Source organism: Ursus americanus, chromosome 22 (assembly GCF_024610735.1).
Source record: "Ursus americanus isolate L20-20 chromosome 22, mUrsAme1.1.p, whole genome shotgun sequence".
Taxonomy (NCBI): Eukaryota; Metazoa; Chordata; class Mammalia; order Carnivora; family Ursidae; genus Ursus; species Ursus americanus.
In genome coordinates, this window is record NC_142148.1 from 5,540,519 (window position 1) to 5,682,061 (window position 141,543).

A 141,543-nucleotide genomic window follows, 5' to 3' on the forward strand; every position below is an offset into this window, starting at 1 on the left:
GAAGCCTTCGATCTGTAAATTCAAACCGGGAACTGCAGTCCAGAGGCTGCCTCTGTTTGCGTTAAGGACGTTGATGGGCTCCAGAGGCGGGTTTCGGGCACGGTGAGTGAGGCAGGACCGGGCCGGGACACATCCGTATGTAGCCTGGCTTTGTTTAATGTCTTCCTTTTTTGTATATCGTTGTGGGGGAGGGGAGCTTGGTTTTTTTGTTTTGGGGGGTGTTTTTTGCATTTTGTTTTTTTTTAAGTAGCATTAGAATCGTATCTATCTTGATGACAGCATTTTCTGTGCCCGAGGGAATGCCTCCCTGGCCTCTCCCTAGTCCCAGCCCCGCTGGAAGGGCTCCAGAAGGGCTCCGTGTGGCCACGCGGAAAAAACACGAGCCCAGAAAGGACACTGCCCTGCGTCTAAACCCCACTTCTGTTTCCTCCTGGCTCCGTAGCTTTGGGCAGCGGCCTGAGCTCTGGGAGCCTCAAGCTCCCCACCGCAAACTGGGGCCAGGGGGCTCGTCCCACCAGCTGGCAGGGATCCTGTGGGAATTAAATGAGATTACAGACACAGAAGCTTTTTGGAGGGCTGATCAATAATAGTTAAGCGAAGTCATATCCAGATCCACGGCATGGAGGCTGAGGAGACGCCAGGAAAGCCTGGGACAGGCCGAGGGGCGCTGTTGCTGGTGACTCTCCAGATGGCTCTGGAGGAAGCGGATGGGCTGAGAAGAGCCACGACAGTTAGGTGAAGGAGCCCCTGGAGGGCAAGGCTTGGGGGAAGGCGCTCTGGGGGCCGACAGGCGCAGACAGTGTCCGTGGGGCACCCGGGGAGCCCCGAGGCCCTGGCTGCAGGGAACCGGGGGGTCCACACACCAGCAGCCCAGCTCCCCTCTCGCCATGGTGGGAGGGGAAGTCCCAGCCCCGCGTGGAGAGCCGCAGAGAGCAGTCACCCCGCCAGCAGCCACCTCCCCAGGTGCCAGACCTGAGCGAGCAGAGAGGGACTCGCCCAGCACCACTTGCTCCGTCACCAGCCCCATGTGCCATTTTGGGGGGTGTCCAGGCCTCGGGGGAGGCAGCTCCTGACCGGGGTGGCCTGGACTCGGGAAACCGAACTCAACTACAAAGCAGAGGATTTGGTGATGGGCTTCGGGGGAGACATGCCGCCAGTGGCCAGCAACCCCGGAAATCGCAGCTTCTGACACGCTGATTTCTAGAACCACAGGGGCCGCAGGCGGGGTCCGGGGAGCAGCGGGGCGGAGACAGGCACTGCCAAGCTGTTCTCGGGCCTGGAAAGCAGCAGATTCTGCTGGGAGAGGCAGAGTCTGGTCTGGGGGATTGTCCCCCAAATGTCCCCAGAGATGGTCCCCTACATGGTCACGAGTCGCATCATCTTCGCACACCTTCCCTTTGTGTCCAGGGCAACGCGTCTCACAACTGCAGAGGTGCCAACACACGGCGTCCGTAGATCGTCGGCTTTATCGCCTCCTCTGTGCTGTAAGCACATTATTAGCCCTTCCTGCGGTGAGGAGGGTGAGGCTCAGAGAGGTGGTGTAACCTGCACGTGGGGCACCAGCTAATACGCCTAAAGGGGCATTGGCCCCAGCTCTGTCCCGTTCCAGAACAAAACGCCTTCTTCCCCACTGGCCTCTCCACCAGAGGACTCATTTTTGGCTCCATTCCTCTCAAAAGATGCTAAACATTCTCTTGCACCCTCTGGTTTCTCTCTCTCCTCTCCAGAGGGGAGACCCGGGACTGAGGGCTTCACTGGAATCTGAAGACATTGCTTCCCCCAGGTCAACACCCTCCACCAACCCTCCTGAACCTGCGACCTTTTCAAAGAGCCCAGTGGGGAGGGGCGGCCTCCAGGAAGTCGGGCTGCTGGGGTTCAGTGCTGTGCCGAGGTCTGATTTCAGCAAGGAAATTGGCCAAGTCAGATTGCAGGATGTCAGAGAAAGTTCCTCAAAAATCGTGTAGCAAGGGAGGCAGAGAGGAGGGCGTTACACACCTCTCACACTTTTGGTTGGCATATTGTCTGTCTGTCTGTCTGTCTCCATAGATTCATCTACAGCCAACACGCAGGGTTGTTATCTTTCCAAAATTGCTTAAGAGTAAAAACACCACCACATGGATATCATGTAACCGTGATAGGAGGGGACAAGCCCCCTTCATCTCTATGGTCTTTTTCCAAAACCCCCTAGCCCTGGGCCAACCATGAAAAAACATCAGGCAGACCCGGATTGGAGAATGTTTCACCAAACCCCTGAGCGGCGCTCCCCAAAATGGCCCGATCATCCAAAACAAGGAATACTAGAGAAAGTGTCACAATCCAGAGAAACAAGAAATCGAGGACTAAATGCAGCACGTCCCGGACCGGGCCCCAGAGCAGGAAAGGGAGGGACAAACTGGTGAGCTCCAGAGTCTCGAATGTAGTGAATAATAATGTGCCAGTGTTGGGCTCTCGCTTGGGACAACACTGCCCTGGTCATGTGGGATGATAACGTTACGGGAAATTCAAACTGACTGAGGGATATATGGGAACTCTCTGTACTGTCTTTGCAACTTTTCTTCCAAGTTCAAGGGCACCCTTGACGTGCACAGAGAGCCCCGGAGAGCTTGTACATACAGAATTGTGCAAAGCCCAAAATTCTAACATCCTTTTCAGCCCGTCTACCCCAAATCCACTCTTTTATTTTTTAAAAAGATTTTTTTATTTGTTGAGAGAGAGACAGAGCACAGGCAGGGTGGAGGGGCAGAGGGACGGGGAGAAACAGACTCCCCTCTGAGCAGGGACCCTGATGTGGGGCTCGATCCCAGGACCCTGAGATTATGACCTGAGCCAAAGGCAGACACTTAACCAACTAAACCACCCAGGTGCCCCCGGGAGTTCTTCTAAAAGAATCTTCAGATGCCAGATGACCCATCCTTGTGGAGGAGTCCTAAAGCAGGTTCGGGGGGGTGTCTCTGGAAAGATCCACACTTGGTCACATTTCAAATAACGTAAAACCCACATGGTCTGAGCTTCCATCTGGCGCCAGGCCCTCTGCCTCCTCACACCGCCCCATACGGCAGAGATGGTCATTAGCCCCATTTTCAAGAGGAGGAGACTGAGGGCCTGAGTCCCAGCTAGCAGCGATGGAGCTGGGATTCTGGCCTAGAACCCCGATGGCAAAGCCCTCACCAGTCATACCACGTCACAGCCCCTCCAGGGGCTTCTCTTCCACTAGGGTACATGCCCCTTTCCCTGTCCCTGTCCCCACAAACCAACATCAGTGCCACCCGGAGCTGGCTAGAAATGGCCCCCGCTGACCCAGCCTGCTGGGTCAAAATGTGCACTGTAAGAAGCTTCCGGAAAAAAAAGTCTGCTTGGACCCTCTCCCCTTGTAAGGGACTCCAGGGAGAGGCCCCAAGACCCACTGTGACTCTGGAACACACGCTGAGAGCGGGGACAGCCACGCCGGGAGGCTCCGTGACTCGGCTCAAGGACACTCGGGTCTCACGCTTCAGCCGGGCTCTTAATTGACATCTTTCTCTTTCTGGCCCAGGAAATGGCTTTAAAAAGCTCCCTTAGAACCCAGCCCTGGGAACCCTGGCATGGCCAGTCCCTCGAGTCCCTGGGGAGTCCACTCTGCCAGGCCGGGCAAGGCCAGGAGATGTGCTTCTGCACAGGCCCGGGCTGGCTCCTGGTACAAACCACACAGGGCTCCCAGCGCAAGTCCGTGGGCAGCTGACCCCCCACCTGCGTGATGCAGCCACGGACCCCAAGCGTTTCAGGGACTTACACCCCCTCCAGCACAGAGTAAGTGCTGGGACAGGCAGACAGCTGGGGAGGAGGGTGTGGACACAGGACACACTCTTCTCTCCTCCAAACTCTGCCTTTTGCTGGCAGGGAAACTTCTGGTAAGGGTCTGGGCTCCGCAGACTGGATTTAGGGCTGTCTCAGCCACCCATAGCCCATCTGGCCTTGGCAAGCTGCTGCACCCACGTCCCAGCCTCAACTTCCCCATCTGCAAAATGGAGCTCATGGCGGTATCCTGAGATGAAGCAAGATGCTATCGTAGGAGAGGGCAGTGAGCCCCTGGCTCAGACTTGATGAATTTTAGAAAGGTAAAAAATTGACAAAAAAGCAGGAGGATCAAAATGGGGTGTGGCAGAATACTCAGACGGTCCCCGAGGGGGACCCTGAACCCGAGTGAGGGACACCACACAGTCCTTCCTGAATGTGGAGACAAGCGCTCTTCCCATGGTGGGGACCACCCCAGGGCCCCCGGAAGCTCCAAAATCCAAGGGCAGAGCCCAGTGACAAATGAAAATTCAGGGCACTTGTTTGAAAAGTACTGAGAATTTCAAGGTAGTGACCCCAGAGCATTAAACCAAGTGTGGGGGCCCATGGAGTTCAGGGCCCTGAGCAGCTGACCAGGTCACAGGCCAGTGAAGCCGGCCTTGCCTGGGGACCTCTCTGCCTTGAAGGTGAAATCTGCAGACCACTGTGAACAGAGGCCTTTACCCCACCAGCCGGGCAGCTCCGGCCTCCTTCAGTGGCTCCACATCGGTCAAAGTGCAAATGGGTCTGGCGGTCAATGTGGCCCATACCATTATCAAGAGGGGCAGAGGGAAGAGGGGAGGGGGCTCTGGGAAAAGTCAAATTGTCAGTAGGCAGCTACAAGAGATTAAGCCCATCGGTGCGGACAGCCAGCAAGCTCCACACACTTGCCGTGATGCCGGAGATGGCACTTCTCTGGTTCCTGTGGTCCAGGAAGAAAATCAGCTCGTACAAAGGGACAGCTACTGTTCCGGGCAGCAGGCAGGCCCTCCGAGCCTCTACACGTCCCTTAGGCACACCGCACAGTGGAGCCCGGCATTGGATAGAACCCCGTAGCCCAAGGGGACCTGCCCAGAACAGACCTAGGAGGCCTCCAGCCAATGCAACAAGGAGAACAGGCCTGGAGCCTACAGATTGGGGGATGCACACGGGGGAAGGCTCCTGCCTGAGGCCCTGACACCTCCTGGAGGCCTTCAGATGGGGGCACACAAGGGAAGAGAAGGAAACAAAGCAAAAGAATTCTGGGTGCGCCTGGCTGGCTCAGTCCGTGGAGCGTGCAACTCTTGAACCCAGTGTTGTAGGTTCAAGCCCCATGTTGGATGTAGAGATCACTTAAAAAAAAAAAAAGTTCTTTAAAACAAACAAAGAATTCTGGCAGGGGCGTCACTAGAGCAGCAGGCAAGGGCCCATGGGTGGGGAGGCCAGGTGACAGGAGGAACATAGGAATGCAGGACAGGGGATTAACTCCTCCCCCTCACACCGGAAGCAGCGCCAGCAGAGGTGGCCACAGACAGAGACCAGGCCCCATTCTCAGGGTGTCCAGAGAATTGGGGCCATTACAGAGAGACAGCACCCCCCCTCCCCGCAGAGCATGCTCCATGCCATGCAAAAGTTCTCCCTACGGACATGGTGACCAACCCCAGGGCCCAGACGTGTGGCCACCCCAATGCTATTCCACTTGGGCTCAACTAACCCAGCAACGATTCCATGACATGCACTATCTATAGCTACACCCTATAGAGGAGGAGCCTACGGGTCAGAGAGGAACCTCCTCTCTGGGCTCACACAGCTGATCAATGGCAAAAGCAGGATTTCGCCCAGATTCAAGTCACATTCAGTTTCTTCTTCCGTCTCTCTCCTACCGGCATACACAAGCAGAATCAGTGTCTTCCTACTGCAGCCCAGAGAGGACAGGGGTCCAGGGGGAGTGCCTGGGGTTTCAAGGACTCAGCAGTGGGGGCAGGAGGCATCACTTGACTCGATTCTTCTAAGTCAAATGACATTTGATTTTTGGAGGGAAGTGCTGGGCTCTGTCCCCCACCGCCGGCGCGCTTCGAAGGTGGGCTGCCCCAGGGAGATCCCACGGCCCCAGAAGGGCCTGCCCTTGGTTTCATGCTCTGCCGTCAGCATCTGGAAGTTCTTAATCATTTTTAAATGATTTTTAAAGCAGGCCTGTATTTTCATTTCGCACTGGGCCCTACAAATTCTGCTGCTCATCCTGTCCCATTGTCCCAGGTATCATGCAAATTCAGGGTCCCGCCCCAGGTGGAACATTCCAGGTGCTAGCTGGCCAGACCACATTCATTGCCTTGATGTGCTCATTATTGGAGCCCAAACTGTCCCTCATAGGGGCAGATCGGCAGCCTCTGGCTGGTCTGGAGCTGGGAAACTTGGCTGTAGCCAGAACTCCCCAAGACAGATTGGGCCTTACCAGATGCCCCAGGAAGACAGTCTCCCCCGCCCAGAGATCCTGCCGTCTACCCCTCAATCCTGCACTTCAAGAAATTTGCCAGCCACCCACTTCCAGTCGAGGGCAGTGACGCTGTCCCAGGAATGGCTGCACCTCCTTTGCCCCCCAACTGCTTCCCTCCATCTGCCCACCTCAGGGAGGGCACCGATCTCCCCCTGCATGCAAGCACACACATCCTCAGGCTGTAGAAGTTCCCCCGCTTTGGCTTCTTGCCCCTGGGTGGGGTGGGATGGGAGATGTTTACACCATTCCATTTGTCTCACCAAATGCAGAGACAACTGTCACATTTGCCACCACTCTCAGCCCCCCATCCCCTCCCCCAATGTGCACTCCCACATCTTCTGGAAAGTGCACTTGGAATGTTCTTACAGGATGCCCACCCCACTTGAATCCCTGTAGGTTGGGCAGGGAAAGCCCCACTCCCAGAATCCAAGGGTGGCTACGTGACCCAGCCCTGGCCGATCAGCTTATTCCATCCTCTAGGACTCAGCGATTGGTTCAAGGAGAAGAATGTGGGGCGCCTGGGTGGCACAGCGGTTAAGCGTCTGCCTTCGGCTCAGGGCGTGATCCCAGCGTTCTGGGATCGAGCCCCACATCAGGCTCCTCCGCTATGAGCCTGCTTCTTCCTCTCCCACTCCCCCTGCTTGTGTTCCCTCTCTCGCTGGCTGTCTCTATCTCTGTCAAATAAATAAATAAAATCTTTAAAAAAAAAAAAAAAGAGAAGAATGTGACCCAAATTGATATGGTCTGAGTTAATTCTGTGAAAGTGTTGGGAAGAAAGAACTTGACTTTCAGTTGGAAAGGGAAGTGGGGAGATATAAACTTTGAGTTGTCAGGGGCCAGCTGGAGAGGAAGACAGAGCCAGAGATGGAGAGAAATCAAGTCCTGATGACAGAATTTGAGCCCCTGGATCCAGCCGTGCCTGAAGCTAGACCAGACCATTTCAGTTACATAAATGTTGTCTTTCTTAAGTCAGTTAAGTTTTGTGTCACTCATACCAGAAAGAGTCCTGAGCAATATATTGTCTCCTTCTGTTGTGAAGGATACAGCAGCACATGAATAGAACCCACATGTGGCTCCCCAACACAGTTGCCCAGGACTTGGAGAAATTACTAAAGCTGGCCAAAGGAAGGTTTTGGAAAGCAGCCTGTGCCTCACACTGGTTTTTCTTTCTAGGGCTCTTCGGCTGGGAGTCCTTCCAAAGAGCGCTCTTGTGTTTTCTTGCAGCACAGAACAGGTTACATCCTTTGTAGCAGGGAGAATCCTGGTCCCAGGTACAGGTCCCCTGCAGAATTCCCTTCTCTTGAATGTGGGCAGGATTGTGAATATGACTGAAGGTCACTCCCATGAAGAAGTTACTGATTCATTGACTTGGAGTTCACCAAAAGGGAGATTATCCTGGATGGGCCTGACCAAATCAGGTGAGCTCTTAAAAGGAATCAGGCCCTTCTGAAATTAGGGATTGAAAGTGTGAGGGAGCCTAACAAGGGCAGTCACCTGGTAAAGACCTATGAGTAGCCTCTAGAAGTTGAGAGCCATCCCTAGCCAACAGACCACAATGGGGTCTCATTCCTGAATTGCCAACAACTTAAGGGAGCTTGGAGGTGGGTCTTTCCCCAGTTGAGACTCCAGATGAGAACACAACCCAGCCTACAACTTGTCTGCAGCCTTGACAGACCCTAAACAGAGAACCCAGCTAAACGTGCTGACTCCTGACCCACCCATTTACTATCCTGAAATAACAAACAGGTGTTACGTGAACCACTGAGTTTGTGGGAATTTGCAACACAGGGGGCTCCTGGGGGACTCAGATGGTGAAGCGTCCAACTCTTGGTTTCAGCTCAGGTCATGATCTCAGGGTGGTGAGAGTGAGCTGTCTGTGGGACTCCTCACTGGGTGTGGAACATGCTTAAGGTTTTCTCTCTCTCTCTCAAAGAAAGGAAGGAAGGAAGGGAGGGGGAAAGGAAAGGAAAGGAAAGGAAAGGAAAGGAAAGGAAAGGAAAGGAAAGGAAAGGAAAGGAAAGGAAAGGAAAGAAAGGAAAGGAAAAAGAAATATGCAGCATTGAAAATGAACACAGCTCTCCTCTGGCTCACTCTTTCTCCTCATTCAGGTCCCTGCTCAAATGTCACCTCCCCAGAGGCCTTCCCTGACCTCCCTGTCTCAGACAGGCTCCTGCCTCATCACCCACCACCCCGTTACCCACCCACCCCGGCATCTAAACCACGTGCTTGCTGACTCAGTGCCAGCCTCCCTTTGCATCTGGAACTCCAGGGAAGAGTCTTGCCCTGTCTGTGCCCCGGGGCCCAGGAACTGGCACATGAGAAGGACTCAGCTACCACTGGCTGAACAAATGAGTGAGTGAATGAAGAGCCACCAACTTCAGTGCCCACGAGTGCTGCCAAGTTGCAGCTCTTGTGGGGAGCAGATAAGACTGCGGTTGCCAAAGTTCCGGTTCCTCTTGAGCAGCTGAAGCACTCCCCATGACCCCTGTGGCCGGGGCCGTGACTCCCCCTCCACGGCACATGTGAACAGTAGGCTCGGCCGCCTCCTCCCCAGAGGCCCCCAGTGAGTGGAGGCCCGCATCCCAGTGCCAGAGCTGCCCCCCACTCTGTGCAGCCTGGGCCTGTTTACTGACCTCTCTGTGCCTCGGTCTTCTTATCTACAAAATGGGTACAGCAAGAGTTTACCTAGCCCAAGGCTGCTTGAGGATTAAATGCACTCACACGTGGGCAGGCTGAGAAGGGCCCCAGCCAGTGTCCAGTCAGCAGGTGTTACTGCAGAAACAAATTTGCAGTGCCGTGGAGAAGGGCGGTCTTCCATCAGACCCCGCCCCCCTTCTTGGGATAAGTCGTGGCACATAATTGACCTGATCCGGGGCCCTGCCAAGCCAGAGCAGGGAACGTGACAGACTGTTAGTACGACAATGTCCCAAGGCCATGGGTAGAGGAGCCGTGTTGTCAGTTGAGGGCGTGGTTTGAATGTTACTGCTTCACCTGGGGGGGAGTTGCCCCGAAGAAGCCCCAGTGCCCCCCTTCCTGCCCCAAGCAGCCCCTGAGTCTCTCCATCCCCACCGCCAGCCTTACTCCGGAAGACACCGAGAGACACTGAATGCCCAGCTCCAGCCAAGAGGCGAGGCAAAGGCAGCTCTTTGGGGAGGGCCAATTGAGGACAGGGGCTTGGGCCTGGGGCTGCCGGGGTGGGACTCAGGCACCCTGGCTGGGTGACCCTGGCATAATGCAAACACTTGCCAGGCCCATCGCCGGGCTAGTGTCCCGGCAGGGACTGCACCGTCCAGGGGTGGGTCACGGCCAAGAGCCACAGCCTCCCAGGGGAACAGAGGAAGGAGCATGGGTATTTCTCACAAATGGTGAAATACACATTCCCATCTCTGGCTGGCTTCCACCCCGGCTCCTCCGTGCCCCCCCTTCCTTCCTCCCTCGAGCAGGTCCCCAAGCGCAGGGCAGAGCAGAAGTGTCCTGGAAACGTGGTGTCGACAGCGCATTGCCCCAGACAGCCCCTGTTGCCTTATCTCACCCCGGCTCCAGGGCCCGGCCGCCGGCGCATTGCATCACCGGCCCCCAGAGCGAGCCGCCCGGCCCACGGGAGCTGCGCTCAGCGCATGCGGAGGGAAAATTCCCAGCTGACGTGCCAGCAAATCGACTGAGGCCAAGTACGACTTAAGATCGGGCAACCTTCAAGAAGCTCCCAAATACGGACCCAAGGACGCACTCCTCAAGGGACGCCGTGGCCTGTCTGACGGGCCCCTAGCCGTCCTTACCTGTCTCTGCAGCCAGCTTGTCACCCAGAAGGGCTGAGCGCTGCTTGTGGTGAAGCAGGGCTGATAGACAGGAGAGGCCCACGTTCCCTGACAGCCCCGTGTTGGCTGGTCATAAATCAGGCCAGCTCATCAACCGCAGGAACCCCGGCCGGGTCACAGCCACACAAGGTGGGGAAACGGGGCCTGTGGGAGGGGAAGGCACATGTGTCATCGCAGCTGCTGGGCCTCGGTTATACTCTCCTCCCTCCCCGTTACATCACTCTCTCTCTGTCCCTGCCAGAGGGAGCCCCCACCTCAGCCCGCACTTGGAGTCACCTGGGGCGCCTACAAAAATGCAGATACCTAGGCCCACTCCAGATATTCTAAGGCAATGGGTCTGGGGTATGGTCCAGGCATCAGGATTTTAGAAGCCTTTTGGATAACGCCAAGGGCAGCCGAGGTTGAGAACACAAGCTCCAGGTTCAGGAGCAGAGCCATGACCCACAGGCTTGAAGGCTGGACCCCCCTGCAAGGATCACAGCCTGAGGTGTGAGCAGAGCCCTGGAGTTGTGCAGTCTATAACGTGTGCAACTGAACCTAGCAGCCCTGACAGAGGCACTGGGGAAAATGAGCATCCAACCTCCTTTGTTGAGAAATAACTATGCAAAGGTGCAGATCTGAATCCTGGTCCTACTGTTTGTTCAGGGAATCTGTGCTCAGTTCCTCCAACTACCAGTCATAGAGCTGATGGTCTCTGGAAGGAGACAGACAGAAAACAGAGAATCTCACAAATGAATATAAATAACAAATTTGACACATGCATGTGATGAAAAATATCAATAAGGTAAGAGTGTGGAAGGCAGAATAATGTTCTCCAAAACTTGTCCGCACCCCAGTCCCCAGAACCTAATACCCTAGGTTACACGGCACAGGAAATTGGGGCTGCGGATGGAATGAAGGTCACTGAACAGCTGACCTTTTGTTTTTTTCATGTATCAACTAGATTTTTTTTCTTAATTTTAAACATTAGGTACAGTTGATATATGTGACGATTTCACGTGCATAGATTAGAAGGCCTGTGGGGTCACTTAGGCAGCCGACAGGATAAGGAAAGGCATGGGGGATTACAGAGTGGAGTAGGAACAGGTGGGCAAAATAGAACAATCCACTTCTAAGGAACAAGCTAAAGGTGGTGTTTGTCTTTTTTTTTAATTCTAAATTTCTACTCCTTATTTTATTTTACATTTCAGTTTACATTGAGGAAATCTTTATTGCTTTAAATAAATTTAATTTTTTTAAAGATTTTTTTAAATTTATTTATGTGACAGAGAGACAGCCAGCGAAAGGGAACACAGCAGGGGAGTGGGAGAGGAAGAAGCAGGCTCCCAGCGGAGGAGCCCGATGTGGGGCTCGATCCCGGAACGCCGGGATCACGCCCTGAGCCGAAGGCAGACGCTTAACGACTGCGCTACCCAGGCGCCCCTAAATAAATTTAATTATTAAAATTATTTATTCATTCATTTATTTACAGAGGTATAACAAACATGTAACATCATGTTAGCTTCAGGTGTGTGATGTGATGATTCGATGCTTGCGTGCACCACAACACGGTCACCACAACGTGATCTAGTTAACATCCCTCGTGACACATTATTACAAAAATTTTTTTCTTTTTTATCTGGGGATGGTGATGACTTTAAGGTCTAGTCCCTTAGCAACTTAGCCATATGCAATACAGTCATTAACTACGGTCACCATGCTGTACATTCCATCCCCAGGACCTATTTATCTAAACAGCTGACCTAGAGGTGAAGACGTGATACTGGATTGTCTAGGTGGGTCTGATGGAACCGCAAAGAGCCTACAAAGTGGAAGACGACACACACTTCATGTTATATGTCAATTAGGCCTCAAGGAAAAAGAAGTGGAAGAGAAAATCAAAAGACAGAATCAGAGAGACAGCAGATTGAGGAGGTTTCCCACCTCCTCGATGTGGCTGGCCTGAGGATGGAGGAAGGGGCCACGGATCATGGCACCACTTCCTGCCAACAACCCAAACAAGCAGGAAACGGGGCTCCCCAGAGCCTCCAGAGGGCAGTGCAACTGGCCGGCATCTCGCAGTTGGCTTTGTGAGACCCTGCACAGAGCTGGGTGAGACCTCTGGACACATGTAGACTGTGGTAGTAGGAAACGTGTATAGTGTTGTCTGGTTTGGGGGTTCGAGAGGGAGGCTTCCCAAAGAAGTGGAGTTTGAGGTGAGACACACAGGACGAACAAACATCACCTCGGCAAAGGGAAGAGGCAGAGGTGCAAGGGCCCTGAGGCCGGAGGGGAACTGGTATCAGAAAGGGAGGAAGGGAATGAAGCGCCGTGTGGCTCGAGGGCAGACCATGGGGGGTGTCACCACACGTTTGGAGCCCAGATTTCTCACCTGCGAAGTGGGATTATAACAGCGTTCCCTCACTGTGACAATGAAGTGGGCCCAGGAGCCGTGTAGCAAAGTAGCTGGAAGAATGGGCTCTAGAGTCAGACCAGACCTGGGTTCTAACCCTAAGTCTTCTGGTTACAGCCTTGGTGACCCTGGCAGGCTGTTCCGCTCTCTGAGCCTCTGTTTCCCCATCTGTCAGGCTGCTGTGAGTTTTGGATAAGAATGTATCGGGCATGCTCAACAATTGCTGGGTGTCATTGTAGGAGACTGAGGGCCAGAGCTGGAGAGGAATGTGCTCAAGGTCACAGCCTGGTAGCTGAGCTGGGTGGAAATGAGCCTCCTGGCCCTGGCCTTGGACCTACACAGCTCCTCTGTCTGCAGGGTCACAGCCAACTGAAGCTGTGAAACTCAAACCAGGAGAGCTGTGTGAGTGTGAATGTGCACACATGCATGTGCACAGCATGTGTGTTGCAAGAGCATGTGGGTGTGCTGTGGGATGCATGAGAGTGTGCATGTGAGTATGAGTGTGCAAGAGGGTGTGTATGTGTAAGAATAAATGTGTGAAATGCCAGGTGTGTCTGCATGTAAACAGGCATGTGTGCTGTGAGTGAGTGAGTGTACGTGTGTGCACGTGTGGATGTTCAGGTGAGTGTGCACATGAATGCATGAACAGAAGTGTGCATGTGTGTGTGAATGTGCCTGGGTTGTTGAATAGAATGAAGACAGCTACATGGCTTGGAGGACAGACAGACAGTGGCCAGTAAGTTCTTATGTCTGATCAACTTCAGTCCAGCTGAACAGGGACAGTGGCAGAAATAATTAACAAAAGGCTCCTGGGCCTGATGGGTTTCTTGCAACTATAGGCTCTCATTTTGGATCGTGTTCTTCCAGAAAGCAGCTCACCCTTGAGGCATGTTTCACAGAGATGGGGGGGGGCAGGGAGCAATCGTCCCTTCAAGGGACTGTGACAGCTCCAGCTCTGAGCACTTACTCTGTATTAGGTTCTATGCCAATGACCTTACCTGCACCATCTTATTTACTTCACCCAACAGCCGTGCTGTTCACTTTACAAATGACAAAACTGGGGCTCAAGGCGCTACATAAGACTCAGTGTGATATACTGAGTTGTGAAGACTTTAGTTCTCCATCCCTCTCTGTATTCAAAACACTTCACAAGTGACTTTGCAGCTGCAACCACCAAAATGTAGCATTTGGGGGCATCTGAGTGGCTCAGTTGGTTGAGCAGCCGACCCTTGGTTTCAGCTCAGGTCATCTCAGGGTTGTGGGATCGAGCCGTACATCGGGCTCCATGCTCAGTGGGAAGCCTGTTTGGGATTCTCTCTCTCCCTCTCCTTCTGCCCCTCTCCCTGCTCACATTCCCTCTCTCAAATAAATAAATAAATCTTAAAAAAAAAAAAAAAGGTAGTGTTTATGTCCCCACCCCTCTGGAATCTGGGTTGGTCTTGTGACTTGCTTTGGATACCAGAATGGCCGGAAATGATGTTGCAGCATAGGGCTCAAAGAGCCTTGCATGCTTCTGCTTCTCTCTCTCTCTCTCTCTCTCTCTCTCTCAGACTCCTGTCTCCATCCGGAGAACAAGCCTGCCAGAGAATGAGACCCACTACCCAGTTGTCTCCATCACCTTGGACAATTGTCAGCCACTCCCCAGAAACGGAGCCTCCAGCTGGCCCAGCAGCTGACCACAAATGCATGAGGGATCCCAGCTCAGACCAGACAACCATCCAGGTGGTCGTTCAAGCTAACTTGTTGACTCACCAAATCATGTGGTTTTAAGCAACTAAGCTTGGGGATCATTTGTTACACAGCACAACTAACTGATACACTCATAATCATACAACTGTTAAAAGGAGAGTCAGGACCCAAAATCAGGTTCATTTGACTCCAAAATCCATGCTCTCAACCCCAATATTCAGCCACCTTCCAGAAGGGAAATAAGTCACGAAGCCCAAAGCTGCTAAAAATCCCACTCTGGCTTCCCAAATGTCAGTCTCCATCTCCTTGGAACATGCCTAACCCTGCTGTCACCCACCCGGGACCTCTTGGCTGGCTCTGGCTCTTCTCCTTCTCTTCCCAGAGTCCAGGTGGGGACAGAGCACGTGCTTCAGCCTCGTGTTTCCCCTGAGCTCCCATTTGATCAACACCATCCCTGCTCATTTGCAAAGTTTGTCCCGAGTGTTGGCAGAACGAACCCAGGGTTTCTACACGTACATAGCAGCAGCTGCGATAAAAACCAGCTGTAAGGTCTAAAAATAGCCTCCCCAGAGACGCCAAGCTCCTGGCTGTGGAGAAGAGTCCACCCCAAGGTGGGGGCACCATCTTCTGGGAAGTCTAACAGCTGCCACGTGCCCAGGAGATTCCTGGGCCAGGCCCAAATCCTGAGCCTGAGTCCCTGGGAGCAAAACCCCTCTGGGAGGCATGGATGGGGAGCCAGGCCCTCTCCCTGGGGAAGTAGAGGCAGGGCCCAGAGAGTCCTCCGGAGCAGGGATCTCACCTTGCTCTCTTGGCAAGTCTTCCGCTTCCCTTCCGCTTCTCTCTTTCCACGCCATCACCTTCATGACTAAAAGATCAGGCTGCAGAGGGACGCAACCCAGGCTCCATCCTCACGAGCTGTGACTGCATCCCGAGCCTCCGCGTCCTCGGTCACATGGGCCCATGCCCCGCTGGGAACTCAGGACCCACAGGACAGTGCAGCTGCAGAGCTGAGCACAGCGACTGGCCAGTGAGCCAGAGCCCGGCAACCGTCGTTCCTTCTTCAGAGAAGGGCAGCAATGACGGAGACCCCTCCTCTCTTCCTTTTCCTAATCCTCGCCCTCCTTCTGGCCCCCAGTCCTCCCGCTGCTTCCCTTGGGCCCCAGACCTGGCCCCCTGGTCGGTTCAGAGCCGGGGCCCATCTTGCTGAATTCCACCTGCAGCCCGGCCCCGTTGATGCGACTGCCCCACATCCAGCTCACAGAGGGAGCCTGGGCAGCCACGCTGCCACCCTCCCACCCCTGCCAACTTTCACAGCAAGCCCTGGGGGCTGTTTGGTTCATGGCTGTGCCCAGCGCCTCGAGTGGCATGAGGCACATAGTAGGTGCTCAATAAATGCTTGTTGAGGGACCGAAGGAACGAGCAGTATTCTTACATTCCCATTTTACAGATGAGCAACGGAGGCTCCAAGAGGTTGGCTAGCAGGTAGCGAAGCACTACCCTCGGAGGTTGAGGGAACCCAGGCTTGGGTGAACGGTCCCAGAGGCAGGGTTTGAACCCAGTTTCACTGGCACCAAAGCCTGAGCCCTAACCACCGGTGATGATTGCCCATTCCCCCACCTCTCCTAGCCGATGTCTCCGGCTCAACATGCTTGCAATCCAAAGACTGCCATGCACGTGCTGTGTGGCCTTAGATCACTCACACAACCTCTCTGAGCCTTGGACTCTACCTCTGTAAACAGAAAAGCAGCCTAGCTGCACTGAGGTAGCATTTCCCTCAGCTCACTTTTCATCCGGTTCTCGGTATCTAGGGCTGGCTGTGGCATGCAGTCGGTGCCAAATAAATCTTGGCGGATTAATTAATTGAAAAGACAAGTTTACTTTAGAGCACAGAGGTCGGCCCAGAAGCTCTGGGTCGATTGTCTCTGGGAACGTATTTCTTCTCTCTCCACTTTGAAGAAAGAGGAGCTGCAGAAAGCAGGACAGTCGCCAGGCACACGGTTTACAGGAGAAAGACAAGGGGGACCCTTGTCAGCAGAGCCCCCAGATCCTTGGGTAAAAGATCTTTTTCCTACATCAAAAAATAGGCACGGGCACAAGAGGCTTTCTGTGACAATGAAACGCTGAAGGACTAGACGCCATGTGCGTTACGGTCCCAGCCTCGGGGAGGGTTTGGAGGGACTCCGTCTCCCAGTTCTCTGATGTTGGCTGAGAACGTGCTCCTTTCCTCCACCGCCACAGGAAGCTGGTGGCTCTTCCCTTTTGTGCCAGCACTGTGCCAGGCTTGGAGACACTCCGCTGAACAAGCCATGCCCACTCCCTACCCTGAGGGGGCAATCCAGAAGGTTCTGAGCGGAATCCCTGAGGTTCCAGCAGAGCCCCCACGAGTTCCCAGTGCGCGCGTTCAAGCACCAGGTGGTGGTTTCTGGAGATCATAGAGAACTTTCCAGAGAGGTGGGGGTGCCTCCAGGACCCCCGGGGCCAACATCAAAGGTGGCAGCCACCAGGGGAGCCCCAAGACCCTTGCAGGAGCCCCCAGGTGGCAGCCTCCTTTCCCGGCGCCAAGAGGAGGCTCTGGGCTCTCAGGACATCTGGGCCCCCTCCCTGCCCTCCCCCTCCAGGGCTCCCCAGCTCTGTCAGGCTGCCCCGTCCGGTGGAGCCCGTCCTGGCCACCCAGGCGGTGTGCAGCTCACAGACGGCCTTGCCCGCAGTATCCTGGCCAGCACCGCCCAGGCTAATGGCAGGGGCCGCACACGCTCACCTCTGGTCTCTGGGAGCAAAGCTGGTTCTGGGCTTGAACAGAACAGCTGGGAGAGCACATTTATCAGGGGCAGAGCTCCCGGCTGCGGCCATGACTGGGGGGAGGGGGGTCACTTTGACAGACTTTACAGACCCTTCCTGCTGATCCTACCCACACTGCCGGGCTGAAGTGTCCAGTGGGCCTGGCCAAGGCCACACCCCCAAGCTGCCAGGGAGAGGGAGGGGACAGGGTCCAGGTGGTCACGCAGGGCCCCCGATGCTCAGAAGGGCCCCACAATTGGTTTAATGCTCTGCTCTCTTGCTGTCTTGAAAGTCTTGCTACTCTTTGAATAGGGGCTGCACATTTTAATTTTGCACTGGACCCCCAATTCTGTAGTCAGTCCTGGAAGTGGGCTTCTGAGGGCCCAGCGGGTGAGCCCCATCCCCCTGAGAGTCTCAGATCTTATGGAGAGGTTTCAGAAACAGGCCACGGAGAAACGCTGGTTATCCCTGCCTCCTCGTGCCTACGGTAGGGACCCAGGTGCCCACCCCTCTGCAGATGTCCCTGATTGCACAGCTGGGCTCTGGGGGCTCCGCACGTTCGCCCGCACTCACGCATGCTCACACGTGCAACAGTTGGCTACACCAAGCCACAGGCTTCCTGCTCGGGAGACCTCCAAGTGCCACTGCAGCACGCCCAGGCTAATGAGAAAGCAGGGACGGTAGCACAGAGCTGGGGAGGGGGCATTGGGGACAGAGGAAGAGCCCCTGCCTCCCCCAGTCCCCCAGGAAAAGAAGCATCCGCTCCCTGGCCCAGGATCCCACTCAAGCCCTCCGCACCTCATCCCATTGAATCCCCACAACTGTCCCTGATGCAGGGTTTGTATTATGCCCATTTTAAGGATGGGAAAACTGAGGTTCCAAGAAGAGAAGTTGCTGGCTGGAACCAAGGCGGGGAGACTCAGGAGCTCCACGCTCCACAGTGGCTCCTGGAATATGACAAGCCCCCTGGCCCCCTCGGCACCTCCATCCAGCGGGCTTACCCCTTCTTCCGGGTCCCCGCCTGCAGGGTGCTTGCTCCCCAGGGGGCTGCTCAAGCTGGTTAACAGGGATGGATTCCTCCCTCCAGGGCTCAGACCCTCACCACTGCATGGGCACAGGTGGGGCGGGAGACGGTTTGTTCCAGAGTCCCCGTGTCCCTGCCCTAGCCCCTTGGCTGGCCTCGTCCTCTGACCTCACAGACCAGGTGCCAGGAAGGGCTGCAAGGGGTGACTGGTGACCCACAGGGGACGTGAAACAGCGAACACGCGTGGCCAGGAAGGGGGAGGGGCAGGGGTGCACATGCACCATGGGGAGGGCAGGCCACTGCTTGGGGCTCCCGCGGCTGCAGCAGGAATTTCAGGAATCCTAAATGGGGCTCCTGCAGGTTCCAAATAGAACATTCCAAGGGTCCTGAACGGAGGCTCCTCTCCCAGGGGGGGTTGCTGCTCAGGGTGGGGCTCTCCTCCGAGCCTGGGGAGCAGCCTGTGTGGGCGGCTGGGGGGGCAGGACAGTGGGGCAGGAGGAAGCACGGAGCAGACAAGCCCGTGGCCGCCTGTGAGCCTGTCCAGGCCCTGCTGCCCAGGCCTTATTTGGTCAGAGCCCGCGCTGGCCCTGCCACTCGGGCTCCAGCTGCCGGGGCACCACGAGGCCCCGGGCCGGCCGAGCACCCGCTGGGCCCGCTGCCCGCTCCCGCCCCCCGGCCTGTTCACCAGGCCCCCTGGCCGGAGACGGGCCATCTGGGATGCGCAAGAGCCCGAGGGTCTGGCCCAGGCTGTGGCGGCCTCCCTGGGATCCCAGCCCGGGGGATGGGAGAGGGATTCCCCAGCTTTTGCCTATATATGGCCGAGGAAAGGCGGCGGTGCTCGGACGGGCCCACAGGCCCTGGAGGTATTGTCTTAAGAGGGTGTTTGGCATCGGGCAGCGAGGCCTTGGATTCTTGTAAAATCCTGGCAGGGAAATTGTTTGACAGCTTTGACAATGTTCTGGAGTCTCCGCGAGAAGCCTGTCCCGGAGGGCCGAGGGCACGTGGCGCGTCAGCCGCCCGCCGGGCCGGTGAGCTCTGGCAGCAGGCTTGGGGCTGCCCCCCTTGGGGGCCCGGGCAGGGAGGACCCCCTCTGGGCCTCCGTTTCCAGAGCAGAGTGCAGTGTGGGCAGTGCGTACCCCCAAGGATGCAGGGAGGAGCATGGGCGCAGAGGGGTGCATGTGAGGTCACCACTGGTGGGGCTGCCAGCCTCGGGGTCCTGCTGCGTGTGGTTGCAGGGACAGGACTGGTCCGTCTTTGTCACTTCGTCCATGCCTCTCAGGCCCCAAGGACTTGGACGCTCCTGGCATCCCTGCTGACAGAGGAGGAAGCCAAGGCTCAGCGAAGGAAAGGGATTTAGGACCCCGGGCTCTTCCTCCAGCCCTGTGGGGACCTCCGCAGGCCAATGTTCATTGCTCCCAAACATGTTCACAAACGCGTCCTGAGCACAGCTCTGGGCCGGGCATCATCCTAGACTTGGGGCACCCACTGTGAACCAGCGAAGAAATGGCTTGTCCGCAACAGAACAAACATCCTGTCAAGGAAGTTACACAGAGAAAAATCTCTCTGTGCAATCTTTAAACTGAGGCCCAGAGATGAGAAGGAGCCAGTCCTGGGAAAAGCAGAGGCAGTGTTGCAGGCAGAGGAAATAGCACGTGCAAAGGCCCTGAGGCAGGGAGAGGCATGGTCAGGCCTAGGCCAGCCAGGAGCCAGCGTGGCTGGGGCAGAAGATGCAGGCTCAGGTCATGATCACAGAAGCTTCAAAGGTTCATGTCAGCAGTGGGGTGGGTTTGATTCTGGGAGTAGTGGGAAGCTGCATTTTAAGTAGACACCTAATATAATCACGTGTTGTCATGTATGAGATGTCTACACTTTGCTAAGTGCTGTAGTTCATCTTCTCATCTGATTCCCCAGCATCCCTGTGAGGGAAGTGGAATCCTTATCCCATTTTACAGATGAGGAACTGAGGCTCTGAGAGTGGAAATGATGTGCCGTGTCATTAATATGGGATAGGACAGGAAGTCCTCCCTCAGCTCTGCCTTATGTCAAAACCAGTGCCAGTACAGACTGCCCCCCCCCCTGCTCCCCACCTGCAAGGCAGCAGGGCCAGAGGGGAGCAGTGCAGCGTCCTTGGGGGTGGCTGATCCTGTCCCCTTTCCACCTGCCATCCCACCCACTGCCCCCCACACAGGCCTCTTGCAGAGAGGGGGACCCGTGTGCCCTCTTGTGCCTGGGACTTTCCCTGTCCAGCACTGTTAAGTCCTGTTTCCCGGGAAACCCCTCAGTCCAGGCCCCAAGATGGTCAGTCACTTGCCCTGCATTTGGCCCACTCCAGGGCTCAGGGCATCACTGGTAGCTTAGACTGGGGAGCAGACAACCAGGTCCACCGTGCCCGCACACCTGGCCCCACGCCCACGTCCGCCCAGACCAGGAAGGGGCCGTGGAGAGGAAAGCAAATAGCAACGCGTGTGTTGCCCGCTTCAGCCTCCCACCGGCACCAGGGCAACGCCACCTGCTCCCGGACAGCCGGCGACAGCAGGACAAAGGGAGGGTTGGGGCTGCCTTCCAAGGAAGCAGAGCGCGGGAGCAGGCCCGGGAACTGGCCAAGCAGGGCAGGCTCGTCCCCCCAGGGGGAGACTCAGAGTCACAGCGGCCTGCCTTTGAATCGAGAAGCTCTGGGACCTCAAGCATCTTCTGGGCCTCAGTTGGCCCGTTGATTAAATGGGAAAGCAAGAACAGGCAGCAGTAGCCGGAGGTCTGCTGAATGCCAGGCTCTGTGCCAACCATCACCACCCGGAATGCTGGTACTGTCCTTGCAAGAAAGGGCTGTTAACTGTGCGCAAAGAGCAAAGCCCAGAGAAGCTGAGACAGCTGCCCCAGCTTACACAGCTGCGAAGCACCGAGCAAGGGTTTGAGCCCAGGACCATCTGCTTCAGACCCAGGCCCCGTGCAGGGGACAGCACTCTTCAGAGGTGGGCCGCAAAGCCGAGGCCCCGGACACCTGAGGCAGCCCTGGGGCTGATCTTACAGGGGCCGAGAAGGGCCCTTGTCTGTGGGTCCCAAGCTGGAGACCTCCAGGGGCCGGCTCTGGGACTCTGACCTGTCACCTGCTTCATAGTCGTATCCAGAAGGACGCAACTTATTGTTTTTTACCTGAATACATTCATTTCAAAAGGAAATTCTCTATCAGCGATGTCAGTGGGAAACCAGTATCACCTGCCACAGATAGAAGATACCTCTAGAAATGAGCACAGTGAAAACCATGTCAGGAAATACTGTCGCCTGCCCACGGCCCCGAGCCTGAGGCTGGTGTCTCTGCGGCAACGGGGGATCGGAAGGGCCGGCCAGCCGGGAAGACGCGCCGAGCATCTAGCCAAACTGAGAAGGACGGAAGAGCCGCTGAAAGGGAAGGGCTTCCTCCCCAGGTCCCCTGCCCCCCCTGCGGCAGCCTGGGTCACGTGTTTAGAACCCACTCATCTGCACGGGCCCCGTTCTTTAGAGATGGGGAGGTCGGGCCCCAAGAACAGGAGCCACGGTTTCCTGAGAGTTTGAGGCACGTCAACACTCACACCACCCTCAAATGTGCCACCAGGCTGTGTCCCCTCCTGTCCCCTGCTCAGAGGGCTCTGCCCTGTGCCACGTCTCCAAAACGTCGCGATCTCCTTGAAGCCATAGTTGCCTAGACTGTCGCCATCCTTCCAGCACCTCCAACCACAAGGCCGCCGCGTTTCTGCCCAGGGGCAACCCTGAGAGGGTCTAGGCATCGGCTCCGCTGCTTCAGCTCCCATGAAGGTGGCGTGGAGGGAGTTGGCCTGGTTCCCTGGGCAAACACACAGTGGGTTCGCCGGCCGGGTCTGTGGGCTGGAACTGGCTGCCTCGAGACCAGCCACCACCCTCCAGGAGGGTGGCTCGCCCACATTCCAGAACCACAGGCTGGGGCATGCCCGCCGGGCCGCGGGCTCGTATTTACCACCAGGCAAAAGCAGAAAGAAGCCCTTTTTATCTTTGGGTCGCATCCTGGTGACAGCATACCCCCACGGAGCTGCGCGTCACCTTCTCTTTGGCCGACAATTCTGCCTCCGTGCTATAGAACAGCAGGTGGAGTGGGCCCCCCTCTAGGCTGCAGGCTGGGCTAACCACCTGAGTGACCACGGAGACGGGGCTGGCCTCTGTGCTCCCAGGTCCTCAGCTGTGATATGAGGGCTCATAAAATACACAACTGTCTGCGGATTAAAGAAGAAAACACATTCAGCATTTCCAATAGTGTGAGCACTCCACAAATGTTAGCCCGGGGCATCTGGGGCTTTTGGTCTTTGTTTTTTCCACCCGCAGCCCCCCCTTTTTAAATAAGGCAACTGTAAATGCTTTTGTCCCTGAGGACCAAAACATGTTGCCGAACAACAAAATGCTGGGTCAGAGGGCCGGGGCCTTTCACAGCACTTGTTTCTTGCACAGAGGTTGACCTTCCAAATCAGAATGTGTTAACAGCCAAGCCGATGTGTCATTTTCTCCACATCCCTGCCAGCACTGGGTTTTACTGCTTTATAATTGTTTCCTAATTTGATCAAAATGGAGAGGGGCTTTGTCTGCATTTCTTTCTTCGCCTACAAGTCTGTGCATTCTTCCGTGTAACAGTTAGCCATCTATTATTTCCACAGGGATAAATGGTTTGGCGGACTCCTTTGACTGCTTCTCAAGTTGCATCTTGGACAGTCCCTTTCACGTCCGCATTGGAAGCATCTTCTGAGCAGAAAAGGGAGATGGGAGAGGTTGTAACTTGGGATGGCAGTGAAAGCCTCTACCCACCCACCCTATTCCCTGCCTTCCCTTCACCTGACTGTCTTCAGAGCCTGCCCAACTGAGCAAATCCTTTCCTGGGACTGGGGCTGCAAGCACCGAGGCTGGGGGAGGAAGAGAAGGGGGACCAGAAGAATTGATTGCATTCTTGGAGCAACAAGCCAGTCATTGAGGCAGAAGGGTAATCGACATCATTGCCATAGCTCTGACAACTTCCCTCCTGTACCCCTCACGCCCGCGCTCCCAGGAGTCCCTGGGTCCCAAGAAATTTTCCTTCCAAACTAGGGGGTCAGAACAAACCCCTCCAAGTTGTGATAAGGTGATGACTGTCTTTATTCCTCAATCACTTAGGTTCCTGATGCTATAGGACACTAGGTCTCCTTCTTGGGTCCTCCGTCACCTGGAATCACCCAAGGATCCCAAAATCATCCTCAACAGGTGTGGGTGCAGCTGTTCACCCACCAAACTTCACTGCTGTTATGGCATCCTGCCACCACATGGGGTCGCTGTTGGAGATGGCCCTGGAACAGTCCTGCAGACACTTGCCCACTTGGCGATGATGCCTGCGCTGGTTAAAAACCCCCTACCTGGGTCCTGGAGGTCACCCACACTTGAGACTTGAGGTTACAGCTCTCAGGGGTCACTCCTAAACACTTAGCAGAATGACAAGTCACATCCCCATCCCACCCACATCCTAGGTCCCAACACTGAGCACCTCATTGACCTTGCCCAGAAGCCCCCTGGGGGGACAAGACGACAGCAGCATGGACAAAGGGGGAACTGGGGCCCCCAAAGGGTTAGTTTTCCAAAGTCACTTGGCCAGTTAGCCCCAATTCAAGCTGAAACCTGGTGTCTGGACTCCCTGTCCAGTGCTCTGAACACCTTTGCATTCAGAGGCTGTCAGTGAGAGTCCTCTTCTGAGCCCATGAAGCCAGGGAGGATGTGACCCCTGCCTGCTCTCCAGCTTCATCCCATCTCTACACCCAAATTCAAAATCCTTTCCCACCTGCCTGTGCACCTGCCTCCATCTCCCCCCCCCCGCCCCAAGGCTTTCCAGGGAAGCCTCTGCTGCTTGTCATCTGCCACCAGAGGCCTCTCCCTACATCTCCTCACGAGCCGTTCCCTAGACGTTCCTTCTCAGCAGTGCGCTTGTTGCCCACAGACAACACCCAGTCCACCGCAAATCCCCCGCCTCTCTCCTCCTCCTCCACTCTCCGCTTAGTCACCACCCCTCCCCCCCGCCCCCCCGCCCCGGCCAGCCTCCCGCCACTGACACTTGAGGCCTTTCTGGGCACTGTAGGGGATGAGCAGCGTCCCTGACCTCCACCCTCTAGATGCCAGGAGCACCCCCAGCCCCATTGTGACCTCAAAAACATTTCCCGACTGCCGGTGTCCCCTGGGGAGCAGAATCACCCCCAGTAGAGAACCCCTGCTCTGGACAAAACAAAGCTAGTGTCTGCTGTCTGGCGGCTTCTCCCGATCTTTGGAGCCCAGCCCTGTCTTGGTGGCCCACAGCGGGGGACCCTGCAGGACCCCAGCCACCCCCTCTCTAGCTTGCCCCACCTCCAGCCCAGGCACCCACTGTCCCCTCTGCCTTCGGTCATCCTCAAATCTCTTGTCCCGTCCCAGGGCCTTCATACCCTTGGGGCCCTGACCATGCTGCTGGAGTGACCCCGCCCATCACCCTTCTCCATTTGTCTCCCTCATTTATCAGCCTCGTTGCCATTTCTTAAGTCACTCTGCTTCTGTTTTTCATTTGTGGATGCGTTTGTTTCTGTCCCAGGTCCACGGGACATTTGTTTCTGTCCCAGGTCCATGGGACAGGGGTCTGTGTGTCTCATTCACCCAGCACAGCTCCAGGCGCACAGAAGACACTCGGGAAACCCGAGTTCCACAAGTGAACTTATGAGATGGACGGGCTTCTCTCGGCTTCTAGAAATGGATCCTGTCTGCCCCCACGGCTGCGAAGGTAGGGAAGCCAGAGAGGGCCCCTTCCATGGGCCTCGGGCCCTGAACACCTGCCCCTCCCCGCACACACCCCTGCCCCCAGGCTTTCTGGGGTGCTTGGGGAAGAGCGTGGAAACCTGTGGGTCGGAAGCAGCCGCAGGCCCGGCCCTCTTCAGCCGGGGCCTGGCTCAGATGGTGAGGCCTAGCGTCTAATTATAGCAGGCAGGTCTGAGAGGAAGTGGCTGCTCTGATTAACACCCTGGGGTTTGTTCACTGAGACAGTCCTCAGGGGGAGAGGAAATGTGTGAAATGAATTCAGCTGCCAGGCCGGGGGGCCTCGAGCTCCCGGCTGATGGGTGGCCCGGAAGCTGGCTCTGCCTCCCAGGGGCATGTCCACGTGAGCGAGCCCTACCCGCTCTGCACCTTGGTTTAAGAGAAAGGGACCTGGGCCAGATTTGATCTTCAAAGGAGCTGTCCCATGGTGGTTCAGGCAGGGGCACCAGCATCAGGAGCTCTCTGAACCTCAGTTTCCCCATCTGCAGAATGGGTTGATGGGAACCGCGCCTTTCAGAGAGTCTTGGGGAGGATCAGTGGTGAGGTTCATGCCACCAACTGGCCACGGACAGGGTCTGGTGCAGGAGGAGGACTCCATCAGTGCTCCGTGGCATCAGATCGGCAAGGCCCAGTCAAAATGAGAACGTGGGGCCCCTTGCTCAAAAGAAAGGAAGAATTTCAAGATGAAGACAGCAAAGCGTTAAACCCGGTACAGGGCCCTTCTGAGCCCCGCGTGACTGCCCAGGCCACACACCTGTGATGTGAGGGCTGGGGTAGGTCCCTGGGGACGGGAGGGGGTGGGGAGCTGCTCCTTACAAGGATGGATCCCTCTGCACAGCCAGCATCAGCGGACCTCAACCTGCCGTGGAGCGGAAAACACAACATCAGAGCACGGCCCGCAGCACGAGGCGGCTCCCACTCAGGTTAGACCGGCACGCACGAAACAACGCCATTCGGATTTGCGTCAAGACCCGGGCAGGAGGCTGAGGCTCCCTCCCACCTTCTCTCCCTGCCGAAGCCGGCTCTGGGCGGGGGGTGGGGTGGGAGTTATAGCAGAATTTAGCTGTATCTGTAACATTTTCTTTCTTAAAGAAAAAAAGATGAGCCACTAATGTGACCAAATCATTCTGGGTGGCGGTGGTGGTGGTTTTATTCTTTTCTGAAGCTCTCCGTACCTTTTCAATCTTGGAAGATTCCACCACTTTGAAAAGTCTGTCAGCCGTGGGGTTGGAAGGCATCTACTCTTTCACTACCATCCGAGGCGCCTCAGAAATGCACAGGCATTCATTCAACACCTGCTACATGCCTGGCCCAGGGCTGGGTTCCAAGGAAACAGAACCAAGCATTTTCCTCCCAGGAGCCCAGAGACCAGCAAGGGGGATGGAAATTAGACCTGTATGTCCTGTGCCGGGACCCACATGACACAGTCCCCCGGGGCCGCCACTTCACTACTTTCATGGGAAAGGGCTGTGGGGTGAAGGGCGGGGGCAGGGACAGATACATTCAGACACAACCACGGGTGGGTGGAGGGGAGCCCCCGAGGCCGCTCCAACCACTGCTGAGCCCCTTAGATGAACGAGAGGTGTCACCCTGAATTTTCAGCAGTCTGTCTGGTGGTAATGGGGAAACCGACCCCAGGCAGGGCAACCTGCCCCTCCCCCCAGTCCAGGCTTTAACTTTGCAGAGGCCTGGGCTGGTGGTCCCTGCTGGGCCAGCAGGACAGGCAGTCCACTGTTCCCTGACACTCTCTGTCATTTCTGTCTTCTTGGTTTAGCTTTATATTTTGAAATAATTTTAGACTTGCAGGAAATGTGCAAATCCCTGAGCCCCAGCTTCTCCTAATATCGACACCCTACATAATAGCGCGACTGTCAGAACCAAGACATTCACGTCGACACAGTACCATTTACTATAGACTTTACTCGGAGTCCACCAGTTTCCCCCCTCACGTCCCATTTCTACTTGGACACGCCCAAGCCTTTGGTCATCTGGGCCTCCGTCTCCGGCAGCCTGGGGAGGCTCTGCTCTCCTTTCTGGTCTTTCATGGCCTTGCCGTGTTTGAAGAGGGTCAGTCCTGTATTTTGTAGATTGTACTTTAATTTGGGTTTATCCGACGTCCTCTTGTGTTTTAAAACGAGAGATAATTTACATTCCATAAAATGCACCCTTTTACACACTCAATTCCGTGGCTGGGAGTGTGTACGTTGGTTGTGCAATGGTCACACGATCGAGTCCAGGAACATCTCTATCACCTCAGAAGGACGGCCCCTGTCCCGCCTCCCGCCCCCCCCATGGCACTTTCTCTGCTCCCCTGTCTCTCTGAGAGACTCCGGAGGTTCCTGCTTTTCTTTCAGTTTCTGTTCGGGCCTCTGCCCGTGAGTCACGCTGTCGCTCTCACACATGTTCTGCTTTTCTCTATGTCTGCATCTGTCTCCCTCTTTCATTCGGAAAGGGGCACAGGCCAACCCAAGAAAACAAATAAAAAGCAACCAGAGGGCACACTCAGGGCTCCAGAGACACACGGGGTAGGGACAGAGACTATCGGAGGGTTCCAGCCAGATGCGGCAGCCACGGGCACCCCTCTGAGGAGGTGACAACAAAGCCAATTAAACAGGAGGGAAAGCAGCCACTGCTGGGACACATCCAGGCAGGAAGACAGCACGAATAAGGGCCCTGGGATGGGGAAGAACCCCAGGGAACAAGCCAGGGAGAGACAGGGGAGCTAGCCAGGGGCCACCCTAGGCACCGGGCTCCCAGGCTCTGAGGCAGGAGCCCCAGCCAGCCCACGGCAAATAAGTCACCGATGAACCTCAGAGAACCTTCCAGCACCCCACCGAGGGCCAGACCACGTGCTCAGCACTGGGGACCCCGAGGTAGACATGATCGACCTCTGCAGGGGGAGAGCACGCGCAACCTGGGCTCCAAGCAAAGTCTGTGGATCGATTTGCTCGATTGTTCGCTTCAAAAACACTTATTAAGCCTTTGCTGCATGCCACGACTGTACGTGGGCGTGGGCAGTGCCCCGACCGCCCGGGGCTCGGAGTCTAGAAGGACAAGCAGCTCACCCCCTCCCCCGATCATGCTGGAGAGAGAGGCCCGTGCTTAGACGGTCACTCAGCCACTGGTGCTCACTGCACGGTGACCACACAGACGAGCCTCATTCACAGCGCAGTTTCTAGAGCAGAACGCCCTGGGTTCCAGGCCCCGCTCTGTGGGGTGTTAGCTGAGTAGCCTTGGGCATATCAAGCCCCTCTCTGAGCCTCAGATCCCTCCTCTGTAAAGTGGGCTGGCGTGAGAGCTAAGAGGAAAGACGTCAAGTGCTGAGGCCCCCTGACGTTCGAGAGCCCTCCTTGGCCGGCTGCTGCGGAGGGCTGGCTGGTCAGGAGGTCCCGAGCAGGCCGGAGGGCCCGCATCTCCCGGGAGGGTGCGGTGAGGCCGCTGGGGGAGGGGGCAGCGGGAGCAGCAGCTGGATCCTGGCTCGTGTCCTTAAGTCACCGAGGGCAGCACCAGGCCGGCTGGCTGGAGCCCAACAGCCTGAGTCTCATTTGTGATGCAAATGGCTGGCAGTGGCTTGGGGCCAGGGCACATGTCCCCAGCCAGGGCCCCAGCTTTTATTCTGAGAGGAGCCTGGGGAGGGAAGGAGGGGGAGCCTCCCCAGGCAGCCTCGAGGGATTTTTCCAGGTGGGTTAGGGGTGAGCGGGGACCCCAAGGCAGGGGAGACGCCTTCCTGGAGGCTGACAGGAAGGCTGCAGCTGGGGCCACCCTCCACCTGGTCAATGGAAGGAGTGGGAAAGTGGTGGCTGGCCCAGGGCTCTGTCCCGCTGGAACCCGAAGGTCATCTGTCGGGGCAATCTCCCTGGGATCCCGCAGAAACCAGGACGCCGCTGTGTCACACCCGTCATTTCCTGGCCAGTGCGCAGTGGCTCTGCAGCCCCTCTTGGGTCCCCTGCAAAGCTGTGGCCACGCTGACCTTCTCCCCATCTTTCTCTGGCTCTCAGTCACCGCCAGCCTTCCCATAAGCTGTTCCTTCTGCCAGGAGTGCCTTTCCCTTCCTTGACGCCAGTCTGGCTTTGGGTCTCTGGCCCTAACGCTGTACACGTAACCGTATGTATATTCTTTTTCTTAAAGACGGTCCCACAAAAGCTGCTTCTGTCGCCAGTGGTGGGAAAATGTCCCCTGACGCTCTCTTCCCTAGCCCCCGATGAGCTGAGTAGGTCACGTGCCCTGTTAGGTAACTCATTCATTCAATACTATTGAATGGCTATTCTGTATTAGGCACTTTTCTAGGTACTGGAGACAGATCAGTGAACAAGATAGGCAAAAATGCCTGCTCTGTGGACCTACACTCCCCCAGGGGTACAGGCAATCGACAGACAAGTAAGGAATGTTCCAGCAATAATAACTGGTAAATATAGGTTTAAGGTGTGATGAGAGCTACAGAGAAAAATGAGCAGGGGAGGGAGAGGGAGCGTGGGGCTGTAATTTTTAATGGAGCAAGATAAGAAGTGAGCCATGTGGATACCTGGGGATGAGAATTCCAGGTAAAGGGAATAGCATGTGCAAAGGCCCTGAGACAGAGGCTCACCTGGGAGCGCTCAGCACATCTCTGTGGTGTTTATCAGCCTGAAATTAAATAAATAATTATTAATTATTAAATTAAATAATTATTCCTGTGATGATTTGCACAGTTTCTTTTACCCACTAGGACCTTGTATTTGGTACTTGTTCACTAAATAAATGGAGAAAGGATTTACATATGTATTTATTCGAAGGGAGGGGTTGGGGCTGGTGATAGAGTCTCAGCCCCGCCCTGAGGCCCTCGGCAGCTCACAGGCTGGAGCGCTGCACGCACCTGCTGGCCAAAACCTGGGCACGGCCCTAGAGTCTGGGGACAGGGGCAGCAGGCAGCTTTTTTCAGGAACCTGGGGGCGGCAGGCATGAGCAGTTGAGAGCAAAGCAGGAAAAAGAAGAACAGGGAAGTCTCTACAATCTCCAAGCTTGGTTTGAGGCATACACGAGCCCCCCCTTAGACACCCCAGAAGACACCCAGGAAACCATTTGGGGGAGCAGGGGGCAGGTTCCTGCCGGGTAACTGAATTTAGAAAATGAATTTTAAAAGCGTGGCCCTTAGTCCCCAAACGTGCCCTTCCATGTGCCCGTCTGGCAGGGCTGAGCCAGGACAGAGAAAGTGCACAGGTGAGGTCCCAGCAGGTGCTCGCCTACCGGACCATGGCAGACACAGGCACAGGTGGCTTGTCTGAAGGGATTCGTCCTCCCCTTCCATCTGCATCCCAGGGCACCGGTGACAGAGACGCACCACCCACACGGCTGGACACCCCGCGGCTGGCAAGGAGGCCAGAGCAAACCCTGTGGGGGCTGAGTGGGAGCCCTTCAAGACGTATTCCAGGGAATATGGGCGAGAATGGATGGACCGACGTGCAAAACGCGAGTGTGTCCAAACTGGAGGTGCTGGAGGCCTCCAGGGAGAAAACTGGGTGTGGGACAGGAGGGGACAGACTTGCCTCTGTGACGCCCGGTCAATACACTGGTAGACAGAAGCTGTGCAACTATCCTGATAAAAATGCCACCACTATTCACAGCAAGGAGGGGCCCACCCATAGCTAGAGGCCGGAGAAACCACTGGCCTAGGGTGCAGAGGGGGCCAGGCTGATGGGGCTCACTGCTCCTTGGGACCTGTCTGTCCCCTCCCTTCCCACTAAGCCAACCATCCCCGCAACTTGTCCCCACCAGAGAACAGCGCCGCTTCCCCTCCTCTTCGGGGAGGAAGGGTGGGCGGAGACAGCCAGGAGTGGCAGGTGGAGACCTCGGGGAGGTGTCAAACGCTATTCTGGGAGGCCAGGCGGAAGCAAGAACGGAAGTCATGCTGGCGACGGGTCTCGTCTCGGCCTCCATCATTGCAAATGCAGAGGTGATGGGGGAACGGCGCCCGGGGGAGGGGAGAGAACAAAGATGCCAGGGAGCGCTCCTAGTCAGGCCCCATGCTCCCAACCCACAGGAAGCTGTGCCGAAGCCATGCCAGCTGCCCATTTTTTATTTGGTGGGGGCTTGGGGAGAGTGGCTTAATGCATTCGTCCCCACCCAGTTCCCTATCCACTGTGCCAACCTCAACCTCGGTTCCCAGACCACGCTCTTGCTTTGCAGGCCTCCCTGCCCTCCAGACTGGCTGGGTACATCCAACCTCAGGGCCTTTGCACGTGCTGTGACCGTCTCTGGAATGTTCTTCCCACTGTTGCCTCTGATAACAATTTCTGTCCAGTGAGCCTTGTGTTGGACCCACCGCTGATCTGGACCCTCCAGATTCTTCTCTAGTCACTCACCTGTTTGCTTCCTTCACAAATTTGTAACTCAGTGATTTCTTTGCTGGTGTTCCTGATCAGGCGAGCTCCTGTCAGGGCACTAGCCCACACTCATCTTTTTCCTGTTGCACCCCCAGTGCCTGGCACAGAAGAGAAGCTCGGGTATTTGTAGAAGGAGCTGAAGGATCTGGAACCACCTGGAACCCAGGGCAGGTCCCCCAGAGGAAAACGAGGGCACAGTTACAGAAAGTTGGCAAATGCCCACAGCAGCCCCTGCATGAGGGGGCAGGTGGGAGGTCCGACCTCACAGGGAATTTGCTGTTTTCCTTTCCGGTGGGGAGGCTGGTGCAGGGTGGCTGGGAGGGAGAGCCCCAGACCAGCCCAGTGAAGGTGATTTAGAACCGCCAGCAAACCTCTCCCAGGCTGAGCCCCGTGTTACTGCCTCCTGCCCCGGGGCCACGTTTCCAAACTTATACAAGAACACGCAGGGAAGCCTTTCGTTACCGAGAAGCACGCTTTACTGGGACACAGAGTAAATAAACTGATATTTATACCACGGCCCCACCGGGTGGCCACTTGGCTCTGAGGCAAATATGGTCAGAACTGAGTGCGGACGTCCTCAGAGAAGAGCGAGGCTGTCCCAAGAGGAGCCCGGTGGGAGGCGTCTACATGCCACAGTCCCATGGACGCTTCTGATCACCTAGGAGAGTCCGGGGGGGGGGGGGCGCTTCTGCTCGTCCCCCTCACCCCCAGATGAGGCAGCTCCCCTCCTTTCCCCGGAGCCTGGATTCCTGCGGGCCTTTCCCAGGTCAGCGGCCGGCCGGGCCCCGAGCCTGGGGTCAGGGTACCCCGTGAACTTTCTCCTGAAGACGCACCCCTCGCTGCTCAGGTGACTTCTCAGCTTGGACGATTATTTCGTGGACAATCTGTAGAATCCATATGTTCAGCAAGTATACTGAGTCACCCTGCCGTGTGCCCCGCACGGGTGGCGGGTTCACAGTCGGTCCGACGCGCTCCGATCCCCCCCAGCTCCCAGTCCAAGGAGGGAGGCAGGTGTTCACTGCGCAAAGAAACCCTGAGACGCCTAGCCCTGACCGGCGCGCTGGGGGAGGCGGGCCAGCAGGGTGCAGAGTGAGGGGAGGGGGCTGAGGATGGGCACGTCCCATGAGCACCCGCGGGCAGTGCACCCCGGGGCAGAGCGCTCTGCTCGTGCAGAGGCCCCGTGACTTCCTTCCCAGCTCCCTTCTGCTTCCGTAAGGATCTTTTCAATTAATTTATTTATTTGAGAGAGAGAGCATGAGCAGGCAGGAAGGGCAGAGGGAGAAGTAGACTCCCCGCTGAGCAGGGAACCCGACGGGGCTCGATCCCAGGACCCTGGGGTCATGACCTGAGCCGAAAGCAGACACGTAACCTACTGAGCCACCCAGGAATCCCATGTAGTGATCTTGGTGTTTGCTTCCTTGTTGACTGTCCATCTCTCCCAGGAAACTGGAAGCCTCACAGGGGCAGGGATTTGTCCACTTTGATCCCTGCCACGTCCGCAGAGCCTAGAAGAACGTCTACACAGCAGGTGCTAATACATATCAGTATAGATCACAGAACGCAGAGCCGACAAGCGGGCCGTGTTCCACGAAGGGGAGCGGAAAAGCAAGCTGCCAAACAGCGAGGTCCCACTAGAGAGTATTGGTGGCTGTGTCACCCTGTCCTAGGACAGAAATCTGGAGGGACAAAGACAAATGTGACCTCCTGGGGGTGGCATCAGAGGGAATTTCTCATTGTACTTGGCAGACTTCTGTGAGATTATATTTGTTTTTAATCTGTTTTTTTAATAATTGCAGAAGCACCATGCATTTGTGGCACCATGTTCAAACAAAGAATAAAGTAAGAAGGAAAGTTCATATTCGCCAGACACAGCCCCTCAACCTGCCCTGAATTCCCTGAAGGCACCTTCCATCAGCACCCCCGCCCCCCATCCCTGACCCCCTGGGGTTACACCTGATGGTTGGGGGACGAGTTGGTCCCAGTGTCCACCCACAGGCCATAGAGCCAGAGGCTGGGGTGGGGGTGAGTGTGGGTGGAGGCCTGGGAGAGGGCTGGACCCCTCCCCAGTGCTGTGAAGCTGGCCGCCTCCCTCCCTGTGTGACCTGGGGACACAGCCCAGCACGGTAGCCCACTCCCTGTTGAGGGCTGACCCTGCCCCAGGTCACCACCGCTACCCTATGATGCCAGCCAAACAGAGATTTTGGGTACAAACAACAAGAAGGATGGGGTGACTATCCAACACGTTATCCGAAACAGGAGTCACATGCAAGTATAGATCAGGCAGGGAGGGCCCCAGAGTTCTGGGTTTTCCCGTGGTGATTTCTGCTGTTCGTTTCTGGAATATTCTTTAGTCTTTCCTCATTTTTCCAGAGCCACTGCCTTGCTGGTTTCCAAAGAGCTGCTTGGTGAGGTGTGTCTGGTGAGCGGCGGGCACCCCCCTCCCTCCCCCTGCACCCCCAGCCCAGGTGCCCCCCTGCACCCTGCACCCCTCAGCCCCCCGGCAACCACTACACCACTCGCCGTCTGTATGGACTCGCCCATCCTGGACACTTCGTGGGAATAGGAGCGCACAAGACGGGCCCCCGCGACGGGCTTCTTTCATTTAGCGCCGCGTCCTCAAAGTCCATCTCTGTTGCAGCATCTATCAGAATTTCATCCCTTTTCATGGCCAAATAGTGTATGGCTAGACCACAGGTGCTCACCCATGTCTCAACTGATGGACATTTGGGTCCTTTCCGCTTTTTGACTACTACGAACAGCGCTGCAGTGAGCACTCAGGGACGAGACCGTGTGTGGCTGTTTGCTTTTACTCGTCTCGGGTGGACACCTGGGGGTGGAATTTCTGGGTCATGTGGCAGCTCTATGTTTAATCATCTGAAGCCCCGCCAGGCTGTCTTCCATCTGACATTCCCACCAGTAGACTTCCAACTCCTCGACATTCTCACCCACCAACACCCACCAACTTAGCAACCCCTACCAACACCTACCAACTAACCAACACCTACCAATACCTAACCAACACCTACCAACACCTACCAACTAACCAACACCTACCAATACCTAACCAACACCTACCAACACCTACCAACTTACCAACACCCACCAACACCCAAAAACCTGTCAATACTTGCCAACCTACCAACACCCACCAACACCCACCACCATGTGGTATTGTCCAGCTTTTCATTCCAGCTATTCTAAGGGTGTGAAGTGGAATCTTACTTTTTTGCTTTGATTTACACTTAGTTTTATTCTCTTTTTTTTAAGATTTTATGTATTTATTTGAGAGAGAGAGAGCACACAAGATGGGGGAAGGGCAGAGAGAGAGGGAGTGAGAGAATCTCAAGCAGACGCCGCGTGGAGCAGGGAGCCTGACACAGGCCTCGATCTCACGACCCTGAGATCATGACCTGAGCCGAAATCAAGTCAGAAGTTCAACCCACTGAGCCGCCCAGGCGCCCTGCACTAGGTGTTATTAAGTTGTGCTGGAAGTCAGCCCCACGCTACCCTCAGGGAGGACTTAAGAGCCACATAAAGGAAAAAGACAGAAGCCCGCATCTCCCCTGCTCTAACCAGCTATATTCCGAGAGGATTCCCCAAAAATATTTTCTAAACTGAACCATCAAGACCCTAAAAAGGAAACACATTTGAATTCTTCCTCTAACTACAGAAAGCAGAGTCTTTTCTAATCTCCGAACAAATTAAATAGAAAAACAGAAAAAACAGCCACGTGGAAACATAAAAAAATTGGAAAGAACTAAATACGGTTGTTCTTAGGCCAAACTTCACGCTAGAATCATCTAGAAGCTCTTGAAAACATACCCAGGCCCAGGCTCTGCTCCAGGAGACGGGGATCCCGGGTGGGGCCCGTGCAGGGTTGTTCTGAGAAGCTCTCAGAGCCAGGTGCTGAGGCACAGCCAGGACTGGGGTCCTGATAACAGGGATTGCGCTGGGACGGGGCTGCGAGGGCCCTTCTGCTTCTAGACAGAACCTGAGCGCAGACCGTGTGTCCGGCGGCTCACGCCTGTCCCGCTGGGGTTGGAGGCAACAAGCAAACGATGCGACTGGTGTTGGTCCAGTGAGAACCTGAGCTCCTCGAACTGGAGGGGTGGGGAGCACTGAGTGTCCCCGGAGACCGACCTGCTTTCTCGGGACAGCACGGGCAGGGCGGCGGGGGCAGCATGGTTAGAAACCAAGGACTGCCCCCCACCCCGGGGCTCCTCCCTCAAACCTGGCCCTACGTGCTCTTCCCACTACGAGCTAGTACTCTCCATTCTTTTAATTGATGGGAAAATGGAGGATCAGATGGGGTGAGTGACTTGCCCAAGTTCACACAGCTTGTATGGAAAGGGACTCAAATTCAAGCTCGAGTCTGTCTGATTCCAAACTCTTGAATCGCTAACCCTTGCACTAAACCAGCTCCTGAGGCAAAGCGGACTTTGTGGGGTTGGGGATGAGGGTTGGCAGTCTATCTATCCCTCCATCCATCACTCCATCTGTCTCTCCATCCCTCTACCCTAGCATTCATCCCTCCCTCCCCGTCTCTCAGTCTGTCCATCCTTTCTTCCATCCACCCATCTGTCCCTCCCTCCATCCATTCAGGGCTTAATGTCTGAATGTCCTCTAGTATAAAACATGTGTGTGCCTGGTGCAGCCTCTGCCTTTGTCCCCCACTTGACTCTCTCCTGTGGCTTCTACCGACAAACAAAAACACCCCAGAGCTTGGTGAGGGCACAGTAAGGCGGGCCGGGGACAACGGTAAACTGGAGAGCGTGTTTAATCGTTGCTGTAGGGGAGGTGGGCCCAGGGCTGCCAGAGAAGCTTCCGTTGGTCGCTGCCCTTTCCTTCCCGCAGTGCTCCATAAGCATTTCTCCAAGGCAAGAAATGCACCCCCATCTCATGGCTCTTCGTGGCTGCACCGTACTTCACATCACTGCTCCCTCCAGTGGAGAGCCCAGCGGCAGGTGAAGGGGCTGGCTTTGGTGTCTGCCAGCGACTGGCTGTGTGGACTCAGGCAAGCTCCCCAGCTACTTGGAGTCTCAGTTTCTGTGTCTGCAAAATGGGGACGGGGTACGTGCATCCCACACAGTTATGTGGCTGATGCCCCTGGGCGGCGGGCACGGGAACTGGCACAAGCTAGGAGCTCAGTCAAGGCAGGACTCTCCGGCCCGCCCGCCCCAGGACGAGGAGCACAGCTGGCCCACACCCCTTGTTACCCTGGAGGCTTCTAGCAAAGCTCAGCTTGAGATTCAGGGTGGCGGCCTTGTGCACAAGCCATTCGCTCAGCCGGGGCCTGTGGGAGCCAAGCAGCCTCCTGCAGTGTTCACCTCTGCCTTTGCCCAGGAGAGTTCAGGCTGCCCGCTGGTCAGCGACGGGGTCCCAGCAGCACGGGATGGGTCTCCTGGGTCGTGGGAGGCCTAGGGTCGGTCAGGGTCAAGGCCTACACTCCAGGAGTGGGGGTGTTGGAGGAACGCTGCCCAGAGACCCCAGCCAGCTCCAAGGAGGAGCTAGAGGCAGCCCAGAATCACACCCAGGACGCTCTGAGGCCGGGTGCAGGCCCTTGTCCCAGATGGGGGCAACAGAAAAAGAGACAGCCGTTCAGGAAAAAAAGAAAAGAAGGGGCGCCTGGGTGGCTCAGTCATTAAGCGTCTGCCTTCAGCTCAGAGCGTGATCCTGGAGTCTTGGGATCGAGCCCCGCATCAGGCTTCTCCACCGGGAGCCTGCTTCTTCCTCTCCCACTCCCCCTGCTTGTGTTCCCTCTCTCGCTGGCTGTCTCTCTCTGTGTCAAGTAAATAAATAAAATCTTTAAAAAAAAAAGAAAATAAAAGAAAAATGAGAGAGAACAGGGATGGGGGTGGGGGAAGCAGCTTAGACAAGGAGACCCAGGAAGGTATCTGGGGGTTGGGAGCGGGGGTGACCTCTGAGCTGACACCTGGTGACTTTGGAGCTCAGGCTAAGGGGCAAGAAGGAGCCAGAGCAGGACATCTGGTGGGAGAGTGGCTCTTGAGAGAGGCACCTGAGAGCTGGCGGGGCCGGCTCACGCCAGCCATGGAAGCTGAGACAAGGAACCGGGATTTTATTCCAGGGCAGTAGGGAGCCACAGAAGGTTCTATGCCAGGCAACAGCACATTCTGTGAATTACCTTCTTAGAAAATCGAGTAGGTTGCCATAGACAAGAGACAGGAGGGGGTAAGAAGAGCCGCTGCCCCCCCCAGCCCGGGCTCACCAGGGAGCCCAGAGCAACATGAGCTGCTGACAGCTGCAGAAAGCACCCCTCCCCGTTGGTATCTGGAGTCTGTACAGCCAAAGTTCGCTTTCTGATGCCCATTACTCAGCTGTAAGGAATACAGAACCTCGAGAAAAACAAAGGAAGGCTCTCTTGCAGTCCTGTTGCCATGAACATCTGCCCTGTTTCCTTCCTCCCATGTTCATACATCTATGGAGATTATCTTAATACGTTTCTTTCAGAATTCCCCCCCAACCGTGTGAATTTTATAACTTAGAAAAAAAATAGCTTTAGTTTTAATTTCTCTAAAAATGCCCCCGTCACGGGAGCAGGGAAGCCAGCAGGCGGCACCCGGAAGCAGCGAGAGACAACTCAGCTGTCTCTGATGCACTGAGCTCAGGGGTCCGGTGGGCCGGGCTTGGGGAAGTTCACCCCATCATCGACGGCCAGGCCGCTGTGCACCCCGACACAGGCACCGGGCTTCGGGTAGAGCAGGCAAGGGAGCGAGGCTGATAAGCAGAGCCAGGCACTTATCGGCCCCAGCAGGAGGCCCAGGAGGTATCTGCAGGGCCAGGTGCCCACTCCAGGCTGTGCCCTGTGCAGACACCCAGCCCCAGAGCCTCCGGGCAGCTGCCCCTGTCATTCTGGCTGGGTTTGGATGGTCCCCAACCCCGGGGCTCCCAGTTTGGTGTTTACGTCTCTGCGGCACAAACACAAGTGTGATTCAGCAGCCAGGGCAGGGAGCGTGGAAGGCCACACGCCCAAGCTGGCTATGGGGTGAGGACGCGGAAGAACCGGGCTCAGGCCCCAGGGCAGGGTGGCGTGACCGCCAGCGGCGGGATCTTGGGTCCGAATCCTGGCTCTGCCGCGCACCAGCTCTCTGGCCTTGCCCAGGTGGCTGCGTCCACCCCGCCTTCCCAGCCTTGGTTTTCCCATCTGTGAACGGGGCACAGTCAACCTCCCCCAGGCGGCTGGCAGGGTTCAGGGAAAGAAGAGACACAAAGTCATGGAAAGCGTTCAATAAATATCAGTTCTCATCGGTCCTGGGGCTCCGAGGATGACCCCAGTTCCAGGGTGAGAGACGAAAACGCACTGGGGGTGGCTTTCTCCTTGGACGGGAAACATGGGTTCCTTGGTCCGCAGGTGGGACGCGGAGAGGCAGGCGGCGGCTTCATCAGAAGGAATTAGGGTGGTTTTCTCTCGCCTCAGCCCTCAACTGCTTGCCTGGCTCCCCTGCGGGCGCAGGGGCTGGGAGCTCTGGGAGTGCCACCCCGCACGCTGTGCCTACTCCACACCAGGCCTGCAGTGCGTGGCCTCCTTTCATCCTTGCTGTGGCCCCGCGGAGGGCGGCCACGGTGATGGCCCCACGTGCAGGGGATGTAACCGTGACCCAGCCATCACCCAAGGACAGGCAGCGACAAGACAGTGGCAGAGCCGGAGGGGCCCGAGCACCTGGCCTTTTGTGCCACGCCTTGACGGCCCGCGGGGAAGAGGGGTGCGGGGCAGAGGGGGCCGGTGGGAGCCCTGGCCAAGATGTCCCACCGCAAGCTCCTGGAGGCCGCATAGCAGAGGCCAGCAACACAGCCTCGGAGCCAGGCACACCCACCTGAGCCTGGAGCAGCCATTTCCAACCACGCCACCTTGCCCCTCTGAGCCTCAGTCTTCCCTTCCATTAAATGGGGCTAGTAACCCACTCCGCGTGGGCGGGTTCTGGCAGTGGGCAAATGAGACAGCACACGGGAGAATATCAGATGCACCTTGGGGCAGCGCCGGACCCAGAACCCCACCCACGCAAGGACTCCCCATGCGAAAGCACTTTGGGTCTCAAGTCCCGCTCGAGCGTGACATGCCCTGGGAGGACTATTCACCAAACTGAACACATCAATGAGGAAGAAGTTCAGCTGTCACCCCTGAACTGCCCCCAGGGAACCAGGTGACCTCAGGCAAGTTCCGTGAGCACTCTGAGCCTCGGTTTCCCCGTGTGTGAAATGGGCACAAAATGGTGGTAGGTCCAACCCCGCTGGCCGGTGTGAAGGTGGAGACAGAGAGCACAGGCTGACGGTGACCGTCTTCACAAATCCCCGTGGGACCGTGATTCCCCCGGACCCACAGCATTATTGCTGGAAGAGCCCGAGACAGAAACTGCAAATCGTCTACTACTAAGGGACATTCTGACTTCTTCCTCAATAACAGAAGGCTCCCTGTCTCCAGGTGGCTCTACACCCAACTAAACACCTATATTCCCCAGCCTCCCTCTCAGTTAGGTATGGCCCATGACTAAGTTCTGAACAATCAGACGGAAGAAGAGCATATGCTAAGCAACTTCTGGGAAGTCTCCCAGGGAAGTCTCAGCTTGAGGTACACCTTTCACCTTCCTCTTCTTCCTTTTGCTGCTTGGAACTTGGACATGATGCTGGAGATACTGCAACCATTTTGTACCATGAGATGGTCTTGAGAAAGGAAGCCATGCACTAAAATAGTGTAATGGGATGTTAGAAGGAACATGAGTTCCTGGTGACTATGGAGCTGTCACTGAAGCTCTGGATTGCCTGCTTCTAATTTTTATATGACTGGAGAAAATGAACTTGTAACTGGCTAAGAACCACTGTTATTTTGTGTTTTCCTATGTATGTCCCTCAATCTAATTCTAAATAATGTAAGCCCATTGAAACTATATATGTCCAGAGTCTTGGTCGCAAGAGACAGAAAAACAAAATTAAATAGGCTTATGGAAAAGGTGGAATTTAGTAGCTCTTATAACAGAAAAGTCCAGGATCCAGCTTCAGGCATAGCTGGATCAAGGGACCCCCAAAGGTATCACCAAGACCCTGTATCCTCTCCACTTCACAGCTCTACTTGCCCTCGTACTGGCTTCCTTCTCAGGCAGTGTCTCCATAAGCTCAAATTGTCCCTCTCCATCCTCCCCTCCTCCCAGCAGCTCCAGGCTTATCCGCTCTCAGCCTGGCTTCCGGGCAGAAAGAGCTTCCTTCCCCCCAAGAGTTCTAGCAGAAGTCCAAGACTGACTCTCATTGACCCAAACTGGGTCACATGCCTATCCCTAGGAGCCAATCACTGGGGCCAGGGGAGTAGAATGCGCTGATGCTCTGGGCTGGGGAGCTGAGCTGGGGGTGGCTCAAGGGTGAGGTAGGCCAGCTCCTCAAAGGAAAAACCAAGGGATATTCCCTGAGGAAGGGGGTAGACACTGGGCAGGCAGGACCTGCAGGTGCCGCCTAGGGGTCATCTCATCTGTGCAAGAAACTGAGGACCAGAGAGGCCAGGGGCTGGCTAGGTGAGCCCCACTCCCACCGCAGGTGTCGAGGGCAAAGTAGTGTGGAGGTGACATCGTGTGCCCCCATACCCAGCCTGTCCCTTAGTGATTATACCCCCAGAGTGGGAGCAATAACCCAGCGGTCTCAGAGAAGCCCTTTTCTCCTTTTCTCCTCTGTGGCCCTCAGTTTGCTCATCTGGAAAGTGGGATAATGAGGCTCTAACCAGTAAAGGAAGTGCCCCCCCCAACCCCGTAGCTGGAATCCCACATGGCCCATGTGGCAGCCACATTCCCTGAAGTCCAGGTGGGCCTCTCCCGCCCAGGATGAGACCTGCACACGAACTGGCCAGGGGAACGTCTCTGCACCTGTCTCCGCCTGTAGAAAGGGGAGGACAGGACCTGCCCAAAGGGCCAGTGGGGAGCAGGGAGCCAAGATATTTTCAGCACTGCTCAGGCCTGAGCACGTAAGCCCGTTGAAACTATTTATGTCCCCAGTCTTGGTCGCAAGGGACAGAAAAACAAAATTAAATAGGCTTATGGAAAAGGCAGAATTTAGTAGCTCTTATAACAGAAAAGCCCAGGACCTAGCTTCAGGCATAGCTGGATCAAGGGGCTCTGCTCCCCACCACGGGGATTGTGATCATGCTCAGCTGGCTGGGCAGGTGCCCCGCGAGACGCGCTTTGCTAGGGACACGACCCCAGGAAGCTCAGCACAGAGTGGGGACGAGGTGGCAGGGAACAGGAAGGATGTGTCATGGATCATTGCTGTGGGCCATTGGACCATCCCACCGAGGAACACGCACCCCGAGTTATCCGCAACCCCCAGGGGTGAATGAGAGGGGTGCTCGCCCAACTCCCACCCAGCTCTGCTTGGGGCCATTCCCAGGGGCTCATTCCCCTGAGGCCAGAGGACAAGAGCGGGGCGGCGGACGGTGGCAGTTGGAAGACTTCGGGTGCACCAGGAGGACACGGGTGCCCGTGACGTCCTGTGTCTGCAGCCACAGCCCTGGGCACTTCCCACCCTTCCCTTCCTGCCCCCAAGGCAAACCTTCGCTCCCTTCTCCTCTCCGCCAGGCTGGCCGGGGCCTGCCCCCTGGGGGACTCAACCACCCAGTCACGGCCCCGCCATCCCCCAACCCCAGGCCCCGCCACCTCCACGTCCCGCCCGTACCCTCTGAGCCGCGGGGCCTGGCTCACGGCCCTTGTCCCTCTTCCCCAGCGGGTCCAACCTGTGAGCCCCTCAAAACCCTGGATGCTGCTGACACACTGAACGTGGGGGCAGTTCTGGCTTGTCAGTTTGCGTGTGTGAGCGAAGGTGTGTGTGCGTGTCTGGGAGGGGACGGGTTTGTGTGCCTCCGTGCGTGCATGTGAATGGTCGTGTGTCCACCGGCACGTCTGTGTGTCTGTCTCTGCTTGTGTACACATGTGTCTGTATCTGCAATGTGTATGATGGGACTCTGTGCACAGATGTGAACTGTGTGTGAGTCTGGATGTGTACACACGTGTGTGCCTGTGTGCATGTGCCCGGGCGTGTGTCCCTGTGTATGCGGGTGTGAGTATCTGTGTGTAGCATACAGATGTGTGTGACTTGCGTGGTGCGTATCTGTATGTGTGCACATCTGTGAGTGTGTATGTTTGTGTCAGTGTGTATGTGACTAGCTGTGTGTATACGTGGGGATTGGGGAGAAAAGCAGAAAGCGTGTGTGTGTATGCGCGCGCGCCTGGCCCTCTGGGTGTGTGGGACCAGGGGCGATGGGACAGATACAGACGAGGAAGGAGCTGGGGACCCCGGGGCCCCTCCTTGAGCCCACGCCCCCTGGCTGGCTGCTAGGAGCACAGGCAAAGAAGGGGCAGGGAGTCCTACCCTCGGAGGACGATCATAGCCCCTTTCTCGAAGACGCAGAGGGAGGTGGAGGCAGGCCGAGCTCTCCCTGCTGGCCTGGGTGGGGCCAGGGCCCCACCCCTCCAGGGAAGACCCCCTCCAGAATGTTCACCTCGAGGGTGACTGAGACCATCGGTGTAAAGCACTCAGCACTGTGCCTGACCCGGGGCAGCCCCGCAGAGGTCAGCGGCTGGGCCCATGGTCATTATTTATGATTACTGTGGCCAACACTGGTGGCTGTGGTCCTGGCCGCCCCAGTGCCGCCGTAGCTGGCCCTGCCTTCCGCTTGGAGCCGGTGACTTGGGAAACTCTCTCCTCAGTTTGCCACCATCCAGAGACCTCAGACCTGGGACCCAGGAGGCTGTTTTCAAGTTCCCGAGGACTGTCCCAGAGGCTGCCACAAGTCGATAGCGACAGGAAATGGGCTGGCAGCAAGTGGCCCTCCAGATAACCCTGGCAGCACCCGCAAGCCCCTGCCCGGCCCCCAAGCCCTTATCAGCTGCAGCCAATGTCTCCCCTGAGCCAGGAGCCCCACGCTGACCTCCCTGACCCCTTGCCAGTGTTTGCAAACTAAGACCCAGCAGGCGGGGGGAGGGACAGGCCCGGGTCCCTGGTAAGAAAAGCCAACACGCCTGGCAGGATCTCACCTGACTCGACCCTGGGAACCCCAACTCTTCCCTGGGCAGAGGCCAGGGGTCCTGGGCCACAGAAAAAGGGAATTTGCAAATCTTCAAGTCAAAGTCACTGGAAAACGCCCAAGGAGGTCCCTTGGGGATCCCCAGGGAAGGTGCAGAGAAGGTGGCCCCAAGTCCACTGCAAGTGCCCTCCCCACATTGGGGTAACCCCATCTCACTTCAAAGCCCTTGTAGTGGGCTCAAGGGCCGACCACGTGGAGTAGTTGGTGGGTTCCGGGGTCAGATCCGGTTCTGCACAAGTGCTCGGCTCACCATGCTTCCTTTCACCCCATTCCATGTGGACACTGCAGTCACTGGTCTCTGTCCTCCGTTCCCCTCGCCCAGCCTCTCCCAGCTCAGATCTGCCCCACGTTCTGAATGAATGGTCCTAAAACTCCTGTCAGAAATCTCTGATGCCCACTCATTATCGGCTGAATCAGGTTCAGAATGCTTGCAGGCTTCAAGTTCCTTGAACTCAAACTTTTGGGCTGAGAGCTGAAAGAGGGACTCAGCTGGTAGAAACTAGAGGACTCTATAGCATGTGCAAAGGGCCTGTGGTGGGCTGTGACTGGTGTGTCCAGCCAAAAGGGAGGAGGCTAGTCTGGGCCTCACAGTCCACAGTGATAGCATTGGCTTTTCCTTCCAGGACCATGGGGAGCCACGGAGGACTCTGAGCTGGGAGATGTGGTCTCACTTATGCTGAACAGGACCCCTCTGGCTGTATGTGGAGCATGGACTACAGGAAGTCAAGGACAGAAGCAGCAAAGGGGTCATGGTGAGGGTCCAGGAAAGAGGGGGCAGGTCCCAGATAGGCTTAGCTGGTGGAAACTTCTGTACCTGGCAACAGGTTAGACGTGAAGACAAGGGAGAGGAGTTGAGAGCAACGGGAATCTCTGGCTCGGCCAGAGAGGGACGTGACGCCTGGGGGAGGTGACGGAAGGAGATGGGGACAGATTGCATGTTATGGGGCCCGGCTCTGCAGGGTCAGAGCGCGATACGCCTGGTGCCTGGAGCACACCTGGCCCCAAGTAGGCCGAACCTACAACCTCCAAACCTTTGCTCAAACTGGCCCCCTCACCAGGGGTGCCCATTCCATTCCCCCGAGAGCCCCAGGAGCCCCTCCACTCTGTGCGGTCCAGCTGGGGCGTCCACCACTCCCCCCGCCCCCACCAGGCTCAGGGGCCTCCCCACTGGCAGCATCGATCAGACCACACTGTGCTAAGCTTGCTGGGCTATCAGTGCATCACTCTCCCGCCCCAGACTGCACACCACAGCAGGACCGTCCCTGGGTCCTGCAGCTTCCTAGGCTCCAGTTCCATCACTTCCCTAAAGTCCTCTCCTGCCACTTTCTCCTCACTACCCTTCCCCAGCCGTACTGGCCTCCTTGCTCCATGCACCTACCCCAGGGACTCTGCACTTGCTGCCCTCTGCCTAGAACCGTCATTCTCCATCACCCTGTGATACCTGCTTCATAGTGCTCATCAGTATCCACAATGATCCCACATGCATGTTTGTTAGGTCTCCCCCACTAGATTATATACCCCAGTGGGTAGTATCATGTCCGTTTTATGATTCTCCCCAGTGCTTTGCTTCTATACCGGGCACATGTGTCTTGGAATTAATGAATGAGTGAATTAATCTGTTTTCCAGCCTTAACACCTCCCCTGTGGATCCCCCATTTCTCCAGCCTGGAGTTGTGGCTCCAGCAGGAGTTCTGTGAAAGACCAGGACCATCTGTGGGCTGGGCCCCCTCAGCCCCCGACCAAGACTTCCCTTCCTGTGACCTTGTACCCTGCCTACCAGCACCCCTAGGGCAGCTGGCAGACACCTGTTCTGTCCCCTCAGCCGCCGTTACTCAGGTTCTTCTAGAAGCACCCTCCCTTCTCTTGGAGAGCTGCCCTCCATCCCATGGGATTCTGACCAATCACAACAGCATGCCTGCCGCCCCTGCCCCCAGCCACTGTGCCCAGGATGCTGCTTGGAACAGGTCACCTCGCTGAGCCAGTCAGCCCTCCCCTGCACTTGCAGCGGGCTGCAGGGGAGCAAGCCCCCAGGGGGTGGCGGAGTGTCTGTTCCTTCCCTACTTCAGTGGGAAGGTGGGTGGTGATGGGGGCACTGCGTCTGCCCCATCACTCTGGATACCCATAGGCCGGTGCAGGGTAGGGGGTCAAGGAACAGACGACTAAAACCCCCGGCTCCCAAGCCGTGACACCGGGTATAGGATCTGGACCTGAGAGCAACTTGCCGATGATCACTGGGGCCAGGGGCGGGCGTGGTGCTGAAGGCTCCCACTTCAAGAGAAACATCACAGACCAACTTTTTCTTTAAAGAAAACAAGTTTTATTTTTATAATCAGAACGTTCTAATAAAAATATTATTATAATATTAGCTACCTTTATGTTCTGGGCCTTGACTCTGTACCAAGCGTGCCGCGAAGTGCTTGCCCACGTCGTCAGCCCCCTGAGGCCTCCCACTTCCCTGAGGTAGGTCCGAAGGAATACCCCCAGTGCCCCCCAACTCTGCGGCCCGCCCTCCCCAAATTCCTCTGCCTGTCTCCTCTGCCAGGCTGCCCCTCGGCTCACTCCCCTCCTCCTCTGAGCAGGGGAAGGGGCCACTACACAGCCCAGGTACCCCGTCCGGGAGTCCCCCGACGGCCTGTTGGAACGCCTCCACCCTGGACTGAGCCCCCAAGGCAGGTGGGACGGGTCTCAGCTCAATCCCACCGCCAGGGCTGGTATATAGCAGGTGACCCCACGAGGGAGGGCGGGCGGATGAGGCTGTGTGGTTCCGCACTCGGAGGCCCCCTGCCACTGGCCAGGACACTTCACTGCGGCCCCTCGGCCAGCATCACCTCGGGCCCCACTCCTTCCCGCCCTCTGCGGACCAGGTGGGGGACGAGCTCTGAGACAACTTGTTATCACCTAGCGAGACCGGCCTGGAGATGCCTGCCCTCCGAGGGGCTCCTGGCCCTCCAGCTGGCAGACGTTTTATCACACGAAATACTGTCACTGTGTCCTCGGGCGGAGCCGGCGACCAAAGTGAGTCTCTCAAAGTCAAAAATAGGTTCTGGATTCTTGGTGGTGGGAATTCCGGTTGAAAAAATAGACTGACATTCTGAAATCATCTTAGTAGCAAAACGATGACGGTAAGAAAAGAGTTGCAGCTTCGACAAAAAGGGACGTCGCCAGCGGCCCTGCCGCACCCGGGAGCCCCGGGGGGGGGGGGCGGGCTGTGGTCTAGAAGATGCGAATTCCGGAGGCAGGTGCCCCCAGCCCCGCACGCCTCCTGTGGCGGCTCCGGCCCCGCAGCCGCCCCGCAGCGCACAGCCCGCCCCCGCCGCGCTCCCGGGCGGCCCTGGACTAAGGCATCTCGAGCAGGACCGAGTGTCTGCACAGCCTGTTGGGCAGCCAGTCTGGAGGGCGGCGAGGGCCCGGCCGGGGGCTGGGGGGACGGACCTGCGGGCGCCTGGGGTGCGGGGAGGGGCGGCAGGTGCAGGACGAAGGCTGGCGGTGTGCGCGAGGTCCGGGTTGCAGCTTCTAAGAGCGTTCGGTCAGTCTTTTTCCCCAAAGTCCTCCCTCGAGACGTGGCGGGGCCCAGATTTAGAGAGAAGTGGTCTCCAGTCCACCCGGGGTCAGGCGGGGCTCCTGCGGGGTCTCCGGAGGCACATGTGCGGGTGTGCACCCCGAAGTGCGGCCAGCGCTCGCCCGGCGGGGGGGGGGGGGGAGGGCCGGGGTCCCGGGCCGGGCGGCCCTCACTGCATCCTGTCGGGCTGCAGCTGCGGAGCCTGGTACTGCACGAAGGCCGCGCCCGCGGGGGCCGCGGCCGACAGCGCCTGAGGCACGGCGGCCGGGTAGCCGTAGCCCACGAAGCTGGCGGCCGTGGCGGGCGAGGCGGCGTACGGGTACTGGTCAAAGGTGGCCGGCGGGTACTGGGCGTAGGCCGGGCTGGCTGGCGTGTACTCGATGTAGGGCGAGGACAGCGACGGGACTGGGGCAGCCGGGATCACCACACTGGGCTGGACGATGGCTTGCGGATAGATGTAGTGGGGCGTCAGCCTGTGGGGCCAAACACAGAGGGTCAGGGCGAGGCGGCAGACCTGGGGAAAGCTGGCTCTGGGGTGGAGTGAAGGAGCTGGGGGACACTGTGTTCCCCCTCTCCGGTCTATTTCTCATCTGTAAAACAGGTAGGGCCACAGCCCACCTTCCCTGAACACATCAGATGTACTCCTACCCCAGGGCCTTTGCACTGGCTGTTCCCACTGCCTGCAACGCACTCTCCCTGGCTATCCCCAGAGCTCCCCCTTCTCAGCCACCCCCAGCCCAATCCTAGGCTCCACATTCCTGCCAGCCCACATAGGGCCAGCTATGATTGGGGGGGGCAGATTTCAAAATGATTTACAATTTTCAGATGGTGACAGCACAGCATCCAATCTGGTAAGGGCCTTCTGAGCACAGGTCCCCCTGTGACTGCCCAGCTCACACCCCAACCCTCTACTTCCCTGTTCATCTTCCCAACATCTACCATCCACCAAGTGACATCCTGCACGATCTACGGCTCTCCTGGGCCCTTCTCCCCCGTTCTGTCACTGACGGCCCAGAACCCGGCCCAGAGCAGCCCAGCGAACGCCTGCTGAGTGAGGGCTACGTGAGTGATGCACGAAGGACATCGATGAAGACGAAGAGGACAAGGAGAGGCCCTGGAAGCAGGGCCGCCAACCAGCTCCGGTGCCCACGGCGCCAGGTCCAAAACACCCTCACACAGTGACTGGTCGGACCTGCCCTCAGGCTGCCCTCAGAGAACGGAGTTCAGGGGGTCAGTGGCTTGCCCAAGGCCCCACGGCGATACAGCGGAGGGGACCTCTGAACCCACGTGTCTGTCCCACGCTGCAGGCTGACATGCATGCCAGCCTTCCAGGCAGGGACGGGGTCCCCTGTGTCACAGATGGGAAAACGGAGGCTCAGGAAGGCAGGGTCGGTGCAGGCCTGCTCTGCCAACCAACCGCTGGGCGGCCCTGGGCAAGTGGCTGGGCCTCCCTGGCCTCCCGGCCTGTTAGCCTCATCGGGGCAGATGGTATGGCCTGTCCTCTGCCTCTTCTCACACCAGCAAGAGGGACACAGGACAGGGCCACGCTTGGGGGCCAACGTCTCTCTGCACCTGTCAGTCGGGCCCAGGACCCCTGCCCTGTCCCAGCTCCAAAGAGAAGCTGTTTTGAAAGAACAGCCGCCCCACCCCCTCCCCATGCTCTCCTACAGTCAGCAGAAACAGGGCCGCTTCGGGGGCACGTGAGCAGGACGCACGCTTCCTCCCCCAGTCAGGCCCCCTTAGCCTCCAAGAGGGGCCCTCACTCTGGCACAAAGACAGACGTGCTGAGTGGACCACGGCATCATCTACGGGACCGAGACAAACCAGAGGAGCTGAGCGTCACCTGCAGAGGACGGAGCAGTTGCCAATGTGCCCCCAGAGCATGGTGCACGTGGCGGCCACAAGATCAGGGGCCCAGGTTCAGCCCCAGGCCTCTGTCCTCCCCACCGTCGGGAGAGGGAAGCAAGCCGCAGGACAGAGCTGCCATTGATGCAAAACCGTGATGTTCGCGCTCAGTGTGACACTGTTGACGCAACAGCAACCGAATGTGTATTTGCAGCCAAGCTAAGGATAGCGGAGGTTGCCTCGTAGGAAACGGCCGCTTTTACAGGTCCAAGGACTGGTGAGACGCGCTCGGGTAGAATGTTCCGAGCGCTCAGGGGAGGTCTGGAGGCCGCCGGAGGGGGCTGTGGCCCTTACAGGGCGAATGGCTTCACGTGCTAACCAGGAATGAGGGGCAGTGTTCACGAGGGCCACAAAGGACAGAGACACCGACGTGGTGTGTCCACGCCACGATGAGCAACGACGTCTGACACACACACCGGTGTGCACGACTCCTGAGCACGGGCTGAGCCAAAGAAGCCAGACACGAACGGCCATGCACAGTGCGTCCCACCCACAGGGAACGCGCACACAGGCAAACCAGGGGGAAAAGTGGTTAAACCGCCGGGGGCTACGGAAGGGGGCCGGGCTGGGAAGTGAGGGCTGCGGGGCTCGTGTGGGGAGATGGCAATGCTCTGAGTTAGCCGGAGCCAGTGTCCGCGCACGGCTGTGAACGCACCGCACGCCTGAAGACGGCAGCTATTCGGGAAGCGTCCTTACCAGCACAGCGCGGACACAAGAGGGGCAATTCCCGCGACGGGGTGAGCTAGCCCGCGAGGGCAGAGCGCTGGCTGGGCCTGGTGTGGGCGGGTCTGGGACGAGGACTGGCACGGCAGCCCCGGGGATCTGGGAGGGAGTGGGAGTCCGGGCAACACCTGCCTGTGCCTGAGGGGTCACCAGCTCCGACCTCGGAGCCCCTAGGTGCCATCACACCCGTGCTGGCGAAGGGCTGTGGCCCCACACCCCGCCCCACCTTCTGCAGCATTTGCCAGGATCCCCGCGCTCTGGCTGGGGGCCACAGTGCCTATCGCCCCCGCTCAAGGAGCCCCTGCAGCCACCTCCTTCCTCCCCTATGTAAACAAGAGCCTTGAACAGAGACGGACCCGGGTTTGAACCCGGCTCTGCACCCCAAGCAGGGCAACAGCCTTCTCCTGCATCTGCTTGGGATTAGGATACGGCGCTGAGCAGACCACACACAGCTCCTGGCTCCCGAGAGCTTGGACTCCAGGACGGGGACAGACACACAAACAATCCTGCACATGAACCAGAGGTGGGACTGCGGGGAGCAGTCAGGGAAGGCATCCTGGAGGAGGGAGCAACTGCACTGCGCCTGGAGGACAAGACAGGGCTGGCCGTGGGGAACAGCAGGAAAGGCAAGCATGTGTGCTGGGGGAGGACAAGGGTGCCACACTGTTCAGAGACCAGATCCCCAGACCCCTTCGGCCCTCCACGCCCCTGTCCCGCCCCAGCTGCACGCCCCCTGCAGTGCCTCCAGTGCTCCCTACCTGGGCCTGTACCCGCCACTGCCGCCCCTGGAGCCCTCAATGCAGGGGTGTCCTCCTGACCCCACCTGAGGTTGGCCCTGTTCCCTCATCTCCCCTGCATCTCAGCTGAGCCGTGGGGAGGGCTCGGCCCCAAGGCCTAGCTCTGGAACATGCCAGGCACACAATGCTGCTGGAACAATGGCCCATCGAGAACAGTCTCCCCACTGAGAAAGACAAGGGGCTCCAGCAGTCGGGACGCCTCTCAGGAAAGGAGCAAAACGGAGACCCGAGGAAGCGTGTCCTGGTGTGCACCCACCAGGACGTCCCTGGCACCATCAGCGCCCCCACCCGGCTCCGGGAGCCTCAGAAACATTCCTGAGTTGGAGGCTATGGAAGCGTGAAGCCCAGAACTTCTCCAAACATGGGCAGGGATGCCCCTGCCTGAGACACCCCCCAAGCACTTGCTAAAAATGTGGATCCCCTGCAGACCGAGCAGTCAGATAGGGTCTAGGAATCTGCATTTGACAGGCCCCCAGGGATTCTGATCCACACCCACACTCCAGACACGCTGCTAGACCCGGCCTCATGCTGCCCACACAGGAGAAGGACCCAGAGCTTTAAAAATGACAGGTTTCTGGCCATATTTTCCCAAGGTCCAGCCGGCTGAGGCCGTGGTCACATTTACCAAGTTCTACCCTCTCCACTGCTAGGACCAGACCCCTGTCCCAGCCACCATGGGGACACTCCAACATGGGGTGAGCGAATATATTTTAGGTTGGGGAGGAAGGGAGCCCCCCGTTTCCTGACACGCCAGGATACCGCATATCTGCATCTATTCACCTACTTCCCTGGAGTGCCCGGCCCCCTAGCACTCTGCAACAAGCCGGAGATAACTGACAAAGCATTTCAAAGCCACAAGAGGGGCTGTGTTACCCCATTTCCCAGAGAGGGACACTGAGGTTCAGAGACGCCTGGATGACTTGCATCGTCACACAGCCAGGGAGTGGCAAAGTGGAGTCTGCCTCCTCATCCACACACTGCCTGGGACCTGTGCCCTAAGGACGGGCTGCTGGCTGGAGCCTGCGACCCTGGGCTCACCTCGAGGGCCAGCCCGGGTCTCCAGGAGGCCACCCAGATGGCAGAATAGCTCCAGTCCACGACCCAGCTGCCCCCGGTGATTCTGTCCCTGCCGAGGAGCTGAGCGTATCCCCAGAGACCAGACCCCCAACAGGTGTGTGCACCCCTAGACTCGGATCCAAAGGAAAAGAAGGAACGGCGGGTCCTGCCACACAGTGAGGCCGGGAGAGATGACGGTGCTGGGTGAGTCGAGGGGAAGGAGCCGCAAAGCCCCCCAAGGCCGGGGACCAGTCCCAGGCAGTCTCCCCTGCCGCCACGTCAGCCCCCAGCTCTGCCTCTGGACTTGCAGAGGTTGGCCCACCGTGAGACCCAGGACCCTCCGCCGGAAGAGCAGATCTCAGCCAGGGCGACTCTGCCCCTCAAGGGACCCAGGCCATGCCTGGAACATTCCTGGTGGTCACACTGGTGGGTGGAGTCCAGGGATGCTGCTAACACCCCACCAGGCACAGGATGGCCCAGCGCAGAGAGTCCTCTAACATCACGGCTCCTCCCACATGGAGAGAGCCTGCCGCAGAGTGAACTACAAAGCCAAGGGCAGATACAAGGCTCTTCGGCGCTTTTGTGACCAGATGCCGTTGCCCAGGGCTGGGAAGGAGGCCAGACGGGGTGGCGGGGAAGAGCTGGAGGGGGGCCCACACGCGTGCAAGCGGCACACACGCACACAGGGAACCCACCGGGCTCTCGGGCGGGAAAGAATGCCCAGCCAAACTGCCTGTCTGAGGGCAGGCCTGCACCCTCCCCAGGCCCACACATGGCAGCCGGGGGAGGTCCCGGCCGCCTGGCACTGGGGACAGGGTGGGTGTGCCCAGCAGGTTCCTCGCTGCCCCACCTACTCCCCAGAAAGGTCAGGGCGCCGCCAGCCTCCACATGCCTAATCGTCAGGCCTCTGAAAAGGGCACGGGCCTCCCAACACTCCAGGCTGATGGAAGGCTGGTCTGCTGGCCCTGCCCACTCACCCTCCGCCCCAGCCCATGTACACCCCATCCAGCTGGCACTCCTCACTCCCACCCCCGATCCCCCAATTCTCCCTGTTCGCCACACTAGCAATCCCCCCACCCGGCCATCTCTCCAGGTCAAGCCTCCATCCACAACATCGCAGCAGGACCGCAGTCCCCACCTCTGCCCCGATCTGGTGGCCAGAGAATCATCTTAAAAACATCCAAGAGACCAGGTCACCCCCAGGATCAGACCCCTCCTGCAGCCTCCACACTACCCAGAACCAAAGTGCTCCCCCTATGGCTTCCCACACAACTAGGCCTCAACTTCCCCAACTTACCTCCACTCACTGTCCCGACTCCCACCAGACAAGACTCAATGAGCTCCTCCACCACAGGACCTTTGCACCTGCTATTCATGCCCTCTGCTCACAGGCTTCTCCCCACAGCTCAAACCTCACCTCCTCAGAGTCCTTCCCTGACCACCCCCCAGGACAACGCCAGCACACCCCACCCACCACCAGCTTTATTTCCCTCTCATGACCTGATACCTCCTGGTCATTTACTTTCTGTTCTGTTTTCTCCAGGAAAACAAAACACAAGCCCTACGAGGGAAGGGACTTGGCATTAACTGCTCGGTCCCAAGCACCTAGCACGTCATCTGTCAAGTGCTCAGGGCCCCAGGCAGGTCCCAGGATCACTGGCACCCAGGTGGCAAAGGAGCCCCCCACCCCCAGGGCTGCCTGAGGTTTCCTGGGGCAGAAGCTGAAGCCCTTTCGAAGGCCCTGGAAGCAGCCCAGCCTGGAACAGCTCTGCTCAGCAAGTCACAGCTTGGGGGGCCCTGGGGAGGCAGAACCTGCCGGCTCCGTTCAAGGCTGGCTTTGGCGCTTGCTAGGTGCCTGGCAGCCTCAGCACTGCCTCTGTGGGGGGGTGGGACCGCCCGTGAGGATTTAATGCTCTGTGGCCCCAGAGAGCTTGGCAGCACCAGGGACCCCCCACCCCCACCCTGGGGCCTGAGGGAGGACAAGGAATAGCTCCCAAGCCAGCCAAGGCGCACGGAAAGTCCTCTCTCTCCCAACCACCTGGCCCCAGCCCCAGAAGAGCAGCCTGGGAGCCCTGGAGGGAGAACCGGACCAGCCAGCAGGACAGTCAGGTCCAGGGTCAGAACCTAAAGGTCAGGTGGCCCCAAACCCCGTCTGGGTTGCTCCTGCCAGGCACCACCATGACCTGCAGGACTGGGGTCTCGCGGCCTCATTACAGTCCACTGGGGAGCTGTGATGTCGCCAGGACCCAAGGCACCCCAGGTTAACAACACAGCCTAACAGCACCCACGCTGACTTGGCCCAATGCAGGCCCAGGGGTCCAGAGGCGAGAACCCTGAGTTTGGATCCCAGCCTCCAGCCTGCTTGCCCCTGTGTAAGCTAAGGGTACCACTGAGCCCGACAGAGCAACCACTGGGTCCCTGGAGGCCCCTTAAGAAGGCAGAGGTCTCAGGGCTCCGAGCAGCAGGGTCTGTGAACTCCCGGGCAGCCGGGGTGCTGACAACAGCCAAGGGCAGCCAGCGCCCCGGGGACAGACAACCACACGCTCCACACACTCAGAGCAAAACTCAGCGAGAAGGCTCACAGCAGGCCTGGAGGATTCCATTTCTGAATGCAAAGCCACCCCCCAAAATAAAAAAGGCAAATGAGCCCATTTCACTTTTTCTGCTCCCCGGAGGTTTTTGCCCACCAAGCCGGACACACAGACAGCCGCTGGGGGCGCGACGCCAGGCCCCGGGTGCGGGGAGGGGCCTCAAGCTGGGCTCCAGCACCGACAGGAAACAGGCCCCGCGCCCGGGAATCCCCGCAGGGGGATGTGAAGGCTCCTGGGGGCCATCAGCCATCAGGCAAGTGTGGGGGCAGCAGGCACAAGGCAGGTAAGACGTACCGCCGTGCGACAGTGCCAGGCCCCGGCTCGGCATCTCCACCCCAACGTGTCCAAACCTGAATTCCTACCGTTCCCCCAAACCTCCCTCAAGGCCTATCCAACCTTCCATTTCCTCGGCTCAAAGCTCTGGAATCTTCCTGGGCTCCTCTCTCACACATTCTTTAAAATGTATCCAGAATCCCACAGCTGCTCACCCTGACGTGGGAGCCAGCAGCCATCACAGCCTTGCACGTGGACTGCCACGGAGGCCCTGGGGTCTCCCCCTGGCCTCGGGGCTGCAGGCCTGCCTGGCAGCCGAAGGGATGATCTCAAGACACAAGGGACCCAGCCCTCATCCACTCAGGGCCCACCTCTGTCCCGCATCACTCAGAATAACATCTAAATGCGCCCCTGGGCCCCCAACTCCCCACTTCCTCCCACTGCTCGTGCTGGTGCCCCAGCCCAGTCCCTCTCCCCCCACCTCCTGCCACCTGGGCTCCCTGCACACACCCCTCTGCTCCGGGCTCCTCTGCAACCCTAGCCGGGCCTGGCTCCCCCCCCTCCGCCCCGGTCCCCACGGCACCCTGGGCCTGCCGCAAAGCAAGCAAGCATCTGCTGACCAAACTGGCTGCGGGGATGCCCGGCCCCCTCCTCCCACCCACGTGGGAGGGGTCAGAGCATGAACGCAGACGTCCTCCCCTGACCCTGCAGAGCCCTCATCCCGTCCACACGGAAGACGGGGAAGCAGAGGCTCCACGAGAAAAAGTCACGGCCATGAGGCATCGCACACACGAGTCGTGCAAAGGGCCTACAGCCTCCTCCACCCGGGCCCGCGGCCCTGCGGCAGGAAGCCTGGGAACCCCTCTCCTGCTCCCCCTGCCCGGAGCACACCCATGCGGGTGCCAGGCAGCCTCTGTCCGTGCTCCGGCCGCCGAGCCTGGACCCGAGGCTCCTGGACGGGGCTCTCCAGGCCTCAGCAGAAGGCCCCTCCTGCCAGGGCAGCGGGCCGGAGCGAGGAGCTCGCCCTCCAGAGGAACCCCAGAGCCGCCCGGGGGCTGGTTTCTGTTACAGCCGCCGGGGACAAACAACAGGTGCGCAGGGGCGGCCCACGGGGAGGGCCACGCGCCGGCCCACGCCTCGCTCCAGTGGGTGCCAAACAGGAAGCTACGGTGTGGGGAGCAGGGCCACCCCAGGCACCCTGAAAGTAAAAACAAGCCAGGTGACGCCACAGCGGGCACCAGCTTCCTCCCAGCCCCCACGGCCTCTGGCTCTGACCTCACTTCCTGTCGCGCCCCCCCCCCAAGAGGCTGACCCTCCTCCCTACCCCCCTGCAAGGCTCTGCCACTCACCCCCCCTCCACTCACACCCCCCCGGGCCTTTATTTACTTTGGATTTTGAAATAATGGTAGAACCCCAAGAAGTTGCAACAACGTACGGGGAGGTCCTGTGTGCCCTCCTCCAGTGTCCCCCAGTGGTGACGGCTACACCACACAGTGCGTTACCACAACCAGGAGCCTGAGGCCAGCTCGCTGCTATTAGCCAGGCTGGAGGCCCTGGTCAGATGTCAGCACTTTTTGGGATGTCCGTCTACAACACTGTATCACCAGCACAGACGGCCCACCCACCATGACAAGCACCACAGAGGACCACTCCCCACAAGGAACTCCCCCCGGCCAGCCGCCTGCTCACTCCAGCCACCACCCTCAGAGTTTTTAATGGTCTGGCTTCCCCGCTGGAAAGTGAGCACCCTCAGGTGGGGAACGGACTGTGTCTTCCTTACGTGAAGTACCCTGGGCCCAGGGCCTGGCTCCCAGCACATCAAAGGCTTGATGAATGAATGAAGGACTCTGAGCCCCTGTGCTCCATGTTTCTGGGGACACGGACATCTTCCTGTCACTCCCCAGTCCCCTCCCACCCTGGTGTCCCAGAGACTGGGCTCAGACCCCTCAGCCTGTGGCCTAGTGATGGCGAGGGCATGGTGAGGGCGGGGGGGGGGGGGGGGTTCCGGGGGCGGGGGGGCTGGAGTCTCTAAAAGTACGGGGCACGCAGCGCCTGAAGAGCCTTCCGTGGCAGTCGTCAGTCCTGGGGTGTCTGGCTCTGATTTGTCCAGGAGCTGCACAGACGGAGGTGTAGGGGACTCGTGGAAGGAAGGAGGGTGTTGGCGCCACCCAGCCCCACGCACTATGAGCTCAGGCAAGTTTCTCCTCACCCAGCTCACCCAGTGCCTCCACGGGCAGCTGGGGCCTCAGGCCTTGTCAGAGCACTGCCCCGAGATGGGTCACGGACAAATCCCAAGTCTTCCTGTGTGGTAGCAGCATCCTGGGCCCCACCACACAGACGGGGAGATGAACCTGGGCAGACCCTGGGATCCCCGCTCCAGCACACGGCGACCCTGCTATCTGGGACCTGGGGCCTGGCCTCTCCCCTGGCACAGAGCAGAACTTGTCGTGAACTGGCATCAAGGCCACAGCAAGGCCCCCTTAAGAACGGGAGCCGGGGCTGTGCCCAGAGAAGCAGCTGGCCCTTCAAAAATAACCCAAGGAGAGGCTCCAAGTACAGCCAGGCCCAGGACAAACCTCAGATCCTGGCAGGCCTCGGGCCCAGGCCTGGACACACAGCCTTTGACACCAAGAGGTCCCTTCCAGGGCAGACCCAAAGCTCTGCCCCGTCATGTGCCCTCTCCAAACGGCTCTGAACTTTCCTGCCTGCCAGCTGCGGACTGTCCCAGCCAGACAGCCAAAAGACGCTCAGCTAGATGGCCTATGGCCTTAGTCATGTCCTCCTATGAATAAATCACTCGTCACCTGCCAAGGAAGAACCCTCCAAACCTCAGGCCTCGGGCCCACATATAGTTACAGGACAGAGCCCAAGTTAGATCCTGAAAGACCCCATTCCGCTTAAGAAAAAGGAGAGCAGGGGTGCCTGCGTGGCTGAGTCGTTAAGCGTCAGCCTTCGGCTCAGGGCGTGATCCCAGGGTCCTGGGATGGAGCCCCACATCAGGCTCCCTGCTCTTCTGGGAGCCTGCTTCTTCCTCTCCCACTCCCCCTGCCTGTGTTCCCTCTCTCACTGGCTGTCCCTCTCTCTGCCAAATAAATAAATAAAATCTTAAAAAAAAAAAAGGAGAGCAGAGAAATCCACGCAAAAAGCATAACATGTAAAAAGTTCGCAGGAGAATCTTCGGCGCTGACGTTTACAGCCCAGCAGGCAAGGCTTCTGCTGTGGCCTTGCCCGAAAGCGGGACTGGGGAATCTTTAGAACTGTCTAAGGCATAGGATCAGAGCCAGGAAGGCCGCAGGAAGTTCGGCCAGGCAGGAGAGGGGTTAACTGGTTTCAAAAGCCCGGAGCTGCCCAGCTCCGGCTCCCACCGTGCCCCCGGCCTGCGGCAGGCCTGGCCTCGCTGCCAGCAGCGCACAGCGCACCGCTGAGTCAGGCCAACCGCGCTCCCGCCCGATTGTTCTTGTTCGCAAAGACAAAAGACAAAAGGGACGCTGACGGCCCAACTCTCCCAACTGAGGGGCACTGGGGGGGCGGGGACAGACAGCTGACCCCAGGCAATCCCGCCCCGCCTCTCTGGGGCAGCACCCCAGGGGCCCCTCCCGCCACCCTGGAGCCCAGCAAGGCCTGGTGGGAGGCGGCGTGACCCTGAGAGGCTTCGGTCCACCGGCCGCTGGAAATGAAGAGCCGGACGGTCCCTCTGACCTCTTGTCCCTGTTTGGGTCTCCGCCCCTTGGCAACCAGCAAATAGAGCTGGCGGCCTCTTCTTCGGCACGGGTATTCGATGCCGGCTGGAGATTCAGTTACAAAACATTGTCACCTGAAGTCAGGAACGCACGGCAGTAAAATGTGTGTTGACCCCCACTACCCTCACGTGGGTGGCACTTCAAGGGGCCCTGAGGGGAAAGACGGGGGCACCCTTCCCACCCACCCGCCCCAGAGAGCGGCGGTGCAGACTGTGGGTTCGGAGCCAGCCAGCCTGGTTTCAGATCGCGTCACTCAGGTCACCCTGGCAGACCGTGAACCTCTGTTTGCCTCAGTTTCCTCATCTAGGAAGTGAGGATAACATCGGTTCCGACCTCAGAGGGCTGTTGCGTGGAGCACCCGGCCCCAGGTGCTGGCACTGTGGGAAGCGTGTATTGTTTCCATCGGGGAAACAACAGACGACGCACCTGGACGCTCAGGAAGAAGAGGTCACCTGCCAAATGGGCCTGGCTGGAACGTGCCAGAGCTGGGATTCGAACCCAGGTCCGCAGGCTCCGAGGCTGAGTCCTGACAGCTACTGGAGCCTGAGAGGCAGCTACAGTGGATCAAAAAGGAGCTCGAACTTGGGAGGGGAAGGCATCGCTGCATTTGAAACAGGACAGAGCTGCAGGTGCTCCAGGCTCGTGCCCTGAGCTTTGTGCAGCTGGCCCCCACTCGGGCCCCCAGCCCCGGCCTTCTCGGATGGACCTGGGGAACAGAGCCAAGGCTATGGAAAATGAGGAACGCCCTCCCCATGTGACCTGAGCCCCAAAGAGGAAGGACCTAGGTGATGGCAAGTGTCCCCAAATACCTTCCAAGATGGCTCCAGACACTGACGAAGCAGATGCCAGCGCGAGAAGGAAACCCAGAACCACCTGCTCCCAGCCGCCCCCGGGCTCCCTCCCTGGAGAACAGACCAAGAGCTGAGCTCCCACACATGCTGATCCACGCCAAGGCCACCATGCAGACACAGATGCTGCCTGTCTGGGCAAGCACCCCCAAATCACCCCCAATCAGAGGCATGGAGCAACTCCTCGGCCATCTGTTTGACCCGCACGGTCCACCCGAGCCCAGCGCCCACCCCTGCCAGGGAGCCAGGCTGCTCCTGAGCTGTGCCTCTTTCTAGGGCAGACGCAGACACATGCTCACACGGCTTGAAGCACAGAACCCAGAACCCGGGATTTGGTCTCTGACAGCTTCAGAAGTGCTACCATCCTACAAGGGGCCACCTGTCTGATTACAGGCCTCGCCACCCCCATCAACCTGTTCCCGCACTGGGGCGCCCAGCCGACATCAATCATGGGGCTGGGAAGTCACACCGCATGGCAGGCTCCTTTGTGCCCCTGAAGTGTGTGTGTCCTTCCACAAACAGCTGCCAAGACTTATGAAAAGTTCAAAAAAAAAAAAAAAAAAGAAGGCGAGGGGAGGGTGGGATGGGCCGCACCAAAGCACATCAGACAAAAGGCCCACAGGCTGGGCCCACTCGAGCTGGACAGCTGGCCCTGGTCCTATCTCACCTGCCACAGCTCTCCTAAACAACAGACCCTGGGTGGCAGGGACCTGCTGCCACCATCTGTCAGGCACCAGAGCGGGTCACCAGGTCCAAAGAATGTGGGCCGCACTTCCAGAGCGCTCACGTGCCCCCAACAGGCCCATCCGAAGCTCTCTTCCCATAGGACTGGAAGATGCTGTTACCATCCCCATCTCCCAGGGGAGGAAATTGAGGCACAGATGGCCGTGTAAGCCACCAGAGGTCACACAACCAGTAAGGGGGAAGCCAGAATTTGAATCCAGGCTGGCAGGCTCCCGTGCCCACGTGTTGTGGCCTCTGTCGGGAGTGGACAAGCACTCTCTGCCTTCCCTCGGTTCTCTGGGCTTACCCCGCCCTCCCCACCCTCAGAACACAATCACGTTTCTGGAAGAGCAGAGAAAGTGATGGTCCTCAGATGTGGAAAGGTAGATGCAAATAGCACAACCAATGCTGTGGGGCCGGCGGTCCTGGGAAAGACTCCCTTGGACCAAGGGGCACCCGTGGCCTGCTCCGTCTGGTCTGCCACCCCACCCACCCTGCCCCCAGCAGCCACATCCACTCACCCATATGTCCGCTGGATCAAGGTGGGGTGCAGCTGCTGCATGCCGATGGCAAAGCCTAAAATGAGACAGCAGTTAGGGGCTCGGCCTCACCCCAGCGAGCAGCAGCACGCAGCCGTACCCACCCAACCACCCCCCCCCAACAAAAGAGATAGATAATGGGCTTCCTCTACACTCCCAGGCCGCTGTCCCACCAAGCCGAAAGCTCCCTGCTGAAGCGAGCCAAGGGAACAGGGTGGCAGCAGCCTCTGGGTGTCCGTCCTCCTGATCTCCAGCCCCGGGGACCAACTTCCTCCTGTCCTCCAAGACAGATGACCACTGAGTGATGCTCCCTCCTCCCCCTGCCCCACTGGTACATGTGCCTAGACCAGGGGGTCCAGCTCCCAAGCTACAGGAGGACGGCCCTGTGACAGCTCTGCAAGCACATGATAGCTGACAGCCACTCCTGGGGCAGGGCAGGGAGGGGGGGCCGTTTCCACCCCCACAGATACCAACACTGAATATAGCAATCAAGACGAGCCAGGGAAGGAAAACACGGGCTCTCTCACCCGTCTGGAGGCTCCTCGGCTTGGCGCCCAGATATGCCAGGTTCACGTTGGCCTTGCGGCCGTCGATGTTGGGGTTAGGGTCTTTGCAAGCTCTCTCAGCTGCCGCCCGGTCGGCCATAGTCACCTGGAGGAGCGCGGATGCATTAGGGGCTTCCCTTACTGGGTGGGAGGAGCAGAGGGCTCTGCTCTGGCAAGGGGCCCTCACTTCCCCCTCCACCGGGCTGGTGACCCAGAGCCTCTGGCCCAGTCCCCACTGACCTCCCACCATAGGGCCCTCCCACAGAGGTGCCCCTGGATTCCAGGTCCTCCCTCCAAGTTCATGTGCTGGGAAACCTAGCCTTCAAGGGCAGAAAGGATCCCCAGGGGACACACGGCACCTTCCCCCCCCCCCAAGGAAGGCAGGGGCCCCAGCCTGTCCTGCCTGCCAGTGGGGGGTGCAAATTTCCTCATGGGAGGGGTTGGGGGACGCTAGCTAAAAGGGAAGTAGGAGACAATTCTTCATGCCGTTTTTTTTTACTTAAAGTGATGTTTATTTGGGGCGGTTAAGCGAGCTCTTGTAAAATACTGGAGGGGGGGGTGCTAAGGGCCTCCAAAGCGCCCCGAGGAGAAGCCTCTGCTCCTGCTTGCTTGTTGCTCCAGGAAGTCCTGGCAACAGCCGGCTGTCCCCAAAACCTCTCTGCAAACTCAGAAGTGCTAATTGAACACAGCGGCTCTCCCTTTTAAACCGGGAGTGGGGTGGGGGTGGGGGCAGGGAGCCGGGTAGCGGCGGCCGGACCGGCTGTAGCTTGAACCTCCACCCCCGAGCCCAGGAGGGGGCGGCAGGTGCCTGGGCGGCTGGGCGTGCACCCGCCGGCTGACTCAGTGCCCCTGGCGAGATAAGTGCGGGGCGGGGTGCGCGCCCGGCCGCGGAGCCACTTACGAAGCCGTAGCCGCGGGACTTGCCCGTCTGGCGGTCGGTGATGACCACGGCCTCCTCGATGTCCCCGAAGCCCTCGAAGTACTTCCTGAGCGAGGCGTCGGTGGTGTGGTAGGGCAGGCCGCCCACGAAGATCTTGGTGAACGTGGTGTCCTTCTGCGAGCCGTGCATGGCGCCGGGGGCGGCCGGGGGCCGCGGGAAGCCCGCGCTTGGGGCGCACGGCGCGGGCTGCAGCAGCATGGGGGGGGCGCCCCGCCGCCTACAGACCCGGGCCGCGCGGCGCTGCGCTCATGGGCGGCGGCGGGGAGCGAGCAGGGCAGCAGCGGCGCCGGTCCAGCCGCCGGGCCCGTCCACTCACGGGCCGCTCGCGCCGTGCGCGCCTTGCTGCGCTGCGCTGCGCTCCGGCCGGCGCTGCGGGCACTCTGCGCCCCGGCGTCCGCCCCCGGGCTTTGTAAGCGGCCCCGCCCCCAGCCCGCCGCGGCCCCGCCCCCCAGCAGCGGCCCCGCCCCGCCACGGGCACGCAGGGGCCGCCGGGAAGCGTAGTCCCGGCCCCGCCCCGCCGCGCCCCGTGGGCCGGGGAAGCCCTGGGGCGGGGCGGGGCTTGTACCGTGGAGGGGGCTGGGGCGCGGCAGGCCGGCACCTCGGTCCCGGAGGCCCTCTGCATACCCGCCGGACTCCAGGCCCCTGCCCTCGTGGAGCGCACAGTCTAGTGAATTAGAGGTAAGCGGTGATGAGCATCCCGTTTATCGAGCCAACATTTATCTCAGGGCGAGGTAAGATACAGCAACATGTATTAACAGGTGAAATGGTTTTTGTTTTATATACAGATATGATTCACTCGACGAATCCTTTTCAGGGCCCCTCATGCGACAGGCACTGCCATGGGGCTGCATGGATGCACAGACCATACACTCTAGCCCCACGGAGCCTCTATGAGTAAGGCAGGTCAACGTTACAAACACAGTGTTCAACCAGGAGTGATACAAACCCGGGATCTGCGATCCAGGAGGGTCCAGGGTGGCCCCAGAGGCCCCCAGAGGAGGTGACTAGGCAGGGGGAGTTGTTCTGGCCTCGGCAAATATCCCCAGCTGATATCAGGGATTCCTCCCTCTGTGTGGGTGACCCTGGGGGAAAAGCAAGCTGAGGGTGGTCCGGTCCACTGTCCCTGTCCCCAGCCACAGGAACAGGCCAGGCCAGGTCCTCTGTGAGCTCCACACCAGGCAGGACTGGCTACAGAACTCGATCAAAGTTACTAGGAATTTCACATCAAACAGTAGAGCATTAAACCTAGCACGGGGCCTTTCTGAGCTCGGGGCCCTTGAAGCCTTCCCCGCTGGTGGGTCACACCTCCGTGCACCGCAGAGCGCTGCTCTGGGGCCTCGAACCCTCCGCAGGCCCAGGCACAGCTGTGCACACACTGGCACAGTTGAGAACCGCAGCTCTAAGTGGGGTCACGTGGGGCCGAGCCTATCGCCTCCTCGGGACAGCTGGACACGGGCCGGGGTCTGCGGGACTGGGAGCGGCACGGCCAGCCATGTACCCTAGTCTTTCAGGTGTTTATCCAGCACCTTCTCTGTCTAGGCTTTGTTTGACTCCAGGCCGAGTCGGACTGTCTCAGGTCCCTGGACCCCCGACCCTGCTCTCCTTCCTTCCCTCAAACCTGTGCCCTAGCCCCCGCGATGCTGCGAGGGGAGCCCCCAATCTTCAGCAGGCCTCCTAGGGACACAGTTCTCTGTCCCCCTCATTCCTCAGTCCTGTCGCTCATGTTCCTCCAACACCCCAGCCGCACTCCTGCCTCCTTCCGGGCCTTTGCCTTATTGCTTGCCATTTATTCTGCTTTTTTATTTCCTTCAAGGTACTTGTTTCCAGAGGCGTGTACGGCCTCCCTCTTCTGCTAGGTGGGACCTTGGATGTTTTGCTCAAGCTGTAAGGCCGGGCAAGCAGAGGGCTCTCGGGAAGTGTTTGTTGAGTGAATGCACGATGAAAGGGAGGTGAGGAGAGCGAGCTCTCCACCAGACAGAGGGCCCTTGGAGCGCCCTTTGGAAACTTTAAAGTGCGGTCTAGACTTGTTTCCTAGAGGCCAGGGAAGGCGGCCATCACCCGGCCGCGTGATCTTGGGCAAGCTGAGTCCCTTCGCTGGGCCTCAATTTCCCTTTCCGTGGCAGACAGGGCCTCTCGGGGGCTGCCCAGCCCGGGCCAGGAGGTTCTTGGGCGGGGTGGGCGGAGCCTTTGCCCGGGGCGCCGGCAGCCGCGGCTCTCCGCCTACAAGTCCCAGAGCCGCCCGCTCCCGGCCCCTCCCGGCCCGCGCCCGGCTCCGCCCACCCCGCGCCCCGAGCCCCTCCCGGCGAAACCCCCGCGCGGGAGGAGCGCCGGCCTGGAGCGCGGCTGCACGCCGGGTGGCGGGCGTCCGCGGAGCACGTGCTGGCGCCGCGGGGGCCTGGGGTTCCCCAGCCGGGGGCGACCGCCCGGGGCGGAGACACAGGCTCGGAAAAGCGGAAAGCGCGGGGTTCTGGAGGGGCGTCTGTCCACCCCGGGCCAGGCGGGCTCGCTGCGTGCACCTCGCGCTCCTGCCTGGCCCGGAAGGGGGACCCCCCCCCCCCGGCGGGAGGCCCTATGTGCCTTAACGCGCGGATGCCTGGGTAGGGGTTCCTTCGCTTGTTCACCCCTGGGTTTCTGCATCCCCGACCTCTCCCGTCGGGTGGCCGCATTTCCCCGTGCCCCCATTTCCGCTTGGGAATCCGCTATTCACCCATTCACCGGACATATCCTTATTAATGGTCCATTAGGGGTCAGGCCAGGGTTCCAAGCCCCAGGACACTGCAGGTAGGAAACAAGCATACACCACGACCACCCGCCCCAAGGGCTTACATTTCAGGAGTGCAGAGAGATGAATGAATGAATGGTGAATATTATGTTTGTATTTAGGTAATTTTTCTAGGGTGGGGAGAAGGGAGCAAAGAAGAGGAGCAGAGAGTGATAGGTGTTCTTTAGAGTCAAGGAAGGCCTATGGGAACTGGTGAGAGCCAGAGCCATTGGAGGACAGGGAACAGCAGTGAGAACAGAATGCAAAGGCTCAGAGCCACCAACATTTATCCAACATTTTTTGAGCGCTGGGGACTTTCATGTGGTCGATCCTCACACACCACTAATAATGATAAAGTTCATTGTTTGGGGCCAGGTCCTTGACTAGGTGACCTTACATATATTAGATGACTTCACCTCAAAACAGTCTTTGTGATCTGTAAGTACCATTGACCCAGTTTGAAAAGGGGGGGGGGGCGTAAATGATAGCCGATCTACGAGCTCATTTATTCTCCCCACAGCCTTGAAGGAAGACTTGTCTCCCCACTTTGAGGGCTGGGCGTGGGGGCGGGAGGGGACCACAGAGAGATTAAGTGAAGTGAGAATGAAGCAGAAGTCTTAGGGGGAAAGCCCAGACTCACGACTCCAGTCTGGAAACATGGGTCCTTGTCTGAGACCATGCCTGGGTGTGGGCACTTGTTGTGGGTTGAATTGTGTCTCCCCTCCAGAGATGTTCAAGTCCTAACCCCTAGGACCCATGAATGTGGCCTTATTTGGAGGTAGGGTTTTTAATAATATAATCAATTTAAGAGAAAGTCATACTGGATTAGTATGGGGCCTGACACAGTTAGCATGGTCCTTACAAGAAGGCCGTGCAAAGCTGTACTCACGTGACACCAGAGCAGAGGCTGAGGAGATGCATCGCGCGTGCCGTGATTGCTGGGGGCCCCGCCAGAAGCTAAGGGAAGGGCATGCGTGGAACACGTGCTCCCTTCTTCGTGCGTTCAGAGGGAGTCCCGCCCTGCTGACGCCTTGACTTCGGACTGTGGCCTCCAGAACCACGAGAGAATACATTTCTATTGTCCTAAGCCACCCACTCTGTGGTCACGGGCTGTGGCAGCCCTAGGAGACCCACGCAGGTGGAGGCGCTGAGCAGGACAGAGCCCTGAGCACATGAAATCCCACAGCCCATCACTCCTGGGGCTGGGAAAGGCCTTCAGGGCCAGCCGAGGGTCCTGGGACTCCTGGGTGTCACTCCCAGACCCAGACCTGGGAAGCAGCCCTGTACCGCCCTGCGCTTCAGCTGCTCACCCCGGAGAGGGTTCTTCTACTTACAACATCACCCTCCTCCCTACCCGACCCCCACTGGAATTAGAACCCGGACCCGCCTTCCCTGCGCCCCTCCTGGCCGTCTCTGGAGCCTGGGTTCTTTCCCATCAGCGAGCAGCCAGGCTGCAACCCCACCATCCCCAGCTGCATCTCAGAGACACCGTGTGGTCTCTAACATCCCTCAAACGCTAGTGTCCCTGCCCAGCCCTCTTCTCCACCTCTGCTCGCTTCTCTAGGGACCGGCCGGCTCCCTGCCAGAGGCCAGCTCCGAGAGGACAGGCCACTGTCTGCGTTGTCCACGGCCGTGTCCCCAGTGCCTGGCACAGGGAAAGCACTCAGTCCATGTGTGCTGAGTGAGGGAAAAACACACGAAGGAACCCATTCCAGAACACTGGGATTGGGGGTGTGCAGGGATCTTTGTGGAGACCCAAGGAACTCATGGTTACTGTGGATTCGAGCCAGGGTTGCCCTTCACCTCAAAGCCAGGCTGCAGGGGGGAGCATGCAGGGCCCCCGGGCCCACCTGCACCCGAACTGGGGGCTCAGGGAACCCTGAGACAAAACATCGATACAACAGACAAAAGAGGAAGCTGGGGAGACCTCGGGCTTGCAGTCCTTCTCGTGTCAGCCGAGCCCGACCGGCCTGCGCTTTCAGCTTGGCCAGGCCCCTTTCGGCTCACCCTCCGCAGGTGGGGAAAGCCACTCTGCTTTCTTGGAGGGCAGCGGCGGGGGCAGAGCGCAGGCCGAGCCCAGACAGCCCCACGCTCGTGCCCTGCACACGTCACACGTCTGCCAGCGACAGGCCCCCTGGGCCTCAGTTTCTGCAGCTCTAGAATGGACGTCATGGTAGCAGCTTCCTCAGAGAGGCTCTTGTGAGGCTGCAGGAGGAAAACACAGAAAGTGCTGAGGTCATCCTCACACTGAGTGGGAGCTCGGTAAATGCAAACTCCTGCAATTTTCTTGTTTTTTTTTTTTTTTTTTTTACCAACACGCCTCAGTCTCCAGCCTACACAGCAGCCTGTGGCCAGGTGGGGAGGTGCGGACCTTGCCAGTCCTCCCACAAAGGCTCCTTCAGGGGTTCCCATTGCCTGCGCGACAGAGTCCCAAACCCCTCTGTTGGAGATGCCCTCCCGAGCCCCAGCCGTGCCCCCTCTTGGGCCCTCAGCTCCATGTGGGCCTGGGACCCTGGGCAGCCTGCTGAGACCTGGCCCTCCTTAGACGGGTGGTTTCAAGCAGCAAAATGGTCAGACATGCAAAGGAAAGTAATCACATTAAAATACAGCTATTAAAATATTTTTTAAGAATGAGCGTGTGATACAGGAATGAGCGTGTGATACAGGAATGTGCGTGTGATACAGGAATGAGCGTGTGATACAGGAATGTGCGTGCCCTTTGGGTGATGCGTTAAGTCACAAGAGCCAGCGGCGGCTTTAACGGTGCTGTGGTCGTGAAGGAGCGATGAGCAAAACACCCGCGAGCACCATGCCGTCCGTGCCACGGAGCCACTGGGGTTCAGGGTCACGGCTGCTGCCGAGAGCGCCCGGCTCACCTGTGTGGGTCAGACTCCGTGAAGACTTTTTCCGCATCGAGTTCGCCTGCGCTCCGTCCCTGGGCTGGGTGGCTCTGCGGGCCCAGCTCAGAACTGCCTGGCATTCGTTCCTACGCTGCGGTCACAAGCCAGCCACCCTTTATGGCTTAAAGCAACACAGATCTCCCCTCTCCTTCTCCTTATTCCCAAGGTCAGAGCCCAGCAGGGGTCTCCCTGGAGGAAAGCCAAGGTGTCCGCAGGGCTCTGGGAGGCAATCTGTCCCCTTGCCCTTTCTCTGCTTCTGGAGGGTGTGGGTTCCTTGGCTCGTGGTCCCCGCCCCCATCTTCAGAGCCAGCTGCTCAGCGGTGGGTCCCATGCCGCCCCACTGTGACGGTCTCTCCCTCTGCCTCCTGCGTCCACTGCTAAGTGGAGGAGGGTCTCCCCGTAAGCAGCACGGTCTCCCCATCTCAAGGTCCAGAGCCTCAGTCACATCCGCAGAGGCCCTTTTGCCACATGAGGTAGCATGGAAAGTAGGGGCCATCTTCGGGGCTAATGGTGGTGTTTCGTCAGTGGACAGCTTGGGCCACTGCGTCGGTCCACCTCAGAAGAGTGGCCAGCACTGATGTGAAAACATGGGTGATAAACATGGCTGTTCTCACTCTGAAGGCCGCACACCTTTTGGCACTCCACAGGTGAGCGGGTGTGCTGGGAAGCCCCTCACCCCAGTGTGGTGTGTGGCTGATCCCTGAGCTTCCAGAACTCCGTGAGAGCCAAGGCCAGGGAGAGGCAGAGCCTGCGTCTGCAGTGGGAGTGAGGGTCCCCTGGGGAGCGCTGGTCTGGGGGTCCTGCCCCCACAGATGCTGCCTGGCAGGTGCATCAGACACTTGCCCCAGGAGCCCAGGCGTGTGTTGGTGAAGGTGCCTGCAGGTACCGTGTGGACCCGGGGTCTGTTCTGGCTCGATGGTGGGGGCAGGGTCACTGTGTCACGCATCTGAAAGGTGAACAGCAGCTTCCTGGGAACGCTGTCCTCGTCAGCTTGGGCTGCTGTGGCCAAAGGCCAAGACTGGGGGGTCTTAAATGATAGAAGTTTATTTCTTCACAGTTCTGAAGGCCAGAAGTCCAAGATCAAGGTACTGGCAGGGTTGGTTTTTGTGAAGCCCCTGTCCTTGGCATGCAGACAACTGTCTCCTCCCCGTGTCCTCACATGGTCTTTCCTCTATGTCTGTGTCCTAATCTCTTCTTAGAAGGAGACCAGACATACTGGTTTAGGGCCCACTCTGATGATGTCATTTAATTTAATCACCTCTGTAAAGACCCTGTCTCCCAATGCAGTCACATTCTGGGGCACTAGGAGCTGGGACTACCACAGGAATTCTGGGGGGACACGATTCGGTCCACACATATACCTACTTTGCTTTTGCAGGCAACTCTCCGTTAGAATTGTGCTTGGGGTCTCCCATGCGGGTCAAGGGGCCCCTCCTGCAAAGTCCCACTGAGGTGGCCAAGGCCTGGGGTCGTGTTACTTGAGGTCCCAAGAGATGAAGTGACCCCTGACACAAGGGGACGTGCCATGAACCTAAAGACAGTGGGAAACCCCATGCCTCAAAGAATTCCCTCAGTAAAACTCAGCCTCTATTGCACTTTTGCTTTAAAGGTCAAGCCCAGGGCGCCTGGATGACTCGGCTGAGGTTAAGCATCTGCCTTTGGCTCGGGTCATGGGCTCAGGGTCCTGGGATCGAGCCCTGTGTTGGGCTCTCTGCTCGGTGACGAGCCTGCTTCTCCCTCTCGCTCTGCTGTTCCCACTGCTTGTGTTCTCTCTTGCTCTCTCGTCAAATAAAATCTTAAACATAAAATACAATAAAATAAAATAATAAAATAAAATAAAGGTCAAGCCCAGGGCATCTGGGTGGCTCAGTCATTTAAGCATCTGCCTTGGGCTCAGGAATCAACTCCCATGTCAGGCTCCCAGCTCAGCCCTGTCCCTCTCCCTGCTCCTTCTCCCTCTCTCAAATAAATAAATAAAATCTTTGAAAATAAATAAATAAATAAATAAATAAATAAATAAATAAATAAAAGTCAAGCCCAGAGTCAGAAAGAAGCGGAGTGGAAATGCAGGTCTACCTGGTGCTGGAGGAGGCCCGAGGTCAGGAGGGGGGCGCTCAGCCCTGCTGAGGAAGGCCCTGGGGCATGCAGAGTCAAAGGCAGCCCCTCCAGGCCCTGGAGTAATGGTGACACTGCCCTTCGGGCTACCAGTGGCGGCTTAGTGCCGAGGCCCCGGAGCAGAGGGAAGGCCTCATGCTTCTGAGCCTCCCCGTCGCGGAGAAACGGGAGCAGGAGGTGGCACAGCTGTGCCCACATAACCGGATGGCCAGTGTCGATTTGGCACCCCAGGGTGCTGGTCGATGAGCTGCTTCCTAGCACTTCTGTCCACCCCCTCCCTGCCCCTCCCCCCTTTCCCCGGGGGAAACTCCAAGGATAAGATCTCCTGCCAGTTCTTTTTAGGGGCTGACTCACATTTTAAGCAAGTATGCAACAGGCTTTTATTTGCTTTGGAAACAGCTCTCACCTTAGTATTTCTCAGTATATTGATGCAAAATTCACAACAGAAGTACTTACAGCAGACTATAAAATGATCTGGTCTGCTCATATGGGCCTTGTGGTGACGCAACACCCGTTGTGATAAAAACTCAGAAAAAGAAAAAAACCCAGCTCTCAACAGGACAGCCACATGGTTCTCCTGCCTCCCCCCACCTTCTGCTGATCAAGCTCTATGGAATCAGGGTACCCTCACTTTGCGGGAGCTCCCGCTGCTGAGCTGTGAAATGCTGGCGTCTCCGGGCGTCAGCCCAGCCCCTCTCGGGAACAGGGTGCTCACACGTTCAAACGGCCGCCTCCACCTGCAGCCAGGATGGATTTCCCGCCGACAGCACATGTAAGTCTGGAGCGTTCGAAGTTACTGAAATTAGCCCCCAGAATGGCCCTGTTGTCCAGGGGCACTCATCCGGGATGGAGGTTTGCATGTCCTTCTCTTTCCTTCCCAAAGCAGGGCAGAAATAATGCCGAAGGGTGAGTGGGGACTCAGAGTCGCCCACACTACAGACAACAAAACTTCAATGTCCTATAAGGAAACTGGGGGCAGGAGGCATTAAATCTTAAGTAGAAAAATCAGGAATCTGACCTCTGAAAAATTATCGACTTCGGTATTTTCTAAGGAGGCCATCAATCCTTGCAAAGATAAGTGATTAATTTTAAAGGATACTTTTTCTAACAGGATAAATAATCCTTCAACCCCACTTCCCAACTATCTTACAAGCTTAGTAACAACACCAAGTGCAGAGCCAGCACTCATGCCTTTGAACAAGCACAAGTCCAAGGAATAGAATACAGAACATATCAACCCCCCCCACCCCACCCCCGCCCCAGCCTGGCACTGGGGTCGTGGGCGCCATCTGCTGGCGGCCTGGAAACACAGCCTCCGGGCTGCGAGAAGCCGCCTTCAGACAATGGAGGTCCTGGGATGGCCCGGTCTGTGGACATTTTGGCCCCATGGGAGAGGAACTTCCCACGGATGTCATCCCACCTGGAAATTAACAGCAGTAGCAGCTAGAATCTGAGTACTCATTATGGGCCAGCCACGGAAGCACTTTGCAAGCCTTAACTCTGAATACTCACACCAATCTTCTGCTTTTAATGTCTCCCATTCTACAGATGAGGTCCCTGGGCTCAGAGATGTAGAAATCACCTGCTCAAGGTCCCGGAGCAGGGATATGGAGGCAGGTCGGCCTTGTTCTTAACTACGTACAATGTTATAAAGGTATTTCAAATGTCCTCTTAGACAGTCCTGCCATTTGGAGGGAAAATGCAAGGAAACAGTCGTGACTGGTCCTCATGGCAGTACTACCCGTCTTCAACCACGTAAGATGTCACAGGGAGAAAAATCCCAGTCCAGGACACGATTAACGTCTGTAATACATATACGTGTGGACACGTACATACACCCGTAATGGTAACACATTGAGCAAAACAATGCTTGCCATTACTGTGTGCGAGATAGTGGAATATATAAAATATATTTTAATGTAGTCTTGCAGCTCTATTTAAAAAATGCTAGTAGCGACAACTACAGTCATTTCACAACCTACGAAGGGATCATGATTTAATCTGGAAAATGCCGACTTCTGTGCTCCTAATGTGTTTGGCATTTCTCACAGAGCTCCCTCCTTCAAAAGAAAATCACACTTTGGTTGGATAAAAAAAAGGGAAAAGGACTTCCCAAGTCACTCCAAAAATGGCACAGCCAAGCAGCCTAGAACATACAGAATAATGTCCTGTTAATCGAATTTTCTAGTGAGGTATTTTGTCCCTCAAAGATGATGTTAGGTGGTATGTTTTAACTTCCGTCGTATTATTTCATGGCTTGTTTTTATTGTCTTATTCTGTGTTAATTTTTATGGTTACTTTCTAACTTTGGGCAAAAAATAGTTTACCGTATATGTAAGTTTTTTAAGTTTATGGCAGTGACTAATTTCATGGGGCAACCATGTGTTTTACAAGTGGATTGACTTTAAGAAAAATAAGGAAACAGCAGTAAAGATGGTGACCAGACGGATGTGATTAGGAAGCTGCGCCGCAGCCCTGGACACACCACCAGGCGTCTGAGCCGCTTCCCCCTCGGCAGAATCCCGCCTCCCGGGAAGGGCGAGGACGTGTGGTCCTAAGCTGCCTGCTCACCCCGTTCTACCAAATCCCACCCGTGGCATCCTCCTGTCCAGGCCCAGGACAGACGAAGCCGCCCCTCACACAGGCTGGGCGGGCAGGGTTCCGCAGGCCCCCTTCGACGGCAGAGGACTCTGGAGAAGCTCGCAGACACGCATGCAAACGCCCGCATTTCCAGGCCATTTCGGTGTCTGTCTCCCAGAACACGGGATCAGACCAAACGTGGCCGGAACAGAGGTGTACCTTCCTGCACACGACTCCCACCTCCCCGGCCCCGCCTCTGACCTCCACCTCCTTTCACGTGAGTTCTCACGGCCAGGCCAAGCGTGGTGTCATGAGCAGAGCAGAGCAAAGGCCTAGCAAAACCAAATGGAGACATCACGCGAAAGCAACCTGTTAACTTTAGAATCTGGCTGGTAGATACCTGTTCACTGCGAAGCTGTTCCCACTCCCCGACATGTCTGGGAATTCTCATGATAAAATGTTAGAAAACGTAAGTGAACAAGACCACCTGTCTTCTCCATGAGGCTTACACACCCCTCTTTCCGTGAAAGCGGGACCTCTGGTTTTAACTGGGTGTAAATCTTTTTATTAAGCTTTTATTTGAGAGCAAGCAAGCACACGCACAGAGGGAGAGTGACAGGGAGAAGCAGACTTCCCGTGAGCAGAGAGGCCGATGTAGGACTCGATCCCAGGACCCTGAGATCATGACCTGAGCCGAAGGCAAACCCTTAACCCACTGAGCCACCCAGGTGCCCCATGGGTGTCAATCTTTGATGGCACAACTCGTCATTTGTTAAAGCCGTCAAGATTACACTTGTATCTTTCTCAACTAGAAGATGCCAGCAAATTTATGAGCAGCGTACAGTATGGGGATCTGCAGAGGTGATGTTTGACATGGGGAGCTCCTCAAAGACTCCATATCCTTTTAGGAAACACAAAAACAAGTACCCTAAGAAGCTCAGTGATTTCAACAAGTATTTCCTGGTTCATCACTAGCAAACCCGTATCAGGCTTTTATGCTCTAGGTTCTCGGCAGGCAGAGAAATGAGCCCTGGCGCCATCTACCAGGGTTCACATCCCCATGGGCACCAAGGAGCTCCCTCACTCCTGGTTTCTAGCATCCCAACATGGGTTACTTTGGTAAATGGACTTTGGCAAATGTTTTTAAATTAACCAATGGCACAAACGATCTATCCCCTTGGTAATGTGGCGAGGCGCAGTCTTGGAAAAGCACACTCTACAAAGCTCCTGGTTTAGACTCATGATCCCGAGGTCCTTTTCAGCCATCGCCAGTCACTAGCTTATATAGAGAATTATGAAACTACGGCTACACCAATGCTTGTAAATCCTGCCCACCTGCCCGCAAAGCCAGCTACCGCTAAAACCAAGATTGACCCTCCGCACAGCGGCCTACTCGGCCCATCTTCCCACGTGCGCAGGGCTGATTAATGAAAACGGAGGTGTAAATAATTAACTTGAAAACTCAGATTTTTTTTTTTAAGCCAGTGCGCCTGCCTTTCTCTCTCAAAAAATACATTTTTCATGCAAAAAGATAGAGCCAAAGAGTTAACAGGTCTGATTTTACTTGTGATCTGACTACCAAAGAATTTAAACCACTGAGTGCAGGCAATCTCTTCCAGTAGAAAATTTTATTTTCATTGTTTTTCATGAGTAGGCAAACACAACTTACAATATTGTCAAAGGCAGATTTCCACTCAGCAAGTCACTTTATATATACCAGGCCCAAATAGTAAAGCATAAGCAGCATTTGGGATCACAGGGTAAAAACACAACGGACTCAAAAGTCAAATGTTAAGTTGAATTTCATTTCAGATACTTACCAATCAAGAATTTTAAATGACAAGAAATAAAAAACAAAAAACCCCAAAAACCTACGAGTACTGGGGCACGACTGAAGAGCACCTGTGATGTGGGGGGCTCGGGTCCTAACTTGAAGGCCACACAAACATCACCCACTTGGACTTGCCCGCAAAGGCCTGCCCCTCAGCACACGGACAGGCCCCGTTCCGGCCACCGGGACCCCTGCCCAGCAGAGCCGAACACCACTGGGGAGGTTAAAGATGGAACGGAGAAGCAAGGAAACACACATTCAGCCTCTGCCCACTTGTGCTCAATGCTGCCACTAGACTCGCCACACGGCAGAGTCACAGCTCAGGACTCCCTCTCTCCTAAGGGGCAAGACGGATGTGCGTCCCCAAGGGCAGCTCCAATCACGAATCAAACCCAGGATGCTGCGGGACAAGATGGCCACTTCAGAGCTCACGGGGCAGGCATGGGGAGAGACACATGAAGGGAGCTTAGTAGGGAATCTTCAAAATATTTTATTACAAAATACAGTACAGCGTTCATAGAATGTTTCCCAATGTTCTCGAATACACACACGGCTGAATGAAGCACTGCAAGATACCTGGCAGTCGCCCATAGGAATCTAACTTCTAGAATTATTTCAATCCCCGTGGAGTCACAGAAGAAATCTGTAACAGGCAGTGGAATGGAGAGACGGACAGTCACTGGGGCCAGCGGGGCTCCTGACTGCTGATCAAGGACATTGTTTCCTCCGGGGCTTGAAATCCACATCCAGGGCTGACAACCTACCAAACACTGGGACCCAAATCCGTACAAAGACGAGGCAGAGTGGAGAGGAAACAACTCTGGACAACCCAGAAGTCTCTGGCCACTACTTCTTATTCCTGGGTTTTAGCTCTTCGGCTGCATTACGCAGGAAAATGTAATTTTTCTTTTGGGGATTATAAAATTCATGTCCCTAGAGAGGAAGAAAAAACACACACAACAATCTTACCATTAAAAAGCAAAAATTAGCATTTTGTGAGCACTTTGTATATGCCAAGTCCTGTGCTACGTGCACGAAACATAGGTATCTAGGAGAATGAAACAGGTTTATGGAGGGAAAGAAAAGTCAAATGTTAAACAAGTTTAAACTCTGGTTTCAGAGGAAAGGTTAAGGACTTGGTGGAAATCTTGTCCTCGGTGTCCCACTTAGAGGGATGATCTTTTACATATTTTCACTGCTAAGACTCTTCAACCCACCACCATTTCAATACCAAGGCGCCTGCCCGCAGGAGCAAGGCCTCCAGGGAGGGCGGTGGAGGACTGGCTCAGACCTGAGGTTTCACAGAAGAGGAGACATCTGCTCTATGACTTCCGGGGGGGATTAGCCATCCACACAGACCCAGAGAGAAGTGCAAGTACATGTGGTGGTCAGTGTGTGTGCCCGTGGGGAGGCAGAAGGGGAGCTGTGCAACTCTGGGGGAGCCTGGAAATCAGGATGAGGCTAGACTATGAAGGACTGTGAAGGACAGACTGAGGCCTTTGAACATTATCCCCCAGGGAAAAGGAACAGGAGCCACAGAAGTTGTAAGTGGCGTTCACAGTGACAGGACAGTGGAGGAGGGTTGTGGGCAAGGCAGAGAAGTGGGCACCTCAGGTGATCCCAAGACCTGGAAGAGGGAGATGGGAAGGGCCTCTGGCTGCACTCTGCCTCCTCTAATGCAACAAGGTGTTTTATTCTCATCCCTTAACAGATATGCCCAGACGGTTCTGGACGTTTAGCTCAATGGTGACCGTAAGTTCTCATCATAATATACAAAGTGTCCCTTCTGGACGGTTACGTTCGGGCAGCAAGCTCATGACGTTGATCCTATGTGATTACAATTTCATCCTGGAGAGAACTGTCCTTAAACTAAGAACAATGTGAAATTCCCAAAGCAACTCTTTTTAAATTAAAAAGATTATAATTTCAGTAACTCCTACTGTAAGTTGACATTAACTGTTCAGATGGTTCACCTTGAACAGCATTCACAGCAATGAGCTTTCTCACTTCTTTCAACAGACTTCCAATTTTTCAACGCCTGCAACACGCAGCGTCCTGAGCGTGACACGGGCTGAGCACGCGGACCAGGGAGGCCCTTCGAAGAGCCCGTGGAGACACCAAGGCCCCAGGCCCCAGCCTGGCTCCAGCCCCAGCCCGGCAGAACCAGAAAAGGCACCCTTTGTAAGAACCGCGTGTGTGGCCACCATAGGTGGACAGATAAACCCATGGCACCCTGTACCACAGCCCGCCCGGCAGCAGAACGGGACAGGCGAGGGAGCCACTCAGCGTCGGGGGTGAATGCCACGATCCTTACACCGGGAGAAAGCAGCCAGGCCAGAAAGAGTATGTAGTACAGGACTCCTCTGACATAAAACTCTAGAAAACGCAAGCTCATCTATAATGACAGAAAGCAGACCGAGGGTTGTGTGTGTGGGAAGGATGAAGGCAATACACACGGAAACTTCTGGGGGAGATAAAACTGTTATCTTAAAACAACAAGGTTATCTGCACCGTGGTCATGGTTTCCCAGGTACACACAGATGTTGAAACCGACCACCGTGCACTACCGCGCCTCCACGGTACCTCAGCAAAGCAGCTTCGAGAGAAACACAGCACAGCTGCCCGGCTCGCATCGGCACACTCCCGGGGAGAGAGGGCTCGGATGCGGAGGCCAGGCGGGCAGGGGTACCGCAGGTAAAGCCACCAGAGATGGGGACTGCCCAGCTCTTCCGAGAGAGGATCAAAGGTGACACCGAGACCCCAAGTGAACAGTGACTGACTCAAAGGAGGAACCCAGGAGAGGCCGCTAGCCTGGACAATAAAGGACACGTGTGCGGGAATTACAGGAGTTTCATCTCCTGAAGTGAAGGCACGCCATGCACTCATGCTGTCGGGACAGGGACACTGGAAGAGAAGTGGAGAGCGAGCTCAGGAACCAAGTCAGAGACTGAAGGGTCACTGGTTTGCATTGGGAGAACCAGTCAGGCTGGAGCTGACGGGGAAGGGCGGCACCCAGGAGGCAGCCAAAGGAACGGAAGCCAGCAGGTGTTAACCCCCACCGACACGCTGATCAGTCGAGGAAAACAAGGCTTCTCAGCTAGCTTTGGCATGGCCGAAGGCTTGAATGTGTGCTTACAGACGGAGGACCAGGAGCTGGTAGGCAGGGAGAGAAGGTGCTCACAGAAGGAGAAGAGAACAGAGGGGTGTGAGGGAGTCTCGGGCACGTCTGGGATGGGAGGCAGGCACGCGTGCAGGTGAAAGGGAAAGACACTGCGGTGGGCGGGGGACGACGGACAAAGCCCTTTCGGGTGAAGCGGGCGACCTCACGAGTCAGGAACCTGGGCAGCAAGGGCAGGCAAAGTCTGGAAGGCTGCTGTGGAGAGGGGGGCTGGGGGATAGCATAAGAAAAATGAACAAACAATCCAGGAGAACCAGCATCTGAGAAGCAAACACGTGGGCTGGCCGAGAAACATCAGCCGTTAGCCAGCAGCCTGCAGCCCCAATCCCCGAGTCTGCTCCCTTACCACCACGCTGGGATGCCTCAAAAACGCAGCCACGACCCTGTCGGCCCCTAACTCACCTCCCCAGATAAGAAACAAAGCAGCAATGCCTCCAGCGAAAGCCCCACGACCTGGCCCTGCCGCCCCTCCGGCCGCCCTCGCCGTGCCCTCTCACTCTCTGGCAACCGCCTCAGGCCTCACCGAATGACCTAGAGCCTCCTGGAGTAACGGCCTCCAGCTCACCTCTGCTTCTGGCCAGACAATGACCAGACCCTTCCCAGGGGCAGGCTCCCAGGGAAAGGCTCTACAGGTATGATTTCGCGGAGTCCCCACATCTCGTGAGGAAGGCCGGCTATTTCCCTTTGCAGTGACGGGATGGTGACCTGTGAAGGTCACCAGCAAGTCCAGAGAAGAGTCACAACTCAAGCCCAGGCCTTCCGACTCCAGACCCTGGCGCTGCTGCCTTAGAGTGCCCAGCAGGCCTGGGAATGCTCACCTTTGACCAGTCGTAGCTGGAAGCGTAGGCAAATATATTTCCATTGTGATTGAAGCAGCAAGCCGATATCGGTTGATCTAACTGTTCTGAAGTTTTTAGTTTCGTTCTGGCATCTTTGTCCCAAAAGCTGAATCTACCATCAGAACCCACAGTTGCAAGGGTGCCATGGACAGGATGGAACGCGATCCCATTTACCTACAAGGATTAACACGCACGATGAGAAGCAGTGGAGGAGGGAGGGGAAATCAGGTTTGTACCAATACATGCCTCCTGCTTCACTCGGGAAACAAAATGTGTGGACTGCCGCTTCCTGACTGCCGGCGGCCCGCAGATCGAAGGAGAAACCAATCGCACTTCTGGAATCAACGACCAGCCCACAACCGAATCATGTCTCTTGTTACGAACACAAGTTAGCCTAAGTTAACAAGTATGTAGCCAGGGACGCCAAAAAGCGGACCTCAGGGAAGTGCCTTTTCTTTTGCAGCAATCAGCAACTTCTCGTTTTACTACGTATGAACAGTTGGGCAGCACTCAGAAGGAGGGGAAGGCCCTCCTGAGAGAGCCGTCCACTCGCACTCAGCAGCAGATAGAGAGCAAAGATGGTCAATGTGGACAGAAAACCAGGGCCCACAGCGTAAGCCATCGATCTCTGTCTGTGAACGTGCACAGACAGAATGAGCTTTCCTGGCCCCGCAATGACTCAGCCACCCACCTCCAAGTCTAGTTTCTAGATGTGTTCTCAAGGTCAAAGTTTCTAAAAACGTACCGCATAGATGTCCTGAGGAGCTGAGGTATTGGTTCCATTCGAGCGGTGACATTTGAAGGTAAAATTATCTTTGGCACTGAAAAGCAAAGGCTCAACTAAGTTTTCCTTTCTGAAAAAGTCTCAAGTGAAAATTTGCAAGCAAAATCAAGCCCACTTACGGATTTGGGGGGTTGATGTAGTGAATAGCAACCCTGCCCTCAATGCTTCCCAGGGCAAAGCCAGTCGGCTTGTTCTGTTTGTCTTTAAAAATAGCCACACATCGATGCTACGGTTGGAAAGGAAAAAACTGTATGTTATCACAATGTAAAATACAAGATTTCATAACAAAGTGAAGGTACATAATGTTTACCTCATTTTGGGGTGACCCAAAGGAGGGTCTCCTGGACTCTACAGAAGATCCCACAAAAGAGCCCATGACCCAGCCACCAGGGGCAGAGGAGCAGAGACCAGGGCCTGGGTCCTCACTCCCTCCTTCTGGTCATGACAACCTGGCCTACTCCAGAGGCCCACCCACACCCTACCCAAACTGAGGTCTTATCTTGCGTGAGCTCAGGAGGCATGGGGGCAGGACCAGAGCCTGGGGATGAAGCCATAGAAGATGAAGGTAAAGAGCAGTTTCTGTTACTGTGACCCTTGCTAGAGCACGTATGTCCTAAGTAAATGGCAAAAATATGCTAGCTCTGTTTCTATACCATTTGCCTTTTTTTGAACAACAAGCCCATTACTTTTGTGAGTGGAAAGAGAATTAATGAAAAGAGGCAAAAGCCTAGAAGTCAGCAGGAACCATGCCTGTGCCTCCCATGCTCAGCACAGGCTCTAATACACAACACAGAGACCAGCAACTGCACACCTTTGAGGGGCCCCATTTACAAGAACACAACCACACAGTGACCCTGTGCTAATGCTGAGGGCATGGCTCAGCAAACGAGAGGTCAGGGTGTCTGGCAGAGGCAGCAAGAAGTGAAGCCAGTCAGACTAGGTTTTATCGAGGAATCTGGGATCTATCCAAAGGGAAGTGAGGAGTCAGTGCTGGGTTTTTAAGCAGAGATGTGGCAGTCAGATGTGCCACTATGAGAAAGCCCCCTGACCCACGCATGGAGAATGGATCAAAGGTGGGCCGAGATCTAAGCTCTTACACTCACGCAAGGAGACTCAGATTAGATGCAGAAGGAGGGAAGGAACAAAATGAACAGATTCCAGACCACCTGTAGGGCAGGAGGGAAGCTGGGGGTCAGCGAGACAGAAGGAGGAGGAGCAGAGCAAGGAGGACACCCGGATTTCCAGCAGACAGAGCAGGTGGAGCTCCCACCTCACGAGCCGCAGAGTGCACGGCGGGGGGGTGGTGGTGGGGGTGGCCGAGGGTGGGAGGGCAGGAGCAGGTTAAGGCTGTTCACTCAGCAAACAGCTGCAGAACCCTTCTACGCATCAGACCTGCCTCTAGCAGCTGGGGACAAGGTGGCAACAAAGAGAAATCTCTGCTCCCGCAAGTCTATATTGCAGTGGGCAACATGAGACAGAATACGTGACACATGTTATGCGGAGATCTATAAAACATATACATACACACACAGTTTGGGGGAAAACAGCCAGGGAGAAGCCTGAAGAGAGGTAACATCTAAAGGTCTGTAGAAAGCAGTCCCGGGTTTAGTGTGAGATACTGCTGGGCTGAGACGCTGGGAAGACACGCAAGGCGGCTGTCAGACTGTAGGTGTCCATGCAGGGATCCCAGAGGGGAGGTCTGTTGGGGATCGGAGTCCCCGGCCCACAAGGTATACTAAGTGACAGCAAGGTCAAGAGATGAGGTTCTGCTTCAGTAGAGAAGGCGGCGGGCAAGGGCAGAGGCCTGGGGAACCCCAACATGCAGCAAGAACCAGCAGGGAAAACGAACTAGCCACCGGAGAGGCAGGGGGTAAGAGGTGGGCATTACAGAGGCCAGGGACAGGGTGTTTCAGAACATGTAAGAACAGTGGTGAATGCTGCTCTGCTGAGCTGAGGGCTGGTCAGCGTTCACTGGAATTATGGATGAGGAAGCCATTGGTGGCCAAGCAAAAACAGTTTCAGCAGAAGTCTCAGCGAAGTCGGGTGAGAAATGAGTGGGAGGTAAGGAAACCAAGAAAGCTCATGTGAGATGCTTAGCTGCAAAGGAAAAGGAGTCCAGGTGGTACGGCAGGATGTGGGGCAAGAGAGTCTGTTTTCTAGGATGAATGAGACTGGAGCACGTGTCCGTGCTAGTGGTGCCAATGGCGGGGGGGGGGAGAGGTGGCACGAGTGTCCAGACACCCCCAGAGGAGGGGGGTAAACCATGGCGCCCCACCACAAAACGGCCTTCACAGAGCACAGACCTCACCTAACTGGCAGGAGAAAGGCAAGGGAAGATGCAGGTACAGGCAGACTTCTAGATTCCCCAGAAGACGACAAGAAGTTCCCCGCCACTATGTTCTCCGAGCAGGAACTGAGCTGATCGGCTGAGACAATGGCTAGCGGAGGGAGAGCCTAGGAGTTAGAAGAGAGTGAAGAAAACCGAGGAGTCTGTGGCAGGTGGGGAGACTGCAGGAAAAAGCCTGGTGTTGTGCGGGCAGAGCTGAGGCTGGACGCTAGGACCCGACAGAGCCCATCCACGAGGCTCACGACTGTACGCAGCAGCGAGTAGCCCCCAGGGGCACGTCCGGAGACGAGAGAGGAGTCAGGCTCCTCCAGGGATGGACAGCATCTACTCACAAAATACGTGTGCTTGTGTCCTTAAACTCACCCCTTAGAAACTACTTCAAGGCGTCTGAAAGTACAACGGTATTCCACACGTGACACGTACAAAGTACATGCTTCCTGATCGGACATGCGACTCACCTGATGTTTCAGTGGAGATTCTATCCTCCTGAATTCAGAAGGTTGATTCTCTAACTGGTAGACAATCAGTCCTCTCTCTGCAGTTGCCACCACGGCCATAGGGTAGATCTAGGGAATGGAGGGAAGCAGAGACATGCTTAAAACGAAGGAATGTGGGGGCGCCTGGGTGGCACAGCGGTTAAGCGTCTGCCTTCGGCTCAGGACGTGATCCTGGCGTTATGGGATCGGGCCCCACATCAGGCTCCTCCGCTATGAGCCTGCTTCTTCCTCTCCCACTCCCCCTGCTTGTGTTCCCTCTCTCGCTGGCTGTCTCTATCTCTGTCAAATAAATAAATAAAATCTTAAAAAAAAAAAAAAAAATGAAGGAATGTGGGGCACCTGGGTGGCGCAGTCGTTAAGCGTCTGCCTTCGGCTCAGGGCGTGATCCCGGCCTTCCGGGATCGAGTCCCACACCGGGCTCCTCCGCTGGGAGCCTGCTTCTTCCTCTCCCGCTCCCCCTGCTTGTGTTCCCTCTCTCGCTAGCTATCTATCAAATAAATAAACAAAATCTTAAAAAAAAAAAAAAAAGAAATTTGGAATGTGTTTTTTTAATACCAAAATATTAGATCCATGTTTTTAGACTCACAAAAATGAGTCTGAATCTTTTAAAGTTTAAAAATCCTATATCACAACATTTTTCGTGAAAATCTAGGGAAATAATTATTTGAAAGTAGAACATCCGTTTTTAAAAGACTCATTTTTTAAAACTATAAAATATAGGATTATTTTTAAAAAATACTGAGGAATAGAGAAGAAATAAAAATCACCTACACCACCCTTCCAAATGCTGACGTTAATGTCATGCCATTTCCCCTGGGGCTTCTCTGGCACCATGCATGCATATGTAGTGTGTTCCTATATAATTCATATCCTTCACTCAAGGCGCGTATTCCGAGAATACTAGCAGCTGCTGTCCAATATTCCCTCAAACGAGTTCATTTCACCTCACTGGTCTTGTTGGCTCATCAGGCCACATCCAAGCTTTCATTACACTATACAGAACATCTGCGTCTTTATTTTTCTTATGATAAATTCCTAGAAGTGGAATTACTGGCCGTTAGCACAAAACTTTAAGGCTTATAACCAAATGGACAGAGAAAGTTCTTCAGTTTCTCTTCCACTCAGACAGTCCCCAAAGATCCAACGCCACACCACACAGTTATTGCCCACTTTCCTACAGCCGCCAATAAATGTTATATATTGAGGGCACACGGCTCCCTGCACATGTTCAAATAACAAATGACAAAAAAACTTGACAACCAGTATTTAGTATTTGGAGACAAACGCAGCACAAAAATCTCCTGATTTAATATGACTGAGGCAATCTGAACTATACCTTCTGTGTACTGATTTTTCAAGTTAGAGGAATTTTTAGATTACCCTCTAATTGCAAGACGTCATAAAGTAAGAAATTTGTATTTCTCTTAAAATGATATATATTGTTAGAAATTCCTTACCACATCAGCACAGTAACATCTTTCCGGGAGCTGCAAAACCATCATAGGATTTGATGATCGTGTATCCCAAAACTAAAAGAAAAAAAAAAAAAGCCAGTAAGTGACCATTCAGAGCTATAGTTCAAACAGTGTAGAATTAACGTCCCTCCTAGTCAGGCCACGCTGTCCCCTCACTGGTCTATCATACCTTCAGAGTCTTATCCCAACTCCCAGTCATCACACAACTGTAGTTTGGTGCTTTGATCCAATGTATGGTTTTCACAGGAGCATCGTGCTTGCAAAACAAAACCAAAACAAATCAAGATAAATGTAACTACGTGCTACGCAGCTTCAGTTCTGGAAGCTCAAAGAGAAGGTGCAAACTTAAATACTGAGGTCACACCAAACGAACACCGAGGATATCCCTTCCCAATGACCGTGACATTCAACTTAACCTAAGAACATGTATCTACTTTCCATCCTGACAAACATTAATTTTATCTTACCCATAATGAGAGTCAAAGTAAGCCCCTCCCCAGGGAGATACTCAGAAATAACTAGGAGGGAACTCTACCAATTTCATTTATTGACGGTGACGTGAATGAAGAGATCAAAGAGATGCTTCTGGCACACATACTGTGAGCTCGGTGAAGGTAATGCCTTTCCAAAAATGGTTTCGTGTCAAGAGGCCCCCCCTTCCTGACCAGGTCAGACCCTCTGGTTCTCGCTTCCCCGAGCTTCATTACTTCTGCCCTTCATGCCTGCTGTTCCTGGTAGACTAAAAGCTCCAGGGGCTTACTCACTGCTGGGTCTCTACCCCTACCGGCAGTGCCTGGCACAGAGAGGGCATTCACTAAATACTCGTCGAATGAACCAGTGTCCAATGCAGTTGGTAAAAGGCAAGCCCCACATGGCTGTCAGAATGTCAAACACATGAATGTTGAGGCCCACTTGGAACATCTGTCTTTGATAGGCTTTAATGTCACTAACTCCTTAGGACCCCATCCTCACTTACACACATATGGAAGATCCAAGACAGACCATCTGTGAAACGCCAGTAGGAATAAGAATGGTTATCACCCTGGTGTTACTCTGATGCTAAAGAGCTTTCTGGAATTAAGTCTAAATGACCTGGTAAAGTCAACTACACTTTTTCTATACTAGAGAATTAGAATTTAAAAGTCATCACAAGCCCAGGCACCAGCCTTTCTGTACACAGTGTTTATTACCTGTGCTATCTGTATTGCTTGATTACTGTTGAGGTCCCACATTTTGGCAGTTTTATCACATGATGCTGTAAATACTTTGCTCCCATCCTAAAAGAAAATCAAGAATCTGTCATTCTAAAAAAATAAATAAAATTTCTATCTGTATGTTAGGTTGATCATACTGAAGGTTTTGTTTTGCAATTTTTATTTTTCTAATTCTTTGGGGACCAGTGTATTATAAACTCCACTGTCATATACGAAACACACTTTCACCCCTATTTCTTTATTACTAATTTATTTTTCTAAGACATACCAAATAAACAGGATAAAAAAATTCAAACAAATCTGAAGTTATACAGGGAAAATGAAGTCTCCCACCCCTGACCTGCTCCTTCCTCACGGGCCACTGACTACCTTCCAAGAGTAGTTTTTGCAAATCCTGCATCTATACGTAGTACCGGGGGTCACTTACACATTTTTTTCTTATTCTAGTTAATTTCTTTTTTTTTTAAGATTTTTGTTTATTTATTTCACCAGCGGGGGGTGGGGTGGGGGTGGGAAGAGCGTGTATGAGCACACAAGCAGGCAGGGCAGTAGGCAGAGGGAGAGGGAGAAGCAGGCTCTCCGCTGAGAAGAGAGCCTGACACAGGGCTCGATCCCAGGACCCTGGGACCATGACCCGAGCCAAAGGCAGACACTTAACAAACAGCCACCCAGGCACCCCAGCTTCAAGCCTTTTTTGATCAATTTCAAGCCTTCACAAAAGTTATAAGAATAAAACAATGAACACCCATAAACCCTTCACCTAGAATCACCAATGGTAAACATTTTGCCACATTTAGTGCATCATTCACCCTCTGTATACACACATATGCATCTATTATCATATGTTTGTTCGGCTCTGTATCTAACAGCATTCTAAAGTGCACACCATGAAACTACACTAATTTTCAATAATCATTGGTCCTATGAAAACTACAGAACAGCTTAACAAATTAGTAATCATTGTGTAGTGGTTTTAAAGATACTCAAATATAGAACTCAAAAATTAGGTCATACATGAAGAAGCACAAGGTAATTTTTAGAGAAAAAACTAAATGGAAAGTCTAGACCAGTGGCTAGCAAATTTCTTCTTAAAGGGCCATTTACTTAGGGAATATTTTAGTCTTTATAGGTCTCTGTTGCAACTCCTTAACTGTTATAGTAGCTTGAAAGCAACCATACATGCTACGTAAATGAATGAGTGTGGCTGTGTGCCAATAAAACTTTATTTACAAAAATAGGCAGTGGGCTGTATCTGGCCCATGGGCCATAGTCAGATGACCAGTGTGCTAAATTATCTCATTTCTGATTCCAAGGCTCCAAGATTTACTGCCATTCCTTAGCAAAAATTTCTTCTGATATAAAGTCACCTGTTCTCCAACTAAAAGAAAAGATAAAACCTGCTTCTCGATCAGTGAAGTTATAAGGGTAACTCCATAAGTCCTTAGAGAAAGATAGCCATGGATGTAGTGGGCTACCCTGAGCAATACACTGGCCTCTCCTACCAGCTGTAGCCAGCACTACGGAGCAGCAGCGTGCCAGACCCCAGCAGCACACAGACATGGAGGCCAATCTAGCGGAAGGCCAGGGCAGAGAAACAGTATTTCCACGTGCTCTCCAGCCAGCTGCTCTCCACACTGCGACGGCCGCACAGTGACCCATGTCCTTACAGTGCCGAAGAATCACCTTCACCGAGTTTGGGTTTCATGCCTCACAGGTAACCCTAACTCCGGCTCTTTCGTGCATCTGTGCGGCTGCTACGTGTGTGGCTTCCTCTCGCGAATGCTCTCCCCCCTCCCACACTAGCCCATTTCCCTCCCTGTAAGCCTCTGAGGAAGGCTGTCAAGCACATGGGCTCTGGAGCCAATAAGGTCTGGGTCTGGGCCTAGACTCAGCCATTCAGTATGTCCCCTCAGACAAGTCTGTCAACTAACCCCGTGCTAGCCACTTTATGCAGATGCAGTCTAGCTGCCACAACGTTCTACTACCTGCAATTCTGTCTGTCTGTCCTGACAGACCAGGAGTTCATGAATATGGCATTTGCCCACCTTGCCTCCTTCGCTTTCCACCCTATCCGCAGGCCTTTAGCATACTAGAGGAGCCTGATAATTATCTGCATAATTAAATATCATCTGTTGTAATAATTATTACCTTCATCTTACAAATGAAGAAACAGAGAGATTAAGTAACCTGCCGAAGTCAAAATCCTGAAGAGTAAGAGCCCGCATCTTAACTTCGGCCTGAGCTGGACGACACAATGCTCTCAAAAAGCCACAGGCACACCGTTCATTCCTCTCTTAAGATTCAGTTCAACTTGTCCCCTCAGTGAGGCCTTCACGGCACGCCTCCCAAAATTTATAGCTGCTTTCTGTGTTCCCCACAAGCCAGCACCAGGACACCCCGCCCCTCTCAGAGCTCGGCTCACTATAGGAGAACCCGTCATTACCGTGTTTGATTCCTCCATTAGAAGACGCACAACTTGGAAGAAGGAAATAGGCTGTCTTTATTTTTAGAAATGCCAACAGCCACTCAGTAACATGTGGGCAATGGAATTCTGTATCCGTTAATTCTACTTCTTACCCTACTTTGTAAGAAACTTTACATTCTGACCCATTACCCAATCGTAAAAAAAGACAGGCAAAATAAATCAGAAAAATCTTCAACTTACTCAAGTTGCTACTTTTCCACGTGTAAACTAAAAATAAGTTGTATATGTAATAAATGCATCACTTTTCAAACTGTTATCACAGATCTATTATTAATCTCATAACAACCCAGATAGGTCAAGAAAACATTTTTCAGATGACAGAAATGCTCAGAGAAGCCTATCACAGCTCATGATGAAAACTGGAGCAATTCTGGCTCCTAAACCCTCTCGAAAAATTTATAAATAGAATCACTTGTTAGTTATAAATTAAGTAAGATCACATAAATGTGTGGTGTCATCTGAAAATGACAACATAAAATACAAATAGTTTGGCAATTTCTCGAAGTTAAACATACATACACGTAACATACGACACAGCGCTCCCACTAGTAGATAATCACCCAAGAGAAACGCAAACTTTTGTTCACAGAAAATCCAGTGCACAATTGTTTACGGCGGCATTATCTATAATGACCAAAATGGGAACCAATCCAAATGTCTTTCTGGTGGCTGGGTGAACAAACAGCGACACATCCACACAATGGGACACTGCTCAGCAGGACAAACTACTGACATAACGACCGGCATGGTCTCAGGTGCATTCTACTGAGTGAAAGCGGCCTGACTCCAAGGTGACACGATACAGGACTACGCACGTGACATTCTGGGACAAGCAGAACCACAGGGTCAGAAGACACGCTGGTGGTTTCCAGCGGCCAGGAACTGAGGAGCGTCTAAAGGGCAGGAGGGAATCTGGGGCAGATGTTCTGTATTCTGACAAGTCTACGCATTTCTCAAAACTGACAGATCTATACACTAAAAAGGTTCAATTTTATTGTCTGCAATTCATATCTAATGAGTCTGACTAAAAATTACATATAAGGCCTGGGAGGGGCCTGGAGGCTTAGCTTCCTCATAAGGGAGGTACATCTTCTCTGCCCCTGTCACTCAGGCCCTTGTGTTCTTGCCTCTGCTGGGTGCAGTCACGGGGCAGCGGTGGCAGAAGGGAGAGAAAGGCTGAGCTGTCAACGCACTGGCTCCTCCTTTACCTAGGGGATAGTCCCCTTTACAGCCATAGCTCTTGCTGTGGCTCACCACTTACCTTCCTTTCTTTTTTTTTTTTTTTTTTTTAAAGATTTTATTTATTTATTTATTCGACAGAGATAGAGACAGCCAGCGAGAGAAGGAACACAAGCAGGGCGAGTGGGAGAGGAAGAAGCAGGCTCCTAGCGGAGGAGCCCGATGTGGGGCTCGATCCCATAATGCCGGGATCACGCCCTGAGCTGAAGGCAGGCGCTTAACCGCTGTGCCACCCAGGCGCCCCAAACCACTTACCTTCCTTTCGGCTGCACCTTTGTGAAGGGCCCCTTCGTTAAATTCTCCCCAATCAATAACAAAAGCTCAGAGCCAAATAAACTTGAACATATTTGCTTATACTATTGATGTTCAGGATTTGGGAGGAAAAAGAGAATTCCAAAAACCCAAAAGACTTCAAACGCCTATTAACAGAAAAGGATTCTTTTTTTCTCTAGGATTTACTTTCTGGAATACTAAACTTCTAATTTTAAAATGACATAAATTCATGGCATAAAGGTAGGAAGGGCTTCCAGAAATTATTCAACTGTTTGCTTAAGGTAATGTGTCAATAAAATAATGAACTTTTTATGCAAGAAAAACTTTCCAATAAACTAAAGCTAACGTTAACTGACTATATTAGGAATGTCAATAAATTGTTATACTGAATATAAACTACAAACTATACTACTACAAACTATAAACTTAGAATTCCAACAACGTGTATACATACATGCTATTTGTGATTCAGGTTATGTAAAAGTAGAAATATATAAATACTCCAGATAACACGTCATTTTATGTTGCAGAAAATACGAAAAATGGAAAGAAACTTACATCGCTCCAGCAGACATCTAACACAGGCCCCGTGTGCATCTGCTGGGCTTTTGGAATCGTCTGTCCACTATCTTGAACTTCCCAGCAGCGAACCTACAGTAATAGGACAAATTAATGCAAACATAGCAACTCGTGACATTCTACATGCATTTAACACCAGTACTGGGGTGCACTACTGGGGTGCAACTTAAATATACAGGAACTTCTCATATCAACCTAATTATCTAACTTTAAGAATAAAGCAATTGAGGGCTGCCCGGGTGGCACAGTTGGTCAAGTGTCCAACTCGCAGTTTCAGCTCAGGGCATGATCTCAGGGTGGTGGGATGGAGCCCAGTGCTGGGCTCTGTGCTCATCTCACAGTCTGTTTAAGACTCTCGCCCTATGCCCCTCCTGTTCACGCTCCCTCTCTAAAATAAATAAATAAACTTAAAAAAAAAATAAAGCAATTGGAAAGTCGACTAAAGTAGCTATTTTCCCATTCCTATTTTCAAGCCATCAGAATATACAAATTCTTTTGCTTCCGCCTGAAACTGCGAATAAATTTCTCATCACATCTATGAGATGTATTTTTCAATCATTACCATTCAGAGAATCAAGACCAAAGGGGAAACTTACCTTTCATCTCTGAATACTATGGTTTTTCACATATTTTTTTCCTGATTATAAATGTAATCCACTTTACTTAAGAGATTTTGTAAATGTGACAAGAAAATAAAAAAGCACCTTAATCCCACCACAGACTATAGTTATTAGCTCATTGTGCTTTCAGTGTTTCTATGCATATATTTTCTTCAAAACACTAGATTACAGAGTACCTTCACTCTTTTAATTGAAACTTTTCTCCCTTGCATTAACTGCCATTGAACATTCTTCTAACATTTTCAGCAGTGAATCATGTGAAGTCTTTCCAGAAACATGTAGAAACCAAACCTGTTCAACCATGACTACCTTCCTCCCCCTACTGTTCTCCCCTCACCCCCCGCTGCCACCCTCCGCTGCAGAAAAATCTTTTCCAAACTTTTAAAATGGTTTTCCAGCACACAAACATACCGTAAAATACATTATTTGATATTACACTTTTCAAAACTTCCACTAGCATGAAGACTTTTTAAAATGAGGTTGGGACGCCCTGGTGGCTCAGTTGGCAAAGCATCTGCCTTCAGCTCAGGTCATGATCCCAGGATCTTTGGATCAAGTGCCACATGAGGCTCCTTGCTCAGCAGAGCGGTGAGCCTGCTTCTCCCCCTGCCTGCCGCTCCCCCTGTTTGTGTGTGCTCTGACAAATAAATAAAATATTTTAAATGAAATAAAATACAATGAGGCCATATCAGGCAGTGGCTAGGAGCACAGATCCGGGGTCATACTGCTGGGTCAGCATCCTGGCTGCTGCTCCCTTAGATGCGGGACCTGGGCCAGTTATTCTACATCTCTAGGCTTCACATCCTGCATCAGAAGATGGAGAGCACAGTAGGATCACAGTGCTTTAGCTCTTTAGAGATTCATTCAGTTATGCACCTAAAGTACATTACTGGAGACCTTCCTCAAGCCCCAGAGGGGAATTACTGAGATGCAGGGTATAAACTTAAGGATTTCTGATAAATATTGCCAATTAGCCTTCAGAAGAGCTATATCAATTTACATACCTACCAGCGGTACATGTAAGGTCTCAGCTTTTCTTTGCTGGAACCAACTGTTATTCTTTTAAACTTTTCATTTTGTTAACTTGATAGAGTCTATCACAGGAGTTTGAATTTATCTGCTCATGAGTGTGGCCGAATGGTTCAAGTTCACACTAATGGGCCATCCGCACTCCTTCTGCTAAGTGCCTCTTCACATCCTTCACTTATTTTTCTACCGGAGTTTTTATCTTTCCTTTTGTACACTATGATTTCTTGTCTTCCTTTTTGTACACAATAGGTTAAATGTAATGTCTATGCAGGATTTGTGCTATATCCGAAGTTTAACATTTGCCTTAAGAACATTTTCAGGATACCCAGAAGTTTATGTATACCACCACGGATAACAGTCATTCTCAATGACACTACATCTGATCTGGGAATCCATGTCAAGTCACTGAACTAGAGTAGGAATTTTTGAGTGATGCAGATGATCATGCTTTCTTAACAAAAATCAGTGTAACAAGTGATGTCTGCCCACTCAGAAGGGTCACACCCTTTCGCTGATTTCTTTTAAAAAGCCATGAATAAGCTTTAGCTCTGCTTCTTCACTTGGGAAAGAATGAAGCCAAATGGAAAGCTAACCTTGCCCATACAAAGAGATAAGACTTCTAGACCATGCACGTTAAGGAGCACTTACATCGTTAGCCCAGGATCCTGCAATAAGAAAGTTCCCAGGCAAGGTTGGTGGGCTGAAAGATAGACAACCAATGCTGTCATCGGGAGAGGATGTTACTTCAATATCCTGGGGGGGGAAATCAATGTTACAATGTATGCATCATCAATTTCATTCAAAATTGTTTTCTTCCTCATTGAACACTCATGGTGGACTTTTCTTGTGCTAAGAACTAAGTGAATTGGACCTTTCTTACTTTGATCCAAAAAAGGAGTAATAAGCCAGTGGAAGGGCTAGCACTGCTGGGACTTGAAGCAGCACTCTCAATGAAATGCCCATGATGATGTTTTCCACGCGATGGTGCACCGGTTCACTCTGGCCCCAAAGTGCTTGATCAGAGTCACTGCCTGCCCCCACCCCAGTGGAAATTCTAATTCAATAGTTGTGGGCTGGGCCCTGGGAATACACAATTTTAACAAGCACCTCAGTGACTTAAGTGATGAATAAAGTCAGGGGGCACAGGACACTAGTGCAGGGGAGACCGTTTCTGTGCTCCAAGTTTGAGAAAGTGGACTAGACCAATTTTCAGAGCCTTTGCCCCAAGCTATCTGGATTTCTCTCACTCTGGGAAACCCTGGCCTGTAACTTCCTCGAAGTCCCGTGAAGCTCCATGTAGTACCTTCATAGGGTTGTGGTTATCTGTGCTTGTGCTGCCAAACATGCTGGTCCCACTAGTTCCAAAACCTGAGGTTGTTCCAAACAGACTCATTTTGATCCTAAAAAATAATGGAAAATGTTAAAGGACAGGTCCTTTCTTCAGTAATCACTGAGAGCTAATATAAAGCTAATTAAGTCACACAAGGGAAAAAAGACTCTATGATGCCAGGTTTCTCTCCTCCAAGGAGATCTAAATATGTGATACTAGGAGCACCTGGGTGGCTCAGTCGGTTAAGGGTTTGCCTTAGGCTCAGGTCATGATCCCAGGGTCCCAGGATCAAGTCCCACATCAGGCTCTCTACTCAGCGGGAAGCCTGGTTTTCCCTCTCCCTCTGCCTGTGGCTTTGCCTACCTATGCGCGCACACCTGCGCTCACACTCTCTCTTGCGAGCTCACTCTGTCAAATAAATAAAATCTTTAAAAAATGTGATAAGTGCTTTTTAAATATGAACTATTTTAGGATAGTTTTTATTTATAAAAAATTGTAAAGATAGAGTTCCCATACACCCCACATCCAGTTTCCTTATTTCCTTCTTACATTTGTCACCATTAGTAAAATACACTACAGCAAAGTACTTGTCAATCAACAGCTAGAAGATAAATTCACTCCTCTTACATAATTTCAGACCCTGAGCTTAGAACCAGGAATACAGCAGTAAAATAGGAGAAGGCCCCACTGCTCCAGGTCATCACTCAGTGATAATTTACTTTCTTTTTACTAATTTCTCTGGTTTAGGTAAATATCTCCACATAGAGTTACTAAGAAAAGCAATCAGTCCTGGCAAAGATTCAGCAATTTCTCTGTAGAAGGAGTTTTAAAAAGTAATCCACTTTGGTGTAACTGAGTACCAAAAGGTCTGCTATTATGTTGTGGACAACACAGAATGGGAAAATTGTTAGGGATTCTGGAAAGGCATTTGGGATTCCCAACTTCATGAAGAAAATGAGTGCAGATACCCTGGTCAAAGGAACAGCTCTGAGCATGTTAGTAGCTCGGAAAGCAACCTTGTGAGAGGAAGCGGTGTGTGCCAACTCCCTGTGCCTCAAATGTTAGAGGTGCACTTGGAACACCAGTTAACTGCATGAGTGAACACGGGAATAACAAGGCTTCTGCAGTCAGAGTCTAGGAACTAGCTATGTGGCTTTGGTCAGGTTATTTAGCCTTGATTTCCTCATTCACAAAAAGAAAGTCACTAACATCCAGTTCACGGAATCATGAAAACCAAGTGAGCTCGCATGCCCGGTGCCTGAAAATTCTTCTGTTCCTTCCCTCTCTTCAGCTATCAAGTTGGGAGAGAACATTTCTGCCATTTGGGATGAACTTAGGGAATTAGCAGGGGTCTTTCAAGTATTAGTTGGCCGATGTGGACCACACGTTATACAGGGCATAGGGAACCTTCAAGAAGTTCAGAGGACACGTGTACACCTCAAACCAATCTCCGAACCTGAGCCGCTTGCTACATCCCAGCCTCTTCGGTTCTGGGGGCATCCTTTCCGCCTGTGAACACAGCAAGCTCAGCCCTGCCCTGCAGCATTCCTACTATCTCTGTTCCTTCAGCCTGGGATGATTCGCTCTCCCCCAAATTTGTCTCAGTCTGAATCTTCAGATCCCAATTCAAAAGTTGTCTCCTGAGAAGGTGGGGCGGTGGGGTGGTGATGGAAATGTTCTCGAACTGCACTGGGGGTGATGTTTACAAAACTGTATTGAACTTCCCAAACTCATCAAAAGGTCCACTTTAAATGGGTGATAGCAGGTAAGGTGTACTTCAATAAAGCTGTTAGACCTACCTTTTTCAAAAAGGTCACCTCCTGAGAGGCTCCCCTGCCTTCCTGATTTAACATATCCAACCTCAGATAACACCACCCTGTTTTCTTCTTAGCACCTGTCACGACCTGGTATTGTGTGCAATCAACCTCTTCCCCAGGAAAACATCAGCTCCAAGAACAGAGGGCGGTCTGGACGCCTCTCTAAGAGACACCCAGCCCTCGGCAGGGTGCCTGGGCCAAGTCAGCTTGTATTTAACAGACACTTGCCTGGGGGCAGCGTGTCTCTGTGTTTACAGTAAATACTTGCAAGAGGAGGACAGAAACAAAGAACAGACTAGTTTCAGAGGTAAGTGCAACCAAGAAAGGTAAATGTGGGAGAGAACGAGAGACCGAAGGGGACGGATGCCCTTCCGTAGAAGGGTCACGGAAGGCTTCTCCGAGAAGGTGGGAGAATGTGTCTGATAAGCCAGACGTGTTAACTGGGAAGGGCAGAGACGACAGACGCTGCTATCAACTCTGTGACCCTTCCCGGTGCCTCAGTTTCCCCAAGAGAAAGACGAGGGGTTTAGACCCGAGGTGACCCCAGAGCCCCTCCCAAGGGCCAGTAATGAAGCTCGCTAACCGGCCGGCCGGCGCCCAGGTGCCTGGCTGCTGGGCGCACTCCAGCTGGGGGCCGGCGTCGCAGGCGCCATGGCGGCGGGGAGCGAGGGAGGCCGCACGGGGCCTACCTGAGAGTCACGCCGCGGCGGGGAGTCGGTGGCAGGCAGCGGAAAGGACTCGGGAGCCTGCGAACCCTCTCGGGCGCGGAGGAGGCGAAGGCGAGCTGCCGCGCATAGAAACCCCAAGGCCGAAAGAACCTCGCGCGGGTGGAGGAAACTGCCCCAATTACCACGGAGCCACCGCGCAGGCGCCTCGGAGCCACTTCCTGTGTCGCCCGGAAGGCACGGAAGAAAGAAAAAAGCTTCCCCTCCCACGAGGCGATGGCACATGCGCAGAAGCACCATTGACGCCAAAAAGGAGTCCCAGTGCCAGCAATTTGCGGATTGGTCGAAAGTTGGTGGGGCCGCCTGCATGTTACCAAGCGACCGTTTTGATAAATTCGCAGCCCCGCTGATGGTGGATCGCTAGTATTTTCTCTTGAGAATTAGAAGTCTAGCATATTTCTGATTCCCGCCAACTCAAGTCCAAAGCCATACTCGGAGAAGCCGATGGAACGCCGCTTCGGTCGGCGGTGACGTCGGCCAGACTGGGTCCGGGCCCTGACCTCGTGTTTGCCGACTGGGGCGGCCTAAGCAGCATCTGGGGCCCTTTGGGCCTCGGTTTCCCTCCGTAAAGTTGGCATAATGATGCCCGACTTGGAGGGGAGCTCTTAGGTGCAAATGAAGTCACATACGTGAAAGACTTGTTGCTAAGTGTAAGGTTCCGTAAGAATGTGAAGGAGCTGTTACGACAGACAGACACACATGCCAACTCCAAATATTTCAGCAGGTTGCTGAATTTCTGAGGGAAAAAAAAAGAGGCAGGGATCTGCTGAGGTTGTGGGACAGAGGCTGAATCTTCTCCTTTGCTAGTCAGTGTGGTTTGCACACCTGATATCTGCAGGGAGCTTTCAGACCCCCCCCCCCCCACCTCCTTATAAAATGCAGATTCTGGTGCGCCTGGGTGGCACAGCGGTTAAGCGTCTGCCTTCAGCTCAGGGCGTGATCTCAGCGTTATGGGATCGAGCCCCACATCAAGCTCCTCCGCTGTGAGCCTGCTTCTTCCTCTCCCACTCCCCCTGCTTGTGTTCCCTCTCTCGCTGTCTCTATCTCTGTCGAATAAATAAATAAAATCTTAAAAAAATAAATAAAATGCAGATTCAGAAGGTGGGGGGCCTGAGAACTCACATTCTAGCAAATTCCCAGCTGAGCTCGCCGCCCCAAGAATCTAGCCGAGCACCAAGAATCTAGATGAGGTATCTGGAATCATTTGGAGGAACTTTCGTAAAGCCCTGCTGCCTGGGCCTCATGGAGATTTCTGACTTAGTTGGTCTGCAGTGGCACAGAGGGAATTAATAGTTTTTTATAAGCTCCAAGTGATTCTAAGATGCAGGCAAGATTGAGAACCTCTAGTCTAGATCGTGATAGTAATAATAGCTCTCCTGAGCGCTGGATGTTCCATCTCCTGTAATTTCCAGAGCAGCCCTACAAAGTAGGTACCGTAATCTCCATTTTATAGAAAGGAAAGTGCGGCCAACAGAGATAACATACTTGTCAGACATCACACAGCTGTTAAGCAGCGGAGCCAGAAAGGTCTGTCGGGTACCCAACTCCACCAGCGTAATCTTGGAATCCTCTCTGACAAGTACTCCCTCCTCAGCGACACCTTTCCTCATTCTTTCCCAGATGGATCATCTCATACCATCTCTTCTTTAACCTCTCAAAGCCCCCTCTGTGCTTATCATATTCTGTCTCATAAAACAGCACAAGTATTTGCCTTGTCTAGCTTCTGAGATTTTAAACGTTATGCCTTACTCCCATGCATATCCTTTGCAGCACCAAGCACAGTGTCCTACACATATATGCTTTTAAATGAATATTCGTTGAATTCTATTTTCCATGCCTGAGGAATATTCCAGAAACCTCCATTATGATACAGATTCTCATATAATACTGGTTATTCAGCATACTTTAAAAGACTCTTTCTACGGTCTAGGGACATAAAACTGACCAGCTCCTTTTGCATATACCATCAGGGGAAGAAAAGCAGCAGCACGCATGCCCAAATGTAACAACTAACACTCCTTGACTTTTTCTGAACAGTGGTACTCAAACACTTTACACAAATTATCTCATTTAATCCTCACAATGACGCTACAGGGGTATTACTGTTGTTATTTCCATCTTACAGTTGACAAAACCAAGGCCAGATTGTAACTTGTCCCAGTCACAGAGGCAGTGAGTAGAAGGGGAACTGGTATGCAACAGCCCTTCCCCACAGTCTGAGTCCACACCTCCACAGACGGCAGACTGCAGCGTCACCTCACTTCGTCCCCCTAGAAATAAGAAGGGGGATCAAAACAATCTGTATGCATGGGTATAATTATTGAGCCATAAAGTATAGGTGAAAATGATCAAAAACAAAACATAATTAAAATTAAATTTCGGTTATGGCTCTCATTCGCATTGGCCAACACTTCTGCAATTTTTACCCAAGGTAATATTTATATTCTGTGTCTAGGTGAATAAAAACTAAATGTGCTTGTAAGCTTAGTATCAATTCCTTTTCATTTAAAGTGATTTATAATTTTGAAATTTTAATTTAAAAGTTCTAATATGTTAAGGCTTTGTAAAGAGCTTGGTTGCCAAGGAGCATACACGAAGTGCAGCTTTACAAGGGCTTGGGGGCATCCAAAGCTGATGATATAGAATGGATTTTTGTCGAAAAGTAGTACTCAGGCACACACAGGAATTCTCACGGTTTTACCCAACTTCTTTTGCTGTGTCTCAGACCCTTCTACCCCATTCCTTAAAACTATGACTTGAAAATATTTTAAAGAGATATCCACCCAGGGGTGCCTGGGTGGCTCAATCAGTTAAGCATTCGACTCTTGATTTTGGCTCAGGTCATGACCTGGGGGTCCTGGGATCAAGCCCCAGGTCTGCTCAGCAGGGAGTCGGCTTCATGATTCCCTCTCTCCCTCTGCCCCTACCCCTGCTCTCTCTAAATCGATCAATCAATCAAAAAAAAGAGAGAGAGAGGGAGAAAGGAAGGGAGGGAGGGAGGGAGGGAGGAAGGAAGGAAGGAAAAGAAATATGCCCCTCAAGAGGGAGGATTTGAGAAAACAGTAGAGCTTCTTCTGCCAGCAGAGGGCGCCTTTGGCTTGGGTTTATAGGATTATTTCCTTGGGATACAGACTTAAGGCTGATCCCAAGGCCAAACAGAAGTAATGTTTCTCAATATTTTGCTACAAAAACACTCTGCTGCAAATATTTTTAGTGCACATGTGCATGTGGTTTAGCTTTGACAGTGTTCTTAGCATCCGTTCTTGTCGGCACCAATGAACAGGGACCTCTGTCAAACAGTTCAATGGAGATGCTCCAGCTAAAGGAAGTCATAGATGGAAATCCTGGAACGTTCTTTCTATTTTGTAGAAACTGCAATGTGTTTTTTCTTTCTCCATGAAATCATGACTTCTCAAATCATTTAGCACCATCAATGATAACAGTTAAATTTCCCAGAAACCTGGGGATATTACAAAAGCTTTTATTTTATGAGGGTGATTATGAGCTCTTAAGGAAAAAATCAGATTCTCTAGACATCTTTTTGTTGCACCAGGTTTTACTCACTTTCATTATAAACAAATTCCAATACCAATGTTCTTAATTAAAATTATGAAAATATTAAAAATGAACACAGTAGATGATGGTGGAGGGGATATCTCGTCAGTTGCCATGTTAAATAGTTATCTATTTTACAGCAATCATTTTTAGAAATATCTCTTGAGAATTAGAATTCTAGATGGTTCCCAAATAGCTACTAACGTTAGGTTTTCATCTGCATCCAAGAGAGGCAGCAAAGCCAAACAGCAATGCATTTTGCTCTCCCATTTCCTTTTCCCAAATAAATGAAAATTATTTTAAGTACATTTCCAATCACAAACTTGAATGTAATTATCTAAACTGAATGTATCTGCAAGCCCCTTTCAAATTTTTTTCAAAAAATAGTTTATTTATTTTCAAATTTTAATGACTATCATGTCATTAAATATTAATGACAAATTTTTTTCAAAAAATTGTTTATTTTCAAATTTTAATGACTATTATAGATACTTCCCATTTTGATAGAATGTCCCAATCCAGACATCTGCAGCTTGACCATTTATTTCTAGGTTAATGATGTTCTCCTTCCCAAAATTTGTCAAAGTTCAGTGATATTAGATGTTAAGGAAAGAAGTATGGTATAAATTCAAAGAAACACTTGTGATTTATAAAAATGTCTTTACAATCTGGGATAGTCTCACAAGTCAATTTGATAGTTCCACAGAATATTCTCAGAATGAAATACTTGGTTCTGACGTGACCAGGGGAAATAACAGAATTGTTGACATTATAGGCTTGGCATCAGGGGGACCTGATTTGACCGCTAGCCAACAGGAAGAGTTGTAGACGTTTCTGAAGCAGTGTGCCCCCTCAGCCACGTAACACACTTCATGTGTACCAATGTCGTGGTTAAAGCACGAGCCGTGGAGCCGGGCTCTGGGGTTAAGTCCCAGCTCCACTGCTTAGTAGTTATGTGACCTTGGGAAAAGTTCCTGAGCAAAAGTACAGGTTCCCGTACCTTGGTTGTTGTATCTGTAAAGTGGGGCTAATAAGAAAAGTACCGAGTTCAGAGTGTGTCTGTGAAGATGAAATTAGTGAATGTTCAAAAGCACCCAGAAAAATACGTGGCACATAGTAGGTGTTATACAAGTATTTTCTTTTCTTATTATATGACCTTATTTAATATTTACCAGAACCTCTTGATTAGGGCCAGCTTCATGGGTGCAGTCATGCCCAGCCCCATGCTAACAAGAGCCCCCCATGAGCACTTTAATTCTCTGCTAATGTCTTGAAATTCTTAATAACTTTTGAACGAGGACCCTACACTTGCATTTTGCACTGGCCCCTCATATTCAGTAGCTGGTCCAGCTCTTGAGGTACACAGTCTTACTGTCCCCACTCTGCCACGTTCTGGCTACATGGCTTTGGACAAGCAACATCCCCTGTGTTCTCACCTGTAAGCTATGGATGTAATTACAGACCTGACAGGGCCCTTGGGGGAGGTAAGATAATGTGTAAGCAGGGATTGGCACAGGTAAGTTCTCAGAGAGGGGACCCACTATTACTAACATCTATCTTGATAAAATAACTCACCAACATTTCTGTTCTCTACATATCCTTGCTTACAATTACAGGTAACTCTTCAATACAGTGATATGTTTGCTGAAAGTACAGAATAAAGTCATAAGACTCCTCTCTGGAAAAATTCAGACAGGGTTAATAGGGGAGAAGATCGGATCTTTATTATTACAGAAAAACCTTATTAAAATTAGAGGCTTCTGTAAATCTTGAGCATGTTTCATAACATGGACTTAGAGGGGAAGACAGGGGACTTGATTTGGGGTGAGAATGGATAAAACCCTGGAGAAATTTTCAAATAAATTGTTAATAATAAAAAGCATACTCAGAAACAAAATTAAGTGCTCCAGACGGCATCAACCCAAATAGTTACTCATAATAAATTTTACTACTTTCACAAGTAAACAAACAGGGCATGACCCCTACACCATGGAGGCAAAAAAAAAAAAAAAAAAAAGAAAGAAAAAGAAAGAAAGAAAGAAAGAAAGCCACTAAAAAGGAAATGCTAGACACACTAATTCATTTGCAACTTCTCAAATTTAGGCTATTATTAGTTTTGATACTAAAAAGATACTTCATGCCTTAACATTAGTTGCATTGTAGAAGTTAAATAAAATATTTCTGCAGACTTTGATGGCATTTTTACAATATTTTTTCAAATAAAATTTACAAGTCAAATAATGTATACTTTTTTATAAATGACTTAGAACATAGGATAGAATTCAGTGCCTACAGAGAAGGATAAAGCCTTCTAAAGAAAATTGTTTGGACAAAAAAATATAATTAATGGAAAATTATTTTACCTCTACGGAATTAAGAATATATGTTCTTTCCATGACAGTATCTACTGCTGAAAACAAAACTAATGAAAAGCCCTCTTGCAGTCACAAGCTATATCCTGATGTATTTTTATATCCATCCTCCAAATTTTAATTTGTTAGGTAGGTACACTCTGGAAAGATAATCTGATGATAGGAAGGTCAAAGCTTGAATTTCTGCCTTCATTTTAGAATCTGCCATTATTTCCATCTGTTAATAAAAATAAAGAGCAGCCGTGATCGAGTCCTGTGCTACAACTCTGTTGACTCAAACTAGTAAATCTAAGCTGTTTTATTCTCAAAAACCATGGGCAATAGCTTTTAGGTCAGCCAAAACATTCCAGAGCATTACAGAAAAAAATCTCAGAAGAACATCCAGTATGGATGTCTTCGATAACTAGGAATGGTCTGGGGTCTTTATGTAATTTCTTTCTTTTCCTTCTTCCCCCCATAAACTATGCTACAGCCATAGACGATGCACATAGAACTATGATGAGGATAAAAATAGTTCCACCCCATCCATCTGATCTTATCTATTAGCGTTCACAATTCAGTGTTTCAACAACCATTTACTGCCAAACACCACTCACATTAGTTGTTGGCTATATAAAATTTCAAGGAGGATATTTTCAAAATATTATGTGAATACCCACTATGAAAGTTAACGGCAATGAAACATACAATACTTGAATTTTAGAAAGAAACATACTTCTTTTCTCCAAAATGGTTGGCAAGTAACATAAGGTCTTTTCAGGACACTGTCAAGTTTCATCTGGTCCCGTTTTGTCAGCGGAATTAAAGTATCTCTAGGTATATTTAACCTAGAAAACAACAGATGAAAAAATCAGCAAAAACAGGGCGTTCCTATAACTTTAAGGTCACATAGTTATTTGTATTTATTATGCTACTCAAGAAACTCAGAAATAACAGATAAGCAAATTAGTACAGATCCCTCTTTTAAATCCAGAATTTAGAGGCTCTGGCACATCCTAGACCAGCAAGGATTCTAGTTCATAGTGGACGTCTGCTCTAAATTGTTGTTTCCCTTCCCATCACACACACAGGACAACGACAAGAAGAACACAGACATTGGTATTAAACACAATGCCAATAGCACTACCATCAAGGGTATGGACGCCCTGTGGCTCCCAGGGCGCTACAGCCTCGAAGCAGTGAGCTAGAGAGTACGTGTGGCCGGCAGCAAGAGTCACTGTGGGATCTCAGGTTGCACTGAGCACTTCATTCTCTGTAATTCACTGAGAACTTTCTGGGCCAAGGAAGTTAGTCTATCACTAGCTTATTTTCACTTATGCGTACGCGTGTGCACACACACATAAACACACCCCTATCTAGTTTTAAGTTTTTAAAAAAGTGGATTGTAATTTTTTCTTGGTGTGTGTTTTAAAAACAGGACAGGAGAGGTCCAGGATTTATGTGTACAGACTACTTTTTGAAGTCATGAATCCTTTTCCCAGGAGAGCTCTAGTTTCAAACAGTCTTTTTAAATGTCCCCACAATTATGATCATTTGCCAGTGGCAGCTACCAGATAGGGTGACAATTTGATTAAAAGTAGGTTGGGGGGGGAGGCTAGAAGATTTCCCATGAAGCCGTGTTTGTGTAACTAACATACTTTTTAAAAATTTCATTGTCCATTTACTTGGAGGGACTCTGAGGGCACTGATGGAATTTATGAGCTGCAGCTAGAGTTTCTGCAAGCCCTTCACCTTAATAATTATCAGATCACTTGTCCTGAGTTTGTGTTAGGAAAGCTCTTCATACAAACAGATCACCCCCAAGGGATTTTGACCATGACACATACACCAAATGGAGCAAAACTTTGATCCACTGGAGTGTAAATATTCTAAAATCAAAAACTAAATGTTTTCTCTTATGCCCTTATTTTGTAAGAAGTGGCGATCACCCAAAACCTGTTCATGTTCCAAATTTAGGAAACAAGGAGCAGGTACCAAGGTTTGCTCACTGCTTAAAGAAATCCTATAAACACGTTTAAGTTCATTCACACTGGCCAATTAAAACCATAAAATATTTTTAAATATCACATTAGCAGAGATGAATATAAGTGATCATGTCCTATGCTGAGGGGCAGGTGGGCTCCCGCTCTCCAGGGAAAACAAAATAATTAACCTATCCGGAGGGCAGTCAAAATCTTAAAAATGTGCATACCCTTTGACCCAGCAATTCTGGGAATTCAGCCTTCGGGACTAAGGGACTAATTAAACATGCAGGTGAAGATTTAGTTACAGGAGGGCCCATCAAAGCTCTATTTATCAGAGATTTGGAAACCACCCAAATGTCTGACTACGAGGCACTGGCTGAATAAACACTGGTACATCCAGAATTGGAGCTCAGTAATAGAAGACACTAAAATGAGGTCATGGATTCGGAAAAGTGATTTCATTGTGTTGTGTGAGAGAAGCAGATTACAAAGTAACAAAGTATGATCCCATTTTTGTGAAAAAGTGATGGCTATGCACAGAGAGTAATAATCTACAAGGATAAAGCTGTTCATCAGTAGGTGATTTTTATCTTGTTACATAATGATATTTTTTCTGTAATGAACATATATGTTAAACTTGCCAAAATTTAGGTTCCCAAATGTTAAGCAATCTTAAAATGAGATTTTTTTCTTAACAAAATTAACATTTTAAATCTATGGTAAAATTGATTCATATGGCAAACAAAGTTGTCAACGATTACCATTTAACTAGATTCAATGCCTTACACTTTCTGAGAATAAAAATATTACAAAATCTTAAAAAAATAAAAATTAAAAAATTAAAATAAATATTACAAAATCTTTTAACCATAAAGGTAAAACAAAAAATATTTTCTAGCTGAAAGTTCTGTTAACCAAATTCATTCAAGCATTTTCATAATTGAAACAGAAACATCGATGAATTTAACTCATAATTCTATAATCCTGAGTCATAGTGACAATATAAAAAAACACATTAAGAACTTTCCAGTGTAGTCACTTTTTTGGCTTATTGTTACATATTATGAGTCATCATTTTAAATATACTAGTTTTACTAAAACTAAATTAATCTAACCGTTTAATATCGGAAGGGAGGAGACCAAGCCATCTAATAGCTGGAACTGTGAGATTACGGGCCTCAAAAGACATCGCCTAAAATAAAGAGGAAACATACATTAGGTGAGGCTAAGTTGCAGAAAATCAGCATCCTTGTTTTTGCAGCCACATTTTTTACTTACTAAGGATAAATACGAAAGATTGCACACTCCCCGAACCCACAGAGCTAAGAAAATCACCAAGACTTTTGCTAACCTGGGCTTTCAGTGAAGGTTTTAAAACTGCTCTAGTATTTCTGTATTGATTTTATATAAAGTGAAACTACAAATGAAACTCTCTTACCTGCAATTATTGTTGCTCATGATTCTGTACTTTAACATCTTGCTTCACCATCCCTTTCGTCTAAATATATACGTCATATAAACAAATCTGTCAGGGACACTCAAGGTGTATACCAGTGGTGCCCAAACTTTATCATGCATCAGAACCACTTGGGGTCCGAGCCTAGAGATTCCAATTCAGGAGGCCTGGATGGGGACTGAGATGTGCATTTCTAGCAAGTTCCCTGGTAATGCCAACACTGCTTGTCTGGGACCATACTCTGAGAACCACTGACGTACGGTAAGTAGTTCATACTCTAGCGGTGAAATTTGGTGATGTTTTCATTTTTTCTTATGGTGGGTGTAAAGGGAATTGGCAATGTCAGAATTCAAGGTTACATATAATTTTCAGAGTTTATTTGGCAACAGACCTTGCTGTTACCCTGAGGTCCCACAGTTACTTCAGCAGGCTGGGAGAGTGGAAGATAATAGTGCCTGTTGCCCACAGCTAATCCCACTCTGTCATCTGTGGTCACTCTGGTCTTTCCAGAAGCTGGAATCACAGCCACTAAAACAGATTGGCCCTAGACTAGGAGAGTAGCTCCCCAGTGCACTTGGGGGTTCCTCAGCTAACTTAGGAATGGGAAATGAACGCAGCAACTGCTCTGATGAATGTGAACTATCTCAACAGTGGAAAAGGAAAAATACTTTTCTGTACTTACCATAGATCCATACTTGTAGATGCACATTATTTCTATGCCTGTGAAAAGAAAGTCACCTTAATGGTTAGTCTCCTTGTACATTACAGGTTAGATCGTGTGCACTCTCACATTTTACCTAACACCTGCAACTTTTATTTTCATAGACACAGCCAATAAAAAAACTAACGATTCAGTTCAATGGGGGCAAAAATGGCAATAAATTGCCTCAATGATTACAGTCATTAATGTAAATCTAATGACCATCTTCTTTTAAAATAATTTATGAAAGTGTTCTAAGAGCAAAAAAGCACAATCTTAGGTACGATGAATAAGATTTAGTTAGGACAACTACTTCAAACAATCCAACGACAAATCACCATGTGGATCGGCATCGACAAGAGTGAAAATAGGAATGTGAAACGTATCCCACAGCTTCTTGACCAAAAGTCTTGTGTTCAGATCAGGGACCCCCTTTCCCTAAAAGCAAGATAGAAATTATGCATTTTAATTCCAGCAGAATGAAACTGACAAAACCTTTTCCTTATCAGTAATTTAAAAGTTAGAAAAGTTAGATCACCTTCAATTTCAGGTGGAAGACTAGTATGGAGTGTGAAAAATGTACATTCTACACAACAGAGTGAAAAAGCCCACCTGCATTCATCACTGTGACTCAACTATCCCAGTCCTGGGAAATAATTCTAAGGAAACATTTCAGCAGAAACAGAAATAATAAGAATTGGACATATCTACCAACAGGGACGTAGAGAGGCAGCGTCGCACATGTCACTCAGCCTGAGTCCTGCAGGTGTCCTTGATCACTTCAGTGTTATCGACTCTTCCCATGTGACCCTCTAGAGGGAAGTTGACTACCCGTCCCTCACGGATGCCTGCAGCTGCCTGTGTGGCATCTCAACGTATGCTTCTGTGTTCCTTGCCATTCTTGGCATATATATATATACATATATATATATATATATATATATATATATATATATATATATATATATATATATATGTATATATATATGGCGTATATATATGGTGTACATATATAAATACATGTATATATGTGTATAGAATCACAAGGTCCCTTTGATGGAATTCATGCAATTACCTGACACGCAAACCTGCGGGAGGCAGAACACAGAGCAGCTCCAGTGTTACCGTATTACAGTTGAGACCAGCAGCCGTGGGGGAATGGTATGTGGGTGACTCTGAGAGCCTGTGTAAACTCACTGTGGTATTAGAAAACCACTAGTATTTAAGAATTAGAACCACCAAGGGCGCCTGCGTGGCTCAGTCAGTTAAGCATCTGCTTTTGGTTCAGGTCATGATCTCGGGGTCCTGGGATCAAGCCCTGCATGGGGCTCTCCGCTTAGTGGGGAGTCTGCTTCTCCCTCTCCCTCTGCCCCTCCACCCGGCTCGTGCTCTGTCTCTCTCTAATAAAGTCTTAAAAAAAAAAAAAAAGAATTGGGACCACCACCTTGATTTTAGTCAGATTTGAGGATGTTTAAATAAATGCCTTGGAAATTCTTACTCTATCACCCCAAAGAATGTGCCATATCAATAACAGAATGTTGTGTGAGCTGTAGATAATGTTATAAACCCCTCTTGCCAATCACCAAAGTAGTATGTTAGTCGTGGCCTTGTAGTAAAGGGAGATAATCTAATACCGTAACCATGATGCACGGGGACATTCTGTTGCAAAAGTTGTCATCTAGGAGTCGCTGAAATGTTGCATCTTTTTCTACAATTAATAGAAATTTTGCATCTGTAATTAAATCTATGATGTTAAGGCTGATAATTCGAAGCCAAGAATATTTCTGTTTAATTGCCAACTAAATAGAGGTGCCATATAAATCAGTTCTGAAGCAGCTACATAGTATATTCCTTTTTACCTTCAAATATATAGACATCTGTTCACATATTTAGATGCCTAACTCTCCTACCAGAAAGGGAGGTTTAGGCAGAAACCATGTGTGTTCATCTGGACCACTATAGGGTCTAGCTTGATGGTTACACATTATGAAAGGTTGGTTTATCAAATAATGAATGAATGAACATTCTACAAGCTTCAATACTTTTCCCACTCAAAGGATACTTCGAATTCCTTGAATATTAGATGGCACAGCAACAGCCTAAGTTAACAAAAGAAGAGAGTTTTTATTTTAAATAAAAAGTAAGTATAACCACATTTAAAAATGTATCACAAAAATCCCGTATTTTCATTTTTCTCCGAATATACCAGTCATCAGAGTTTTATTCCTCAGTAGGGAAACAGTAGGAAACAGATTTACTCCTCAGTAAGAAGACAGATGTGCCACCCAAACTACTTCCTAGCAGGTGAGAATCTCTCGGAAACTTTGTGGATACGTGGCTTATGCGGCAGGACGTGATGAATTAAAGCCCTCCTTATCCTAGAGCGCACAGGTGACGTCTTGCTTATTTCCAGACGGCTGTGCAGGTTAGTGCCATGGGCTTTCCAGGTGCCAAAACCCAGCAAATAGTTCAGAATTAAATAGATCAATTTCCCAACCAGGAAACTGTATAAAGATTACATAAATAATCATGCTAAAATAGCCAAGCTACATTCTACCCGAAGACAACAGCACTTTTTTCAAAGGAAAGCGTATCTTTGTTTATTTTAATATGACATTGGACAACTGGTGTATTTTAAAACTGTGTAACGGACGACCTCCTAAAGCATACGCTTATTCACCCTTCAGTTTTATTTGAACATCATAAGCTCCGAAATCCATAAGAAAGCAGGAAATAAAATACATTTCAGAAACAAAGTTTCTAAAAGGGAGGTAAAGCAGGTGACAACATCAATGTGCTTACCGTGGAACCACAGGTACAATGCACTCTCGTGCCGTCTTCCTCCATATACCTTAAGTTGCCAGCAATTAAACCTTTTGATGTAGATAACTGAAAAAATAATAGCCATATTTGAACACTTTTTTACTGACATGTTTTTTTAAGTTTATTTATTTAAGCCATCTCTACACCCGATGTGGGGCTTGAACTCATGACCCCAAGAGCAGAAGTCACATGCTCCACCGACTGAGTCAGCCAGGTGCCCCTCACTAACATATTCTATACGGCTGAGTCAATCCTCACGTTCACCTGCCAGATTACATGTATTTTAGCTCAGACTGGAATTTAAGAAGTAAAGGAGAAAATATGTAAGGATATTTAGGAATAAGAAATATTTAGTAATTCACCTCTTTTAGTCCATTCAAATATATTGAGAGTAGGTTATTTAAATTCATAATGAGAAAAATGTAGTATCAAAACAAAGCACAGATTACATTTATTTTCCTGTTATGATTTTACACAAATCTTTTGTCTTAAAATAAGATGTTATGTATTAAATGCTACTTACTATATGAAGACTCATCCTCGGCACTTTTAGCATACAAGAAATGTCATTGATAATATTGTCCACGACAGTCTGGTTACCAAAGAGTTGGCTGTCAGTATAATATATGTCTCTGTGAAAGTTAAATGTATATTTTTAATTAGCCATATTCTCTTTCACTATGACAAGTATTGAAGTATTATTTGTAGAAAGCTTTAAGTGGATGAAACACGACATATAAAGAAAGTAATTTATTACCCATAGTCTAGTCTTACGTAGCATTTCAAAACATAATGGGAGTTAACCCAAACTAACTCTCACATTGCATCTTAAAGGAGTAATTTACCAAAACAAGTATTTACCTTTTGGTTGCATAAGTGTTGCTCTGTACTAATTTATAAATCATGGACAATATTTTAAGAATCAGGGCTGGAAAATAAGATACAATAAGCAAGTTACTCATCATTTCTCTCATTAATTCAAAAGACACCACTATCAAGGATTTCAACTACCCCCAGTTACTTTCCATAACATTAAAAAAATTATCTTTCCAAAACAGAAGTACTGAATACAGAGTAATAATTTCCTGAAGGATCAAATATAATTAATTGCTCCCTGAACAGCAAAATTGAGAGAATACTTTTCTACTGAATCATGTACCTTGAAAATTTATTTTGGAATTATAATCTGCTTCCTTGGTTATTGACAATGAAAAATTCTGTAACTTTATTTCAGGTGTAAGGGTGGTCTATTAAGGAACAACTAAAATTATTAAACTAGGAACAACTAAACCCAGAAGGTAACCAAACTTATTCTGTTACTAAAAGCTAAGAAAAATTAATTTACCAAAATTCTTAACTGATTTTGGTGAATCACTTTTGATTTTTCTCGTGGTACAATGAGATACCATCTGAAGACCCACAGAATCTTCAAACCTGTCATTTTGTTGAAAGGCAATAAAAAAGAATTAACTTCTGAACACCAAACAATATACACTTCATGTACTCTTCTTCAAATCATCTAAATCTGTATTTCTTCTCAACAGAGGCACCGAAGCTTTAGGACAACTTCATTTATAATCTTAGACAATTCCAGATAAGTATTTTTTCTCAACAGAGGCACTGAAGATTTAGGACTACTTCATTTATAATCTTAGATAATTCCAGGTAGTAATTAGGTAATCAGCTTTGTGACATAAAGAGGCACTAAAATAAAGTGTTTAAAATAAGTGAATTAGGGGCGCCAGGGTGGCACAGCGGTTAAGCATCTGCCTTCGGCTCAGGGCGTGATCCTGGCGTTATGGGATCGAGCCCCACATCAGGCTCCTCCGCTATGAGCCTGCTTCTTCCTCTCCCACTCCCCCTGCTTGTGTTCCCTCTCTCGCTGGCTGTCTCTGTCTCTGTCAAATAAATAAATAAAATCTTAAAAAAAATAAAATAAAATAAGTGAATTAAATACCTCTGAGTATAATGTGTGGATGTGTGTGTATTTAGTGTATAATGTGTGCTATTTAGTGTATGTAAACTATTTTCACATATTTCACAAGTTTACTAGCATCTTGCTCATTTTAATATTTACTCATGTATTAATTTTGCTTAATTTAATAAGTTTTGAAATGTTATATTTCTGATTTACCTCCAAAATTACATTAAATGAAATAACAATTTGTAATAGGTTGTTAAATTGAACTGCCAAGCCTGTCCTAAAGGTGGCAGAAGGCACCAGGCAAATGGGCCGGGTGTCAGCTGCCTCAGGGCTTGATGAAATCCATTCTGCAAAATGATGCAAAATAGTTTCAAAAGTTTACAGTTTGTATTAATTATACTGACCATAAAAGAATACTAGTGACTAAGGAGACTCAACATTACTTTTATTGTGTTTCTGTAACTCTTACTGAGAACTATTGTAGTCTTTTTCATGATTTAGATTGTACAGACTGAGCATCTGAAAAACACAAAAGCTACGAGCAGGTTGGAGGGCTTTGACAAAGCTATTGGCTGATTTTACTCTTTTGGACACATGACTTAGCAGGGGGCAATCTACCAGGAGAAAGAGCATTTGAAATGTGCTCTGTGTTCGGATACGTTTCTTTTCCTTCCAGTATCAGGATTGGTTGTAACTCCCCTGAGCAAGTGGTTTGCTTTTGTGGTATTTCTGCAGAATTCCACTGGTCCTATTTCCCCCCTCTGAGTGCTAAAAAGCTTAGATCCCAGTTTGGAGCCTGTTTTTAGCAGAACTGTAAGACTTTATCATTTGCATTTTGAATTCTAACCTCTTCTGGCGCTTCATTTGTTGTTCCTAGCATTGTTTTCCCTTTGCCTTATCTTTCACGCCCACTTCTAGTTTATATGACCTTCCTATGAGGTATGTATTTTGTAAACTTCCTTAAATCCTTCGAGGCAGGGCAAAAGCAGTAAAAAGAATGAAATCAGACTAGAACTCTAACTCGAATAAATTCAAATAATGACATAGATACTGTATTTAAAAATTAAAAATGCAAAATGCCCACTTTATATTTTCCCAGCTTGATCTGTTTTCTATTGTGAATGCGGGTGCTTCATTCCTTGCCACGCTTGAGATGATGCCTTGGATAACACTTTCTATAGATGCAAGAACCTCAGAACTGAAACGATAAACACACTATAATTCAATCTTAATTCTAAATTAGACCTTTACGATGTGTAACATTTCCCCCAGATCAATAAGAAAGTAGGTTTTTTGTTACATTGGTTGTTTTTTAAGACAAGGCTATTCACCTCCATACTGATCCCTCCCACTAAATTTTGACATCGGCATTGCACTGAAACAACTGTATTTATAGTGGTTACTTGCAAAGAAATTTCATTTGCTTGTAATTTTACTTCTCAAACAATTAACAATTGAAGTAATATCTTCCTTTTAGACAATATTAATAACTAGACAACATGATTTATAAATCCTACTTAAATTCAAACTTGTTGGCTTGAAATACTACTGATAAATGTTTTAATTAAAAATGATGTAATATTGGCTTTGAATTTAATTTCTTTCCCAAAAAATGCAATGCAAAAATATTCCAAAAGAAATATTTCTTATTGTAGCACATCACCCTGATTGATCTCATGCCTTCAATCTGCCCTTTTGAATTTTAGTGATACAAAGAGAAAAAAGTTTAATCACGACCATGGAAAGACTTGGCAACCATTACACCACTTTACAGCAGAATGTTAAAACCTAGCCCAGTTTTCTGCGAGCTGACTTTTAATTTCACAAGCCATCAGCTTCAAAAAATGTTGTTCAGTTATAAATACCATTAGCGTATTGCCTAAGAAGGGAAATCAAATTAAATCTAGAAAATGCGCAGAATGTAGAACGTTCTAATTCCCCCAGAAACTTCAGAGCTTGCTTTGAAGATGCACGTTATCAGAAAGCAAATCTTAAAACAATCAGTATTTTCTAACACGGAGAAATAAAAACTGACTCAAAGAAAAATCTCATTCATTTTTCCAGTTCGGGGGGGGGGGAAGTTGCAAGGTAACACTGTGACAAACTTAAATACAATTAGATTAATTTGCATCTGAAACTTAAACAGGGGACTTCCATTCCCTCCTTTCCTCACCCTCATAAGCTCTCCCTCAAACTAAATACTTTCACAAAAATCCGTTTGCTTGTAGGTTTTCCACTTTTGTGTGTGTGTGTGTGTGTGGTGTTTCTGTTTTGGTTTGGTTTTTTGGTAGTTGGCTTAGTCTTCTTAAAAATAAGACTGTAATTTGTTTAGGCTGAAAAACTTTGCTGATAAACCAGAAAAAAAGATCCGGGGGGAAAAAAAACAACCCAACATTTTAAGTAAGAATGGTCAATAACATAAACATATTCTCTGTAGCTGATTCCGAGCGGGGTAGCTGGAGCATCTCAGTAATCCGTCTCCTCAGCACCTGGCTCTAACCAACCTCGCGAGCCGCCAACTGCTTTAATTGATTTTAAATAAATCACTTAAAATGTGTGTACATTCTCTCCAAGTCAAGTAAATCGTTGTCTCATTATCAACCACTTCCTTGTTCATTTTGATAAAACCCGGATTGAGTGGGAACTCCCAACATTCATCTTCCCTCTTTCTCTTCACACACATACACAACCCTGAAAGCTTTTTAAATTCAAATTGTATCCAAAAAAATTGTGTTTTAAACAAACTCAAAGCCAAACTATACCCTAAACTCCCCGACCTCTGAGAATCTTAGGAAACCTGTGAGCCTTGCTCGCTGTGGGGCTGCTCCTGGAACATTCTAGAAGGGGAACATTCTAGAAGACCGGTGGGGGGGGGGGGGAAGCAGGGTCTGTCACCGGGCTTTTTGAGTTCAAAATAAGAGCTAAAAGCAGAAAAGAGAGGGCTCAGAGGAAGGACCTTTGTCAGGGTTCGTAAGTGGCCGGCGAAGGGGGTCGCCCCTGGGGAGAAGTCAAAGAGCGCCAGCCCTGTCCCTACAGAGCGCTTCAAGCCCCAGCCCCGCCTGGCTGAGGATCCGGCTCCTCTCTAACTTCCGAGCATGCGCGCCCCAGAGGGAGCCCGCCTACCTCGAGGCCAGACGTGTGCCCCCGCCCGTGGGCTCCCCACCGCCTCTCCTCAGGGCGGCCAGCAGGGAAGCCCTGTGTTGGTCCAAAACTGCGAAGAACGAGGCCTCGGGCCCCATGGGCGCAAAGGCCATGAGGGCCTACAGCAACGGAAAGGTCCAAGAGCAGGAACCCCACTGGCGCCCACGATGGCCCTGCCAGGCGCTGAAGCCCAGCCTCCCCGGCAGCCTCCCTGGCGAAGACGGTAAGTCAGTTTTCCCACACTTTCTGGCGGGGCTTGCGCAACCTTGCGCGCCAGGCATGCGCAGAACGCCTCGCAGTGAGTGGAGGGCGCAGGCGCACAGGGTTCAATTAGGCGCAATCCCGCCTGGGCGGGGGGGGGGGGGGGGGGGGGTGGGGGGGGTGGGGTGGTAAAGTGTTGGGCCCGGTGGGGAACAGCATGACCTATTTGGGATGTTGGACCCAGTTTTCCTTGAAATGGATTTATGGGTGTTTTGTTTTGTTTTGTTTTGTTTTGTTTTGTTTTGTTTTGTTTTGTTTTGTTTTGTTTTGTTTTGACGGAGTAAGGGGTGGTATTTAAGGAAAAATAGTACCAGCGATTTTTCATGAAAAGAAATAGTTCTGGTGATCCACCTGTGGGCCGGACGCAGCGCTAGGCTCTGGGTTCAGCTGTGGTCAAGGCAAACAAAATTCCTGACCTTACCAATATTTTTATAGTAGCCATTCTCTTAATTTTCATAGCCATCCCAGGAGGGTCCTGATGTGGTCATGGTGATTTTGCAGGAGAGGAGGAAAGTGAGGTCCACAGCTGAGTCAGGCTGGGGTAACAGCCCAGTGTGGTCACTTTGAAGGGTCGCCAGATTTAGCAAATTAAAATACAGGACACTCAGTTAAATTTCAATTTCAGATAAACAACTAATACTGTTTTTTTTTTTAAGGATTGACATCCAATTGTTGAGACATACTGTTACTGGAAATTGTTTTGTTGTTTATCTGAAATTAGAATTGAACTGGAGATCCAGTATTTCATCTAGCAATCCTGACATTGGCCCACATCCTTGACTGGCAGATTCGGTGAGCTGTGTCCCCCCCAACTCCCCCCACCCTCTGAACCTTTGAGCAGACGCTAGGAATTTGGAAGCCCCAGGGAAGGACGCTTGCCTCTTGGGGATGATGTCCTTGAGAGAGAGGACAATGGGGAGAGACTATAGCAAGGTAGGTCCCAGGCCTGTGGTGGTTTGGTCCTACAGGGATGGGAGGCCAAGGGCTTTGCCCCAGAAGGGCCACCTGACAGCAGGCCCCCTCCAGAGAACTATTGTGTTCCCTCACTTCCTGGTTACTTGATATTTTAAAGTGAAAACTGCTTTGCTGTCAGAAATAACAATGAACCCTCTCTGTTCTTAGTGATGGCTGCCTGTGCCAGGCACTGAGCTGAGGGCCTTGCTTATTATTATTACAAATACTTCCTCATGCCTACTCTGAGCTAGGAAGCCTTGGTTACTGAGGACACTGCTGTGAACAAGGCAGGCAGAGTCCTTGCCCTTTGGGAGCTCAACCTTTCTAAGAAAAGGATAAATAAGTGAACACTGAAATCGTGAGGTTGGCGAGGTGAGAAGTGTATTTAAATGGGCAACCTTAAGAGGTAAAAATTATTATCCCCATTTCACAGATGAAGAAACTGAGGCTTGGAGAAGTTGAGCAATTTGTGCAAGATGGCACTGTGGTATGTGATAGAGCTGAGAGGTAAATCTTGACTCCACAGTCAAACTGCTACCACGGCGATAGGAGGCACCACTGCAGGGAATGTGTGGTAATATCGAGAGCCTTTTCTGGTGGTGGAATTACCCTCTCTGGTCTCGGTTTTCTCCACAGTGAGATGAGGGCGGTGCCACAGGTGGGCTCTCATTTATCATCCTCAGCAAGGAACAAACAACAGGCCTTTGAAGGGAGAGGGCAAGTCAGTGATACCAACTGGGCTTGTCTGCTGGGAGGTGTCTCTCTCCTAGGACTAGAACCACCTGTCTGGTTGTCTCTGCCTCTCGGAGGGACAGGCTGTTCTGTGTCTCGTAGCGCTCCACTCATCCAGGAGCCAACGGCCTCGCTGGATCGGACATGAAATGAAAAGTCCTGAGCTGGGCGAGGGCACAGGGAGGGGATCGACACAGAGAAGGGAACAACCCGTAATAAACCTGGCCTCCTGCAGGGAGAAACCACAAGGGGCAGACTTGAAAGGCCTCGCTGTGCTCCTGCCGGCAGACCAAAGCGGGAGGCGTTAGCTGTCCTTCCAGGCAGCGGTGTTCTGCCTCCAGGTATCCAGGCTGCACTCAGGTAGCGTGCAGGCTCTGTGGGCACCACCTCCACATCAAAGTCAGCCCTCCCAGCCCCAGGCCCCGAGAAGAAACCAGAAAAACAGTTTCCGCCCCTAGCAACAGCTTGCAAATGAAACTCTTTGCAGGGTAGTCTCCCTAGTGGGTCGTTTCTTCCTGCTGGCCAGTTACGCTCCGCACAGGGACAGAGAAGGGTCACAAAGCTGTACTAGAGCTGCTCTTGGGAAAATGGAAAGCTTTTCCCCAAACCCCACTCGTGGGCCTTTCGTCTGAACCCAGCCTGACATCCAGAAGCTTGTATGAGAACCAGAGCCCCCATGTGGGTTGGCAAGGAGCATTATTTATATGAGGCACGATTATTGTAGGGAAGGATGGGGAAGCCCTTTCAGCAAACCAGACAGGAGAGGACAGAACGCTAGTTACCTTTAAGCAAGGTGGTGTCGTTAGCAAATGTAAGCGGATTTTAAAGTATTATAGATTCTTGAGAAAAAGAAGTAAATGCTACAATAATTTATTTCTTGGGGCTTCAAGCTGGTGTTTTTCTTTTGTATCTGTGGGGTTTTTTTAGGTTTTTTTTTTTTAATTAAGAATGATATATGGTTTTCTTAAAGTATTTGTGTAATTCAGAAGGTATAGAGTAAGAGTGAAAGAAACTTCCTCCCCTTGCAGCCACTCACTCCCCACCTTCATTTGTCCTCCTCTGGGCTCTGTCATATTCTGGACCCTGGAGTTATTCCTTCGTGCCCCAGGGCCTTTGCACTTGCTCATCCTTTAGGAGTTTGGAATGTTTTGTCCTTTTTCTCTTCTACTCCCTGCTTTCCCTCCTCCAAATCCAGCTTTGCTAATTCTCCTGTATCCTTCAGATCTCAGTCTGGCCATCTCCTTGGACCACCCCTAAGTCTTGACCCCTGTTTTCCCCATGTCTCAACATGCCTGCATTTCTCTACCCTATCAGCCCTAGGGGGTGAGCTCACCCAATACCTCACGGTTCCACTGTGCCTGGCACACAGAAGGCACTCAGTCGTGTTTGTTGAATAAACGAATGACCCCTTGTGGGACTATGTCTATTATCTACTTGTAGTATTTCCCCTCAGACATCTTTCTGTACATGCCCAAATAAGCACCATTTTTTTATATGAATAAGACACTACTCAACATTCTTCTGGGATTGCTGCCACTGGTCATAATCATAACCGCAGTTTGCTGATGGTCGGACACCGAGCCAAACGCTCCACACACAAAATCTCATTTACTCCTTCCCACTGTGTGAGGGAGAAAGTTGAGGCTCGAAGAAGTATAAATAAAGCTTCTGGGTTTCTTAGGCATATGAGAAAACTGGCAGGAACAGTGTCTCTGCCGTCGGCTACTGCACGAGATGGCCTCAAAGTCAAAGGACTTTAGTTCTGATGAATTAATTTGCCATTTTTCGTAGCCATTGATTATATAACAGGATGTGCGATGTAAAGCAGATCAATGAAAGGAAGATAAATCAAATTTTAATAAGATCAGCAAAACATTGGTGAGCATCTGGGTCATCTTACTGATGCGGGCATGGTGGTGTTTGGGGGTTTTTAAAAAGATTTTATTTGTTTATTTGTCAGAGAGAGAGAGGGAGCACAAGCAGGGGAAATGGTAGGCCAAGCAGTCAAGGAAGAGGCAGGCTTCTGGCTGAGCAGGGAGCCCGATGAGGGACTCGATCCCAGGACCCTGAGATCATGACCTGAGCCAAAGCAGATGCTTAACCGACTGAGCCACCCAGGCGTCCCGTGGTCGTTTGTTTTGGACCCAACACTGGCTTCCATGGCTGTCAACTCAACGGCCAAACTTTTTCACCTACATCCACCCCCTTCCCAACCTTTCGTCCAGATTATTTGGAAGCAAATTCCAGGCATCATTATTATTTCATCTTAGGTATCTAAACAGCTATCTCTAAAAAACAAGGACTCTTAAAAAAAAAAAAAACATAATCGCATTTTCACAGCAAAACTTCTATTCACAATCATCCTTTAATATCCCTCAATATCACTGCTTAATGTCCCCAATTATTCCATGAATTGTTTTATAGTTTCTTCTCCTCAAGGTGCAGATGAAGTCCATCCATTCATGGCTATTGGCTGATATGTCTCTTAAATTTCCTTAAGTCTATAGGTTCCCCCTCTCTTTCTTCCTCACCATTTATTTGTTGAAGATACCAAGTTGTTTGTCCCAGAGAATTTCACCCAATTAATAGTTTGTGGATTGTACCCCTGTGGTGTCACTTAACGTGTTTTTCTGTCCCTGGTATTTCCTGTAAATTGGAGGTTAGATTTAGGGTCTTGACTGGTCCTGCTTTGATCTTCCTTCCTCACTCACTCCCTCCCTCCCTCCCTTCCTCCCTTCCTCCCTTCCTCCCTTCCTTCCTTTGGCAAAAAATATATATCCTAGGTAGTTTGGACTACGTAGGATCTCTACTGTAACTTTCCAGGACCTCTGTGGCTGGGGTTTCCAGGTTGAGAAGCTCAGAGCCAGGCTGAGCCTCTCATTAATGGAAGGAGAAGCTCACCCCAGGAGGCGAAGTCACACTCAGCAAAATATCTGCCGAGTTCTAAATCCTTTCACGGAAGACCAACCCAGAGGATGAAATCCAGGGAGAGCTCTCAGAGCCACAATTTCCCTCCACTGCATGCAGCCGTCTGTGGATTTGTGGGGAAGTTTCTCCACCTGGCTGCCTCTTGGCTGGCTAGCACACAGAGTCTTCTCGCCACAGCCCAGCCTGACTCATCCTCTCTGCTTTTTATTTCTCCCTCACACCCCAACTGGGCTGCTCATCCCTCTCCACCCACCCCGTGCGTCGGAATCCTGGCCTAGAGACACCCTACCACCCCTGTTTTCCAGCCCTGCTCCAACAGCTAGTCTTGGCTTTATTTGAAAAATCAGTTGACACTAAACAGTGACTTGCTTTGATTTAAGGAGACTTGAAAATTTTTAAAGTAGTTCTCATCCTCCCTCTCTGCTGCTTCGTCTTCTTTTTTTGTCTTCCACTCTAAAGACTTCTTGGCAACTGGCTTTGACAGAAAGAGACCTTTGACGAAAGACCAGAAGGCATCTTTGGTGGCCAAAGCCAAGGCGATAAAACTCTCCTAAGGTGTTTCCCCCTTTGGTTCTCCCTCTCTGCTGTGCACAGGTCCACACCAGGCCTCCCGGGTTTACATCATGCTGTGAGTCATCTGGCAGAGACAAGGCCTGCCTGGTGCCCAGGGCTCTTCTTGGCACCAAGCCTCGAAGAAGAGCAAGATCACCCAGTGCCATGCCCATGTGCTGGGATTTTGGTGGGAAAGACAGATTATAAAGAAAAAACAAAAAACAAACATACAACATAAATTCAGTAATGCTGTGTTGCCCCGTGTTAGGACAGGAAAGGCTGGAGAGGAAAGAGTAAAGAAGTGAACAGAGAAAACGTGAATAATGAAGAAGGGCCAGCCGCAGGCTGGAGGGAACAGCATATGCAAAGGCCCTGAGGAGAGATGGGATCGCAGAGCCAGCCAATGTCGGTGGAGGGTGTGAAGGACAGGAAGGTGGTGGAGAGGAGGTGGGCAAGGGCCAGACCATCAGGGGCCTATCAGCCAGTGGGAGGAACTGGACTTTTACTAGAAGGCAATGGTTCTAACTGGGGCAGTTTTGCCTCCACAGGACATTTGGCGATGTTGGGAGATATTTTGGGCAGTCACAACTTGCAGAAGGTTGGGAGGGGGGTGCTACTGGCATATAGTAGGATGAGGCCAAGGATGTTGTTAAACATCGTGCAGTGCCCAGGGCAGTCCCCACGGCAGAGAATGAGCCAATCCCAAATGTTAATAGTGCCAAGGCTGAGAGAGCCTGGGCCCAAGGCAGGGGGAGGTCAACAGAGGGTTCAGAGCAAGGCAATGATACAAGCTGAGCTAAGAGGGGAGAATGGAGCACAGGGAGTGAGGGTGGAGGCAGCAAGCCTGGGGAGAGGAACTGCCCCTGTGCAGAGGAGCGGGGCTCCTGGACCAGGGTGCTGTCCTCCAGGAAGGAGAGAAGGCATAGGTCTGGGGATGCATTGTATCAAAGTAAGCCACGGACGCACGTGTTTTGGAAATGCTGGATACTCCAACAGGACAGCAGTCTAGCGTGAAACCCAGAGCAAGACTAGATGGGTTCAAACCTCGGCTTTGCCACTTGCTAGCTGTGCAATCTTGGGTAAGATTCTCAATCTCTCCGTGCCTCAGTTTCTTCCTCTCTAAAATAAGGATAATAATAGTACCCACCTCACAGGGTCGGTGTGGAGAGTTAATTTGTTCGTACGTGTAAATGAGTTTGTATGTGATGCCTGGAACGTGGCGGGTACTCGGCAAGGATCGCCGTGTATTATAGCAAGGCCCAACGTGGGCTGTCAGCCTACAGAGCTACAAATTGAAGGCTCTGCATAAAAATCTTACTGAACCTGTTTAACCCACATTTCCCAAACTTACTTTTTCACGGCTTTTCCTCATCGATACTCGGAAAACCAGAGGTTCTTAGAACACACTTGAAAAACAGCTCTCCTGAGATATAATTCACCAATCCCAAAATTCGCCCTTTTAGAGTTCCTAGTTCCCGGTGAATTCACAGAGCTGTGTAACTGCCATCGCAATCCACTTTCAGAAGATTTTTGTGTTCCTCCCTCCGCCCCGAAAAAGAACCCCCAGTACCTATTAGTCATTTCTCATTCTTCCTTCCTACAACCCCGGCAACCTCTGCCTTCATACATTTGCCTATTCTGGAAATCCATCTAAACGCAGTCTCACTAGCTGAGGCCTTTTCTGACTGCGTCTTTCAATCGGATGTTTCGGGCTTTATCCGTGTGTATCTGTGCTTCATTCCTTTTCATGGCCAAGTAAGTCTCCTGCTGGGTGGAAAGAACACGGTTTTGTTTACCCATTCATGAGCTGATGGGCTCTTGGGTTGTTTCCACTTTTATGAATAATGCTGTTGTGAACATTCCCGTACAAGTTTTTGTGTGGACATGTGTTTTCATTGCTCTTGGGTCCAGACCTCAGAGTCAAAGAGCTGGACCAGGTGGTAGGTGTGTGTCCAGCATTTTGCAGAAGAGGGCGCTCTCCGCGACACATTGATGCTGTGGTGGTGTCAGCTAGGCCATTTTCCTTCCTTCCTCCATCCCCCCTTCCCTCTCCCCAGTCCAGGGTGCAGGCCAGAACTTTGCCACTTCCCATCTTGAGCAAGTACTGTGCGCCTCCCCGAGCCTCGATTTTCTCATCTGTACAGTGGGAGTAAGAGGCAAGGAGGTTGTTCATGGAAAGCACTGGCTCCGGCGTCTGGCGGTCCATCAGCTGAAGCTGGTAGCGTCTCTGAATCTGTATTCTGAGATCTTACTGATAGACGCAGCGTATCTTGGTAGATGGGGAGGATGTGATTGCAAACCCCCGAAGGATTCCTGGGCTTGTCTCTGGGCAGGACACAGGGCACACACATCCTCACCTCTGCTAGAGTTTGCCAAATAAATCTCTGACCGCCTCGAGATTCACTCCCACGCAAGTGCCCATCATACCCATCCTTGTCAATCCGTGACAACCCTGCCTTTCTGAGGGTATGAAATGGTGTCACTTTATGGTTTGGCTTCGGGTGCCTGCCACTTCACCTGGGCTATTGTGCACCTACAGACACCCTTTGAGGTAGGTGCTGGTACCGTCCTGTATTGCAGATGAAGAAACCAGCTTTGAGAGGTGCAAGGCTGGCCCATACGTTTGGAATTCAGGCAGTCTGGCTCCGATCCCTGGGCTCTCTGCCTCGGCTTTACTGTGCCTCCCGTGGAGCCCAGGGCTGGCAGCTAAACACAGGGAAGACCTCACAGTGACTATTTAAGACCATTAAGAAAATCTAAGAAACATGTCCATTCTTCCAGTCAACAAATATTTATTGAGCATTTACTCTGTGCCAGGCTCTGCAAACACAATAAAGTCCCTGTCCCAGGGCTTGCCGTCCGGCGGGGGAGGGAGAGCGAATACATCTGCAATATCACGTAGGCTCTGTGAAGAATGGCAAAGCAGGGTTAAGGGGCTGGGGAGCGAGAGGGGTGATGTTTCTGTGGGGAGGGCGAGGGCATCTTCTCAAGGAGGTGCCATCAGTACGGAAACGCAAGGAGGGCAGTGGTGAGCCACACGGACACTTGCCAGAAGAGCTCTTTGGAGGAGGGGACAGCATGCACAGGCTTCGAGGGAGAGCACAGATGGAATGTTTGAGGAACAAGGAAGCTGCAGAGTCCTCAGGCTGGCCCACAAGATTCCTGTCCTCTGCCTGTTCATCCAGACTTGAGCCTAGATGCTGCTGTGCAGGGACTTTGCATTTGTAATTAAAGCCCCGAGTCAGTTGACCTTGAGATGCAGAGGTAAGCCGGGTGCATCGGTCCTAATCAGGGGAGCCCTTGGAGAGCAGAAAGTGAGTTCTGTGTGGCTGGGGGCAGGAGGAAAAGTCAGAGGGACTGGAAGCTGAGAGGATTTGCTGATCAGAAGGCTCATGACATGGTGGGAGCAGAGAGCAGCTCCGGGCCAAAAGCCACCAAGGAAATGGGGCTACAGTCCTGCAACCATGAGGAACGGAATTCTGCCAATTACAGCAATGAGCTTGGAAGAGAACCCTCAGCTCCTGGAGAGAGCACAGCTGGCTGACACCTTGATTTCAGCTTGAGCGGAGAGCCAGCGATGCTGTGATGTCCTTCCAATCTACACAACCGTGAACTAATAAAAAGGTGTTGTTTTAAGCTGCTAGATTTGGGTCATTCATTACACAGCATAGAAGTCAGATGTGGCGGTGGCGTAGCTAGGACAGAGGGCGCAAGTGGGAGACAGAGGTGGTGAAGCCCAAGAGTAATAGGCCAGATCCTGCCGGGCTTTGCGTTTGTGCTGAGGGCACAGGAAACCACCACAGTTGAGTAACTCTCAGACCTCCTCACTGTCCTGCCTTCTCTCATTTTCCATCCTGCCCACTGTTCGTTCCATCCCCACACCCTGCTTCCTTCTGTCTATCTACTCATGTGTGTTTGTGAATTGGCTAGGGCACTGTTGATTGTGACAGAAAACCACACAAATTACTTAGCCCTCAAACCCAGGGGCTTCAGGAGTAGCTGGATCCAGGAGCTCAAGTGTTACTTCCAGAAATCCGGGTCTTTCCATCCCTGCACTTTGCTTTCTTCTGCCTTGCCCTCATTCGCAGGCAGGCTCTCCCCCACGTGGTGGCTGAGATGGTCACCAGCAGTTGTGAGTCACATCCTATCATCTTCACAACCCAATCAGAGAGACCCCCCCCCTTTCCACATGCCTCCCCTAAAAATCCTGGGATGACCTGGAATGGCCCAGCTTGGGTCACGTGACCACTGCAGAACCAGTCACAAGGGGTGGGGGAAGGAGAAATCTCTTGGGGAGGCCTCAGCCCTGGACCTGTTCCTGGATGTGGGGCTCAGGGAATGGGGAGTAAGGGGGTTTCGGGCCTCCCTTGAAACCCCCTAGACTGAGAAAGGGGAGGGTTGGTCCCTTGGGGTCCTTAATGGGGTCCCTGGGGGGCTGTGAATAGCAAAAGAGGGAAGCGATGCTGGGGGGCGCAAAGCCAGCAGATCCACTGGGGCCAGCTCTGCCCACGTAGCTGTGGGTGCCGTGGGCGCCGTGGGCGCCATGGGAGCTGTGGGCGATACAGCCTCTGCATGGAGATCCCAGAGCCTTACCCGGTGTTCCGCTCCGATCGTGGGGCCCTCATTTCTCCCCTCATTATCTCTGCATCCTATTAGACCTTGGCACAGGCAGCAGGAGTTGTGGAAACACCACACAACCCTGCCTGTGCCCTGGTTGTTTACTGAAGAAATAAATAGAGAAAGAAATTCAGCAGAACAGATGCTTGGACCCATGGAGCAACCCTGGGAGGCTCGTGCAACAGAGTCATCTTCAGAAACAGATGCCGAGAGGAGCAGCTTGGAAAGTCTGTCCAAGCCCCAAACAAACGAGGACCCGTAGCCAAGTGTGGGGCCAGCTGGAAGGTCCTAGCCAGAGGGGAGAGCCCTGGGATGGGGGTGGTCCAGCAGGATGCCCCCGCCCGTTGTCTGTGTGCGTGTGCGTGTGAGTGTGTGCCCGTGTGAGTGTGTGAGCGTATGAGTGTGTGAGTGTGTGTTGGGGGGCACCGAAACTGCATCTTCTCCTTGTTACTTTTTAAATGCAGTGTTGGAAACAGGTCTGGGAGGACAGGTGTGCTGAGTGGTTTGGAGACCCTCCCTGCCCCAGACACCAGTAAGCATTGTGCTTGGCCTTACAGTGGCCTGCAAGGATGTGATGGGTCCCCCCTCCCCCTCTAATTCCGTCCTGCTGCTGGAGCTACTCTAGCCTTGAGGGCCTCCTTGCTGTTCCTGGAATACAGCAGTATACTCTTTTGCCTCAGGGCCCTTGCACCTGCTGCTTCCTTGACCAACAACTTTTTCCCACATACTGTCCTGTGGCTTGCCCCCTCACTCCCCTTAAGCTTCTGCTCCCTGAAGACATAGGACTTTGGATCAGGCATAGTTACGCTGCAATTAGCAACCCTAAACTCTCGTGTCTGGGCACAATGAAGGTTCATCTCTCACACACACTGCATATCCAGTGTCATGGCCTGGGGGCTCTGATGGCCATTCAGAGGCCCAGGCTGACCCAGGCTCCCACCTTGTATGTTCATGGTCACAGTGGCAATGGGAAGGGACAATGACAAGTCACACAGTGGCTCTGTGGTTCCACTCAGAACTGGCACCTGTCACATTTCATTGGCCAAAGCAAGTCACAAGGGTCCAAAAGGAGAACTAAGACATTGGACGCACAGCTCAGTGTTACCCCTTTCCCGAAAGTCCGTGCATCTGTGCACACCCCCTCCCCACCGCTGTCGTGCTCTGCTGTGTGGCTCCCTGCCTGACCTATGCCGCGTGATGTGCCCTGTGCCCTGAAAATCTAAACCCCCATGAGGGCGGGGTTTGTCTGGTTTTGCTCACTGCTAAAATGTAGCACTTACAACACTGCCTGGTATACCAAAGGCGCTCAATAACATTTAGTCAAGTGAATCAATAGTAGTATGAAGAGTTGCTGACTCAGGATGCTTGCCGGGGGTTGGATACTGCACTGAGTGCTGTTCACACATGAACTCATTTCATCCGCATCTCAGTCCCACGGGAGAGGGAAGTCTATCGTGACCCCCATTTTCCATACATGGAAACTAAGGCTCAGAGGGGGTCAACACACTTGCTGAGGCCACACAGCGAGTTAGTGGGCAGAGCCAGCCTCCTGACCTCCGAGAGGCCCCGTATGACCAGGGTACAGGGGCCCGCCTCCAGGCTTGGCCACTGAGCGTCCAGTGTGCGTAGGGACGGGGCCTGGGAGCACGGACAGAAGACAGTCACAATGGCAATGGCCTCATCATTCATTGCTCGCCAGACACTGTGCTTTGGGAGGCATGGCTTAATTCATGCTCACGAATCCCCCCTGAGCAGAGGAGGAAACTGAGGGAGGGCTAGGTCCTTGCAGGGTGCAGTAGTTTTAGGGAAGCGGCGACTTGGGCCCTGGCCGCCCAGACGTGGAGGCTGGAGACCTACCCACATGGCTGTCTTGCTGCGGGTGGACCCGCTTGGGTCGGGCAGGGAGCACAATGCACCCACTTGCACCGTCAGTGCCGCGGAGGCCCCTCGGCACGCCAGCTGGACCAGCTGCCCTCACCCAGCTTTTTGGAACCAAGATGGAGATGTCACGCAGCACGTTGCCTTACTGCCTGTCAGCTCGATTTTTCTAGCAGAGTGCTTTTAATGCTTTCTTCCCACATATGCTTGCATTGCTGCCCCACGTGTGTCCCTGACCTCCCTTCGGGCTCGGTCTCCCCCTCCCCAGCCCGCCCTACACTCTGCGCTCTCACCCGTGGGGCTGCTCTGCTGCCACAAGCTCACAGCCTATGTGCAGACCTCCCCTTCAGATGCCTGGGTTTCGTTCCAGCCCCTCCACTGACTAACTCTGTGACTGCGAGCCTCACCTTGCCCATCTGTAAAGTGGGGGTGCCCGACCTCAGAGGGTCGTGAGGATAACCTGCGTCGACAGTGCAAAGTGTACAATGCTTAGGAGTAATCCTTGTTTCTAAGACCTGTTCTAAAACATTCGGCGTCCATGCAAATCGGCACGTTCATTGCCTCACTGTTTGGAAAAGCAAGAACTTGGCAAACACTCAAATATTCTCCAATAGTCAATGGGCTCGACTCACGTTTTCTGGATACACAGAGGAAACCACTGAGGCTGATGAGGGGAACTAGGGCTGCCTGGGTACACTTTCTTGGGCGTAAAAGCCACCGGCGTCACATAATCCCACTTTAGTAGATTATATTTTCGCCTTCCATATTATACATTTCTGAAATGTTTGAATTGGCTTTTAAGATAGGGATTATTCTGTAATCAGGAAAAAGGGAAAGAGGTTTTGAGCTGCATAGAACAGAAGTCAATGAGGATCTTTGTGGATGTGGGACTTTGTCTCTCTCCATCCCTGACTCAGCTTCAGAGAGTGTGAGGGATCTTAAAGTACAAATCTTCATTCCTGCTGTTCTGGGGAAACTTTTGATTTGCTGCTCAATAAAAATAGAGTAAATGGTCTCAGAGGTCTGACTGTGGTCTCCGCCATAAGGACGTCGCTCACGTCCCCTCGTTTGCGGGCTGGTGCTCAGCCCACCTGTCTTGAATCAGTTAGGTGCTGCCATCCTCCATGGCCTGAGGGGAGTGGACCCCTCGTCCTGCTGTGGAGACAGCAGCCACGAGACCATGTCCTCCCTACGTCGCCTACTGCTTCTCCTAACCACGTTGAAAGCCATACCCACATGCTTTGGCACTGTAATTAGTCCTGCGTGTGGAGGTGGTGCTGGCAGCGGGACAACCCCTTGAACTAAATTATCCCAGTGCCACTTGGCATCCACACACGGTCCTGCCACTCGGGTGTACTCACCAGTGCCAGCTTTTCTATTGAGCAAGTGGGTTTCATTAGGAAGCACTGCCAGTAAGTCAGACCTTCTCAGTTAGCTCATTAGCATGTTGTCCAGACAAGGTAGATTCTAGAAAGAAAAGATCAAGGAGGCAGGCCGAGGAGATTCGTCACCAGATCTGTCGTTGGAGAACCTCTCAGGTGATGGTCCCACAGTCACGAGACTTCCAGTGACCAAGGGCTTTCATTTCTGCCGCATTTGTGATGAGGAGTGGATTTGGTGTCTCTTTCAGAAGATTCATTCGAGGCTTGGCAGTCAGGACCAGAAACAAGAAAACCTCCCTGAGAGGAGCCCAGCTTCCCAGCTACAGACACGCTTCGTTCTGGGTTGTGTGGCTCAGAGCATATGCTCTGTGGCCAGAATCCTGGGTTCTCACCCAAGTTCTGCCAGCTGTTAGCTGTGTGACCTTGGGCAAGGGATCAATCCTTCTGGGCCCCACTGTCTCCATCTTTAAGATGGGGATGGTAAGGTGCCGGCCTCATAGGTTGTTAGAAGGATTAACTGAGGTGACACATGTGAAGGGTTTAGTGCAGGTCCTGGCACATAGGAAGTATTCAGTAAATACTAACATCAGTATCATTACTAGTACATTTTTTTAAAGATTTTACTTATTTATTTGAGAAAGAGAGAGAAAGCACAAGCAGGTAAAGAGGCAGAGGGAGAAGCAGACTCCCCACTGAGCAGGGAACCTGATGTGGGGCTTGATCCCAGGACCCCAGGATCATGACCTGAGCCAAAGGCAGACGCTTCACTGACTAAGCCACCCAGACGCCCCACTACTACTACTTTTATTATTAATATTATTATCATCATCTTCCAATTGTGATGAAAATGTAGGACAATGTAAACACATGCTCAGAGTCTGGCCTGGCTTATGCACCATCCCGGAGATTAGACCCAAGGGCCTGCGTCCCATCAGTTTACAGGAAAGTCTTCCCGCCCTAATAGAGGCAGGAGCAAAGGCCGCTTTCAAGGTGGTTAGGAGAAGCAGCAGGCAAGGCAGGGAGGACGTGGTCTTGTGGCTGCTGTCTCCACAGCGGGGACGAGGGGCCGACTCCCCTCAGGTCACAGAGGACGGTGGTACCTAACTGTGATTCAGAACAGGTGGGCTGAGCACCAGTCCGCAAGCGAGGGGACATGAACGATGTCCTTATGGCGGAGACCACAGTCAGACCTCCGAGACCCATTTACTCTATTTTTATTGAGCAGCAAATCAAGAGTTTCCCCAAAACAGCAGGAATTAAGATTTGTACTTTAAGATCCCTCGTGCTCTCTGAAGGATGTTGTCCCATCTGTGTGCGAGAGCTGGAGCTGCAGCAGCATCTCGTGACCATGAGGGGACAAGCTGGTCTGCAGTGGGTAGGGCAGAGCAAGAAGACTCTGGATCCTCAAACAATTCCCAGGGATGCTGATTCCAGGTGGGGCCGCCTACCAGCGGACATCACATTCTGGGAGGAAAATCCACGTCGTCACTGGTTTTGTTATTGTTTTTGAGAGAGAGAGAGAGCAGGGAGGGGCAGAGGGTGCAGAGCCCGATCTGGGGCTCCATCTCATGACCTTGAGACCACAACCTGAGCCAAAATCAAGAGTCAGAAGCCCAACCGACTGAGCCACCCAGGCACCCCTACTTTCTTATTATTTGATCCACTTTTAATTGACTGCCCTGTGACCTGCTGTCAGACGTATTCTCACCGAAGAAACAGCAGGCCCCGCATCATAGGCCCGCTGCGAGAATTAAGTGAGGTAGCGGTGTTTGTAAAGCACTTAGCCCTGTCTTTAGTCCTCGAGTGTTGGACCGACGTCAGCCCTAAGTGGCTGGAGCACAGAAGCCTTTCAACGTCGCAGCTGTGACGGAGCTCGCGGTAGATGAGATGCCCTCACAGAGCACATGTGACATCAAAGGCTCTGGTCCATACTCTGTGTGCGCTGTTGTGCCGAGTTCTCGTGAAGGGCGTTTGAAGTGGTGCTGATTATCTTCCTTTCACACATCAGGCAGCGAACGCGCAGAGAGGTTAAGGAACTCACCCCCGGACCCCCAGCAAGAAAGCAGTGCAACTGGGACCTGAACCCAGGCCGGTCTCCCAAACTCCAGAGCGTCTCCCCTGAGGGAGACAGCTTCTCCTGGGTCAGGAACCCTGCTGTTTCCATCCTGGGTGGAAGCACTTTTTAAGGATCAAGGAATCCTGCAGAGTGACATCGCCCTGGGCTCCTGGAGGTCCCAGCTCAAGGCCTCCACGCACGTCGCTGCCCCTCCCTGTGTCTGCTTGGTCCCTAGGCGCTCTCCAGAGACGCAGGAAGAGCCAAAAACCCCTGGCTCGGCTGCCTTGCTAATCGAATTAGAATGTTCTTGTCAAGATGGATTTCTTTTGGGGATGGCCAAGCCAGCCACGTACTCAGCTGCTCGAGGCAGAAGACAAACACGATGTGTCATCGGGACTCGGCTACAGCAGCTGACACTTGTCCTTCGATCCTCAGGGCTGGGTGTGCCAAGAGGGGCCTGTGCTTCGCATGCCAAATCCAACTTCACTGGGGGAGTTTTAGTAATCGTCGATCGCTTTGGGCTCCCCTCCCACGTCTCTGTCATTTCCCGTCTTCTCCTGAGGCGACTCTCAGTGTCAGCTTGCAGACCTCAGTCCCTGGGACCGGGTGTCCCTTCACCGAATCAGCCCGTGAAGGGAGAGTAAGGTGCTGCTCTGGGGAGGGGGGGCGGCCCTGGTGGTCATCTCCGATCCCTTAACACCACCTGGTAAGGGAATGCCACAGACTGGGTGCAAATCTGCATCAGAAACTGGTTCTATTTGCTTTGAACTTTGATCCCTGGCTCTCGGATTTCCTTGACGAAGCTCAGCCGGGACAGCGCACGGCCGATTCCCTCAGGGGCACTTGAACTAGGCACGAGGGAGAGAAGAAGGGAGGCCATCCGCCAGGCCGCAGCCCGTGGGTGACAGTGTCCTGCAGGATGCTGCTCTCGTGCCTCATGACTCAGCGTCGGGAGATATTGCACACAGATCTGTTTTCTTTTTTTTCTCTTATCTGGTCCTCCTCGACTCTAAGATACCCGCCCTCTTCGGCATGCTTTGTAGCCAGGGAGGCTGTCCATTTTGTCGTGTGCTTGTAAATCCCTGTCTCGATTCGCTTCTCACCACGTCCAGCTGCTGCAGCGGGGGGTGGGGGCACCGCATCTGTAGTTTGACCCGGTTGTGCGTTCCATCTTGGGGGTCTAGCTTCTGTGCCAGTCACAGATGGGTGACATCATATTTTAGGTTGTGCTGAGCTTCCTGCCACTCACTCAAGAGTAGGCAAAATACTGGATTGGAGAGGCACCCTTCCCAGGTCGGCTAAGCAGGCTGGTAGGTGCAGGTTGACAGTCTCGGCTGGGGGCTGGTCCCTGGTTTCACACTGTGCCTTAGGCTCTGAAAGCCCCAGCAAGCAGGTGTGCTATGAGGCTTTACCTCCCCCCGCCAGGCCAAGCCTTCAACCATCTCTCCCTCTTGCCATTCCCAAACCCCTACTATAACTTTCCCTGCTGTGTCATGGCATTTAATCTCACCAACGTGTGATAGAGTCAGAAATATGGTCCCTTTGGAACTTTTCTCACTGCCCCTCTCATTCTAAAAATTCCATATTTCAAACAAACTGTAAGTCATTCTCCTTTTGGCTCCTGTTCTTCTGTCGTCCTCTGGGCTGTGGTGTTTTTCTTCATACTATCATTTGGTCTTGGATTACATCTGATTCTGTGTCTGACTCTCGGTTTGCTGTGGTTTCCTCCCACTGCAATGGAAGCATCAGGACAGAGGCCTTGCAAGTCTTTCGGGTGTTCCTTTCCTGGTGTCTAGAATAGGACCCTTGGCATTGCAGGAATGCACCTGGTCCTTGAGAATCAATGGCATGGATCCAGTCACTGAATAAGAAGTAGTGAAAGTCCCGTGGTGAGTGTTGGGTCCTGAGGTCAAAAACTACAAGTTATGGACGGCTGGATGAGACGCCGTGCAGCATGTGTGTTTCGCACCCATTACCGTGTTGAACTGGAGAGCTGTGGGGCATGCAGTCTGTGAGCTGGGCTCTACTGACCAACTGTCCTGGTTCGATCCTGCCTCCCAGCACTTGCTACAGATATCTGTATTCTTGGGCAAGTTGCTCAGCACCCCCACCCCCCACCGGGGATCACTTTCCTCATCTGTAAATCCTCTTCATCTGGGGATAATGTCAGTACCCATCTCCCTGGGATGTTGCCCAGATTAAATAAGGTCATGCATGTAGCACACTTAGAAAGATGCTTTAGCAGCTGTTACTAACCCTTACAGCAGCCTCACTAAGCAGGAACCACTATGCTCCCCATTTAGCAGATTGGGAAACTAAGCAAGTCTGTAAGAAGACAGAGCCAAACAAGACCCACCCTGCCCTCAGCGAGTTGGCAGTTTCGTACGGACGGAGGAGACACCTGCACAAAACCTTAGCTCTGCATTGCACTGCACTTAAAAAAAAAGTCAAATGCAGGCAGTGTGCTTCAGACTGCATTCCTCACAGAAGAACTGGCTCCAAAGCCTACACTCAGGTCACAATACAGTACTCCGTGGCTTCTGGAATGCCTTGGACGGACTTCCGTGTGATTCCAAGAGAATCTCCAGTTATGTGAAGACATGAGCCGGGGTGTGACCTCTGTATCAAGTGGCGTTAAGTATTTTACACAAATAGCAGGATGTTTGAAGAGCGCTCTGTGAACGGAAGAGGTTTTGTGACAGACCTTGCAACCCAGCAGCATTCCCGGGGCCGGCTTAGGGTAAGGGAGCTCTTCCAGTTCATTCACAGGCTCAGTCTGGTGCTGCGGTTTCCTAGTGTCCTCTAGCGAATGTCTACTCATTGACTGTGTTCCATTTCTGCTATAAGGGTGCTGAACGTGGGGGCCGAGAAGATACACAGCATAGATCCCACGTGCTTCTTATTCCATAAGCTGAGATGAGATGCTCCTTGCAAGACAAGGCTGCTTGCTACAGCCTCACCGAAGACAAGCTCCATGCCCCGCACAGCAAGCTGAAACCTGCCTTAGACTAAGGGCCTACGAGGGGTAGTCATTACGTGGTCCTGGCCTTTGAATCTTGCCGATGGTGGTATTTATATTCTTAAAATGTGGCTGAGCAGACAGGCATTTCCTTGGGGATGGGCCTTGTTTGAAGAGTTAAGTCATCAGCCAACAGTGTCTCCAAATGACTTTGTGGAGACTGCCAGGGAGATGGCTCAAGGTCACCGAAGGCTATGGGCACCAATGGGTCACATGCTGGGAAGAGGGAAAAAAGGCTAGCAGTCGCAGTCCATGTTGATGAGTACTTCCTATGCACTGTGCGTTGTGCACAACTGATTTATAAGATTCCTCATGAATAGGAATTATTAACCCTGCTTTATGGAAAAGCAAACTGAGTCTCAGAGAGGTTAAGTAATTTGCATAGGTCACAGAGCGGGGATGCTGGATATCTGAAGTCTGGGATGTCTGATTCCAAATTCCATACTCTCACCCTTAATTGGCTTGTGATTTTTCCTTTTAGAAAAACAGGAAAGAAGATAGCCTCAGGAGAGGAGGGAGAAGGCTGTGAGGGGGCAGGAGAATCAGAGGAGGAAAGGAGTGCAGGTGTTAGGGAGGGAGGTTGGGTAGCCTTGATGATTTGCACAGGTCTCCCAGAGGAGCCTGTTGGGCAGGAGTGTTAGCCTGCAGCCAGCTGCAGAACTCCCAGAAGAAATCAAGGAGGTGTGGCCACAGAAGCCACTTCAAAAGCAACTCTGTGTGTTCTTCCCCTGGTGTCAGCAGGACACTTTAGGTTGCAAGTGACAGAAAAACCAAAAGATAAATAACAGTGCAGAGTAGATGACTTCAGGTACGGCTGTGTCCAGGTGCTCCAACAACGCTTCTGTCTGTGTGGTCTCCTTTTTCAGGCAGGCACTCTCCCAGGAAGATGGTGGTCAGCAGCTCCATTGTGTCCAATGCTCTCAGCAACTCTAGTGGAAAGAAGTGCCCTTCTCACAAGAGTTCCGACAGAAAAAGGCAGGGACTGAGTGGTGCTGACGCTGACTCACCATGCCTGAGTCATGTGTCCATTCTTGAACTGATCACTCTGGCCACAAGGGATGCCATGCTCTGATTGGCTCACCCATATAGAGCCAGAGCCAGCCCCACCAGAACTCCCTGGACTCAGAGGAGGGTGTGTCTCTAAGAGAAATTTCCGGAAAAAAAGTGTTAAGCATACCAAGGAGAGAAGACAAAAACATCAAATGTCCTCTACAAAGCTTTTTTTTTTTTTAATTTATTTTTAGGTAATCTTTATTTTTAGGTGCACCCACCATGGGGCTCGAACTTACAACCCCGAGATGGAGAGTCACGTGCTCTACTGCCAGAGCCAGCCAGGCGCCCAAGCTTTTTCCTATTATAGAAAAATCTCTGATACTATCCACTCTTTGCCATTTCTGTTCTCGCCACTGTAGGTACAGTAACTCTGCCATAACCCTCGAGGGCTCACGTGCTTGCAATCTCACAACCCAAAACCAGGACCTCTTCCTAAGGAGCTGCTCCGGCGTTATCCGCCCCACCTGCCTGCACACGCCTTCAACAATATTTTCTCCTCCATTTATAAAGGAACACATGACCGTGCTGGAAAATACAACGAAAAAGAAAAAATACAACTGCCCATAATCTCACACTCAGAGGAAGCCATCCACATTCCATTCCAGCGGTTTTCGTATGTGCTGTAGATCCTTGTTCTACACTCGAGGTCATTTTACGTATTTAAGCGTGTGTGCTGCGCCTCCACGTTAGCAGTGTGACCATTTCCCTGCGAGAAGAGGGGCTCCACTTCACGCAGACAGAAGAACAGATGTTGACGCTGTGCAGGGAAGCCGCAGCAGGTGCACCGCATTAAGATGATGCAGATTATGACCTGCGGAATGGGCGGCACACGCCCCCACACGGGGTTGGCAGGGAGCTCCCTCAGCATCTGAGCCTCCGCTTTGGGGAAGTGAAACCACAGGGTCATCTTGATCAGAGGTGCAGTTTCAGTAGACCCACACAGAGGAAGCAGTCACCAGATTTGTGACTTAGAGATCCCAGGAACAGAGGGGTGCAGTGAGCTGGGAGAAGGGCAGTCCTCCATCCCAGGTCCCGAGCAAGCTAGGTAGCTAGCGCTTATTACTGAGAAGAGGGTTGCGGTGGAGGTCACCAACTTTTCACAAGCTTAACTCTAAATAGTTATATAAAAAGGGGCCCCGGGGAAAGCAAAGCAGGAACTTATGGCAGAATCCTCAACTCAGGTCCTTATCTAACTGTGCAGACTCGCTGTGAGCAAGCTGGTCATACTGTAAAATGCCAGGACAGCAGCTCAGAAACAGAAGTTGTCCTCATCACAGGTACTTAGGGCCCATGCCCTCATTCCTACTTCTAGCCTTCAGCCCAGCTGGAAGACGCACTGTTCATTCAGCCTGTCTGACTCTCTGCCTTGATTCCTGTCCTTCTCTGAGGCCGTGTCCTTGTGCCATCCTCCATCGGGTGTCCTCTGTGTTTTCTGGCAGGGGACAATTTCACCTTCCTCTCCCCTCTTACTGCAATGTGATGTGTGGCTTTGGCCTGCCTTGTCTCAGGGTTACCCGGACCACGTGTCCACCTTCCCCCTCAAGGCTGGCCTTACTCAGTGGTCACTTAATAAACATCCATCTGGGGGGTCGGGGGCACCATGCAGAACAGACATGGTGCTTCCCTTGTGAAGTTTACAGTTTCGGTTGGTGGACAGACATTATCCATCACACATAATAATAATGGGAAAAGGAAAAGTGTTCTGGAACTTGAGGGCAAGTTTAATGAGGGGAGAGGGATTTGATTTCCTCTGGGGAATCAGGGAAGATTTCATGAGGAGGTGACACCTGAGCCGAGGTCTGAGGAGGAGTTACCTGGTCCAAGAGGCAGAGAAGAGAGCTCCAGGCAAAAGGAGCTTGTGCAAATGCCCTGGGGAAAGCATGGTGACCCCAGAAGGTGGGCGAGGCTGGAGAGATGTGCGGGGGGGGGGGGATAGGGGAAGGTAGAGAGTGGGGAAGAGGGCTGGAGAAGACCATGGGCAAAGGCATGCAGCTCCCTGGGGGCCTGGTGAGAATTTTGGTCCTTGTTCTAAGAGCAGGAGTGAGATAGGCATTGGAAAGATCAGAATTACGTGGTATCACCGAAGTATCACAGTGTATCAACAGAGTATTGTGCTGTATCAATGGAGTTTCATAGTGTATCAATTGACTGTCACAGTGGATTGTGCTGTATCCGTCACAGTATCATAGTGCCCGATCTCTTGCAGCCTACTCAGGAAGTGACATCCCACGTCATATGCCAGTCCCTACTCATGGGGAAGGGATTCCACAAAGACATGAATACCAGAAGGTGGGGATCATGGGGGCATCTCAGAGCCTGCCGTCTACACCCCAGCACTGAAGATTTAGGGCAGGTAAAAGGATGAGCTCCTTGGCTAAATATTTCTAATCCTGGGAAAGGAGAGGTGCAAGGTCCTGCAGAGGAGGATGTCCTACCACAGTTTTCTGTGTCCCGTGGCTCCCGGTGGCTGGCCCCAAGGCAGCAGACTGAGAGGGTCCTCAAGCCTTCCTCAGTCCTGCAACCCCAAGGGAACACGCCCTGGCTGATTCCGGCTCTGGGACAAGCAAGGGGACCTGTGCCAAGGTCCCCACTATGAAAGGGTCCTTCCGCCCAATTCCCAGGGAAATGCAAAGAATTCACCAAGTCTCCATCAGAAGAACATTGATTTTCTTCACATAAAAGGTTCAGTCTGGCTTTACTCTGTCAGATGGATTTTCTTCTTTCTTGTTTCCTGTGCTCTTTGGAGTCACAAGATAAAAATGAGATTTGATTGTCAGTTAGCTCATTGACAGACATTGGTCTGAATAATTACAAGAACACTCCTTAGCACACTGCTTTATAAGGAAGTCCAAATTGTTTCCCTCTTATTTTGAAATTTTCAGATACAGAAAGTGGGAAAAATTATACAGTGAACATCCACATCCCCATGGCCTTAGTTCTGTAATGAACATTTTACTCAACTTGCTTTTTCTCGTATCCATCCATCTCTCCATCCCTCTTTCCACCCACCATTCCATCTACTTTTTTGGTGATTCTTTCAAAGTGAGTTGCAGATATTAGTATAAGGGAGTCCAATTTTAAAAAGTATTCTATGAAGTTTTCTATAAATGCTGAAATTCAATGGATTGAGGTTTTATAGGATAAAGGTGGACAGTCCTTCACTCATTTACATTTTTGAAAAATGTGTTGTCACTGTCTTCTAGGGCAAAGCCTACCTCTTTCCCCACTGACCCAAACTGCTCATCTGCCAGATTTTTGATCCAGGAATTTGAGTACCTCTGCAATGTTAAAAGTGTATTCACTCATTCACTCGCTCATTCATTCATTCAGAATACCGGTGAGGTCCCCTCAGGTGTCCGGCCCGCTTGAAGTCTGAGCAGGCATTTCAGGACTAGAACAGTTGAACAGTGCGCTGTATATAGGAAAGGCTCGACAAACATTCGTTGGACAATGAAATGAACCTCTCAAGAGCTTGCCAGCAATGACGTTCTTGGACATTGTTGGTTTATTTGTTGTTTTGTGTTGTGATGGTTTCAATGCATCATGAGCTGAAATGTCAGCTTTTACGTTTTGTAGCAACAGTAACTTGTACAAAAAGATGTACACATTACAAAGGTGTAAATTCCACCGCTTGCATAAATTGTTTTCAAGCTCTGAGCTTCGGGATCTTGTCTGTATAAAGGGGGATAATAGCCTATCCTCAGTTCGTTCAGAGATGAAATAAAGCGCCCAGGGCCTGCTTGTCGAAAGCCCTCGATTACACTGGTTCAAGTTATGCTCATGCCTGAGAAGCTGTGTGCCATCTCAGGGATGCTGAGAGAGCAGGTGTGTCCCAGGGAGATGGGAAGGAAGGAACACTTGACCACCTTGGTCCTCTGTACCCTCCTCTATTCTTTCCTCTCCCATCTTCAAGTGGCTGCATTCCAGGGTCGAGGGGTGGGGGTGGGGGCTCGTCTGCCAGCTCCCAGCACAGTCCCCCTGGTCTGAGAAGCCAGTGGTTCTCTCTGGGTGGCCAGAGTGGGCTGACCCAGGGCCCCACAGGTCCCATTCCTTGCTCGCCTGCCTACCTCTGAACAGCAAAACATCTCCTAGCCACGTTCCCGGATCACCTATGTCAAAGTCACACTCCACGCATTGAGGTTCCTTTTGCAAAGTACGGGACAGCCCTTTCCAGGTCACTGCAGTGGAATTTGACCCCCGGAGCCAGGCTCTGCCCCTTTTCGGAATCAGACTATTCCATGGTTTGGTTCCCACCCGTCTCTCAGGAGCTCAATCTCTGTCCTCCCCTGAGGAGTGCAATTATAGCTGTTTTTATTTCAGTGTATCTATTCCACAAGCCATATATTCTCATTTTTAAAATATTGAAACACGAATGTCAAAGTAAATCCCTTTCCCCAGAAATGAGCAGTTTGTGAAAAATTCTTTAGGATTTCTTGTGTATCCTGACAATATTTTTTAAACAAACATGGGTAACACTGTGCATATTATTTTAGTCACTTTTTTTTTTACCTTTAGGCATATCTTATTTTTTTAAAGATTTTTATTTATTTGTTAGAGAGAGAGAGAGCGAGAGCAGGAGGGAGGGGCAGAGGGAGAGGGAGAAGCAGACACCCCATAGAACAGGGAGCCCAACACGGGACTTGATCCCAGGACCCAGGGATCATGACCTGAGTGGGAGGCGGATGCTTAACCAACTGAGCCACCCAGGCGCTCTTTTAGGCACATCTTAGACATCGTCCCAAATCAAGTCCTTTTTTAACCGCTGCGAAGAATCTGTCACAGGGACGATTTATAGTATATCATTCTCTCTGCTATGGGTAGATATTGAGTGGTTTCTGATTCTTTGCTGTTACAAACACTGCTGCAATGAACAGCTTTATGTCCATATTGGAAGGCACTGGAGGAATCATAAAATTGAGAGTTGGAATTCAGACTAGAAAAGCAGAATCAATGGGTCAATGAATATCATAATATGAATCAAACCCTTACTAGGACCTAGGCATTATTTAATGCTTTCTGTGTATTAATTAATTTAATCCTTACAGAGATCTGTGCAACAGTCACTGTTAGCCCTGTTTACAGATCTGGAAACTGAGGCACAGATAAGTGAAGTAATTGCAATCACAACTGGTAAGAAGTGTGTTTTAAATTTTGGCCCATATTCCATCATTGACCCCCAGAAAGATCATACTCAAGTATTCTCCTGCCAACCAACCCTTTGCCCCTACTCTCCAACAAAAGCAGGTCATGCAGAACCATAGTCCACATTTATGGAGTGCTTCCGAAATGCTTTATGCATCATCCCATTATAATCTTCACAAACGCCTCACCTCACTGGTGGGGAAACTGAGGCACAGAGGCCAAATGGATGTTGATTAAGATCACCCAGCTCCTGCAAGGGTATTTGGGATTATGACATCTGTTTAATGTTTAAATAAAAGAAAATTTACATGAAAATGATCTTAAGAAGTCCATGGCCACCTGAGGGGTTCCTGGCCCCTCGGATGATCCCTCTCCCCAGTTATGCCTTGCCTGTGTCAGTAGTGGTGTCATTGGTGGATGGCAGTGACAGTGCCCTTGGAGGTCTGTAGGGACAACGGGGGATGCTTTGGGCACAGAGCTGGGCAGGGTTCCATCCACAGAAGGGCAAAACTCTTCCTGGGCAAGGCTGTGAGACCCCTTAGTGGGGAGGAGGCTAGGGGCCGAGAATCCCTGCAAAGGTGAGGGTGCAAGACAGGAGGGCATTTGCACTTCCAGGTAACAAGCAGGTGAGCCCCTCTGGGAGTTCCTAGCACTCCTGGGGCAGCCACCTGTGTGCCCCTCCCCATTCGCCATCAGGACTCACCCATTCCTCCTTGTGACCCTGCAAATACCCACCTCCAGGTAAGGCCTATCTGTCACTCACACCTTAGTGTCAATTGCTTTACTAGGCTAATTAGATCAGCACCTTGCCTCCTGGATGCCCAAACTTCCCCCTAAGGCCTTATCAGGAAGGAGACAGACTTATTTCTGAGGGAAGATAGCCCGAGGCTGAGTGGGGTGGCCCAGCGTGAATGTGGAGACAAAGTTCCCTTCAGGAACCCAGGAGGAAGAGAGTGAGCCAGGAATGAAGGGAAGAGTGGCAGCTTCCTGGCCCCTTCAAAGGAGTTGGGGTGGGTGGACTGGAAGGAGGTGCCAGACTTGGGCATTGCTTGAAGGAGAGGGGGGATGACATGAGACATGAGTGGCCTGCAAAGCCCTCAGGTGACAAGGTCACTGCCTTCACCACTTCAGGAAGGCCTAAGGCTGCTGCAGCCAGAAAGTGACCCCACCCCAGGGGATGGGTCCTGTTCATCCAGCTTCTCTGTGTCTCACCTTTGGCTCAGTCCTCATCCACTCTGTACCCACTCCCTTTGCACTCTCTTGGCATGAAGACAGCAAACTCTTGGGCTGGGGGGGGGGGTCCTAAGAAGGGGCCAGGGATCCCCTGTTTGCACACCAAGCTCCAAACTGCTCAGCACGGTAGACCTGCGGCAGCTCTCTCTGCCTCATGCCCCCACTGCTGCCCCCCTCACGTCCCACCTGCAGCACCCATGGGCCTGGTGCTTTCTGCTGCGAACCTCGGCACAAGCTGTCCCTTCTTCCTGGAATACCTTTTCCCTGAGGACAAGGTCAGTTCCCCTCTTTCTGCAGCATCCCTTCCCTGCCTCCCACGCTCACCCCGGGGGAGAGCAGCTGCTAGCCCTGGGTACCCAGCGTGAGCTTAAAAGATGCCCCTGTACCGTGATTACGTGCGATGCTAACTTTAGGGGACCCGGGTGAGGGGGGGTACTGGAGCCCTCCCTACTGTTTCTGCAATTTTGCTGCAAGTCTGAAATTACTTCCGAAGCAAAAAGTTCACAAGAAGAGATGCCCGATCACCCTGACCGTCCTCTTGGACTTGATTTCAGACCCCACAGGTCCTGCAAGGCGGGACCTCCTTATCCTGTGGGTCGAGGTCTGTCCTTCAGCTCTCCTCCAGCCCCGTGCACCCCCGCTCATCCAAAGCATGGACTGACGGGAAAGCCACTCAAAATACACACCTATTGACCCTCTGATACCCCTGCTTTTGGCTTCTCGGAACTTGCACACAATCAGATGGACCCCTAACCCGCTGCTTGAAACCACGTTGCTAAATGTCTCTGCCTTAGGTGAGCCCCCCGAAATAGCCCCTGAGGCGCTAATCCCCGTGCAGTGATTTACTGAGGACGTGTGCGCAGGAGCAGGCAGATAGGGGAGGGAAGGAGCCAAACTTGGGGGTGGTTTCAGGCACAGTGCCCAGCCAGCCCGATCCCACGGAGGGTTCTGGAGTGTGAAGGACACTCGAAGCCTGCCTGGCCTGCCTGGAGGCAGGGGCTGGGCTCACTGGCTCCGGGCCGCGGGCGTGACAACAACCAGATGCTTCCTGCTCCCTGTACCAGCAGACAGAGCAGTGACCGCAGGAGGAGAGCAGGTGCAGGGGCCCGGGGCTTTTGGAGAGGAGAGCACGGCGCTGGAGGGGGACCCCAGGCAGCCTGGACGGATGCTGGAGGACAGACAGGAAGCAAAGGTGGATGGGAAGTGGGGGACATCTGGAACATGCTGGAACTGCAAGCCTCACCTGGGCCTCCAAGGATGGACTGGAGCCGGTTCCCTTCAGTTCCCTGGTTCCCTGGTTCTTGTTCCCTCCGACCGGGGGGGACAAAGGTGTCCCGCAGCAGCCAGAACATCACAAGCTGAACACACGGCCTGGCCCAGGAGCCGAGGAAGCTGAAGGAGGAACCAGTGGGAGGAGGAGGGTCAGTGGCAGGCCTGGTGCCATGGAGGTGAGGGACAGTGTGTGAGCCCCAAAGGGGTCCCATGGCGCCCTCCAACTCTCACACAAGGGTCTCTCCTACAGCCCCGTTAGGGCTTGAATTGTCCCCCAACGCAGAAGAGTTGTTGAAGTCCTACCCCACCGGATGTCTGTGCTGATCTCATTTGGAAATCGGGTCGACGTGAACGTAGTTAGTTGAGGTCGTAAGATGAAGTCGTATCAGAGTAGGGTGTCCGACTCTAGCTCCGTGACCTTACAAGGAGAGGGGACATTCAGACACAGACGTGTGGACAGATGGCATGAAGGTGGAGGCAGAGATTGGAGGGAGGCAGCTAGCTATAAGCCAGGGGATGCCTGGGGCCACCAGAAGCGGGAAGAGAGAAGGATCCTTCCCTAAGGCTTTTGGGGGGAGCACAGCCTTGCCCACGCTTCGATTTTAGACTTCCATCACCAGCACTGTGAGAGAATAAATTTCTGTCATATTAAGCCATCTAAGCTTTTTGTACTTTGCTAGAGTAGCCCTAGGAAATGAATGGAACTCCCTCCCACACCCCACAGAGAAGGGGGTTCCAGGCTCAGAGCGAGCCCAGCCTCTCAGATGAACGTCACCTCACCAAGGAGCACAGCTGAGCCAGGCCCTGCCCAGTTTCATCCTGGTGAAACCATGGCGGGGCTAAGCAGTGCGTCGGGTCACTGGGCATCCCTGTCCAGCTCCCCACTGCCCATTTGCTCTCTGAGGATAAGCGTGTCATCTGATTCCTTCTCTCTAGTTGCCCTAGGCCTAGCAAAGTGCCTGGCACATAGCAGGGCATTTTGTACCTGATAGAAGGGGGCGGGGGCTTTCAGGGAGAGACAAGCGACTGTCTAGGGTTGGCCTAGCAGCCTCAATGGGCAGGAGTGGGGGCCTCCTCTAGCCAGAACCTCCCTGGTCTCCAGATTAAGGTATCAGAGAAAACCCAGCTTTTTCTTCCTTGCTCCTCTGGGACAGACGGCCCCAAACCCCTGGCTTACCAATTGCATCCAAGTGTTAAGTTATCAGGACAAGAATAATCCTTGGGATGATTGATGGTTTGGAGGGATTACCAGCCCATAGTGGGGAAGCTGATAGGCATTTATTACCTACTTAACCATTCAAATCAAACAAAAAAGAAAAGCCTTGTTGCACAGAAGGTGATGAATGTTTCTGTTTAAAACACCCTATTAAAATGATTCATTCACATGGCAAAGAATTGCCTGGTCTCCGGACACCACGGAGGAGGTGGGAAGATCCCACCAGACCAGCGTTCTTGGGGTGCTGCAAGAATTTGGGGATTTGCTTCTTCCTGCTGGGGGCGGGGGTGGGGGGTGGGGACGTATCTGTACAGGTTGCAGCCTGGCTGCTTTGTGGGATTTGGGTTTTTTAAGACCCCTGACCCGTGTTCACCTCTGACAGCGAGGCTGCCAGCTGCATGGCGAGGGACTAGCCATGAAAGCATCCCAGCAGTTTCCACAAAGTCATCTTCTTCTTGAATCATTTCTAAACAGTGAAGGGGCCCCGTAAGGGTGTCGCGATGGTGCTGCCTGATGAGGGTCTTGGGTCGCTCGGCAGCCAACACAGAATAGTGGGCACTGAACGTGTGATGAGTGGAAATGTGGCAGATTGGGACCGCAGCAGAGTGACCGGCAACTGGGGCTGGGAAGGGGCCGGGTTGAGAGGCTCATCCTGCCACGCCCCTTTGTATATGACCTTGAGGAAGTGACTTCTCTCTGAGCCTCAGTTTCGTTGTCTGCTCATTCCATGGACCTAGTTCCCCGGGGTTTTTGCAAGGGTTAAATGAGAATCAGAGCAAAATTCCAGGGTCAGTTCCCAGGCGGAGCTTAGCACAGCCCCTGGCACAAAGCAAATGCTGGGCAAAATCGCTTTGGGGTCCCTTCAGTCTGCATCGCACGATTCCTGCTCCCCAGAGACACCTGCGCTCTCCAGGACAAGCCAAGCTCTGCAGTCGCCCACTCGTTACTGTCTTCTAAAACCACAGGTGACGTTTATGCAGTACTCTGATGTCTTTCTCCAGGTACTGCCACCGCACCCAAGCGGTGCGGTAGACACAGCCTTCAGCTCCATTTTCCAGGTGAGGAAGATTGAGGCCCAGCAAGGGTTAAGTGACTCACCCAAGATCACGTGGCCACTAAGTGATGAGTGCTCAAATTGAACCCTAATCTGTCTGAATCTTTGTCTTTGGTATTTACAAATGTGTCTTGCCAGCTGGGAGAGGCAGGAAATGGGTGAATGTTTCTTAAGGAATCACGTAGCAGAATCTC

General features: G+C 52.3%; 3 protein-coding genes across 4 annotated transcripts; all 3 read right to left on the minus strand.

Moving 5' to 3' along the window:
* Positions 1 to 45,502: 45,502 nt before the first annotated feature.
* On the minus strand, positions 45,503 to 61,833 carry RBM38 (RNA binding motif protein 38). Its single transcript, XM_045808422.2, has 4 exons — positions 61,409 to 61,833; positions 60,490 to 60,613; positions 59,945 to 59,999; positions 45,503 to 47,240 (listed from the first exon to the last, which is right to left on the minus strand). The coding sequence occupies exons 1-4, from the start codon at positions 61,643 to 61,645 to the stop codon at positions 46,937 to 46,939; spliced, it is 720 nt and encodes a 239-aa protein (XP_045664378.2). The 5' UTR covers positions 61,646 to 61,833; the 3' UTR covers positions 45,503 to 46,936.
* A 12,509-nt stretch (positions 61,834 to 74,342) lies between these two features.
* Positions 74,343 to 94,221, minus strand: RAE1 (ribonucleic acid export 1). The gene is made up of 12 exons (XM_045808423.2): positions 94,030 to 94,221; positions 91,497 to 91,593; positions 90,842 to 90,946; positions 88,524 to 88,616; positions 83,945 to 84,031; positions 82,924 to 83,010; positions 82,737 to 82,808; positions 81,241 to 81,348; positions 78,555 to 78,661; positions 78,397 to 78,472; positions 77,631 to 77,825; positions 74,343 to 74,567 (listed from the first exon to the last, which is right to left on the minus strand). Exons 2-12 carry the CDS (start codon positions 91,584 to 91,586, stop codon positions 74,481 to 74,483), a joined length of 1,107 nt encoding a protein of 368 aa, XP_045664379.2. The 5' UTR covers positions 91,587 to 91,593; positions 94,030 to 94,221; the 3' UTR covers positions 74,343 to 74,480.
* A 5,837-nt stretch (positions 94,222 to 100,058) lies between these two features.
* On the minus strand, positions 100,059 to 112,113 carry SPO11 (SPO11 initiator of meiotic double strand breaks). 2 transcript variants are annotated; one of them, XM_045808473.2, is made up of 13 exons: positions 111,983 to 112,113; positions 109,944 to 110,057; positions 108,281 to 108,369; positions 107,797 to 107,863; positions 107,459 to 107,567; positions 106,915 to 107,001; positions 106,175 to 106,211; positions 105,747 to 105,856; positions 104,451 to 104,550; positions 104,095 to 104,132; positions 103,072 to 103,148; positions 100,708 to 100,819; positions 100,059 to 100,209 (listed from the first exon to the last, which is right to left on the minus strand). In XM_045808473.2, the coding sequence occupies exons 1-13, from the start codon at positions 112,111 to 112,113 to the stop codon at positions 100,090 to 100,092; spliced, it is 1,191 nt and encodes a 396-aa protein (XP_045664429.1). In that variant the 3' UTR covers positions 100,059 to 100,089. The 2 variants fall into 2 exon arrangements, with proteins under 2 accessions (XP_045664429.1, XP_045664430.1); XM_045808474.2 differs by lacking the exon at positions 109,944 to 110,057.
* Between the last annotated feature and the right edge of the window lie 29,430 nt (positions 112,114 to 141,543).

Bases quoted from the DNA above. Each gene is read 5' to 3' on its own strand.
- RBM38 (XM_045808422.2), bottom strand. From the start codon at position 61,645: ATGCTGCTGCAGCCCGCGCCGTGCGCCCCAAGCGCGGGCTTCCCGCGG. The intron at 60,614-61,408 runs GTAAGTGGCTCC...GCGCTCCTCCAG, and splicing joins AGTCCCGCGGCTACGGCTTC to GTGACTATGGCCGACCGGGC. The intron at 47,241-59,944 runs GTGAGTGGATGT...TTGGCCCCACAG, and splicing joins TTGATCCAGCGGACATATGG to GCTGACGCCCCACTACATCT.
- SPO11 (XM_045808473.2), bottom strand. From the start codon at position 112,113: ATGGCCTTTGCGCCCATGGGGCCCGAGGCCTCGTTCTTCGCAGTTTTG. The intron at 107,864-108,280 runs GTAAATTAATTT...CTTATTTTCCAG, and splicing joins AAAATCAGTTAAGAATTTTG to CCCTGATTCTTAAAATATTG. The intron at 107,568-107,796 runs GTAAATACTTGT...TAACTTTCACAG, and splicing joins AACACTTATGCAACCAAAAG to AGACATATATTATACTGACA.
- RAE1 (XM_045808423.2), bottom strand. From the start codon at position 91,586: ATGAGTCTGTTTGGAACAACCTCAGGTTTTGGAACTAGTGGGACCAGC. The intron at 82,809-82,923 runs GTATGATAGACC...TTTTTCTTTTAG, and splicing joins GTTGGGATAAGACTCTGAAG to TTTTGGGATACACGATCATC. The intron at 74,568-77,630 runs GTGAGCATTCCC...CTTCCTCTCTAG, and splicing joins CCAGCTACGACTGGTCAAAG to GGACATGAATTTTATAATCC.